Source organism: Phyllobates terribilis, unplaced genomic scaffold, assembly GCF_046119375.1.
Source record: "Phyllobates terribilis strain yellow unplaced genomic scaffold, ASM4611937v1 Scaffold_1__5_contigs__length_1240528914, whole genome shotgun sequence".
In the NCBI taxonomy this organism is placed as follows: domain Eukaryota; kingdom Metazoa; phylum Chordata; class Amphibia; order Anura; family Dendrobatidae; genus Phyllobates; species Phyllobates terribilis.
Window position 1 is genome coordinate 946776454 of NW_027362761.1, and position 136443 is coordinate 946912896.

Below are 136443 nucleotides of genomic sequence, written 5' to 3' on the forward strand. Positions count from 1 at the left end.
CTTTGCACACTCTTGGCATTCTCTTGATGAACTTCAAGAGGTAGTCACCGGAAATGGTCTTCCAACAATCTTGAAGGAGTTCCCAGAGATGCTTAGCACTTGTTGGCCCTTTTGCCTTCACTCTGTGGTCCAGCTCACCCCAAACCATCTCGATTGGGTTCAGGTCTGGTGGCTCTGGAGGCCAGGTCATCTGGCGTAGCACCCCATCACTCTCCATCTTGGTCAAATAGCCCTTACACAGCCTGGAGGTGTGTTTGGGGTCATTGTCCTGTTGAAAAATAAATGATGGTCCAACTAAACGCAAACCGGATGGAATAGCATGCCGCTGCAAGATGCTGTGGTAGCCATGCTGGTTCAGTATGCCTTCAATTTTGAATAAATCCACAACACTGTCACCAGCAAAGCACCCCCACACCATCGCACCTCCTCCTCCATGCTTCACGGTGGGAACCAGGCATGTAGAGTCCATCCGTTCACCTTTTCTGCGTCGCACAAAGACACGGTGGTTGGAACCAAAGATCTCAAATTTGTACTCATCAGACCAAAGCACTGATATTTCCACTGGTCTAATGTCCATTCCTTGTGTTCTTTAGCCCAAACAAGTCTCTTCTGCTTGTTGCCTGTCCTTAGCAGTGGTTTCCTAGCAGCTATTTTACCATGAAGGCCTGCTGCACAAAGTCTCCTCTTAACAGTTGTTGTAGAGATGTGTCTGCTGCTAGAACTCTGTGTGGCATTGACCTGGTCTCTAATCTGAGCTGCTGTTAACCTGCGATTTCTGAGGCTGGTGACTCAGATAAACTTATCCACAGAAGCAGAGGTTACTCTTGGTTTTTCTTTCCTGGGGCGGTCCTCATGTGAGCCAGTTTCTTTCTAGCGCTTGATGTTTTTTTTCGGACTGACTGACCTTCATTTCGTAAAGTAATGATGGCCACCACTCGTTTTTCTTTACTTATCTGTTTTTTTCTTGCCATAATACAAATTCTAACAGTCTATTCAGCTGATGTTCCCAACCCCATTTATAAGGCAACAAATCCCACTTATTAAACCTGACAGGACACACCTGTGAAGTGAAAACCATTTCCGGTGACTATCTCTTGAAGCTCAGCAAGAGAATGCCAAGAGTGTGCAAAGCAGTCATCAAAGCAAAAGGTGGCTACTTTGAAGAACCTAGAATATAAGACATATTTTCAGTTGTTTCACACTTTTTTGTTAAGTATATAATTCCACATGTGTTACTTCATAGTTTTGATGCCTTCAGTGTGAATGTACAATTTTCATAGTCATGAAAATACAGAAAAATCTTTAAATGGGGTGTGTCCAAACGTTTGGTCTGTACTGTGTGTGTGTGTGTGTGTATGTATATATATATATATATATATATATATATATATATATATATATATATATATATATATATATATATATATATATATATATATATATATATATATATATTAAAGACAGCACCATTTCATATTAATCACTAGTCGGTGCCAAGCCTCCAAACAGTCTGTCCAAACTGCTGCATATCAATAGAAAAAATATAAAGAGGCAGCACTCCAAGAAATTTTTGAAAAAAATGGACTTTAATGAGCCCAAAGGCGACGTTTCGGTTCACAGAACCTTTCTCAAGGTATATATATATATATATACACACACACACACTGTGTGCAGAATTATTAGGCAAGTTGTATTTTAGAGGATTATTTTTATTATTGATCAACAACTATGTTCTCAATCAACCCAAAAGACTCATAAATATCCAAGCTTAATATTTTTGGAAGTTGGAGTGGGTTTTTTTTAGATTTGGCTATCTTAGGAGGATATCTGTTTGTGCAGGTAACTATTACTGCGCAGAATTATTAGACAACTTAATAAAAAACCAAATATAATACCATCTCACTTGTTTATTTTCACCAGGTAAACTAATATCAGTGCACAAAATTTAGAAATAAATGTTTCTGACATGCAAAAACCAAAAAAATTAGTGATCAATATAGCCACCTTTCTTTATGATGACACTCACCAGCCTTCCATCCATAGATTCTGTCAGTTGCTTGATCTGTTTTCGATCAACATTGCGTGCAGCACCCACCACAGCCTCCCAGACGCTGTTCCGAGAGGTGTACTGTTTTCCCTCCCTGTAGATCTCACATTTTTTGATGGACCACAGGTTCTCTATGGGGTTCAGATCAGGTGAACAAGGGCACCATGTCATTATTTTTTCTTCTTTTAGACCTTTACTGGCCAGCCACGCTGTGGAGTAGTTGGATGCATGTGATGGAGCATTGTCCTGCATGAAAATCATGTTTTTCTTTAACGATACTGACTTCTTCCTGTTGTCTTCCAGAAACTGGCAGTAGGTCTGGGAGTTGAACTTCACTCCATCCTCAACCCGAAAAGGTCCCACATGTTCATCTTTGATGATACCAGCCCATACCAGTACCCCACCTCCACCTTGCTTGCATCTGAGTCGGAGTGGAGCTCTCTGCTCTTTACTGATCTAGCCTCTGGCCCATCCATCTGGCCCATCAAGAGTCACTCTCATTTCATCAGTCTATAAAACCTTTGAAAAATCAGTCTTAAGATATTTCTTGGCCCATTCTTGACGTTTTATCTTATGTTTCTTGTTCAAAGGTGGTCGTTTTTTAGCCTTCCTTACCTTGGCCATGTCCCTGAGTATCGCACACCTTGTGCTTTTTTGATACTCCAGTAACGTTGCAGCTCTGAAATATGGCAAAACTGGTGGCTAATGGCATCTTGGCAGCTTCATGCTTGATTTACCTCAATTCATGGGTAGTTACTTTACGCCTTTTTTGGCCAACACGCTTCTTGCGACCCTGTTGGCTATTTGCCATGAAACGCTTGATTGTTCGGTGATCACGCTTCAAAAGATTAGAAATTTCAAGACTGCTGCATCCCTCTGCAAGACATCTCACAATTTTGGACTTTTCAGAGCCCGTCAAATCTCTCTTCTGACCCATTTTGCCAAAGGAAAGGAAGTTGCCTAATAATTAAGCACACCTTATATAGGGTGTTGATGTCATTAGTCAACACCCCTCTTCATTACAGAGATGCACATCACCAGATTTACTTAATTGGTAGTTAGGTCTCAAGCCTATGCAGCTTGGAGTAGGACAACATGTATAAAAAATATCATGTGATCAAAATACTCATTTGCCTAATAATTCTGCACACACACACATATATATATATAATTTTTTTTATTTTAGTCATACTAGGCTTTTTATCACTCAAATAGTAAACGGAAGTACTTCTATATTATAGTGTATTATTTCTGTCCGTATATGTTATGTAGCTCTAAGAGGTTAAATAAATATCTTTCTGTTTTCAGCCATCACTAGAGGGAACCTGTTGCATACAGTTTTATATGCGTGATTCCTAATTTATGCAGTAAGCTAGATTTTTTAAGGTTTGTTTAAAAAAAAAAATAAAAATGTAAAGATCTAATAAATCGCTACAGAATGTTGGGTCAATATGGTATTACATGGTAGACAATCATTAAAACCAATCTAAGAGGTGTACATATTCCAACTTTATTTACATAAATAGCTTACATAAATAAAAATGTAGAATACTAAAAATCTTTATTTTATCTATTCATACATGCTTTAGCCATAATATTTCTATAAATAAAAATTTGAGTAGAAATTGAAACAAATTGAAAGCTTTTACCACGTATCTAAAGTAATTGACCAGTTAAAAATTATCCTGAAATTTGCTTAAAGTAAGCCAGACCCCTTTACACAATGCACTTATGACATGCCCTCACAGGAAAGTCTGTCCTGTATCAAGCCCACGCTAGAAGGTGATATATGAAGATCGGGGTACTTAATATAAAAAAAATTAATAAAAATCTTGAACTGGTTTAAAACTATACCTCAACTTGACAACTTCTTTAAGTTAAAACTGTTGGGATGAGGACACATAGTTGGGTTTAGTTCAGGTTTTTGATGCTGGTGGTATATACAGTCATGGCCGAAAGTGTTGGCACCCTTGAAATTGTTCCAGAAAATTTATTTCAAATACATATGTTTTGCTGTGCACAGTTTATTTCCTTTGCATGTATTGGAACAACACAAAAAAATAGCGAAAAAAAAGGCAAATTGGACATAATTTCAAACACTAGCGCAAAAATAGGCTGGACAAAATTGCTGGCACCCTCAACTTAATATTTGGTTGCACACCCTTAAGAAAAAATAGCTGCAATCAATCGCTACCCATTTCCATTAACGTGCTACTTGCACCTCTCAACTGGAATTCTGGACCACTTGTCTTTTGGAAACCCAGCTTTCTGACACTGGGGACTACATTGTGACCCAAAAATCCTTTGGTTATCTTCAGATTTCATGATGCTTTTCACAATGTCAAGGCACCCAGTTCCAGAGGCAGCAAAACAACCCCAAAACATCTTTGAACCTCCACCATATTTGACTGTAGGTACTGTGTTCATTTCTTTGTAGACCTCATTTATTTTTCGGTAAACCGTAGAATGTTGTTCTTTACCAAAAATCTACCTTGGTCTCATCTGTCAACCAGACGCTTTCTTAGAAGGATTTTGGCTTACGTACATTTTGGCAAACTAGTCTAGCTTTTTTATGTCTCCGTGTCTGCAGGTACGTCTGCCATAGCAATTTGTTTCATTCAAATGTCAACATATAGTTTTTTTGGAACTTGATTGGGACTGCTTATCCACCATCTGAAAAAACCTGGGAGTCTGAACTAAAACGTAAATTGATGTGCATGCAAAATGTAAATGCATGTTCACATAAGGCCACTAGACAGAGAAAAACCAAAGACAAGCAAAATACCCAAATAACTGGAAGTAAATGGTTAAATCGCACAGTGCAAAAATAATGATAAATAATAAAGGGATGGCTTTTACATTATTTTGATCAAAATTATGTTAACTAAATACCCTTTATTATTTATCATTTTTGCACTGTGCGATTTATCCATTTACTTCCAGTTATTTGGGTATTTTGCTTGTCTTTGGTTTTTCTTTATCCACCATCTGGATTATCCTGCATTGCAACCATCCATCAATGTTTCAATGCTTAGTGTGGCACAGTCACATAATGCAAAGATTGAGTCAACTTCTCCCCTTTTTATCTGGTTTCAGGTGTGATTTTCATATTGCCCACACCTGTAACTTGCCACAGGTGAGTTTAAACGCGTATCACATGCTTGAAACACAGATGTTTACCCACAATTTTTAAAAAGTGCCAACAATTTTACCCGGCCATTTTTGGGGTTTTGTGTGAAATTTTGTCCAATTTGCCTTTTTTTTTCTCTTTTTTTGTGTTGTTACAATATTCACAAAGGAAATAAACTTGTAATTGCAATAATTTTCTGGGAGAAATACTTCATTTTCTGGAACAATTTCAAGGGTGCCAACACTTTCGGCCTTGACTTTATAAAAAGAGCAACAGTAGTATCTGTCCTTTTACAATATATTTCTCATGCCTTGTTTTGACATCAAAATTGCCTCAGAAGACATAACTGAATGGCCTTACTCTTCAGATGGAGTTAGGCTGTGCAATTGTGATGCAGTCAATGTAATAAAAAAAAAGTGTGGTTGACTACATGCTTTGACAATGCAGTTTTTGACTGTGTCATATAAGCATGGTTGTTGCCCTCTGTTACATGTTGATTAAATTGACCTTATTAAATTTGGAAAAAATGGAATCTGACATAACATAAGTTATTTACTTCAGCTTTGGACGTCGTGATACCTCCCAATGCTTATCATACTCTGGGTTCCTGCACCTACATACATGGATGTGATAATGTGAATGAGACCGAAACGTCATATTTGTCCATACAGAATTCTTAGAAGTGAATAAATCATAATTGACAGAGTAAGTTTTCCCACTTACAAAGAATGGAGAGGTCTGTAATTTTTATCGTAGGTACCTGGTTCTTTTATAATCTTTATTTGCAGTTTAGAGATAATGAGATTCTGGTGTTTCAGGGTGGGCTTGTGAGCAGAGCATCATTTGCCGATAGATGCAACTGCGCATGCGCCGCGGCCATTTTGCTGGAGCCGTTTTTTTTTTGCACCAACAAAATGGTTGCGGCGCGTGCACAGTAGTATCTATGGGCAAGTGATGCGCTGAATCAGCGAAAGCTCCACCCACCAGTGGGTGGGGCTTGCACAGATCAAGAGCATCGCTTTCTGATGGTCGTGGCGCGTGCGCAGTTTCATCTATTTTGCTGGAGACTAATTTTTTTGCTCCAGCAAAATGGCCACGGCGCGTGCACAGTAGCATCGCAAGTGATAGTGCGGCGCCATTTTGTGTGATGTAATTAACTTTTTTTCTAATCACACATAATGCATATACTATGTAAAATAGGAGGCAGGTCACTGAAAGCACAGTGACCAGTCATAAGAGCATATAGATGAATATATAAGAAGAGTACCACATAAAGGCCCTGCCCACAGGCCCACCCTCGAAACACCAGAATATAATTATCTCCAAACTGCAAATAAAGATTAAGCGAGAACCACAGGATGGATTTCATCAACCAAGGTATCATTTTAATCAGTGTAGCGGCGCCCACCTGACAGTGTATGTACTTTACTTAGCACAATTCTGCTGACAGGTTCACTTTAATATTTAATACAGAAACCTTTGTTTGCAAATACAGAGATCAGACATTTCTTGTAGTTCTTGACCAAGTTTGCACACACTACAACAAGGATTTTGGCTGACTCCTTCATACAGATCTTGAGATCTTTCAGGTTTTGGGCTGTCACAGAGCAAAATTGAGTTTCAGCTCCCTCCAAAATTTTTCTATTAGGCTCAGCTCTGGAGACTGGCTAGGCCACTCCAGGACCTTGAAATGCTTCTTATGGAGACACTCCTTTGTTGCCCTGGCTGTGTGTTTTGGGTCATTGTCATGGTGGAAGACCCAGCCACCAGCCATCTTCAATACTCTTACTGAGGGAAGGAGGTTGTTAGCCAAAATCTCGTGATACATAACCCCATCCATCCTCCCTTCAATATGGTGCAGTCGCCATGTCCTCTTTGCAGAAAACCACCCCCAAAGTATGATGTTTTCTTCACCATGCTTCACGGTTTGGACGGTGTTCTTGGGGTTGTACTAATCCTTCTTCCTTCAAACATGGTGACTGGAGTTGATACCAAAAAGTTCTATTTTGGTCTCATCTGACCACATGAACTTCTCCCATGCCTCCTCTGGATCAACTAGATGGTCATTGGCGAACTTCAAATGGGCCTGGACATGTGCTGGCGTGAGCAGGGGTACCTTACGTGCCCTGCAGGATTTTAATCCATGACGATGTAGTGTGTTACTCCTCAGTCCAGAGCCAGTGCTCTGACAGCGGCATTTAACATGGCCGTGTCGGAAGCGCGTCACATGATCACGGGGCGCCGATGGGTTGGCATGACCATCCGGTGTCTTCAGAAGACCCCTGTGGTTGTCATAGTTGGTCTGCTATGAGCGCCCTGAAGTCCTGTGTAACACAAGCAATCAGACGATCGCAGCGTCTTGTCTCCCATGCAGACTATTGAAGCAAGTAAAAAGTGTAAAAAAAGATTTTAAAAATATTAAAATATCACTGAAATCACTCCCCCTTTCGCCCCATTAAAAATAAAATAAAAAAAATGAAAAATACACATATTTGGTATCACTGCGTTCAGAATTGCCCGATCTATGAAAATCTAAAAAGATCGGTAAACTGCGTAACGAGAAAATAAATCAAACTTCAGAATTACGTGTTTTTTTGGTCTTAGCAACATTGCAATAAAATGCAATAATGGGCAATCAAAACATCATATCTACACCAAAATGGTGTCAATAAAAACATCAGCTCGGCGCACAGAAAATAAGCCCTCACCCGGCCCCAGATACCGAAAAATGGAGACGCTACGGGTCTCGGAAAATGAAGCCATTTTTTTTTTCTTTTTATAAACTTTGGATTTTTTTTCACCACTTAAATAAAAAAGATCCTACACTTGTTTGGTATCTGTGTACTTGTAATGATCTGGAGAATCATAATGGCAGTTTTAGCATTTAGTGAACATGGTAAAAAAAAAAAAAAAACGATTGTGGAATTACACTTTTTTTGCAATTTCACTGCACTTGGATTTTTTTTTGCGTTTTCCAGTACATTATATGATAAAATCAATGGGGTCGTTCAAAAGTACAACTCGTCCCGCAAAAAACAAGCCATCACATGGCCATATTGGCCGAAAAATAGAAATGTTATGGCTCTGGGAAAAAAGGGAGCAAAAAATGGCCCAGGAGTTAAGGGGTTAAAAATGAGTTGCCCAATAGTGGATAACTCTTTCAAGATTTGATCTTCATTCAAGCTTATGAAGATAAAGGTGCTGTAACTAAACTAAAAACAAATATTGACACGTAGGTAAGTAATTTGGATCTGCTGCCTGATTACGCAAATGTTCTCCTTTATCTACTCAGAAATCATAAAAGTCTGTAAATGAATTGTGCTAAAACAATATATGTATATATGTCAGAGGATGAGTTTTGTATGTATACTAATTTGAATCAAATTGTCCCTTTTCATAGGCATTTAAATTTCTTGAAAGCAGCTAAGCAACTCCAGTGTAGAAAATCAGGATAACACTAAAGATTACCAATATACACATAGGAATATGCCAGGATTTCTAGAGCAACCACTGATAGCATTTCATCAGAAGAACCTAAACCAACTGTAAAGCATGGTGGTCTTAGGGCCCAATTCATCAAGACCGGCGTTGTTCACACTGGTCTTAATGAGGAGATGTGCTGGAGTCAGACAGTCCTGATTGATGAAGAGGTGTACGCCTCTTCATGAAGTGGCTTGCGTCTTTGTGCCACAAACCTTACTCCAGTCGGACTGTAGTGAGATGTCTGGCGTAGGGAACGCCACAGGATGTTATGAATTGGATGAGCTGTGACTTGATGGCCCTGTCTCACCTCAGCTCTGCCTATTTTTTTGGAGCTGGGAGAATGTGGTGTTAAAATGCCAAAAGCTGCAAAATTTAGGCACCGCTCTGAGTTGCGCCTAAATTTAGCATCTTTCCAAAGCTTCTACGTCAGAATTCTGACATGAAAGCTTTGATGAACCAGGCCCTAGGTGTTTGGAGATGCTTTAAATGGGTTATCTCATGAGTGGGCTGCTCCCCAACATCTTGATTTTCTGATTGCATGCTTCAATACCAGGTAGTTGATCAAAAGAGTGCTTAGTTTTTTCCATAGTCGATAAAAGGCTTCATATTTGTGTTCTGGATAGTGGGACAGGCCTGCAAAAATCAGTACTGTTGGCAAGTATGGTTGCCTGTTGCCGGGGCGGACATATCTTTGGTGAAACCTGTGCAATCGCATAGGGGCCCGAGAGGTAATTGAGTGTCCACTTCCACCTCCAAAGAAACAAGGAGCTTTTGTCATGGACACATAAACAAGGTGCTTTATGATAAGCTCTTGGACTGCAAAGGACTCAGATACTGTTCACTGGGGCCCTCTTTAGAGTGTGTTCGACCCTGGCTTGTTGCTCAGAACTCAGAGCTCTATCCTAATTTTTAAAGCACCACCCTAATATTACATTTGTCAGGCACGTCTTCAGCTGTTCTTGTTGCCGCTCCGGTCTTGTGCCATCATCTTGTGACCGCAACTTCTGACTTGTTCTGGCTCTTGTAGACTTGCATTGAGTTGTGACTTCCGGATTGCTCAGCAAACACTAGCAATCTGGCAGGTCACAAACTACTGTTGACTGGCCAGAGTGGTGCCAATAACAGAAGGAGACCAAATCTGGTAAGGTTGAGACTAAGTTTAGGAAACTTAGATTAGTGGCACCACTCCAGCGCTGCAATAAAAAACAACAACACTGGAGGGGTGCTTTAAGGTGTGAAAACTATTCTGCTCCTAATGGTGCGCAGCTCTAGCCTCCTCTGTGCAGGATAGTAACAAAGCCACTTTAGAATTGCTGCTCTTTGGCAAAGACAAAGACGGACTATAGATTTGTAGACTCTCAAGGGATACTTTAAACAAAATTTTTTAAACTAGTTTTGTAACTATATCTACTTGGATCAAGAAAGCCAAATCATTAGGTTCTAAGGAGTGAAATGTATAATACAATTTTTAATGTTTGTCTGGAAATCTTTAAAGGTAATTCTCTAATTCATTACTATAATATTACATAATTACTTGGTCTCTCTGCAACTTACATTTCCCATTTTAGAGCATCGTTTATACCCCCCACTATAGTTTAAAAAGTGTTTACACTTATATTTCCTTCTGTTGGAACAACTTAACCCATTTTAATTATGTTTCGAGTGTTCTCTTTCTTTTTTTCCCCTTCTTTCGAAGGATGAATTTTTCTCAGCAAGGAATCGGCACCCAGCTGGTAAATGAAAGTCTCAGCTGCATCTGAAATAAAGCTATATCCTGCAAATTCCCTTTAGATTAAGGCCATCTGTTATTAACAGACAAATGGAAATGAAGACTTTTACACCAGGTGCACACGGCACCTGCTGGAAATAAAATGAGCATTATTTATACTGCCAGGTTACATCTTATGGGAGCAACCACACAGTTTTTAGAAGTCAAATATATAGCCTTCAGCAAATAGTTTCTAGTGATTAAAGCTCATTCTGTCTTATATGACTGCTAGGTTAACGTCTTAAACATCTGTTTTAAAGGTTACTTTACTGGGGTGCCATGGTCCATGCCGAGCTTTTCCAGAGCTAATGCTGGGGTTGAGGATTAATAAAATTTATATTTTGTTTTCATCTATTTAAGGCCCCGAGGGAAGAACAATCGAGCATAAAGTAAAGGAATGGGACACATAAGCACAGCTTTCCGCAAGAAATGTTTAGTGATACTTCTAGTTCTGTGCACCCGCATAGAGATGAACGTATGCGCTAGAACATTGTTTTCACCGAGGTTATAGTCCCTAAAGGTCAAATTCACTACTTTTCGTTCATAGTTTTCAAAATGTTAGTGATGTCTCAGGATTTAGCATTTTGTACTATCACATTGGCTCATGACTTAAGTTGAATCACAATTTAATTTCTCTATGTATGGCAAAAATAAACACACACACACACACACACACACACTTAGGTCAGTTTATAAAAAGTGTTATGAGTGTGAGGTATATACACAATACTAGTATGGGCATATTTTATACACGTTACCTTTAAAAGACAAATTGGAACCAATAGAGAACCTTTAGTGCTAATTCAGACTTCAGTGATTTTTCTGTTACACAAAAGAATGGTCCGAGGTTCGTTAGCGTTTCAGGTTTTATCATCAGTGATTGTATGAGAAAAAAAGATCAAATAAATTGCAAAGTTTCTCCTATCCAGTACAATTTTATAAGCTGACAGCACATGGGTGAGGATCTGTGATTTTTCACAAACACATAGACTTGTTTGGGTAATTTTGATATAAAACTCAGATCAAGTACAGACATATCTCCATGATTTTTTGGGGGGGACTGTGGGGTACGAATAGCACCATAGACTTTAATGTGTATCTGCTCTATCCATGAAAATGTTAATTTATTTTATTCAACAAATTCCTATTATCCTTGCCAATGATGTTGCTGCATGGCCATTGATGTGCTTTTCCTGACTTTCTGGTTCTACAATCCTGTGTAACCCACAAAGGGAGGAAGAACAAATCAAGTTACACATTAGGGAATTATGACTAAGTTCTTTGAATGTCCCTAGTCCTGCCATGCAAACAGTGAATCATGAGGGGCCTGGGTAACAAGTAGAAAGCTTACTAGATCCCAAACCATAAGCACAGCCTTTTAAAGGGGCTTTCCCACTAACAAAAGTTAATTTTAATCAATGGCTGTGTCTGACTGTGTACGGAACATGGTCTGATCATACCACAGCTCCTGGGCAGGGGAGGAAGCAAATGAGTATACAGAATATTACAGCAGGGAATCAGAGCTGTTTCTTTTTGTGAGGTCAAATATTTTCCTGCCTGTTTTTAAACAATGTTTTACTTCAAAAAAAGAATCAGTTGCAATCCCCTGCTGTAATGTCTGTATACTCTTTTGCTTCTTCCCCTGCCCAGGAGCTGTGGTATGATCAGACCATGTTCCGTACACGGTCAGACACAGACATTGATTAAAATGAACTTTTGTTCATGGGAACACCCCTTTAAGTAGTAAAATTTGCATGAGGCACTTTTTGCTGAAAAACTTTCCTAGCATCATGTTTAAGTACATAATGTGGAATATCTCCTGAAAAAATTAAAATTAATCAAGTGAAACAGTTTTTTTGTATAGAGCACTCGTGTTCAATGCAAAAGAGCAAATGTTAATAATTAAAAGTAAAAAACAATGGGAGGGAAAAATAGAAAAACCTAAAGCTTGCTGTGTCACTGGTATTGGCACCCTTTAAATTAATAAGGAAACACATTTTGACTCGCCTGTAAATCACAAAAGAGATTCACCTTTGATGAATTGTTGGTGCCCATGTGACATGAATTAGCCAATGAATGATGACTTCAGTGTTTTAAAAAGCCACATGGTAGGCCTCGTTCCTTTGTCACAATGGTGAAGACAAAGGAGCTGTCTGAGGACATCAAAACTGCTATTATTTGCAAATACAAGACTTCCAAAAGGTATAAGGCCATCTTCGAAGACCTTAGTATCCCAGTGTCAACAGTTCACCATGTTATTAAGAAGTTTGCCAAGCATGGAACCGTCAAAAACCTTCATGAACATGGGGAAAGAGGAAAATTGACAAGAGATGTCTTCAAAGGTTGGTGCGAATGGTGGAAAAAAAACACCACGTCAAACATCCAAAAACCTGAAGGCCAACCTGGAACAGTCTGGGGTCATGATTTCACAAGTATTATACGCCGCACACTAAACCAAGCAGAGCTTTATGTGTGAAATCCAAGAAAGAAACCATTGCTGAAGAAAAGACATTAAAAGGAACAACTGATCTTTGCCAAAGAGTACCTTGACAAACCACAATCCTTCTGGGGAAATTGTTCTGCGGACAGATGAAACAAAAATAGAGCTTTTTGCCAATGCAAAGCAACAGTTTGTTTACAGAAAGCGCAATGAAGCTTATAAGGAAAAGAGCACTTTACTAACAGTTAAGCATGGTGGAGGATTCATAGTGCTGTGCGGTTGCTTTGCTGCGTCTGGTACTAGAGGACATGACCGTATCACAGAGAAATCAGAGAATTATCAAGAGATTTAAGAGCGAAATGTCCTACCCAGTGTAAGAAAACTTAGTTTGAGTTGAAGATCATGGGTCCTCCAGCTAGACAATGACTCAAAGCACACAGGAATATATAGTAAAAAGAGGTGAAGCAGCTCCCCAGCCAGTAGTATAAATCTGTCCCGTTAGATACTCGCACGGACACCGTCCTGTGACCAGTAATCAACATAGAAGAAAAAGTTTTCCAGCGGAGTGGTATCCAATTTCCAAAATTCGACAGATGAAACATGTTGGCTTAAGCACTGTGTAACTCCCTGTTTGGATTGAAGATTTTATTTTCTGCATAATAAATTTTGGAAATTGGATACCACTCTGCTGGAAAACTTTTTCTTCTAAAGCCCACAGGAATGGTTGAAAAAGATAAAATGGTCTGTTTTAAAATGTCCAGCAATGAATCCTGACCTCAATCCCATTGAAAATCTTTGGGGTGAGCTGAAATCTGCCATTTGGAAAAAGAACCCTGCAAGCATTCAAGAGCTTGAACAAATTGCAAAGGAAGAGTGGGAGAAAGTTCCAGCTGAGAAGTACAAGAACCTTATAGATGGCTACAAGAAACGTTTGGAGGATGTCATCAATGCCAAAGGGTGTGCAACTAAGTATTAATTAGGAGTGCCTTTATTGCTGCACATGCTGTTAATTCTGTTTCTTCTTTGAAATTGCAAAATGGAAGTTGAAAAACAATGTTACTTTGGACCACTAATTAAAAAATCCTGAGGGTATAACTTTGGTACATTTCCATTTATTTCTGAAGATATTGTACAGTCTATGAACTTAATGAAGGGGTGCTAATAATAGTGAGCAGAACTGTAAGTAAATTTTTCTTGCTTAAATATATACATACACACAGTGGCTTGTAAAAAATATTCATACCCCTTGTACTTTTCCACGTTACACCCACAAACTTAAGTGTATGTTATTGGGATTTTGTGTGATATACCAACAAAAAGTATCAAGTATTTGTGAAGTGTAAAGGAAATGATACATGGTTTTGTAAATAATTAAAAAATATAAATCTGAAAATTGTGACGTGCATTTGTATTCAGCCCCTCTGAGTCAATACTTTTCATGTCCACCTTTCACTGCAAATACTGCTGTAAGTCTTTGGGGTATGCCTTTGCACATCCAGAGGCTGACATTTTTGCCCATTCTTCTTTGCAATCAGCACTAGCTCAGTGAGATGAGGTGTTGAGCATTTGTGAACATCAATTTGCAAGTCTTGCCACAGGTTCTCAATAGGCTCAATGAGATTTAGGTCTGGACTGAGACAGGGCCATTCAAATACATGAATATGCTTTGATCTAAACCATTCTATTGTAACTCTGGCAGTATGTTTAGGGTCATTGTCCTGCTGAAAAATGAACTTACGCCCCATTCTCAAGTCTTATGCAGCTTCTAACAGGTTTTCTTCCAAGATTGCCCTGTATTTATCTACATCCATCTTCCCATCAACTCTGAAGAGCTTCCCTGTCCCTTCTGAAGAAAAGCATCCCAGGGAACTATAGGCACGTGAGCCTTACTTCTATACCAGGAAAGATCTTTGAACAAATCATTAAACAACATGTATACAAGTACCTTTATAACAATGAAGTGATTAACCAGAGCCAGCGTGGGTTTGTAAGTAATAAGTCATGTCAGACTAACTTAATTTCCTTACTTCTATTTCCTTCCTTCTTAATCACTGACTGGGTGGATCGGGGAAACACAGTAGATATAGTATATCTTGACTTCAGCAAAGCATTTGACAAAGTATCTCATATCATTCTTATTGAAAAAAATGATCAACTATGGAATGGACAAGGCCACTGCTAGGTGGATTCATTACTGGCTTAGTGATTGGACCCAAAGAGTGGTCATGAATGGCTGCATATCCAGTTGGAAGAATGTTCAAGTGGGGTACCACAAGGCTCTGTCCTGGGCCCTTTGTTTTTCAACATCTTTATCAACTATTTAGATGAAGAAATTGAGGGTAAACTAAATAAATTTGCTGATGACACAAAGCTAGGAGGGATAACTAACACTAGAGAAGAGCGAGAGGATTTAAAAAGATCTAAACAAACTGGAACTGCAGGCAGCAACTAACAGAATGGTGTTTATTAAGGAGAAATGCAAAGTCCTACATCTGGGCAAGAAAAATGAAAAAAGCATATACAGAATGGGAGGAATAGGGCTAAGCAACAGCACATGTGAAAAAGACTTGGGTATACTAATAGATCACAAACTGAACATGAGTCAACAGTGTGATGCAGCAGCAAAAAGGGTAAACATAATTCTGGGTTGCATTAACAGAAGCATAAAGTCTAGATCACGTGAAGTAATTATCCCCCTCTACTCCCCTTTGGTCAGACCTCATCTGGAATACTAATAAAAAGACATGAAGAAACTGGAGCAAGTTCAGAGAAGAGTAACCAAATGTTACGGGTGTGTCAGAAGTGACAGTCGCCCTGCAGTTGGTTGCAGGAGATCTCTTCATTTGGCATTACAGACACCTTCTTAGAGGCTGTCTCTCTAGGACCCAGCGGCTACCTTTCTCTTGCTAATTAACACCCTGGCCTGGGTGTATAAATACCTGCTGTCTGCTAGAGCAGTGTTTCTCAACTCCAGTCCTCAGGACCCCCCAACAGATCAGGTTTTCAGGATCTCATTAGTATTGAACATGTGAGAGAACCTGTGGCATTTGTTGATGCCTTGATAATAATTCCATCACCTGTGCAATACTAAGGAAATCCTGAAAACTAGATCTGTTGGGGGGTCCTGAGGCCTGGAGTTGAGAAACACTGTGCTAGAGGGAGGTGCCGGCGATACTCACATTACCCCTTGTGAAGGCTCGAAGCAAGTGCATTACTTCATCCTCTCTGAAGCTATGAGGATGGGTGTTCATCTCTCTGAACTCGACTAAAAGCTAAGCTATACTCCCTTGTTTGTACTCCCTTGTTGTCTTTAGTTGTCAGTGGGGATCGACTAGCGCTCATCCCTCTCCCTTCCCTAGCCAGGGCCAAACGCCAGGGAAAGATAGGGCGAGGTTCGCATGCGGCGATTGGTGAAGAACCACTATAGGGACGTTAGTGGAGACAGGGTGATATTAGATCAGCCTAGGAGGTCTCCACTCCCCCCCCCTTTCCCTAGAGTCTGGGCTCTCTTTCCCTCTTCCCTTTGTGTTGCACTAAGTCTTTCCCACACCTTGCGTGAAAATGGTGACCGGTCTGCAAACAATGTCCTATGAGGAATGGTTAGAGGATTTGGGAATGTTTAGCTTGCAAAAGAGAAGACTGAGAGGAGACTTAATAACTGTCTACAAATATCTCAAGGGCTGTCACACTGTAGAGGGATCAGCTTGATTCTCATTAGCACAAAGAAAGGCTAGAAGCAATGGGATGAAACTGAATGGGAGAAGATACAGATTAGATATTAAAAAAACTTTTTGACAGTGAGGGTGATCAACGAGTGGAACAGGCTGCCACGAGAGGTGTTGAGTTCTCCTTCAATGGAAGTCTTCAAAAAGAGGCTGGAAAGACATCTGTCTGAGTTGGTTTAGTGAATCCTACATTGAGCAGGGGGTTGGACCAGATGACCCTGGAGGTCCCCTCCAACTCCAACATTCTATGATTCTATGATCCCTACAGCATGATGCTGCCACCATCATGTTTGATTCTGGGGGTGGTGTTTTCAGGGTGATGTGCAGTGTTTGTTTTTCACTTTCTCCCACATGCAAGCTGTGTCCCCTACATGGCTTTTTTCAAATTGCAAAAGGGAATTCTTATGGCTTGCTTTCAAAATTGGTTTTCTTCTTGTAATTCTTCCATAAACCACCTGATATAACTAGTTTAACACAAACATACATTCTCTAAAGCGGATATAGTCAGCAGTGGGGTACCACAAGTATTTGTGTTATGAACGATTATTTTTAATCTCTTTATTAATGACTTTGTGAATGGGATTGAGAATAGTCTTTTCTGACGACACCAAACTATGTAGGATATTAAAAACTGACCTTGACAGTACAATATTACAAAATGATCTGGATAAGATGTCTGAATAGGTAAACACTTGGCAAATGAGGTTTAATGTTGATAAATATAGAATAATGTGCATAGGACGAAGTTTTAGGGTGTATGAAAAGAGAGAAAATCCCGTGATCGCAATGTATTGTTACCCCTCTGTAAATCATTTGTGAGGCCACATCGATAATATGACATCCAGTTTTGGGCTCCACATTTTAAAAAGGATATTCAGAAGTTAGTTCAAAGGCGGTCAACAAGATTATTACAAGGAATGGAAGGCCCCTCATATGATGACAGGCTGGAAAAGTTGGGCTTAGAAAAAAGAGGAGATCTCACCAGCAAGCACAGAGTTGTGATGTTCCTTAACCCCTTAACCCCCGAGGGTGGTTTGCACGTTAATGACCAGGCCAATTTTTACAATCCTGACCACAGTCACTTTATGAGGTAATTACTCTGGAACGCTTCAACGGATCCCCCTGATTCTGAGACTGTTTTTTCGTGACATATTGTACTTCATGATTGTGGTAAAATTTCTTCGATATCACTTGCGTTTATTTGTGGAAAAAATGGAAATTTGGCAAAAATTTTGAAAATTTTGCAATTTTCAAACTTTGAATTTTTATGTCCTTAAATCAGAGAGATATGTCACACAAAATAGTTAATAAATAACATTTCCCACATGTCTACATTACATCAGCACAATTTTGGAACCAACATTTTTTTTTGTTAGGGAGCTAAAAGGGTTTAAAGTTGACCAGCGATTTCTCATTTTTCCAACAAAATTTACAAAACCATTTTTTTAGGGACCACATCACATTTGAAGTCACTTTGAGAGGTCTTTATGACAGAAAATACCCAAAAGTGACACCATTCTAAAAAACGCACCCCTCAAGGTGCTCAAAACCACATTCAAGAACTTTATTAACCCTTCAGGTGCATCACAGGAATTTTTGGAATGTGGAAGAAAAAAATGAACATTTAACTTTTTTCACAAAAATGTTACTTTAGACCCAATTTTTTTTATTTTCACAGGGGTAACAAGAAAAAATAGACCCCAAAATTTGTTGTGCAATTTCCCCTGGGCACGCAGATACCCCATATCTGGGGAAAAAACACTGTTTGGGCGCACGGCAGGGCTCGGAAGGGAAGGAGTGCCATTTGACTTTTTGATTGTAAAATTTGCTTGAATAATTAGAGGACGCCATGTTGCTTTTGGAGAGCCCCTCATGTGCCTAAACTTTGGAGCTCACCCACAAGTGACCCCATTTTGGAATCTAGACTCCCCAAGGCACCTATCTAGATGCATAGTGAGCACTTGGAACCCCCAGGTGCTTCACAAATTGATTCGTAAAAATGAAAAAGTGTTTTTTTTTTCACTTTTTCATTTTTACGAATCAATTTGTGAAGCACCTAGGGGTTCCAAGTGCTCACTATGCATCTATATAGGTGCCTTGGGGCGTCTAGTTTCCAAAATGGGGTCACTTGTGGGGGAGCTCCAATGTTTGGGCACACAGGGACTCTCCAAATGCAACATGGTGTCCGCTAACAAATTGAACGGCTCAAATTGTTAGCCGGAGGACCTCTCCTCTTTAAAGCACCTCCTCCAAAATGGAGGTGCCTGTGCAAGGTTGTTGTTTGTGTGCTAACACTCTCCTCAGCCCTCAGGTTCCAGTGCCCGCCAGTCTGTCTGTCAGCCGTGCCCGCCTGCCTGTCTATCAGCCATGCCCGCCAGCCTGTCTATCAGCCGTGCCCGCCAGTCTGTCTATCTGCCGTGCCCGCCAGCCTGTCTACCTTCCGTGCCCGCCGACTTGCCTACCCTGATCACCTGTCAGGTTACCTGCTGTGTCCGTCTGCTTGTCTACCCGGATCACCTGTCTGGCTACCAGCCATACCCGCCTGCTTGCCTACCCGGATTACCCGTCAAGCTACCTGCCACTATACCTGTCAGCCTTAGCCACCTGACCTGTGGGAGTCGCCTGCTCTCACACAAGGACGGTCCCAGAGTGGCACCTGGTTCCCCTGCCCGGTCCCTCCTTGGTTCACGGAGTCAACTAAGCCACCGTGTGGCCAGGGTCGGTCCGAGTAGGCACTTAGTTATGCCCCTCTGGTCCCTCCTTGCATCCCAGCACAGAGGTTCCACCACCCGGACCCGTAACAAAAGCGTCCTCAAACCAGACAAAAACGCAGGTAAGGTCTCTGTAGAGACTGTAGAAAGTGAAATTTTTAAACAGTTCTCATGGCAGTAATCTCCCCAATCAATGATCTCTCTGGATTGCCAATCCACCAACGGATTATGTTTCACCAACCAGGGTAGACGCAGTACAATTGGAAAGGGAAGACCGTCCAGGACATAGCAAGAGATTATCTCACAATGAACCAACCCCACCCTCAGTCTTAAATTATGTACAATCTGAGTTAGAGCTTTCTGTGCAAGTGGCTGAGTCGATGGCGAAGATGGGAATGGGCTTAGCTAAAGTACAGCAAGCAAGACCATGAGTTCTCACAAACTCAGCATCAACCATGCTGACTCCAGCTCAACTGTCACCAAACACATACATTTTGTCAGTCTTGCTCTCTAGTACCACCTCTGCTGTCAGGACAAACCGAGAACTGCAGGTTGATGATAAACGCAACCCTTTATTATCCAACTCCAGACTACCAAGGGTTAATCGGGTTTCCTTTTACTTAAGAATTGAGGGACAGGCCCCAATAAAATGTCCCTTTTTTCCACAAAAAAACACATGCCCTTTTTTTTGCGGATCTCAGGGGACACGTACGATGCAGAGGCATCCCCTAACTGCATGGGTTCTTCCACCTCCCCCAGTACTGGTTCACACCTAGACCGCTACCCCTGCAAAGGGGCATTACCCCGAAAAGAGGGCTCCAGAGAAGGTGGTTTCACCCACCTATCCTGAAGGCGTCTATCAACGCGTATGGCCAAAGACATGGCAGCCTCCAAGGACTCTGGAGTTTCAAACACTGCCAAAGCATCGTTCAACCTTTCAGTAAGGCCCTGACAAAATTGGCTTCTGAGAGCCGGGTCATTCCATTTTGTATCAGTTGCTCATCTGCGGAATTGGGAGCTATACGTCTCTGCTGACCGATTCCCCTGCTGAAGGCGACGCAGCCTGGACTCAGCCAAGGAGATTCGGTCAGGGTCATCATAGATGAGGGCTAGAGTCCCAAAAAAGCCCAGGATTGAGGATCTCCTTGCAGTAGTGAGATCACAATCCCGACTCACAGCTCCTCACCTCCAGAGGAGTAAGAACGAAGTTTAAAATACTGTTTGCAAGCTTCCATGAACACAAAACACTGGACTGGCCTACCCGCAGAGACCCCAAGATTAGGGATCTGCAGCCACTGTTGCTGCTGCTGAACCTCATAGCGGAGGTCAGTCACCTCCAGAGACAGCCTGCGGAGCTGCTCTGTCAGCTCTGCAATAGAATCCATGAACCAAGGGAGAAAGAAAAAAAAAACACACCCGAAAAAAAAACACACACACAAATAAAACCACTTGTCAGTTTTTTTTTTTTTTTTTTATGCACAGCTGGTGATAATGTCACGCAAGGTGTGGGAAAGACAAAGTGCAACATAAAAGGAAGAGGGGAAGGAAACCTAAATACTAGAGAAAGGGGGACTGAAGACCCCTAGGCAGATTTAATATCACCCTGCCTACCCTACCGTCCCTATATAGGTTCCACACCTATCGCCAAGCAGGACCCTAAGCCCTCGATGTCCCTAGCGCTTGGCCCTAGATAGGAAGGGGAGGGGTGAGCACTGGTCAGGCCCCACTACAAACTAAAGACAACAAGGTAGACAAACAAAGGGGATAAACTTAGCTTGAGAAGACACCAGAGGAGTAACGCCAATTGTCCTCCAAGGGCACCAGAGAAGAAGATAACCGACTGCTAGTGCTCCAAGCCTGCACAAAGGTACATAAAAGTATCACCGGCGATTCCCTTGAGCAAACTGAGTGTTTTTAACTCCCAGGCAAGGGTGTGTCAATCAGCAGCAGGAGAGAGGTCGCCGCGGGGTCCTAAAGGAATAAGGATTAAGAAGGCGTCTGTAATACCAAGCGCAGTGACCTTCTACAGCCAAATACAGAGCGACTGTCTATTACACCTGACACACCTGTGACAGATAATCCCTTATATATTTCTGGCAGCTGCCTGCAAGTGCATACCGCACATACACTGCACCGTACCCCATGGGACGATGCTCTATTGTAGCGAGGCGTCGCCTGGATAATAGACCAAGTCAGCTGACCCGGTCATGTGCCCAAGTGACATCCGCTCTGAGCGCCGGCCCCTCGGTGACGAAGCATCATGACGGCAATGCAGTGCAACACAGGCGTGAGGATTGCGGTGATACGTTATACCACAGGTGTGACTGGTTAGTTGATGGGTTTATGTATAAAATGGTGATATGATCGTGCTCAGACACCTCCTGACAAAATCTGCAGGCAGCGGTGAAACACATTGAGGTGCATCGTAGCCCTGGTCTCCCCTTCCCCCCTTCTTACCATGGTCACAGGTAACGCTGTTGATTTGTAGATAAATATATTTTAACGTTCTATACAAATATCTATACCATATAGGTAATTGAGGGATATGGGAATGACTTATTGTATTTGTATGCTATTCTAGTGTAAGGAGATGACCAGCTGCCATGTTCCCCCTGAAGACATCAATGCTGCTGTGGTACAGAATGTGAATAATGTTTTGTTCCTGTTATGTTTCTCTGTGTGCCACACTGTTAACAAACAGCCACAAGATGTCACTGTCTAGAATGTAGATGAAAGGTGAAGTTTGCCGGTATTTATGACAGTGTGAGAGTTAATTATGTGTGAAGACAGCGCATAGTGGGTGGGCATTTTATGAATCTCTGGATAGTTTCCAGAAGCAGGAAGTGAGTTAAGTCAGTAGTGTGCAGTACTGCAGAGAACAGCTGACAGGATCTATAAGGGCTGCTAGGGTAGATGTGGGCCTAGTATCCCTGACAGTGGATCACCAGAGAATCCCTCCACAAGAGTCCTTTTAGGCAGCCCGAGAAACTCAAGGAAGTTGTCAGGGGCCTCGGGGCACATTCTGTCTGCGAGGCTGCAGAAGAAGTCATGGCTCAAGCTCTAGGAGGTGGAGTGAATTGGGATCCAGATATACTGTCATTGGTGAGGAACAGTCTCTAGGGCTAGAGAAGAAAGCAACAGAGATGCTTCACCTAGATCGGGAACCAGGTCTGAAGTTGTATCCTGTACGTGTGGGAAATATGACAACCCATTGGGCCTTATCCTTTGTACCTGCCTGTAAATACTGCCAGTTACCAAGTTAAGTTCTAATTATTGTTATGAACTCTGTGTCCTCTGAATTGATTGCTGCCCTGGTTCCAGAAGAGGAATTCCTGGAGTTTGAAGAGGCTTGCCAAAAGTAAGTGGGAGACACCATGTACACAGCAGCACAGCAGAGGGAGGACACACTTTGTCTGTAAGGTGCTAAAGCGAGCATGGGCTACAGCTCGCCCACGACTACCTCGTTTGGGCACCTTACACTAGCACAATTTTAAATTTTTATTATCAAAATAATATACATATCATCTGGTCTTTGAATGTTTAATTGAGGCTTTATTATTCAATTTACAACATGTTATCTAGCCCAGTGTACTATACCATGATGAATTGAACTACAGGGCTATTTTTATGTGTTTTCTGTATGCTGTCTAAATATATGTGTTTTATTGATAATTGTCTTTTACTCAACTTTGTATATTTTTGAATAAAACTTAGTTTTTATACAATATTTTGGATCAGATGTTCCTTCTAAATTCTCTATAGGTTCAATGCTATGCTTATGAAGGGATCCCCAATGTTATATGAGGCTCTAAATCTATGGTATATATCGCTATCCCCCTCAGTCTGAGCTCCAGCAGTTTCCAGTGCCAAACAGAAATATTCAACTCCAGGTACAGCTCACACTGAACAGGCTTCAGCTTCCATGTGGTTCTCTGCAGCTCCAACATACAGACTGCTCAGCTTTCCTAGCGGACCCATGCAATCGCCATTCACAGAAAGACTGGCAAGTCTCTCTCCCAGCTATCGCTCACATTTTGGCTGGTCACGCATCAGCTCCAGCACATTTAGCTCTGCTTCATCCAGCAGACTGACACACCTAGTGAACACAGGCCCTGGTTCTAGTAAAAAAGCTAGGTAGGTACATCTAATCAAGCCCTGCAGACTCATGATTTAACCCTGTGCTACCTCTCTTTGCTACTATGTATGTATATATATACAGAGTTGGGAAAATAAGTATTTGATACACTGCCGATTTTCCATGTTTTTTGCATGATTTTTACATAATTTATTTGTATTTGACACAATAGACAAACAGAACTTAATATTTGGTGCAGAAACCTTTGTTTGCAATTACAGAGGTCAGACGTTTCCTGTAGTTCTTGAACAAGTTTGCACACACTGCAGCAGGGATTTTGGCTCACTCCTCCATACTGATCTTCTCCAGATCTTTCAGGTTTCGGGGCTGTCGCTGGGCAACATTAAGTTTCAGCTCCTTCCAAAGATTTTCTATAGGGTTCAGGTCTGGAGGCTGGCTAGGCCACTCCAGGACCTTGTAATGCTTCTTACGGAGCCCCTCCTAAGTTGCCCTGGCTGTGTGTTTCGGGTCATTGTCATGCTGGAAGACCCAGTCAAGACCCATCTTCAATGCTCTTACTGAGAGAAGGAAGTTGTTGGTCAAAATCTCGCAACACATGACCCCATCCATCCTCCTTTCAATACAGTGCAGTCGTCCTGTCCCCTTTGCAGAAAAGCATCCCCAAAGTATGATGTTTCTCTCACCATGCTTCACCCTTGGGTTCGGTGTTCTTGGGATTGTACTCATACTTCTTCTTCCTCCAAACACGGCAAGTGGAGTTGATACCAAAAAGTTCTACTTTGGTCTCACGTGACCTTCTCCCATGCCTCCTTATTTTTTTCTTCCTATAGAATTACAGTAAAATAATTTAAAAAAATTACAATAATGTCATTTTTTAATGTGCTTTTTAAAAAAATAATGAATATCACAAATCAGCAAATAGCAAATATATTTTGTGTCCCTGTAATCGTAACAACCCGCACATTAGATTATCTATGGTGATTGGTAAATGGCATAATAAAATGGCGCGATTGATTTTTTTCTCTATTAAACCCATAAAAAATGTAATAAAAATATAACGCTGAGGCTGTGTTCACATGTAGCATAAATGTGTTTTTTTTCTACTGCTTTTTTTCTGCACGTGTTCTGCAGGTGTCCGCGCCACACAATGCAATAATAATCTCTTCTGATTGTTGCGTTTGCTGGGTTTCCCTCTTATGTGATGCTTTTTTGGTGCAGATATGAAGCCGTATTTTTAATGCTTTTTTAATACTACAGAAAAGCTTTGATTCTACGCTAAAAGGGAACCTGTCACTTGAAAAAACGCTATTAATCTGCAGATATGGGTTTAATCTGCAGGTTAATAGTGTTCTGAACCTGCCCGGAGCCGGCACTCAGACCCCTGCTGCCGAAAGGAAATGAACTTTAGCTGGCCTTAATGCTGATCCCACTGTCAGTCAGTGCCGTCGGCTCAGTTACAGCCGCCAATCTCTATACACAGAGCGGTGACTGAACCGGCGGCGCCCCATGAATGAAACCGAAACGCTACCAAGAGGAATAAAATTAATTTCTTCCCAGCAGCGGGGGTCTAAGTGCTGGCGCCGGGCAGGTTCACAACGCTATTAACCTGCAGATTAACCCCATATCTGCAGGTTAATAGCATTTTTCAGGTGACAGGTTTACTTTAAAAATGCAACTGCATTTTTTTTAAGCTCCCCATAGAAGCTTACAGAGGAAAAAGCAGCAAAACCGCACAGTTCAGCAGCGTCTTTAGTCACACCGAGGGTGGAAATTTCATTAAACCACATCCACTTTGCTTGGATATTTAGACCACGTTCACATGGAGCGTAAATGCTGCATTTTTCAGCTGTTTTTTTTGCATAGGAATTCTACTGCGTTTATCTGTCCAAGCAAAGTGGATAGGATTTCCCCTGTAGTCTAAAGATGCTAATGAACTGTGCAGTTTTGGTGCTTTTTTTTTTCTCTAGAGTCTTTTTTAAGAAGCCTAAAAAGAACGCATGTAAAAAACTGTGAATCAAAGCTTTTCTGTACTATAGAAACACTTAAAAATGCAGCTTCATATCTGCACCAAAAACGCATCAAATAAGGGGGAAAAGGCATAAATTCAGCAAGAATGCAATAACCGTAGAAGACTGTCATTTCGTAGTTTGGTGTGGACACCTGCAGAAAACAAAAAACATGGATAGAGCACGTACGTAATTCACAGATGTCTGAATGAGGCCTTAGGTAAAATATGGCAGAGTAGAAACTTGATTCAGTGAAGATTTGGCTTGATATTGATTATCCATCTGCATTTGTATATGACTGTATATAGCAAACAAAGTATAGTTTTCCAGTTTTTGTATAGTGGACGTGATCTTAATGAAAATAAAAATTACAAAGTGATATTGATAGTAATTGTAATTTATGGTATTAAAATCATCATGTGCCCTGTCAGGAATAAGTAGATATTTTATCAAAATAGGACACCACGTGAGAGTTATTGCAAGTATTATTTTTGACTCCTGTTACATTTGATCCATCATTGTTTTTTTGCATTTATAAAAGTATAAACTTTAAAGGGAAGTGTAATAAGACAATTGGATTTCAGTTGCATATGAATCAATATTAATAAAATAAGTAAACTCTAAAACAAAAGTTCTGTATATTCATAGAACTTTTCTGAGTAATGTGTACTTTTATTGTTACATGATTTGAAATCAATGCTACAATAAAAAGGGATATAAAATTATAGATTTTACTAACAAAAGAGTGGGTTTAAGAATTAATACTGACAGATGTGTTACCAAAGCACTAAGCTTATGCAAAGAATAAAAGGAATTGATTGCTAGCATCTCCATGCATGAATGTTCAGTGCCATCTAGTCCAAAACAGCATATAAAATATAAATACATCATATAGTTTTATTACTATTTTTATTGTTTCTAGTACAGGATATCTCAACTACTGTAACCATTTTGATGGTAGTAGGATAGATTATAGAAAACTGGTTTATATGCTTACTGAATACAAACAACGCCATACTTATACTTGTACCACACAATAGTATACTAGACTCACTTTGTTGTACTTTAATGAACCGCCACTTTTCTGGTGACACAGAGTTAGGGCTCATACACATGATGAAGGAGCCTACAAGGCAGTGCACAAAGGCTGCAGGATACTCAGTATGGAGCCAAGCAGCTTTCTTTAACTTCTATACAGTCTCCACTGGATATTGTATATGCAGACATATGATTATTCCATTTGCAATGCTAGCCAGCTGTAATATACAGCTGAGCTTCCACTGCAAAGGCTGGTCTGGGACCTAGCTTTAATCCCAGCACTTAAACACCACAGATGCCACAGTCAATAGCGACAGTGGAATCTACGGCGTTTGACTAAGAGTGGGGACTCTCTCTGTCATCCAATCAAATCCCTGTTTCTGAAGCAAATACTTTCTGCCAGTAAAACACTGACAGGGAAATACACTGTATTACATACATCAAGGTCTGCCATGTTTGGAAGTTTAAGACCTTGCCAGAGGCATAAGCTTCCTTAACACTGACATGCTGGGATTGTTTTAGCATTTAAATAATCACATGTTCTACACTACACTAGGTGGTAGTGCACTGTATTCTGTAAGCGATCAAAGGATAACATGTTCTACAATGCACTACATAGTATGCAGTGTGTTGCATAAGCCAGTGGTCCCCAACCTTTTTTGCACCAGGGACCGGCTTGAAGCAAGATCATTTTTCCATGGCCCAGCAAGGAGGGGGTGGGGTGGGCGGGGCTTTGGTCATATGGGGGCGGGGTAATGGAGGGATTGGAGTTTAGTGCATACTTATCATATAGTGTAGACCAGGTCCCCGCCAGGAGCTATGCCAGGAGCCCCACATAATGTGCTGTGCCAGGAGCCGCATCACTGAGGCCCCATCACGCCCTGCAGCAGGACAGGGCAGCTGCATTTACTTCATCCCAGGGGGGACACAGACTGTAGTGGGCCCCTGTGCAAGAAATTTTTGGGGGCCCCCCCGCCCTTCATAAGGCAACAAAGTTATGTAAACATAACCCCCCCCATGTGCATCTCTCACCCCCCCATGTGCAGCTCACCCCCCGTGCATCTCTCATCCCCCTCCGTGCATCTCTCATCCCCCTCCGTGCATCTCTCATCCACCCCCCATGCATCTCTCATCCCCCCCGTGCATCTCTCATCCCCCCCGTGCATCTCTCATCCACCCCCCGTGCATCTCTCATCCACCCCCCGTGCATCTCTCATCCCCCCCGTGCATCTCTCATCCCCCTCCGTGCATCTCTCATCCCCCTCCGTGCATCTCTCATCCCCCTCCGTGCATCTCTCATCCACCCCCCGTGCATCTCTCATCCCCCCCGTGCATCTCTCATCCCCCCCGTGCATCTCTCATCCCCCCCGTGCATCTCTCATCTCTCCCCTCCCCCCATGTGCATCTCTCATCTCTCCCCTCCCCCATGTGCATCTCTCATCTCTCCCCTCCCCCCCATGTGCATCTCTCATATCTCCCCTCCCCCCCATGTGCATCTCTCCCCTGCCCCCCATGTGCATCTCTCATCCCCCCCGTGCATCTCTCATCCCCCTCCGTGCATCTCTCATCCACCCCCCGTGCATCTCTCATCCCCCCGTGCATCTCTCATCCCCCCCCGTGCATCTCTCATCTCTCCCCTCCCCCCATGTGCTTCTCTCATCTCTCCCCTCCCCCCAATGTGCATCTCTCATCTCTCCCCTCCCCCTTGTGCATCTCTCATCTCTCCCCTCCCCCTTGTGCATCTCTCATCTCTCCCCTCCCCCATGTGCATCTCTCATCTCTCCCCTCCCCCATGTGCATCTCTCATCTCTCCCCTCTCCCATGTGCATCTCTCATCTCTCCCCCCCATGTGCATCTCTCATCCCCCCCGTGCATCTCTCATCCCCCTCCGTGCATCTCTCATCCCCCTCCGTGCATCTCTCATCCCCCTCCGTGCATCTCTCATCCCCCTCCGTGCATCTCTCATCCACCCCCCGTGCATCTCTCATCCCCCCCATGCATCTCTCATCCCCCCGTGCATCTCTCATCTCTCCCCTCCCCCCCATGTGCATCTCTCCCCTCCCCCATGTGCATCTCTGATCTCTCCCCTCCCCCCATGTGCATCTCTCATATCTCCCCTCCCCCCCATGTTCATCTCTCCCCTGCCCCCCATGTGCATCTCTCATCTCTCCCCTCCCCCCATGTGCTTCTCTCATCTCTCCCCTCCCCCATGTGCATCTCTCATCTCTCCCCTCCCCCATGTGCATCTCTCATCTCTCCCCTCCCCCATGTGCATCTCTCATCTCTCCCCTCCCCCATGTGCATCTCTCATCTCTCCCCCCCCATGTGCATCTCTCATCTCTCCTCTCCCCCCCATGTGCATCTCTCATCTCTCCCCTCCCCCCCATGTGCATCTCTCATCTCTCCCGTCCCCCCATGTGGATCTCTCATCTCTCCCCTCCCCCATGTGCATCTCTCATCTCTCCCCTCCCCCCATGTGCATCTCCCATTCCCCCCACTCCTAGTTAATTGTATTTAAAAAAAAATAAAACTTGTTATACTTACCCCCATGCGATCCCTGCAGAATCCTGGCGCTCATCCAAATCGCTGACACCAGGTTCTCCTGCCTTCCGGTCATGTGACGGCGCCGTCACATGACCGGAAGTCAGAGGAATTATGAGATGTCCTGGACCCGGCACTTTGCATGGGGCCGGGGGCCCCATGAGGAGAGAGACGCACAAGAGGGGGGCTCCGAGGGGGCTCCTACCGGCCGGGCCCCATACTGGAGTCAGGGCAGTCATGCCCTGATGGCGGCCCTGCTGGAGGGGCCCCCTCTCCCTCGGGGCCCCCGTTCAATGAACCGGCTGCACGGGCGGTAGTTCCGCCCCTGCTTCATCCTGCTTCAGGACCTGTGGTGACATCACAGTTATGTACCTTGATGTCATCACAGGTCCTCTACAGGTCTACCCTGCGGGAGTCTAGAACAGCGGGCAGCATCCACCCCACACAGTGTGCTCTGAGCCACCGCAGACCAGAGCACACTGTCAATGTTTAGTGATTGTCTGTGGCGGTGCCGCGGACCGGCTGAAAAACCCCAACGGCCCGGTCCTGGTCCGCTGACCGGCGGTTGGGGACCTCTGGCATAAGCGATCAAAGGATCACATGTTAAAATTCTCATGTGGGACCAATAAATATTCTCAAAGCAAATATTTTTAAGACTAAAACAATTCAACTTTTAGAGGTATTTTTATTCAGCTTCCTTACCAAAAGTTCTTATAAACAGTGATCAAAAAGTCTTATGTACTCCACAGCTCTGTTGACAGAAAAATGACAAACATATTGCTCTCAGAATTTGGTGATACAATTGGTTAGCTTTACACCGTCTCTGGGAAAAACATGCGTAATGCGAACAAACCCCAAATATCCTGGTGGTATCCTTTGTAAGACTCTTCTTTTCCTTACTATATGCTAAAGGAGAACTCCTTGATAGCTATTTCAGCAGTGTATCTCTAGTCTTTTCTGACAACAATATTGTCATAGCTTGGTTTGGGGATTTGATCCAGTGACCTGTTGTTTCGTGGTCAGTTCCCCTGTCTGCTGAGCTATTGCCCTTTTTTCCCTGTACAAATGCTGAATGTTTCTATTGTCTTTGTTTTCCTTTCTGGGTTTGCGCCTCTCCAGGTGTTTCTCGTTTTCCTGTTTTGGTTTTCCCTATCACATTCTGGATGGGGTTTTATATGTTCACCCTTCACTGCACTTTCTCTCTGGCTATACCTCTTGGTGGTTATGTGTTCCGGAGTTCAGCTAAGGAGTTTACCTTGCTTGGTAAACTACAGTTGTATTCTTGCAGTGAATCTGTTTGCTTTCCCTCCCAGCACTTTTTCTCTTTGCCACTGTTGGGTTTCGAGAAACCCAGCGTCAGTCTTTTAGGGAGTTAGGTCTGAGGTGGTATTTTTAGTCATGCAGCTAGGGCCTTTCTATTTTGTACAGTGTAGGTGCGGCATTTCCCGTGAGTGTGTACATATTCATAACATTATAGCCACCCTGATAATGCATTCTGAGGCGTCAGCATGGATCCAGCCTTGGCCGCACCACTGCAGTCTTTAGCCTTGGAGCTTGCAGATATCAAGACAACAGCTTACATGTTCTGCTGCCCCGAATGACTCAGGCTTACAGAGCATCAGGGTTGAACCCCATGTAAAGGTGCCAGATTGGTTTGACGGGGACAGAAGTAAGTTTTCATTTTATTCTGCCTTGTATAAATTATACTTTTGACTATGTCCTGTCTCCGCTGGGTCCGAGAGTCAACAAGTGGGCATTGTTTTGTCTTTACTCCTTGGAGATCCACAGGCTTTTCCTGAGGATTCCCTGGTGTTTGCCTCTATTGAGACATTTTTCTCGGCTCTTGGCATCATTTATGATGACATTGACAAAGTTGCTGTGGCTGAATCCAAGATCCCTACGTTGGTACAGAGAGGCCGTAAAGCTGCAGACTACTCAGAGTTTAGACGCTTGCCATTATAGACCTCCTAGAACAACCCGGCTCTTTGGAGTCAGTTCTGCCAGGGACTTTCAGACCAGATTAAGGATATGTTGGTCTACAGTTCCTGACTGCAGTCCCTGGAGGAAGCTAAGACACTTGCTGTTTAGACAGATGCCTGAGAGATAGAGACACATTTCAAGGCGTTTCTGTGGCATCTTCCTTACTATCAGTTGAAACCTGTGAACCTAGGCAAATTGGTTCTTGCAAAGATCCAAGAGGGGATACAGAACTCCGAGCATCAGCTCATTTTTGTTTGAACCACGACGTGACCCAAACAACCGCGGTATAATATTTCAAATATAATAATGAATTTCTGAAAAAAACAAAAATAAAGAAGGAGGCTTTAAAAGGTAAAGATGCAGGTTCCTTGAGTGTGAGGTTGTCTCTTTTACAAGCATCCATTTTTTTTCTCACAGGTGTCCCTAGCGTCTAAATCTTGTTTTATTTTTACATCTGCATTTGCGGATTTTAGTTCGGCCTTGAATCTAATTGATCATGATTTTGCTAAAAAACGGTGGTTATGGTTTCTCTTCCCTCAGCCTTCACATTCAAGTTTTGGCAATTGATAATTCTCCTCTTTCACAGTTGCGTTAGTATGAAGGTTGAGAATGTATGTATGAAAATAGCAGTGTTACATATTGAATCAATCTCATTTATGGATTTTCCTTCTCTACCTGCCAAATTAGTGCTAGGCCTGTCATGGCTAATTAAGCACAATGCAATTAATTGGGAGACTCAAGAGATTAGGTCATGGGGTGACTCTTGCTTTTCCAAATGTATGTCGAGATCTTTGGCTTCTGTGAGTAGTCACCTTCTAGAATTCACTCAGGCCTTCGGTGATGTTTTTTCTGAGACTGAGTGTGATGTTCTTCTGCCACACAGGTCATAGGATTGTGCTATCCACTTTATACCAGGAGCTAAAATGCATAAGGCTCGTTTGTTTAACCTTTCTCTTTCAGACAGGGAGGCATTGAAAGACTATATTCAAAAGAGTCTGGTTAAGGGTCATATATGGCTACCACCTATCCAGTCGCCGTGGTTTTTTTTTTGTTAAAAAAAAAAGGATTGGGGGGTTGCGTCCGTGCTTGGATTTGAGAGAGATTAAGTATGCAAATTGCCTCCTCAGAGAAAAAGAGGACTTGAACTCTATAGCGCCACCTATTGGAAGCAGTAATCCTACAAGTCACAATCAACCCTTTAACGAGTTGTGCAATATGACTTTGGTTAAAAGCAAAATCAGAATCTCAATTAAGAAAATCATGGCTCACAATCCTTATTCTTTTCTCCTTATACCTGAACTTTTTAACCAATTATCTGGAGCTAAATGGTTTTCCAAACTTGACATACTCAGGAGGAGCATTGTGAGCATGTCAGACAGGTTCTCCCAAGTTCTACGTGACAACCATTTATTTGCTAAAGTGGAGAAATGTAAATTTGAAGTACAGCACGTCCAGTTTTTAGGACATTTATTTTGGTTTCTGCATCAGGGTTTCAGATGGACCCCGTTAAGGTGCAAGTAGTCCTTGATTGGGTTCAGCCGAGTAACCTGAAAGCGTTACAGAGACTTCTTGGCTTTGCAAATTTTTATCAGAAGTTCATTAAGAACTTTTCGGTCATAGCCAGGCCTTTAATAGACATGACTAAGAAGCGAACAGATTTTTCTTCTTGGTCAGCTAAAACGGTAAATGCTTTTTCTGCTCTCAAGATAGCTTTTTCTAAGGATGCTTTCACATTGTGCTTTTCTGCACAATCATTGGTCACATTGGGGCTTGCGTCCAAACTTCCCCCCAGCAAAACTGGATTTGGGCTTATGCACCAACGGGGCCATAGACTATAATGCTGCTGGCAGAGCGAATGTACGCTCTGTCGTGTATTATTTTTGGGTGTGTACGCCCACTGGAGACGAACACCCAGACGCAGTCTACTACGTCTGAGTGTACTCCTCCAGTAAGCGTACACGCCCGTAAGTGATGCACGACAGAGCGCACATTTGCTCAGCTGGCACCATTATAGTTTATGTCCCCAACAACGCATTCACCTGAATCCTGTTTTGCGGGGGGGTTCAGATGTAAGCCCAGATGGAGACACTGAACGGGTCCCTGAACCCAGTGTGAAAGCACCCATAGGCTCCTGTTCTCAGCCAACCCGAGGTCGATCTGCCTTTCTTTCTCAAGGTAGACACTTCTGCTATTGGAATGGGAGCTATTCTTTCACAGAAAAAAAATGGGTATCTACATCCTTGTGCTTTTTTTCCTCCAGAAGTTCTCTCAAGCAGAGTCTAATTATGAGAACTTTTGGCGGTTAAAAAAACCTTTGAGGAATGGAGACATTAGTTGGAAGGGGCAAGACTGTCTTTACCAATCATAAGAATGTAAGAATTAAAGTTCAAGTCTAGGAAGTTTGCTCCTAAATTTGTAGGTCCTTATAAAATTATTACAATTTTGCAACTTCCTATTGCCTGGAGAATCAAAAATAATTGTTTCCATTCTTCCCTGGTCTTCAAGACATAATTGAGGTGGATTTGGAATATCTCCCCTGGTGTATTGAGATGGCAAACAGGGGCAGACTGACCCACCGGAGGATAGGGAAAACCCCCGGTGAGCCCCTGGTCCCGATGGCCACGCCCCAAGCCTAGCCCTTTAGCCCCCCTGGGCCCTGTACAGAGAACAGAGGGCCCCCCCGGTTCGCTAATCATATCGGCAGCACTGCCGATATGATTAGTGATGGGCCCTCTGCAGCGGCAAAGCAGGGAGAGCGATCTCCCTGCTCTGCCTGCTGCCTCAGTGCCCCTCTGCCTCCTCAGCGCAGCGTGACACTGCCGGCGCGTGCTCAGGAGGTCAGTCTCAGGGCGATTATGTCATCGCCCTGGGACTGCTTCCTGTGCGCACGGTGGAGGACGGACCAGGCGTCGCCCCAGGCAGCGGCAGCAGAATGTATGGGCTTCTACCAGGTATATATTATTGGAGCCAGCAGAATCTATGGGCTCCTGTCAGGTATATATTATTGGATCCAGCAGAATCTATGGGCTCCTACCAGGTATATATTATTGGAGGCAGCAGAATGTATGGGCTCCTGTCAGGTATATATTATTGGAGGCAGCAGAATGTATGGGCTCCTGTCAGGTATATATTATTGGAGGCAGCAGAATGTATGGGCTCCTGTCAGGTATATATTATTGGAGCCAGCAGAATCTATGGGCTCCTGTCAGGTACATATTATTGGAGGCAGGAGAATGTATGGGCTCCTGTCAGGTATTTATTATTGGAGGCAGGAGAATGTATGGGCTCCTGTCAGGTATATATTATTGGAAGCAGCAGACTGTATGGGCTTCTACCAGGTATATATTATTGGAGCCAGCCGAATCTATGGGCTCCTGTCAGGTATATATTATTGGAGGCAGCAGAATGTATGGGCTCCTGTCAGGTATATATTATTGGAGCCTGCAGAATGTATGGGCTCCTGTCAGGTATATATTATTGGAGGCAGGAGAATGTATGGGCTCCTACCAGGTATATATTATTGGAGGCAGCAGAATGTATGGGCTCCTACCAGGTATATATTATTGGAGGCAGGAGAATGTATGGGCTCCTACCAGGTATATATTATTGGAGGCAGGAGAATGTATGGGCTCCTGTCAGGTATATATTATTGGAGGCAGCAGAATGTATGGGCTCCTACCAGGTATATATTATTGGAGGCAGGAGAATGTATGGGCTCCTGTCAGGTATATATTATTGGAGGCAGCAGAATGTATGGGCTCCTGTCAGGTATATATTATTGGAGGCAGCAGAATGTATGGGCTCCTACCAGGTATATATTATTGGAGGCAGGAGAATGTATGGGCTCCTACCAGGTATATATTATTGGAGCCAGCAGAATGTATGGGCTCCTGTCAGGTATATATTATTGGAGGCAGGAGAATGTATGGGCTCCTACCAGGTATATATTATTGGAGGTAGCAGAATGTATGGGCTCCTACCAGGTATATATTATTGCAGCCAGCAGACTCTATGGGCTCCTGTCAGGTATATATTATTGGAGGCAGCAGAATCTATGGGCTCCTACCAGGTATATATTATTGGAGCCAGCAGAATCTATGGGCTTCTGTCAGGTATATATTATTGGAGGCAGCAGAATGTATGGGCTCCTGTCAGGTATATATTATTGGAGGCAGCAGAATGTATGGGCTCCTACCAGGTATATATTATTAGAGCCAGCAGAATGTATGGGCTCCTACCAGGTATATATTATTGGAGGCAGGAGAATGTATGGGCTCCTACCAGGTATATATTATTCGAGGCAGCAGAATGTATGGGCTCCTACCAGGTATATATTATTGGAGGCAGCAGAATCTATGGGCTCCTGTCAGGTATATATTATTGGAGCCAGCAGAATGTATGGGCTCCTGTCAGGTATATATTATTGGAGGCAGGAGAATGTATGGGCTCCTACCAGGTATATATTATTGGAGGCAGCAGAATGTATGGGCTCCTACCAGGTATATATTATTGGAGGCAGCAGAATCTATGGGCTCCTGTCAGGTATATATTATTGGAGCCAGCAGAATGTATGGGCTCCTGTCAGGTATATATTATTGGAGGCAGGAGAATGTATGGGCTCCTACCAGGTATATATTATTGGAGGCAGCAGAATGTATGGGCTCCTACCAGGTATATATTATTGGAGGCAGCAGAATCTATGGGCTCCTGTCAGGTATATATTATTGGAGGCAGCAGAATCTATGGGCTCCTAACAGGTATATATTATTGGAGGCAGCAGAATGTATGGGCTCCTGTCAGATATATATTATTGGAGGCAGCAGAATGTATGGGCTCCTGTCAGGTATATATTATTGGAGGCAGGAGAATGTATGGGCTCCTGTCAGGTATATATTATTGGAGGCAGGAGAATCTATGGGCTCCTGTCAGGTATATATTATTGGAGGCAGCAGAATCTATGGGCTCCTGTCAGTTATATATTATTGGATCCAGCAGAATCTATGGGCTCCTGTCAGGTATATATTATTGGAGGCAGCAGAATGTATGGGCTCCTGTCAGGTATATATTATTGGAGGCAGAAGAATCTATGGGCTCCTACCAGGTATATATTATTGGAGGCAGGAGAATCTATGGGCTCCTGTCAGGTATATATATTATTGGAGGCAGCAGAATATATGGGCTCCTGTCAGGTATATATTATTGGAGGCAGGAGAATGTATGGGCTCCTGTCAGGTATATATTATTGGAGGCAGCAGAATCTATGGGCTCCTGTCAGTTATATATTATTGGATCCAGCAGAATCTATGGGCTCCTGTCAGGTACATATTATTGGAGGCAGGAGAATGTATGGGCTCCTGTCAGGTATATATTATTGGAGGCAGGAGAATATATGGGCTCCTGTCAGGTATATATTATTGGAGGCAGCAGAATGTATGGGCTCCTGTCAGGTATATATTATTGGAGGCAGGAGAATATATGGGCTCCTGTCAGGTATATATTATTGGAGGCAGGAGAATGTATGGGCTCCTGTCAGGTATATATTATTGGAGGCAGCAGAATCTATGGGCTCCTGTCAGGTATATATTATTGGAGGCAGGAGAATCTATGGGCTCCTGTCAGGTATATATTATTGGAGGCAGCAGAATCTATGGGCTCCTGTCAGTTATATATTATTGGATCCAGCAGAATCTATGGGCTCCTGTCAGGTATATATTATTGGAGGCAGCAGAATCTATGGGCTCCTGTCAGATATATATTATTGGAGGCAGAAGAATCTATGGGCTCCTACCAGGTATATATTATTGGAGGCAGGAGAATCTATGGGCTCCTGTCAGGTATATATTATTGGAGCCAGCAGAATCTATGGGCTCCTGTCAGTTATATATTATTGGATCCAGCAGAATCTATGGGCTCCTGTCAGGTATATATTATTGGAGGCAGGAGAATGTATGGGCTCCTGTCAGGTATATATTATTGGAGGCAGCAGAATCTATGGGCTCCTGTCAGTTATATATTATTGGATCCAGCAGAATCTATGGGCTCCTGTCAGGTATATATTATTGGAGGCAGGAGAATGTATGGGATCCTGTCAGGTATATATTATTGGAGGCAGCAGAATCTATGGGCTCCTACCAGATATATATTATTGGAGGCAGGAGAATGTATGGGCTCCTGTCAGGTATATATTATTGGAGCCAGCAGAATCTATGGGCTCCTGTCAGTTATATATTATTGGATCCAGCAGAATCTATGGGCTCCTGTCAGGTATATATTATTGGAGGCTGGAGAATGTATGGGCTCCTGTCAGGTATATATTATTGGAGGCAGGAGAATGTATGGGCTCCTGTCAGGTATATATTATTGGAGGCAGCAGAATGTATGGGCTCCTGTCAGGTATATATTATTGGAGGCAGCAGAATCTATGGGCTCCTGTCAGTTATATATTATTGGATCCAGCAGAATCTATGGGCTCCTGTCAGGTATATATTGTTGGAGGCAGGAGAATGTATGGGATCCTGTCAGGTATATATTATTGGAGGCAGCAGAATCTATGGGCTCCTACCAGATATATATTATTGGAGGCAGGAGAATCTATGGGCTCCTGTCAGGTATATATTATTGGAGCCAGCAGAATCTATGGGCTCCTGTCAGTTATATATTATTGGATCCAGCAGAATCTATGGGCTCCTGTCAGGTATATATTATTGGAGGCTGGAGAATGTATGGGCTCCTGTCAGGTATATATTATTGGAGGCAGGAGAATCTATGGGCTCCTGTCAGGTATATATTATTGGAAGCAGCAGACTGTATGGGCTTCTACCAGGTATATATTATTGGAGCCAGCCGAATCTATGGGCTCCTGTCAGGTATATATTATTGGAGGCAGCAGAATGTATGGGCTCCTGTCAGGTATATATTATTGGAGCCAGCAGAATCTATGGGCTCCTGTCAGGTACATATTATTGGAGGCAGGAGAATGCATGGGCTCCTGTCAGGTATATATTATTGGAGGCAGGAGAATGTATGGGCTCCTGTCAGGTATATATTATTGGATGCAGCAGACTGTATGGGCTTCTACCAGGTATATATTATTGGAGCCAGCCGAATCTATGGGCTCCTGTCAGGTATATATTATTGGAAGCAGCAGAATGTATGGACTTCTACCAGGTATATATTATTGGAGCCAGCAGAATGTATGGGCTCCTGTCAGGTATATATTATTGGAGGCAGCAGAATGTATGGGCTCCTGTCAGGTATATATTATTGGAGGCAGCAGAATCTATGGGCTCCTGTCAGGTATATATTATTGGAGGCAGCAGAATGTATGGGCTCCTGTCAGGTATATATTATTGGAGGCAGCAGAATGTATGGGCTCCTGTCAGGTATATATTATTGGAGGCAGGAGAATGTATGGGCTCCTGTCAGGTATATATTATTGGAGGCAGGAGAATGTATGGGCTCCTGTCAGGTATATATTATTGGAGGCAGGAGAATGTATGGGCTCCTGTCAGGTATATATTATTGGAGGCAGGAGAATGTATGGGCTCCTGTCAGGTATATATTATTGGAGGCAGCAGAATGTATGGGCTCCTGTCAGGTATATATTATTGGAGGCAGGAGAATGTATGGGCTCCTGTCAGGTATATATTATTGGAGGCAGGAGAATGTATGGGCTCCTGTCAGGTATATATTATTGGAGGCAGCAGAATGTATGGGCTCCTGTCAGGTATATATTATTGGAGGCAGCAGAATCTATGGGCTCCTGTCAGGTATATATTATTGGAGGCAGCAGAATGTATGGGCTCCTGTCAGGTATATATTATTGGAGGCAGCAGAATGTATGGGCTCCTGTCAGGTATATATTATTGGAGGCAGCAGAATCCATGGGCTCCTGTCAGGTATATATTATTGGAGGCAGGAGAATGTATGGGCTCCTGTCAGGTATATATTATTGGAGGCAGGAGAATGTATGGGCTCCTGTCAGGTATATATTATTGGAGGCAGGAGAATGTATGGGCTCCTGTCAGGTATATATTATTGGAGGCAGCAGAATGTATGGGCTCCTACCAGGTATATATTATTGGAGGCAGGAGAATGTATGGGCTCCTACCAGGTATATATTATTGGAGGCAGGAGAATGTATGGGTTCCTGTCATGTATATATTATTGGAGGCAGCAGAATGTATGGGCTCCTACCAGGTATATATTATTGGAGGCAGGAGAATGTATGGGCTCCTGTCAGGTATATATTATTGGAGGCAGCAGAATGTATGGGCTCCTGTCAGGTATATATTATTGGAGGCAGCAGAATGTATGGGCTCCTACCAGGTATATATTATTGGAGGCAGGAGAATGTATGGGCTCCTACCAGGTATATATTATTGGAGCCTGCAGAATGTATGGGCTCCTGTCAGGTATATATTATTGGAGGCAGGAGAATGTATGGGCTCCTACCAGGTATATATTATTGGAGGCAGCAGAATGTATGGGCTCCTACCAGGTGTATATTATTGGAGGCAGGAGAATGTATGGGCTCCTACCAGGTATATATTATTGGAGGCAGGAGAATGTATGGGCTCCTGTCAGGTATATATTATTGGAGGCAGCAGAATGTATGGGCTCCTACCAGGTATATATTATTGGAGGCAGGAGAATGTATGGGCTCCTGTCAGGTATATATTATTGGAGGCAGCAGAATGTATGGGCTCCTGTCAGGTATATATTATTGGAGGCAGCAGAATGTATGGGCTCCTACCAGGTATATATTATTGGAGGCAGGAGAATGTATGGGCTCCTACCAGGTATATATTATTGGAGCCAGCAGAATGTATGGGCTCCTGTCAGGTATATATTATTGGAGGCAGGAGAATGTATGGGCTCCTACCAGGTATATATTATTGGAGGTAGCAGAATGTATGGGCTCCTACCAGGTATATATTATTGCAGCCAGCAGAATCTATGGGCTCCTGTCAGGTATATATTATTGGAGGCAGCAGAATCTATGGGCTCCTACCAGGTATATATTATTGGAGCCAGCAGAATCTATGGGCTCCTGTCAGGTATATATTATTGGAGGCAGCAGAATGTATGGGCTCCTGTCAGGTATATATTATTGGAGGCAGCAGAATGTATGGGCTCCTACCAGGTATATATTATTAGAGCCAGCAGAATGTATGGGCTCCTACCAGGTATATATTATTGGAGGCAGGAGAATGTATGGGCTCCTACCAGGTATATATTATTGGAGGCAGCAGAATGTATAGGCTCCTACCAGGTATATATTATTGGAGGCAGCAGAATCTATGGGCTCCTGTCAGGTATATATTATTGGAGCCAGCAGAATGTATGGGCTCCTGTCAGGTATATATTATTGGAGGCAGGAGAATGTATGGGCTCCTACCAGGTATATATTATTGGAGGCAGCAGAATGTATGGGCTCCTACCAGGTATATATTATTGGAGGCAGCAGAATCTATGGGCTCCTGTCAGGTATATATTATTGGAGCCAGCAGAATGTATGGGCTCCTGTCAGGTATATATTATTGGAGGCAGGAGAATGTATGGGCTCCTACCAGGTATATATTATTGGAGGCAGCAGAATGTATGGGCTCCTACCAGGTATATATTATTGGAGGCAGCAGAATCTATGGGCTCCTGTCAGGTATATATTATTGGAGGCAGCAGAATCTATGGGCTCCTAACAGGTATATATTATTGGAGGCAGCAGAATGTATGGGCTCCTGTCAGATATATATTATTGGAGGCAGCAGAATGTATGGGCTCCTGTCAGGTATATATTATTGGAGGCAGGAGAATGTATGGGCTCCTGTCAGGTATATATTATTGGAGGCAGGAGAATCTATGGGCTCCTGTCAGGTATATATTATTGGAGGCAGCAGAATCTATGGGCTCCTGTCAGTTATATATTATTGGATCCAGCAGAATCTATGGGCTCCTGTCAGGTATATATTATTGGAGGCAGCAGAATGTATGGGCTCCTGTCAGGTATATATTATTGGAGGCAGAAGAATCTATGGGCTCCTACCAGGTATATATTATTGGAGGCAGGAGAATCTATGGGCTCCTGTCAGGTATATATATTATTGGAGGCAGCAGAATATATGGGCTCCTGTCAGGTATATATTATTGGAGGCAGGAGAATGTATGGGCTCCTGTCAGGTATATATTATTGGAGGCAGCAGAATCTATGGGCTCCTGTCAGTTATATATTATTGGATCCAGCAGAATCTATGGGCTCCTGTCAGGTACATATTATTGGAGGCAGGAGAATGTATGGGCTCCTGTCAGGTATATATTATTGGAGGCAGGAGAATATATGGGCTCCTGTCAGGTATATATTATTGGAGGCAGCAGAATGTATGGGCTCCTGTCAGGTATATATTATTGGAGGCAGGAGAATATATGGGCTCCTGTCAGGTATATATTATTGGAGGCAGGAGAATGTATGGGCTCCTGTCAGGTATATATTATTGGAGGCAGCAGAATCTATGGGCTCCTGTCAGGTATATATTATTGGAGGCAGGAGAATCTATGGGCTCCTGTCAGGTATATATTATTGGAGGCAGCAGAATCTATGGGCTCCTGTCAGTTATATATTATTGGATCCAGCAGAATCTATGGGCTCCTGTCAGGTATATATTATTGGAGGCAGCAGAATCTATGGGCTCCTGTCAGATATATATTATTGGAGGCAGAAGAATCTATGGGCTCCTACCAGGTATATATTATTGGAGGCAGGAGAATCTATGGGCTCCTGTCAGGTATATATTATTGGAGCCAGCAGAATCTATGGGCTCCTGTCAGTTATATATTATTGGATCCAGCAGAATCTATGGGCTCCTGTCAGGTATATATTATTGGAGGCAGGAGAATGTATGGGCTCCTGTCAGGTATATATTATTGGAGGCAGCAGAATCTATGGGCTCCTGTCAGTTATATATTATTGGATCCAGCAGAATCTATGGGCTCCTGTCAGGTATATATTATTGGAGGCAGGAGAATGTATGGGATCCTGTCAGGTATATATTATTGGAGGCAGCAGAATCTATGGGCTCCTACCAGATATATATTATTGGAGGCAGGAGAATGTATGGGCTCCTGTCAGGTATATATTATTGGAGCCAGCAGAATCTATGGGCTCCTGTCAGTTATATATTATTGGATCCAGCAGAATCTATGGGCTCCTGTCAGGTATATATTATTGGAGGCTGGAGAATGTATGGGCTCCTGTCAAGTATATATTATTGGAGGCAGGAGAATGTATGGGCTCCTGTCAGGTATATATTATTGGAGGCAGCAGAATGTATGGGCTCCTGTCAGGTATATATTATTGGAGGCAGCAGAATCTATGGGCTCCTGTCAGTTATATATTATTGGATCCAGCAGAATCTATGGGCTCCTGTCAGGTATATATTATTGGAGGCAGGAGAATGTATGGGATCCTGTCAGGTATATATTATTGGAGGCAGCAGAATCTATGGGCTCCTACCAGATATATATTATTGGAGGCAGGAGAATCTATGGGCTCCTGTCAGGTATATATTATTGGAGCCAGCAGAATCTATGGGCTCCTGTCAGTTATATATTATTGGATCCAGCAGAATCTATGGGTTCCTGTCAGGTATATATTATTGGAGGCTGGAGAATGTATGGGCTCCTGTCAGGTATATATTATTGGAGGCAGGAGAATCTATGGGCTCCTGTCAGGTATATATTATTGGAGCCAGCAGAATCTATGGGCTCCTGTCAGTTATATATTATTGGATCCAGCAGAATCTATGGGCTCCTGTCAGGTATATATTATTGGATCCAGCAGAATCTATGGGCTCCTGTCGGGTATATATTATTGGAGGCAGCAGAATGTATGGGCTCCTGTCAGGTATATATTATTGGAGGCAGGAGAATGTATGGGCTCCTGTCAGGTATATATTATTGGAGGCAGGAGAATGTATGGGCTCCTGTCAGGTATATATTATTGGAGGCAGCAGAATGTATGGGCTCCTGTCAGGTATATATTATTGGAGGCAGGAGAATGTATGGGCTCCTGTCAGGTATATATTATTGGAGGCAGCAGAATCTATGGGCTCCTGTCAGTTATATATTATTGGATCCAGCAGAATCTATGGGCTCCTGTCAGGTATATATTATTGGAGGCAGGAGAATGTATGGGATATACCTGACAGGATATTATTGGAGGCAGCAGAATGTATGGGCTCCTGTCAGGTATATATTATTGGAGGCAGCAGAATGTATGGGCTCCTGTCAGGTATATATTATTGGAGGCAGCAGAATCTATGGGCTCCTACCAGGTATATATTATTGGAGGCAGCAGAATGTATGGGCTCCTGTCAGATATATATTATTGGAGGCAGCAGAATGTATGGGCTCCTGTCAGGTATATATTATTGGAGGCAGGAGAATATATGGGCTCCTGTCAGGTATATATTATTGGAGGCAGGAGAATGTATGGGCTCCTGTCAGGTATATATTATTGGAGGCAGCAGAATGTATGGGCTCCTGTCAGGTATATATTATTGGAGGCAGGAGAATATATGGGCTCCTGTCAGGTATATATTATTGGAGGCAGGAGAATGTATGGGCTCCTGTCAGGTATATATATTATTGGAGGCAGCAGAATGTATGGGCTCCTGTCAGGTATATATTATTGGAGGCAGCAGAATGTATGGGCTCCTGTCAGGTATATATTATTGGAGGCAGCAGAATGTATGGGCTCCTACCAGGTATATATTATCGGAGGCAGCAGAATGTATGGGCTCCTGTCAGGTATATATTATTGGAGGCAGCAGAATGTATGGGCTCCTGTCAGGTATATGTTATTGGAGCCAGCAGAATCTATGGGCTCCTGTCAGGTATATATTATTGGAGGCAGCAGAATCTATGGGCTCCTGTCAGGTATATATTATTGGAGGCAGCAGAATCTATGGGCTCCTACCAGGTATATATTATTGGAGGCAGCAGAATGTATGGGCTCCTGTCAGATATATATTATTGGAGGCAGCAGGATGTATGGGCTCCTGTCAGGTATATATTATTGGAGGCAGGAGAATATATGGGCTCCTGTCAGGTATATATTATTGGAGGCAGCAGAATGTATGGGCTCCTGTCAGGTATATATTATTGGAGGCAGGAGAATGTATGGGCTCCTGTCAGGTATATATTATTGGAGGCAGGAGAATCTATGGGCTCCTGTCAGGTATATATTATTGGAGGCAGGAGAATCTATGGGCTCCTGTCAGGTATATATTATTGGAGGCAGGAGAATGTATGGGCTCCTGTCAGGTATATATTATTGGAGGCAGGAGAATATATGGGCTCCTGTCAGGTATATATTATTGGAGGCAGGAGAATCTATGGGCTCCTGTCAGTTATATATTATTGGATCCAGCAGAATCTATGGGCTCCTGTCAGGTATATATTATTGGAGGCAGGAGAATGTATGGGATCCTGTCAGGTATATATTATTGGAGGCAGCAGAATCTATGGGCTCCTACCAGATATATATTATTGGAGGCAGGAGAATCTATGGGCTCCTGTCAGGTATATATTATTGGAGCCAGCAGAATCTATGGGCTCCTGTCAGTTATATATTATTGGATCCAGCACAATCTATGGGCTCCTGTCAGGTATATATTATTGGAGGCAGCAGAATCTATGGGCTCCTGTCAGGTATATATTATTGGAGGCAGCAGAATGTATGGGCTCCTGTCAGGTATATATTATTGGAGGCAGCAGAATGTATGGGCTCCTACCAGGTATATATTATCGGAGGCAGCAGAATGTATGGGCTCCTGTCAGGTATATATTATTGGAGGCAGCAGAATGTATGGGCTCCTGTCAGGTATATGTTATTGGAGCCAGCAGAATCTATGGGCTCCTGTCAGGTATATATTATTGGAGGCAGCAGAATCTATGGGCTCCTGTCAGGTATTAATTATTGGAGGCAGGAGAATGTATGGGCTCCTACCAGGTATATATTATTGGAGGCAGCAGAATCTATGGGCTCCTGTCAGGTATATATTATTGGAGGCAGCAGAATCTATGGGCTCCTGTCAGGTATATATTATTGGAGGCAGCAGAATGTATGGGCTCCTGTCAGATATATATTATTGGAGGCAGCAGAATGTATGGGCTCCTGTCAGGTATATATTATTGGAGGCAGGAGAATATATGGGCTCCTGTCAGGTATATATTATTGGAGGCAGCAGAATGTATGGGCTCCTGTCAGGTATATATTATTGGAGGCAGGAGAATGTATGGGCTCCTGTCAGGCATATATTATTGGAGGCAGGAGAATCTATGGGCTCCTGTCAGGTATATAATATTGGAGGCAGGAGAATGTATGGGCTCCTGTCAGGTATATATTATTGGAGGCAGGAGAATGTATGGGCTCCTGTCAGGTATATATTATTGGAGGCAGGAGAATCTATGGGCTCCTGTCAGTTATATATTATTGGATCCAGCAGAATCTATGGGCTCCTGTCAGGTATATATTATTCGAGGCAGCAGAATGTATGGGCTCCTGTCAGGTATATATTATTGGAGGCAGCAGAATGTATGGGCTCCTGTCAGGTATATATTATTGGAGGCTGGAGAATGTATGGGCTCCTGTCAGGTATATATTATTGGAGGCAGGAGAATCTATGGGCTCCTGTCAGGTATATATTATTGGAGCCAGCAGAATCTATGGGCTCCTGTCAGCTATATATTATTGGATCCAGCAGAATCTATGGGCCCTGTCAGGTATATATTATTGGAGGCAGGAGAATGTATGGGCTCCTGTCAGGTATATATTATTGGAGGCAGCAGAATCTATGGGCTCCTGTCACGTATATATTATTGGAGGCTGGAGAATCTATGGGTTCCTGTTAGGTATACTGTATATTATTGGAGGCAGGAGAATGTATGGGCTCCTGTCAGGTATATATTATTGGAGGCAGCAGAATGTATGGGCTCCTGTCAGGTATATATTATTGGAGGCAGGAGAATGTATGGGCTCCTGTCAGGTATATATTATTGGAGGCAGCAGAATCTATGGGCTCCTGTCAGGTATATATTATTGGAGCCAGGAGAATCTATGGGCTCCTATCAGGTATATATTATTGGAGGCAGCAGAATCTATGGGCTCCTGTCAGGTATATATTATTGGAGGCAGGAGAATGTATGGGCTCCTGTCAGGTATATATTATTGGAGGCAGCAGAATCTATGGGCTCCTGTCAGGTATATATTATTGGAGGCAGCAGAATCTATGGGCTCCTGTCACGTATATATTATTGGAGGCTGGAGAATGTATGGGCTCCTGTCAGGTATATATTATTGGAGGCAGCAGAATGTATGGGCTCCTGTCAGGTATATATTATTGAAGGCAGGAGATTGTATGGGCTCCTGTGAGGTATATATTATTGAAGGCAGCAGAATGTATGGGCTCCTGTCAGGTATATATTATTGAAGGCAGGAGATTGTATGGGCTCCTGTCAGGTATATATTATTGGAGGCAGCAGAATGTATGGGCTCCTGTCAGGTATATATTATTGGAGGCAGCAGAATGTATGGGCTCCTGTCAGGTATATATTATTGGAGGCAGCAGAATGTATGGGCTCCTGTCAGGTATATATTATTGGAGGCAGCAGAATCTATGGGCTCCTGTCAGGTATATATTATTGGAGGCAGCAGAATGTATGGGCTCCTGTCAGGTATATATTATTGGAGGCAGGAGAGTGTATGGGCTCCTGTCAGGTATATATTATTGGAGGCAGCAGAATCTATGGGCTCCTGTCAGGTATATATTATTGGAGGCAGCAGAATCTATGGGCTCCTGTCAGGTATATATTATTTGATAATCATGCCCATTGCCCAGCTCCCGCCATATGTTGGTCGCCAGCCAGATAAAACAAGGCAGCTGGGGGCTGGGATTGGCAGCATGGTAAGGCCCAAGCGTTCTTGGCCCCCCATGCTGAAAATCGCAGCCCACAGCCACCCCTGAAAATGGCACATTCATCATAGCACCATTTCCAGGTGCTTTACCCGGCTCTTCCAGCTGCCCTGGTGGTGAGTGGCACCCTGGGTAATAATAGGGTTAGTACCAGGCCAGCTTTGTATTATGAGGTGGTACTAAGCCCGAAATTAATGGTGTCACGCCAAATTAGACCACCATGAATTTCTAGTAAACAGAAAAAAAAAGACAGAATTTTTTTTTTTTATTAAAAATAAAACACATTTAGGGACTCCATCTTTAATAAAGAAAAATCCTCACTCCAACGTAATCCATAGGTCTTCTGTCTTCAGCTCTGATACATCTTTGCCATCAGACAAATATGTCTGCTGACAGAGATGAGCAGGCACAGAATGACGCTGGAGCACTGTTACAGTGTAGTGCGGCACTATGTTTCTTTTTTTGTCATTTCATGTAGTGTAGAAATCTTGGGAAAAGTGTGGATTGTGCTCTGGAAGTGATCAGTTATAGCTAACTATGTTATTTTCTGCAGAGATAAGTCCTGCATAGAAGATGTGATATATCGGTCTGCAGATAAAGAACTTCACCTAGAGACATCACTGGTGAGTATGTGTATTACCTATACACACACACTGACACTATATACAGAGCTCCTGTGTGTAATGTCACTGGTGATCACTGTATTACCTATACACTGACACTATACACAGAGCTCCTGTGTATAGTGTCACTGATAATCTCTACATTATCTGTACACTGACTCTATCTACAGAGCTTTTTTACATTTTCATTATCAGTCACTATCTGGTGCCATTATGTTCCATGGTCATGGCGTGGCGGTATTTGTCCCTTGTATGTGGTATTATTCGGACAGTCACTATGTGGTAGTAATATGTGGTCTTCTCATGGTGTAGCAGTATATATACCTTGTACTTGGTAGTATTTGATCACTATGTGGTGGTATATGTTCTAGTCATGGTGTGGCGGTATTTCTCTCTTCTATATGGTAGTATTAGTCTAGGTATAGAGGATTGTTATCAGTCATTTGTTTTTTCAGATATTAAGAATGGGAACATTCTTTATTTGCAATACATATTAAATGCTTGGATGTTTAACCTCTCCCTGTGTTGTGACTACTACACGGTAGCAGAGATGCACGTCAGCTCAAGACCCAAAAATAAGCCATCACACAGCCCCAGATCCAAAAAAATGAGAACACTACGGTGCGCAGAACATGGCGCAAAAAGTGTGATTTTTTTTTTTTCAAACTTGTGAATTTGTTTTAACCACTTAGATACCAGTAAAGGTATACATGTTTGATGGTATCTACGAACTCGTACTGACCCGAGGCACCACACTGTCACGTGGGTTTTACCATATAGTGAACATGGTGACTAAAAAAAAACAATAAACAAACGTGTAATTGCACTTTTTTTGCAATTTTACTGCACTTGGAATTTTTATTGCCATTTCCCTGTACACTATATGGTAAAATAAATGATTGCATCTGAAAATACAACTCGTCCCGCAAAAAAACTGTCTTTCCTGCTGCTACAGACTTTTATATGACTACAATTTACATTCTGCTGCTTACACAAACAATTTTGTAGTTTACAAGACACTTCTTACACTTGCTTGCACCAATGTTTCATGTGAAAGACTGTTCTCAAAGCTGAAAATTGTAAAAAATCATCTGAGGTCTTCGATTGGACAGGAGCTTTTAGAGTCACTCCTTCTGTTGAACATTAAGTATGACATTTCAAGGAACTTAGACTATGATGACATTATTAATACGTATGCAATGTCATCTTCTGTTCTGAAAAAAAAAACTTTAGTAATTTTGCTGCTGAATGACAGTTAGTGTGTGTTTATTTGTTGTTTTGGGCCTTTCACTAACAATTGAATGGTACTGTATTATAGAGGAGAGGAAAACGTGCAATACAAACTTCCAAAATGCTTACAGAATTCTTTAAGTTTTCCCAGTGGGCCAAGTTTGGTGCTGCTACAATGATGCTGGCTGCTGGGATGCCAGATAGATGCAGGTTCAATTTGTGGCACTTATACTTTAAGAGAATGTACCTTGAAAGTATTTATTGTTCTTGTTCTGTTATGGCACTTTATCACACACTGATGTGAATAAGATAACAGTGTTCCTCTTTTGCCAGGAGTATTTCTTTAGTTTGTTATTTATTCATTATATTGGTTATTTATTGGTTAATAAAGTTGATTCATTTTGAAAGAGTTTGTGGACTTATGTTATTCCTATATACGGTAACTGCATGGTGCTGGTGGGCCCCAAGATTGATTTTTTTCATTGTGGGCCCCAGGTACTCAAGTCCGGCGCTGATGGCAAACCAAACATCAATAATTATGGATTAGAGCTAATGTTCAGCATGTCATTGAGGTACCCTTTTGATGTAGACTGTATATATATGCTCTATATCCTCTATGTCCCTTAGTGAAGTCTAAGAGGAGTACGGTGGTTTTTAAATATATAGTGCAGTATGAAAAAGATCTGCGCTTTAACTATATGCACATGCGTTCCGGTAACAGGAAAAAGAAAATGACGTCACCGGATGTGACGATCGTGGAACGCTGGATGGCCTCCACCGCATGGTGGATGTGCTCCAAACGCCGGAGGTCCTTGGTCCATGTGACTGGAAGTGACGTAGCGGCGGGTGCGCTCCACCACATGGTGGATGCGCTCCAAACGCCGGAAGTCCTCGGCCCATTTGACTGGAAGTGACATAACAGCTGTATGCAAGCGTGATTTGGTTAAAAGGAAACTCCAGAATAGGAGTGAATATGGCGCTTTAGGTCTATTGGCATGACCAGAGACAGGAAGTTGAGGGCTGGATGTATTCAATGATGTCCCACCAGCCCACCTAAGTCTCCCCTGAGGAATCTTTTATGGGAGGAAACGCGTAGAGAGCTTCCTACCTCCGATTCTGATACAAGACCACTGGGTGAAATCTTTGAGTATGAATACACACCAGGATGAGTCTAACTACCTTTCAGTGCAAGACTGGGTGAGACTGTTCTAATTTGTATATGACAGCTATAACTCATAAAGGTTGCAGTATTGTTGCTTTTGCTATATATACTCTTTGTTTTGGTATAAGCAAATCCTGATCATTTGTATGAAAGGCACTTTATGCTCTAAGGGTTGCCATGTTAGTGCTATATGTGTGATCTTAGCTTGCACTTTAGTTATGTATGCATAGACCAATGTGATCAGTTACACCTATGATGATTGTATGAGATTTATCTGGTGTAGCATGCACTTTATGTGACTTTTCACAGTTATCACACTCCATTTTAGGGCTGAAAGAAAAATTGTATAGTATCTGCCCTCTAATCTATTTATGTATTCCTTTATGGTTACGGACCTTGGGTCTTATTCCTCCATGGTGTGACTAGTTGTTGAAACCAAAAATACTGATTCACATACCTATGGTAGGTATGTGTCATAGCTACTGTCATAGCTTAGTTTTGGGATTCGATCGATCCAGTGACCTGTTGCTGCATGGTCAGTTTCCTTGTCTACTGAGCTATTGCCCTTTATTCCCTGTCCACATGCTGATGGTTTCTATTGTCTTTGTTTTTATTTCTGGGTTTGCTCCTCTCCAGTTGTTTCTCACTTTCCTGTTTTCGTTTGCCCTATCACATTCTGGGTGGGGTTTTATATGTTCACCCTTCACTGCACTTCCATGGCTATACCTCTTGGTGTATGTGTGTTCATGAGTTCCAGCCCTTTAGCTAAGGAGTTTACCTTGCTTGGTAAACTCCAGTTGTATTCTTGCTGTGAGTCTGTATGCTTTCCCTCCCAGCACCTTTTCCTTTTACCACTGTTGTGTTCTCCTTAGCTTTCCCTCTCTGCCCTGTATGAATGTGCTTTAGTTTCTCACCCTGGGTTTTCATATCTTACGTCACACTTTCCTTTCTCCTTGTTGGCAGTGTGTTGTGGCCTCCCCTCTGCTTCCTCAGGAGGTATGAGAAACCCCTCTATGGCCTTTTAGGGAGTTAGATCCAAATTCGTGTTTTTAGCTGTGCGGGTATTCTGTACAGGGACCAGTTGGGTGTAGGTGCAGCGTTTCCCATGTGTGAGGGTGTACACGTTCATAACAAATGTGTTACTTGCTAGCTTAGCACTCTGTGTAACACATTATTTTCCACATTTTTTTAATTTTGAGTTCACAGATGTGAGTTTGTGTTAAACAATGACAATGTGTAGATTATCTGAGATTGTATTTCCCTAATTTTAAGACCTTGTAACGACCAGATGTTTTTTTTATGTCTTAATAAATAAAACCATAGAAATCAAAGAGGGTGTACATAGTTTTTTACATCACTGTATAAATGTTATTTTCCTTTAGTGATGTAACTCATGCAATCATATGATATACAGTCAGTTGGCCTGAAGAACCTCCGACCAGTGAGGCACCGTTTTTCATTACTTTCACAGTCAAGAATGAAGCAGATAAAGTAGTCCGCTGGACATAGTTTCTGGCACGTATAGGATCCTGATTAAAGTAGGTGAGAAAACTCGTGAGAGATGAAACCTAAAAGTTGACTGCTGATATGCCTGAAGTGTCTCTGATGACAATAAGCCTTTCAAGTTTTATTGCAACCTGAAGGTTGCGCAACCCTGCCTTAGTTTATCTGTCTGCTTTCAACACACTTTACTAATTTTGCAATGAACGAATTCGAGTATGTGCACTCAACACCTTTTTCAGGTGGATTCCCGGCTTGAACCCGCCTAAAAAAGTGCTCGATAAAAATTAAAAATAATGAACATATGGACAGCATTGTCAAAACGAATTGCTATGCATAGGTTCTGTTTTTTTAAACTACTTTTAACTGCTAAAAGCTGTGAAGCATCTAAAAGAAGTGACCTGACTATTCTTCAGGATACTTCTGCTTGGAAGCCACCACTATTATATATATGAAATTTAAAAAAATGCTGCAAAAATGACAAAAAAGGATGTAAAAGTAGACGCTTCAGGAAACACAACGTCGGCCAGTGGCGTACTGCCATTGGCGGCTGGCCACGTCACTGCTACCAGGCCCTCACCACACCGGACCCTCAACACACCGGGCCCCCTCTCTGCACATTAGCACCTGCACTGCCTGACTGGAGGGGGGCCCAGTGCGAGCAATGATGATGGAGGAGGGAGTGTCAGCAGAAGCTTCGGCCCCCATCATTCTTCCTCAGCATCTGATGTCTCAGAGTAGCGGACCCGATGACGTCATTACAGGTCACCTGCTGCTAGGAGATGTGCAGCGATTCACAACACATGCTGAGGAGACTGGAGCATCGGGTGGAACCAGGAGAGGGGAGTACTGTATTTATTTTTTTAAAATAAGTGACCGGTGGCCATAATACAGTATGGGGGAGCATTATATTGTGTGGAGGATCATGGGGGTGCATTATACTGTATGGAGGACCATGGGGTGCATTATACTGTATGGAGGACCATGGGGGTTGCATTATACTGTATGTAGGATCATGGTGGGCACATCATATTATATAGAGGACCATGGGGTGTGCATTATATTCTATGAAAGACCATGGGGAGTGCACTATATTTTATGAAGGACCATGGTGAGTGCATTATATTCTATGGAGGACCATGGGGAGTGCATTATACTATATGGAGGATTATGTGGGGCGCATTATACTATATGGAAGGCTATGTGGGGCCATTATAATATGTGGGGGTCCATTATAATGCATGCAAGCAATTATACAGTGTAAAGGTGTGGGTCCATCATACTGTGTAGCGGCCATTTAACTGTTTGGAGGGCTAATGTGGACCATTATACTGTATGTAGGCCCATTAATGTGCATTGAGAGCTGTGTGGGGGTCACAGTTATGGGATCACCTTACTTTGCCTTGGGAGTTGAGGTGGGGTACAGTAGGGTCATTATCTTGTGCATGTGGAAGAATTCACCATGGGGGTATCATACTGTGTTAGAGGAGCACTTTTGTTTGCATCACACTTTATGGGGACAATGAAAGAGGAATCTAGGACTTCAGAAGGAGAAAAAATACTATGCAAAGGCTGTAAAGTTGAAAGATATGCTCTTCTGTGACAATTATTATTATTTTTTTTTTGGGTGGGGGTGGAGTGAGAGGTGGGCCCAATTAGAACTTTTGCTATGGGGCCCCATGACTTCTATGTACACCCCTGCCGTCGGCATCTTCTGCTTAAAAACTTATGCATGTACGCCGGCATCTATAAAGACATCATGAGCACATATACTTAGTCAGATTTTAATCAACAAATTCTTGTTATAGTTGCCAATGATGTTTCTGCATAGTCATTGATGTGCTTTTCTTGACTTTCTGGTTTTACAATCTTGTGTGACCTGCAGAAAGAGGAAAAACAAATCAAGTTATTTAAATGTTATGAGAATATGGCAAAGTTCTTTGATTATCCCTAGTACTGCTATGCAAACAGTGGATCCTGAGAGGCCTAGGTAACAAGTAGAAAGCTTACTAGATCATAAGTACAATGTGCATGAGGCACTTTATGCTGAAAAACTTACATAGCTGTTATAGTATTGTAAAAATTAGTACATTTTGTTTAATTATTGATATATACAGTATATATTTACACACACACATATATATATACAGTACAGACCAAAAGTTTGGACACACCTTCTCATTTAAAGATTTTTCTGTATTTTCATGACTATGAAAATTGTACATTCACACTGAAGGCATCAAAACTATGAATTAACACATGTGGAATTATATACTTAACAAAAAAGTGTGAAACAACTGAAAATATGTCTTATATTCTAGGTTCTTCAAAGTAGCCACCTTTTGCTTTGATGACTGCTTTGCACACTCTTGGCATTCTCTAGATGAGCTTCAAGAGGTAGTCACCGGAAATGGTCTTCCAACAATCTTGAAGGAGTTCCCAGAGATGCTTAGCACTTGTTGGCCCTTTTGCCTTCACTCTGCGGTCCACCTCACCCCAAACCATCACAATTGGGTTCAGGTCTAGTGACTGTGGAGGCCAGGTCATCTGGCGTAGCACCCCATCACTCTCCATCTTGGTCAAATAGCCCTTACACAGCCTGGAGGTGTGTTTGGGGTCATTGTCCTGTTGAAAAATAAATGATGGTCCAACTAAATGCAAACCGGATGGAATAGCATGCCGCAGCAAGATGCTGTGGTAGCCATGCTGGTTCAGTATGCCTTCAATTTTGAATAAATCCCCAACAGTGTTGTGGCGCCCCTGAGGGTTCGACCGCCACAGGGATGCTGCACTTCTCTAATGGAGTGTGGTGTTCCTCCTCTGAGGTAAGAACAGTGTGTGTGTATATATATATATATATATATATATATATATATATATATATATATATATATATATATATATATATACACACACATATATATACACACATATATATACATATACACACACATATGTGTCTGTATTCCTACAAATACAGTGCCTTGAAAAAGTATTCATACTCTGTGAATTTTTCCACATATTTCCACGTTACAAACTTAAACTTAAATGTATTTTATTTGGATTTTATGTGATATACTAACACAAAATAGCAAGTATTTGTGAAGTGTAAAGGAATTGATACATGGTTTTCTAATTATTTTAAAAATATAAATCTTAAAATTGTGATGTGCATTTATATTCAGCGACTCCTAAATAAAAGCCTGAGTGACCAATTGCCTCCAGAAGTCACTTAAAGGGGTTTTCCCACAAACAAAGTACATTTTAATTAATATATCTTGAAATAAAAATGAGTTCCACAATTGAAAATGTTCCTGTGCTGAGATAATCTTATAAATGCGCCCCTGCTGTGTACTGTGTAATGTCTGTGTCTCACCGTGCAGGGACATGGTGTGATCATACCACATCTCCTGGGCGGGGGGGGGGGGGGGGACGGGGGACGCAAGAGAGTATACAAACATTACAGCATGGGATTGCAGCTGATTCTTTCGATGAGGTAAAAAATTTCACTGCCTGTTTTTCAGCAATGTTTTACCTCAAAGAAAGAATCAGTTGTGATCCCCTGCTGTAATGTCTGTATACTCTTTTGCTTCCTCCCCTGCCCAGGAGATGTGGTATGATCAGACCATGTTTCTGCACGGTCAGTCACAGACATTTCACAGTACACCGCAGGGGAACATTATTTTTAAACACATTCAGTTCTGGAACTTATTATTATTCAGAGATCTATTGATTAAAATGTTAAGATCAACTTTGTTCTTGGGAAAACCAATGTACATCACAATTTTCAGATTTCTAACTTAAAATATTTAGAAAATCATGTATCATTTCCTTCACACTTCACAAATACTTGCTACTTTGTGTTGATATATCACATAAAATCCAAATAAAATACATTTAAGTTTGCTGGTGTAACGTGAAAAAATGTGGAAAAGTTAATGGGGTATGAATACTTTTTCAAAGCACTAATATATATATATATATTTTGTACGGCTATGGGGTGCGAGCTGTGTTTCTTCCATACCCCCTACCCGTGACGTTTATTATGCTGGCCGAAGTGTTTACAATATATTTATATATGTACAGTATATATACGTGTATATATATATAGTGTATAGTGAAATACGTATTGAAAACCAATTTTCTAAGTAAATACATTTCTAAAGGTGCTATTGACATGAAATTCTCACCAGAAAGCAGTAACAACCCATCCAGCCATCCAATCGACACAGTCAAATAAATCAAACCATTGATGTCCATAAATTAAGCTATGTGTAATAATGAGAAATGACACAGGGAAAAGGTATTGAACACGCTTACTGAAATTTATTTACTATTTTGTACACAAGCCAATGTTGGTGATGACAGCTTCAAGACTCCTCCTGTATGGAGAAACTAGTTGCATGCATTGCTCAGGTATGATTTTGGCCCATTCTTCCACATAAACACACACAAATCCTGAAGGTTATGTGGGCTCCTTCTATGAACTCTGAGCTTTAGTTCCTTCCATAAGTTTTCTATTGGATTCCGGTCAGGTGATTGGATGGGTGTAACATACCTGGCGGCGTCCTTGCATAGTGGTCCATCTCCCACTGTGCAGGAGCGCGCACTTGATCTCCTGTCCAGAATGTCTCTCTGGCTTCCCTCCATGCTGTCTGTTTGTGTCTGTCTCTGCTGCTTAAGGGCGGCGCCCGATCACTTCCTGCTTTTTGTACCTGCTGTGGGTCACACCCCTTGTGCGTCCTCAGCCTATTGCTGTCTGACACTTGGTATATAGCTCAGCAGCTCCCTTCTATCCCTGCCTGAGCATAGTGTTTTCCTTCAGTGTGTGCTTGCACTCTGAAGGTGCCAGGTCCCGTCTTTGTTTCCTTGTCTGCCTTTCCTGGAGGCTGTATTTCCAGGCCTGTCTGAACTTAGTCCTGTATGTCTCCTGCTTTGCGGTATTAGTTCCCGTGTCTGAACTAAGTCCTGTATGTCTCCTGCTTTTTGTATCAGTTTCCGTGTCTGAACTGAGTCCTGTATGTCTCCTGCTTTTTGTATCAGTTCCCGTGTCTGAACTGAGTCCTGTATTTCTCCTGCTTTGTGGTATTAGTTCCCGTGTCTGAACTAAGTCCTGTATGTCTCCTGCTTTTTGTATCAGTTCCCGTGTCTGAACTGAGTCCTGTATGTCTCCTGCTTTTTGTATCAGTTCCCGTGTCTGAACTGAGTCCTGTGTGTCTCCTGCTTTGCGGTATTAGTTCCCGTGTCTGAACTGAGTCCTTTCTGTGTTCTCTTGTCTGTCCTGTCTGAACACGCTCCTTGCCTGTTCGTTCCGCCTTCTAGTGGCCGATTTCCTAGACCCGCTCCTGTGTCTGGTCTGTCCTGTCTGAACACGCTCCTTGCCTGTTCGTTCCGCCTCTCTGGGGGCCGTATTCCCAGACCCGCTCCTGTATCCCTCTGCAGTGTCGGTCTCCTCCGTACACTCAGTTCCAGTCTGAACTTTCTCCTGTCCTTTACCTGTTTTGCCTCTATGTCCGTTCCCTTCCTTTTTCTGCAGAGTCTGAACTCGTACCTAACTCCTGCTTGTTGTCCCTGCAAGTACTGTGTGAGTATCTGGCTCTGTCTTTCCCTTCCTGTCTGTTCCGTGTGAACAGAGTCCTGTCCTGCCCTGCTTCTGCCCGCTGCTCCGGCAGTCCTGTCCTGCCCTGCTTCTGCCCGCTGCTCCGGCAGTCCTGTCCTGCCCTGCTTCTGCCCGCTGCTCCGGCAGTCCTGTCCTGCCCTGCTTCTGCCCGCTGCTCCGGCAGTCCTGTCCTGCCCTGCTTCTGCCCGCTGCTCCGGCAGTCCTGTCCTGCCCTGCCTGTACCCCTCTGCCTGTAATGTTCCTGAGTCCCAGTGTGTACTGGGCCCTATCCCGCCTGTGTTCCTACCTGCTAGTGCCTCCCTGTCTGCACTCTAGCTGTGCTTGCCTTTACCCCCCTGCCTGCATACCCGCCTGCCTGCATACCAGTCGTGCCTGCCTATACCCTCCAGTCTGTGTGCCAGCCTACCAGCCTGTTCCTGTATTCCCCTGTGTGGGTCAACAGCCGTGTCCGGGGTCTGTCCTGGAGTAGCACCTGGTCCCTTTGCTCGGTTCCTCCTTGGTGCACTGGCGTCGTATGCCGTCGTGCGACCCTGGTCGGATCGGGTGAATACTTAGTCACGCCCCTCCAGGCATTCACTCTCCGGCACGGTCCAGTGGAATCACTACCAATCACACGCACACGCCGCTTAGCCCGGGCGTGTGCATAACAGCATGCTCAGGCCATGGTTCCCGTTGAGCCCCACGGCCTTCGCCCTCTGAGAAGTTTTCCAGCGAATATATGCATTAAAATAAATAAATAAATTTTTTTTTTCTCTTAGCTGAGTTCCAGGCGAAATTACGCACCGTCCAGATGGATCTATCAGCTCTCGTTCCTGCGGATCCGCCACGTTACTATGGGGATCCAAGACAGTGTCGTGCATTTGTGGAGCAATGCATGCTACACTTTAAGGCCTACCCTCTCTATTTTCCTTCCGATTGGGCTAAAGTGGCCTTTATTATGTCTTACCTGGCGGGTGATGCCTTGGAATGGATCAACCCCCTATATGAAACACAGGATCCGATCCTCCGGGACCTAATGGCCTTCCTGGTGGCCTTTCTAATGGTCTTCGATGATCCTAACCCGGAGGCTCCTGCTGAAGCTTCACCTCCCAATATCCCGGAGCAGCCCCGATGGGTAATGTGTGTGGGTAGCGCAATAGTCCTCCAGCCCAATGAGACTACTGCCCACCCAGAATCCTCACAGGGTGACTACGCTTTCCGGAATACTTCTCTCAACCTCAAGAGGCAGTCCAGACGTGCTAGACTTCGAGGCAAGCCGTCACGCCAGGGTCTGTCCTCCCTGAGACCTCCTGACCCCAACCTTGAAGTCCCTACTGAAGCTTCATCTCCCTGTATCCCGGAGAAACCCCAATGGGTAATGTGCGTGGGTAGTGCACCAGTTCTCCTGCCCGAAGAGACTTCTGCCCATCCAGACTCCACACAGGAGAACTTCCTGCACCCGGCATCAGATGCTTCTCTCTCTTTAACCGGTGTGCATGTCCAAGGATGCTCCAAAGCTGTGGTTACCTCAGAGTCTGCGCACCTCTACTACCTGGCGGAGGATCCCCTGTTGCCTCCTGAACCCTCCGGGATACCACTCGATGACAAATGGAGAGAGACTTCTCTACACCCGGTACTCAATACTTTGTCCGCTTCGTCCTGTGAGCCTGACAATGGGTACCCCAAAGTGGTAGTTACCTCCGAGTCTCTACACCCCTCCGACCAGGCGGAGGATCTCCAGTTGTCTCCTGAACCCTTCGGGGTGCTACCTGGTAGCGAAAGGACAGAGACTTTCCTATATCCTGGATCTGATACCTCGCTTGCTTCGTCCAGTGAGTCCAACCTAGTGTACTCCGAAGCAGAGGTTACTCCCGAGTCTCTACACCCCTCCGACCAGGCGGAGGACCTCCAGTTGTGTTCAGAACCCTTCGGGGTGCCACCTGGTGGTGAATGGACAGAGACTTTCCTATACTCGGTACCCGATACCTCGCCTGCTTCCTCCAGTGAGTCCGACCTAGTGTACTCTGAAGCAGTTGTTTTCTCTGAGCCTCTGCACTTTTCTGACCCGGCGGAGGACCTCCAGTTGTTTCCTGAATCCTCCGGGGTACCACCAGATAACAAAGAGACAGTGACTTTTCCTCATTATGTACCTGATAACCCGTCTATTTTTTCCTGTGAGCTTGACAAGATGTACCTCGAAGCAGAGATTACCCTCAAGTCTCTGTCCCCCTCCAACCCAGTGAACGACTGGTCCTCGAATTCCCTGCGGAAGATTCTGGCAGGCCTGAAGAAGAGGGGGCGTAAGGGGGGAGGTACTGTAACATACCTGGCGGCGTCCTTGCATAGTGGTCCATCTCCCACTGTGCAGGAGCGCGCACTTGATCTCCTGTCCAGAATGTCTCTCTGGCTTCCCTCCATGCTGTCTGTTTGTGTCTGTCTCTGCTGCTTAAGGGCGGCGCCCGATCACTTCCTGCTTTTTGTACCTGCTGTGGGTCACACCCCTTGTGCGTCCTCAGCCTATTGCTGTCTGACACTTGGTATATAGCTCAGCAGCTCCCTTCTATCCCTGCCTGAGCATAGTGTTTTCCTTCAGTGTGTGCTTGCACTCTGAAGGTGCCAGGTCCCGTCTTTGTTTCCTTGTCTGCCTTTCCTGGAGGCTGTATTTCCAGGCCTGTCTGAACTTAGTCCTGTATGTCTCCTGCTTTGCGGTATTAGTTCCCGTGTCTGAACTAAGTCCTGTATGTCTCCTGCTTTTTGTATCAGTTTCCGTGTCTGAACTGAGTCCTGTATGTCTCCTGCTTTTTGTATCAGTTCCCGTGTCTGAACTGAGTCCTGTATTTCTCCTGCTTTGCGGTATTAGTTCCCGTGTCTGAACTAAGTCCTGTATGTCTCCTGCTTTTTGTATCAGTTCCCGTGTCTGAACTGAGTCCTGTATGTCTCCTGCTTTTTGTATCAGTTCCCGTGTCTGAACTGAGTCCTGTGTGTCTCCTGCTTTGCGGTATTAGTTCCCGTGTCTGAACTGAGTCCTTTCTGTGTTCTCTTGTCTGTCCTGTCTGAACACGCTCCTTGCCTGTTCGTTCCGCCTTCTAGTGGCCGATTTCCTAGACCCGCTCCTGTGTCTGGTCTGTCCTGTCTGAACACGCTCCTTGCCTGTTCGTTCCGCCTCTCTGGGGGCCGTATTCCCAGACCTGCTCCTGTATCCCTCTGCAGTGTCGGTCTCCTCCGTACACTCAGTTCCAGTCTGAACTTTCTCCTGTCCTTTACCTGTTTTGCCTCTATGTCCGTTCCCTTCCTTTTTCTGCAGAGTCTGAACTCGTACCTAACTCCTGCTTGTTGTCCCTGCAAGTACTGTGTGAGTATCTGGCTCTGTCTTTCCCTTCCTGTCTGTTCCGTGTGAACAGAGTCCTGTCCTGCCCTGCTTCTGCCCGCTGCTCTGGCAGTCCTGTCCTGCCCTGCTTCTGCCCGCTGCTCCGGCAGTCCTGTCCTGCCCTGCTTCTGCCCGCTGCTCCGGCAGTCCTGTCCTGCCCTGCTTCTGCCCGCTGCTCCGGCAGTCCTGTCCTGCCCTGCTTCTGCCCGCTGCTCCGGCAGTCCTGTCCTGCCCTGCCTGTACCCCTCTGCCTGTAATGTTCCTGAGTCCCAGTGTGTACTGGGCCCTATCCCGCCTGTGTTCCTACCTGCTAGTGCCTCCCTGTCTGCACTCTAGCTGTGCTTGCCTTTACCCCCCTGCCTGCATACCCGCCTGCCTGCATACCAGTCGTGCCTGCCTATACCCTCCAGTCTGTGTGCCAGCCTACCAGCCTGTTCCTGTATTCCCCTGTGTGGGTCAACAGCCGTGTCCGGGGTCTGTCCTGGAGTAGCACCTGGTCCCTTTGCTCGGTTCCTCCTTGGTGCACTGGCGTCGTATGCCGTCGTGCGACCCTGGTCGGATCGGGTGAATACTTAGTCACGCCCCTCCAGGCATTCACTCTCCGGCACGGTCCAGTGGAATCACTACCAATCACACGCACACGCCGCTTAGCCCGGGCGTGTGCATAACAATGGGCCATTCTACCAGCTTTATTTTCTTTCTCTAAAGCCAATTTAGAGTTTCCTTGGCTGTGTGTTTGGGATCATTGTCTTGCTGAAATGTCCACCCTCGTTTCATCTCCATTACCTTGGTTTATGGCAGCAGATTTTTATCAAGATTGTCTGAGGTCATTTGTTCATTCAGCCTTCCTTCAAGTACAATAAGTTTGCCAGTGCCATATGCTGAAAAACATGCTGTTTCCACCTCCAAACGTCACTGTTGGTATGGTTTTTCGGGGGTGATATGCAGTGCCATTTGGCCACCAAACATGGTGTGTATTATGGCATCCAAAGAGTTCAATTTTGATCTCTTCTGACCAGACTATATTCTCCCAGTATTTCACAGGCTCATCGAAATTTTGTTGAGCAAAACTTTAACCGCGCTTCAACATGTTTTTTGGTCAGCAATAGAGCCTTGCGTGGTGAGCGTGTAAGCAAGCCATGGAGGTCGAGAGCATTACTTATAGTTTTCTTTGAAACAATTGTACCTGCTGATTACAGGTCTTTCTGTAGCTCTCCATAGGTGGTCCTTGGCTCTTGGACAACTCTTCTGATAATACTTTTCACTCCTTTGAAATCTTGTGGGGGGCTTCTGGTCGTGGAGGGTTTATGGTGAAATGATGTTCTTTCCAATTCTGGATTATGGCCCCAACAGTGCTCACTGGAACCTTCATTAGTTTAGAAATTCTTCTGTAGCCAATGCCATCAGTATGTTTTCCAACAATAAGGTTGCAAAGGTCTTGAAACAGCTCACTGGTTTTACCCATCATGAGATGTTTCTTGTGTAGCACCTTGTTAATGAGACACCTTTTTATAGGCCATCAGTTGAATCAGCTGATATTATTTTTCACAAAGTGGCAGAATTGCTTTCTAATTACTGATAGATTTCAGGTGGTGTCATGACTTTCCATGGCTTTTTGCACCTTTGTTTCTTCCTGCGTTCAGCACTTTTTCCCTGTGTCATTTCTTATTACTGCAGACAACTTAATTTATGGAATCTATGGTTTGGTGTCTTTACCCTGTGTGGACTGGATGGATTGTTATCAACATCTGGTGAGAATTTCAGGTCAATAGCACCTTTAGAAATATATTTACTTAGAAAATTGGTGACGTGTTCAATACTTATTTTACCCGCTGTATGGAAAATATAAATATATATATTGGCCTGAAATAACTTTTCAGGATGGCTTTGCCCAAAATATTGAAATTAGATATCGGTAGTTGTTCTCTTTCTCTTACATGTGTCACAAACATTCCCCACTTCATACAGTACGATCTTTTTCTTAACTTAGCAAACTGTATTGTGAATGATCTAGCGCCAATCATTTTTCTCTGGTAAGACTACTTTTTCTAAAAATATCTAGTAGGGAATTTGAAAAATTACAAAGGAGAGCAAGAAATTAATAAGGGAAGATTACTGCACTATATTACTTTAAAGGATTATATCTATTTAGTTTTGATAAGAGACATGATAGATTTATAAAAGCATATACAAAATAGTGAGCACTGAGGTATAAATGCTGTGCAAGTAATGACTTGGGGTGCCAGTCCCACAGGATGCATTGTATAGAATTAATAAATTATTTTTTTCAAATTAATATTAAAATGTAAGAAAAGTAAAATATATGTACACCCTACTTATCCTAGTACTCTGCTGCCATGCAACCCTTAAAAAGTAAACCTCTTGCCATAACACAGGCTAATCCCACCTCCAGACTTATATCATAGGTATGGTATGCTAGGCAAAACTGGGAAGGAAGGGGTAGGAAAACACAATCCAGCACTAACAACATGTCAACAAAAACTACAAATATATAAAAAGAGTGCTAGAGGTGTACAAGTACCAGGCTACCAAAATAGTGACAATAGGGATGGGTACAAATATTATTCAAATTCTTATATACCCACCTGTTTTCTTAATCAGTGTTTGAGTTCATCAGGAAACCACAGACCTATATATGAGCAGCATGGTGGCTCGGTGATAAGCACTGTTGCTTTCCAGGGCTGGGGACCTGGGTTAAACTCCACCCATGGACAACATCTGCAAGGAGTTTGTATGTTCTCCCCGTGGGATTCCTCTGGGTACTTCGGTTAATAAATAATTAATGGCCAATGAAAAATTGATTCAGTGACCAAAAGCACAACCACTTGATAGCAAATCCAAAACATGTATTAGCCATAGTGTAAAACCATGGCTATGGTAATTTCTAATAAACAGGCAATCATATGATATACAGTCGGTTGGACTCATGACCCCCTCTGTCAAAGCTGAAGATAATAAATAGTCCCCTGTGCCCAGTCACTGTCATATAAAGTAGCTGACAAACCTGGCCCAATCTTGGATGATCTAGGTGTTAACGGACATGTAAAATGTCAACACAAGAAACCTATCCCATGTAAATTCCCTCCATCTGGAGAAGAAATACTTTCAATCTCCATAGACGATTTGCCTTGTTTAACATCAAAGCTGGTAGGAATGTTTGAAAAAGGGATTCAGAACAATCCGCTTTCTGACACACCTATAGGCCGCCTTGGCAAAGGTTACAGGATTCATGTGAAAGAGGAACAATGCAATCAAGAAAAAGCAACTTTCCACTGAATCACAGGACACGGTAAGCCTAGTAGAAGTGAAAGAAAGGAAATTAGGTAAATTCTACCACAACAATAGCTCCATATTACTTCATACATAATAATGCCTATATTATGGGAAGGGAAGAAAAAAGCTGGGGAGCAAAAGAGCGCAGTTAGGGTCTTAACTGGTAACAGAATTGGAGAAGAGAAGGGGGAGTATTACGCTCGCTTGATGGGAGTTGCTAATTTGAAACATTTTTAACGCATGAAACAGCTGCTGCAGGACATGGGTCGAAAGGACCGAAGAGCTTGTAAATCCAGGAGTGGTGTGTCTATATCTGCTCTGCTGATGGAGATCTCAAGACATCTGGAGATTTCTTAAAATACTTAGCTTTATTAGTACAGGTTTTAAAGTCAACGTGTTTCGAAGTTGCTCAGGACCTCTTCCTCAGGGTTTTGTCCTGAGGAAGACGTCCTGAGTGACTTCGTAACACTTTTACTTTAAAACCTGTACTAATAAAGCAAAGTATTTTAAGAAATCTCCTGATGTCTTGAGATCTCCATCAGCAGAGCAGATATATTGTGGAAAGCACATACAAGAGGGGCCTTTTGCTAGATAGATCAGAACCCCTTCTTCATGTAGATAAATTATTCCTGACACCTCATATTTATGTAAAATGTAACAATCTGCCAGAATACACAAAAATATCTTTACATTGACATGTAATATGAAAGAAGATAAAAAGCAATGTGGAATTTTATGTATTCATATTTATATTATGCCCAACTACCTAAGTAGACAAAGGCTCCATGGCATTGATTTAGGGATGTGGATGGATTTTGGATGGTATTTTTGTCTAAACACCAGGCCATTTCTAAGCAAATTTCACAGCCTCCCCTTCATTTCACCTGCAGTGATATGCATGTACCCAGTCCTATGCAGCTATATACAGGTGCATCTTAAATAAATTAGAATATCATCAAAAAGTTAATTTATTTCAGTTCTTCAATGCAAAAAGTGAAACTTATATATTAGAAAGAGTCATTACAAACAGAGTGATCTTTTCAAGTGTTTATTTCTGTTAATGTTGATGATTATGGCTTACAGCCAATGAAAACACAAAAGTCATTATCTCATTAAATTTGAATAATTAACAAAAAAACACATGCAAAGGTTTCCTAAGCATTTAAAAAGGTTTCTTAGTCTGTTTCAGTAGGCTCCACAATCATGGGGAAGACTGCTGACTTGACAGATGTCCAGAAGGTAGTCTTTCACACAATAAGTAAATGCAAAGTAAATTTTGCATTTCATTTGGAAATCAAGGTCCCAGAGTCTGGAGGAAGAGTGGAGAGGCACACAATCCAAGCTGCTTGAGGTCTAGTGTGAATTTTCCACAATCCGTGATGATTTGGGGAGCCATGTCATCTGCTGGTGTAGGTCCACTGTGTTTTATCAAGACCAAAGTCAGCGCAGCCATCTACCAGTAAATTTTAGAGCACTTCATGCTTCCCTTTGCCGAAAAGCTTTTTGGAGATGGAAATTTCATTCTCCAGCCGAACTTGGCACCTTTCCACACTGCCAAAAGTACCAATACCTGGTTTAAAAACAACAGTATTACTGTGCTTGATCGGCCAGCAAATTCGCCTGACCTTAACCCCATAGAGAATCTAGAGGTATTGTCAAGAGGAAGATGACAGACACCAGACCCAACAATGCAGACGAGCTGAAGGCTGCTATCAAAGCAACTTGGACTTCCATAACACCTCAGCAGTGCCACAGGCTGATCGCCTCCATGCCTCGCCGCATTGATGCAGTAATATATACAAAAGGAGCCCTGACCAAGTATTGAGTGCATTTACTGAACATACATTTCAGTAGGCCAACATTTTGGATTTTAAAAACATTTTTCAAGCTGTTGTTATAAAGTATTCTAATTTAATGAGATAATGACTTTTGTGTTTTCATTGGTTGTAAGACATAATCATCAACATTAACAGAAATAAACACTTGAAATAGATCACTCTGTTTGTAATGACTCTATATAATATATGAGTTTCACTTTTTGTATCGAAGAACTGAAATAAATTAACTTTTTGATGATATTCTAATTGTGTGAGATGCACTTGTATGTAGCCGAAACGGCGCACCGTATGTGGTGATAATAAATCCACACATTATCAATTTTTCAAAGAACCTGTTGTTGTTGTCTTTTTCATATTTTTGTATTCAAAGACACCAAATATTAATGAGATACTACTTTAGGTAGCCCTTTGACAGCTGTAAGTTGCCCACATGCTGGTCTGAAATGGACAATGTGCTTTTATCCCAATATTGCTGCTGGGCTGCTTACGATAGACATTATTGGAGGCCTGTTAACTACATTTCCCAGAAGCACCCAGGGCTCTGAAACAGGAAGATGATTGGAGAGCCAATCACATACTAGTTCTAGTCAAGTCATGGGCAGAATGATCAGGTTTGGGCTAGTCAGTTGCTTTAGGAATAACTAGGAGGAGAGCTGCTGTCTTTATGAGGAGAAAGTAATCAGTTCACATGTCCACCAGACTGACTCCAGATAGTTAAACATTCCCACAGCCTCTCCATTTGTAAAGAAAAACCCTAATTTGATTTCATTGGCTTATCATTAGGAGTCATCATCACCCCTTGTGAACAAATGTCCTGCTGTAACACCTCTTAAATGTTTGTGCTTTTGTCTTATCAATTCATTAGTAAACCTGCCTGAAGAAGGAGCCCCTGTGCTCTGAAAGCTTACAACTATATATTTTTTCTGGTTAGTCAGTAAAGGTATCACTCCGAGAATACTTTTGTCATTTTTGGGCATGAAAGTATTTACATATATTAATTAATAACAATTTGTTTAATCTACAGTATATCTCAGTTCATGTTAAAAATAAGGAATAATTTCAAGCAAAATTGAAAATTCAGTTTTATGTATCCTGATTATGCTGACTTTCACTTAGCTTGACCCCTTTGCACGGCAGCCAATTTTCATTTTTGCGCTTTTGTTTTTTCTTACCTTACTTCCAATAGCCTTAACTTTTTCATTTTTCCATTGCCTGTATGAGTGTTTGTTTTTCAGTTTTTACCATCTAATGTAGTGAAAAATAGGAAAAAAATTCCAAGTACTGTGAAATGATTAAAAAAAAACACATATTGGCAGCATAATTCCTCAAGTCAGTACAAATACAGATACTAAAAGTGAATATTTTTATTATTATTTTATTTTTATTTAAGACTTGAAAAAAATTCAGAAATTTGCAAAAAATTATTTGGTGTTTATTGGCATTTTCTGAGATTCATAGCTTCTTTATTTTTCCATCTGTGTGATGGCTTAATTTTTACTTGATGAGCAGATGTTTTGTTATTATTTGGATGGATGTATATGGATGTTTTCCATTGCTTCTTATTACATATTTTGGATATGCTGCAACCAAAAAATGTAAATTCCGCCCAGGCACCACGCCAGCTCCGCGTCCACCCCTCAAACCTTCCACAGTCCCACCAGCCACTCTTGGAAAAACATGTCCTCACCAATCACACATTAACGGTTTTCATTGAGCCATATCACATACATAGCCAGCAGCTTTTGTTTTGGACAAAATATTTTTTAACCCTCAACTGGTGAGGTGGGGTTTTTGTCAGGCAACTAGTGATGTGGGGTTTCCTACACCCCAGTGTTTAGAAATCCCTTATTTTTACAGAAAATGCAAAGATCACGTTTGTTTTAATCGTTTTCTTATTGGCGATTGATTACACATGAGTATAACAAATTTTTGACATCCACAAATGGATGGAAGCTAGTGAGGCACGTATCCTCATAACAGCATTTTTCAAAGAATGACAGCCGAACAAAAATTCCCTGGGGTGTGGCAAACCCCACCTCACCAGTTGAGGATTAAGCCGCCACCTCGGCAAGGTAGACTCTTCTGGCCGGGCCCTACTCTACTCTATCCTATTAAACATTTGTTATAATACCCAATACTCTTTTTATATATATGTTTCTTTAAGGGAATGTGTCACATACATTTTTTAAAAATGACCAATAATACCACATTCAAGGGACAAATACCATCACACCATGACCAGACCACATATTACCACCACATAGTGACCGAATAATACCACATACAAGGGACAAATACTGTCACACCAAGACCAGACCACATATTACCACCACATAATGACTGAATAATACCACATAAAAGGGACAAATATCGTCACACCGTGACCAGACCACATATTAAAACCACATAGTGACCTGATAATACCACATACAAGGGACAAATACCGCCACACCATGACCAAACCACTTATTACCACAACTTAGTGGCTGAATAATACCACATACAAGGGACAAATACCACCACACTGACCAGATCACATATTACCATGACATAGTGACTGACTGCTACAAAACTGATTATTAATAAAAAAAACACAATACTAATATTACCAAAAGTGCCATTATACACAGGAGCTCTGTACATAATATAGAGTGTATAGTGTCAGTGTACAGGTAATACAGGGATTACCAGTGCCATTATACACAGGAGCTCTGTACATAATATACAGTGTATAGTGTAAGTGCACAGGTAATACCGGGATTCCCAGTGACATTATGTACAGGAGCTCTGTATAGAGTGTCAGTGTACAGGTAATACAGGGATCACCAGTGACATTATACACAGGAGCTCTGTATATAGTTTCAGTGTACAAGTAATACAGGGATCACCAGTGACATTATACACAGGATCCCTGTGTATAGTATACAGTGTATAGTGTCAGTGTACAGGTAACACACTGACATCTCTAGTTGAAGTCCTTCATCTTAGCTTTTCTTGTTCATCCAACACAGACCACCATCACTTCTTCCAGCCAGGACTCGTCTCTGCAAAAAATAACACATAATTACCCGGAGCAGTTTCCAGAGCACATTCCCAATTTTTCCCCAACTTCTACACTACACCAGATGAAGAAAAAAAGTGACATAGTGCCGCCCTGCACAGTAACAGGACCCCCCTCACTGATAACAGTATCCTCAAAAATAAAATACATCACAGCAGTAATAATATCCCTTAAATAACCCCGACACTAATAATGTCCTACATCCTGCTCCCATATGTACTCCATTCTGGACCCCACCTCTCATTCCTGGCCCCTTGTGTTCTCCCATTCCTGCCCCCATTTGTCTCTATCCTGCCCCGATTTGTCTCTATCCTGCCCCCATTTGTCTCCATTCTGCCCCCATTTGTCTCCATATGCCCCTATGTCTTCTCTCCCATTCTGCCCCATGTCATCTTCCATTCTGTCCCCATGTCATCTCCCATTCTGCCCCCATGTCATCTTCTATTGTGCCCCCATGGTGTGGCTTTCCAAAAGAGTAAAAAAAAAAGAAAAAAGTTTCTCCTTACCTTGCCGCTGGTCCAGCGGCGACTCTCCTTTGTCGATTTGAGGAGCAGACGCCAGCCAATCACAGGCCGGCACTGACGTCATACGTCAGCGACGTGCGCGCTGACGTCAGCTGCCGGCCTATGATTGGCTGTTGCCGTGTGGGAAGACTCTCGCACGGCAATAGATTTAAAGTGAACCTGTGTCCGAGGACGCAAGTTCAGTTCGATGGCGCTAGGTGAGCAGAGGGGGGCCCCTCTGCTCACCGGGCCCATACGCCAGTAAGGGCAGTAATGCCCTGATGACGTCCCTGGAGATGATAACAACTATGTTTATTTTTTAGCCCCTACTCGACGTGGCCAATTTTTGTTTTTGCATTTTCACCCCCCCCTTTCTTCCCAGAGCCATAACTTTTAGAATTTTCTGTCGTTTTAAACATATGAGGCTTGCTTTTTGCAGGACGAGTTGTACTTTTGATTGACATCATTCATTTTGCCACATAATGTACTGGAAAATGGAAAAAAATTCTATTGTGAAAAAAAATGCAATTCTGACATTGTTTTTTGGGAATTGTTTTTACGGCGTACATTTTGTGGTAAAAATGACCTTATAATATGATTCTGCTCATCAGTACGGTTATGGCCATACCAAACATGTCAAGTTATTTTATTATTAAAGAAAAAAAAGTTTTTGGGTTGTGTCACCATTTTGCAAGACCCTTAACATTTTCATTTTCGGTTGATGGAGCTGTGTGATGACTTACTTTTTGCAGTAACGAGATGCTGTTTTCATAATACTATTTTGGGATAGATATGTCATTTTGATCACTTGTTGCAGCATTTTTTTGGTTTTGCAGCGACAAAAAAATTTAATTTTGGCGTTCTTCAATTTTTTCCGCCTATAGTGTTTACCAATTGGTGAAATGTCAGACCACTGGATTGCTGCATATAGTGAAAATCATGCTCTCTTTTGAAACTCGGCCACAGGCTGGACTTCTTCAACAGGCCCCCGGCTGTCATAGCATCACATCGGTGAGGTGCGAGCACGTCACGGACCTGCCTATGGGCGCATTGAATGAAGCTCCGCCTTGCTGGTGCATTATAAATGTCGCTGTCAGTGTTTGACAGCGGTATTTAACAGGTAAACAATTGTGTGTGGCGCTTCGCGCTACCCACGATTGTTAGCAGCAGGTCATGGCTGTAACAACCATTACCTGCCAGGTATGGTGTGAGCTTACATCGTGAGCCTGCTCCATACTCCAGCTACCGACTTGCGCAGTACATGTATGGCAGATGTTGATAAGGGGTTAAAATGTCTTAGTATTAAAGGTACAAAAGGGGGGTAATTTAAACTTTTATGTATTTCATATATGGCTAAAATCACAGTCTCCCATGCCCAGAGGCTGGGCTTTTCAGTAGTACCATCATGACAGCCTTGTTGGCTGTCAGCAGATCCCCAATTTCCCATGGAAACCTTTATCCATCAAAATGCCAGATAGAGATGTGTGATTCATCATTCTATAGTACACATTTCCACTGCTTGGAATGGGGTGTGGTTTACACCACTCCATCTGATGATTGGCACTGTGCTTGGTGATGTAAAGATTGCATACAGTTGCTCCGCCATGAAAACCCATGTCATGAATCTCCCTGCAGTTTTTGTGCTGATAATGCCAGAGGAGGTTTGCAGTTATTGCACCTAAGCACTCAGTATGTTGTCTACTACTTTGTGGCTAAGTTGTTGAGGTTCCTAAACAATTCCACTTTTTATTAATAACACAGTTAATCGTGGAATATTTAGGGGGGAGAAATTTCATAAGCTGACTTGTTACAATGGAGACATCCTCTTACTGGAATTCAGTGAGCTCTTTAGAACAAGCCATTTTTTCACAAATGTTAGTAAAGGCAAACTGCATGACTAGAACTGTATTTTATACACCTGCGGCAGTGCAACTGAATGAAAAACCTGCATTCAGTGTCTTATAAGTGCGTTCCAATACTTTTGTCCATATAATGTATTGATTTTTTAATCACATATAAATAGAATTTTATTTTCAAATAAACAACAAGTTCCCCACATTGGATAAAAGCTGGCCAAAAATAGAGCTTCCAACATCTCTCTATCCTTCTGAAAATTACAACATACATGCTTTTTCAGTCCCAGGAAGGTAACATAGTAATTCTGACTGTTCTAGTTTAATACTCCAAGCACATCTCATAATTAGAACAGAGTTCCGAGAGGAGATGAACTAAATGGCCATGTTCATTTACTGTGGCCTTTTACACGACTTGCACATGTAAGTGTGTGACAGCCTTGCAGTTGGAAACATTAATGGAATACCAAGAAAGATCAGAAACAGTGATTAAATAAGTACAAGCTTCACATGCGAGAAATAATTGAAACATCTTAACATTTTCCACAAAACCTTGTGTCCTCAGTGAGACATGACACAGGCCTTTTCTCTGTAAAAAGAATTCATTCATGAATCATGATGTTTAAGCCTGTTGAATATGATATATAACCAAAAGGGAGAAATCTATTTTATAAATCGCCTGTCATTTGTTTATGTATACTACCATCAGTAATTCATAATCCATGACCAAGGTGGTCACTGACAGCAGAGGGCTCATGTGTAAGATCATGAATTGTTTTTTCATTGTTCTCCAATACTATAATTCATCCTTTTTTAACCGTTTAACACAAAGTTAAATATATGTATGTAATTGCAGGGGTGATCATGTGTGGAGGGGGCTAAGAAGCTAATTTCCCTTCGCACAAGGCCGATACCAGATACACTACATAGTCAGCATCTGAGTCTAACAGATGCGGCTGCAGCTGAGCTGCAACAGTGGAGTTTAAATGGAATGCACACGGTGCTCGTGCGCAGTGGCTATCGCCCTACCGCGAGGCAATCACTTGGCAGGGCAGGGGTGGGGAACTTTTTTACGCGGGGGACCATTTGGATATTTATACCATCCATTGGGGGCCTTACAAAATTATCAACTTGAAAATGATCTTGCTATATTTGGTCAAACATTTAATTAACTCACCCCTAATGTGATGGCTGGTTCTCTTTGGTTCGGCTGTGATGTTAGGTGTCAAGTATGACACCGGAGAGACCACAAAGATCCCACCGCTGCCACCAACTGTCAAGGATGACACTGGAGAGACCACGCATATTTCACCACTGCCACCAATTATCAAAGATCACAGCCTGAGGGATCACGTTTAATCCACCACGCTGTTATCTTTTTGTCACAAATAACCCTCTGCTGCCCCCTATCGTCAGGACAATTACACGATTGACCGACAATTAACAGAGGAGGCCGCAGGCTGTTTCCACTAATAAGCCAGTTATTGGGAAACTAACAGTGAGCATATGGTATATACAGTCCGATTCCAACACATGGAATATATACATATCCTGTTACGGTCACTGCCAACTGTACAATAACCCTATCCTGCCCCCATTTGTCTCCATTCTCCCCCATTTGTCTCCATCTGCCCCTATGTCTTCTCTCCCATTCTGCCCCATGTCATCTCCCATTCTGCCCCCATGTCATCTCCCATTCTGCCCCCATGTCATCTTCTATTGTGCCCCATGGTGCGGCTTTCCAAAAGAGTAAAAAAAGAAAAAAGTTTCTCCTTACCTTGCCGCTGGTCCAGCGGCGACTCTCCTTTGTCGATTTGAGGCGCAGACGCCAGCCAATCACAGGCCGGCACTGACGTCATACGCCAGCGACGTGCGCGCTGACGTCAGCAACCGGCCTATGATTGGCTGGCAGCTGTTAACTATTGCCGTGTGGGAAGACTCTCGCACGGCAATAGATTTAAAGTGAACATGTGTCCGAGGACGAAAGTTCAGTTCGATCGGGATGGGAGGCTGCGGGGAAGAGAGTATGGGGCTGAGTGATTGTTTAAAAGCCGGCGGCTTTTTAAACAATCATGCACCCATTTCAGCCTTTTCCTCAGCCCCCAGACCGCTTTATAGGCTCCAGCAGACAATTACTCGGCTTACTCGCTTTTCCCATTGACTTACATTGGACTCGCTAGTCGTAATGAGTACCCGAGTATTGGGACCTACTCGTTACGAGTATAGTGAGACCGATTATTTCACTACTCGCTCATCCCTAATCTTCTTGTCATGAGCATCTATGCATCTTTTAATGCATACTAGGATTTTATTTGCCTTGGCAACAGTTGCCTGGTACTGGTTACTAAAGTTGATTTTGCCATCCACCCATATGCCCAAGTCTTTTGAATTGACAGTTTTACCCAGAGTTTTACAATTTAGTACATAATGGTAAATTTTATTGCCTCATCCCAAGTGCACGACCTTCCATTTCTGTACATTAAACTTTAATTCCCATTTCTCAGCCAAAGCCTCCAGCTTACATATATCCTTCTGTAATATTAAATCATCCTACTCTATTTTGATTAGCTTGCAAAGTATATTATCTGCAAATATTGAAATTTTACTCTGTATGTCCTCTACAAGGTTATTAATAAAAAGAAGAGCACCAGTACTCACCCCTGTGGTACACCACTGCTAACTCTGAACCAATCTGTGTGTGTTCCATTAAATTGGTTGTCCATGTTTAGCACAAAAGTCTGCAGTCCTTCTATGTGACTGCAGACTTGTGAATCCTCACAGCGCGTGCTGTTAGGAATCACCGGGGCCAACAGTGAGATATGCATACTTACGGCCACATTCCAAATAGACATACGCGGCCGCACTCAATTCACTTCCTGCACGGGAGAATCCTGACAGCGAGCACTGTGCACGATGTAAGGATCCACAAGTCTGCAGTCACATAGAGTGACTGTAAAGATTCTTGTCAAACTTGGACAACCTTTTAAATAACCACCCTCTAGTCCTTATCACTGAGCAAGTTGTTAACCCTGTTACACATATATTCACCTAGTCCCTTTTCTCTCATTTTATGTATTTATGTGGTACTATATCAAATGCCTTTGAAAAGTCCAGGTAAACAGCATCCACATCGTTACCCTGGTCCCGCCTGGAACTTACCTCCTAATAAAATACTTATGAATGGCCAAGAAGCAAAAATTGGTGATAATATGAAGCTTGCACATGATAGGCACAAAAATTCATCCCACAATCACCACCTTTTTACGGGTTACACCCAAACTTGATTTGTAAAAGACCACATGAAAATCAGAAGTATACGCCATTTACAGTGATACATTTTGATACTGTAGCATAAAGCATTTTCTTTCCTATGAATTGATACAAATAAATGTTCTTCAACTGCTTCATGTTGTTTTTTTCGGGCTGCATAGCACAGCGACCCTTAATAACTTCATATATATTCAAATATTACACATCACAATAAAATGCTCATTAGTAAATCCAACTTCACTGCCGTCTCATATTTGTTTAGAGTGGGAGAAATGTGAAGTTAAAATGTGTTAATTAAAGAAGATAATTATGTTTTCTACTCTTCTGGGATTTACATTTTATTTTCCTTTCAATTTGACATAGACTTTTATCTTGTTTGCATCCTGAGAAGACCACATGCTGTGATACTATGGAGTTAAATACCAGCAATAAGGCATTAAAGACATTTCAAACTGAATTAATTAATTTTGAGCTGTATTAATTGAGCACCTGTAAGTTCTCATATCGATTTCTCTTCCCCTTAGGATTTTGCATGGCAGAACTATCGATGTTCATTGTGTGGAGTATAGATTGTTGCACTCAAAAGAAACTGCTTATCAAAGACCAGACACAACAAAATGAACAAGGTATTTGTGTAGATAAGAGTTCTTATACTTGGAGTGCAGAAAAGGAAAGAGGTACAGTATTAAGGACTACGTTGTTTTGCTCAGGAATCATTGCCTACAGTGATACAATCCTATAGGCTGTCTGAGAAGTAGGTTAGGACAGATTTTCAGCTTTTTCCTTTGTATAAAAGTTTATCAGATACTGATATGAGAAGATTTTCTGCCAAGAGGTGAACCTAATAAAAGTCAAAACTGAGAAAATTCTCCCTCTCCTTGCGAGCAAAAAGAGTGAAGGACGTGTCCACAACAACGTCACCAAGATGCTCATTGAGGGGCGGAAAGTGCACAGCAAAAGAAACTGAAGCAATGTGAGAAACTCAACTAAGGAGCACCACCATGAGAAAAGTCATGGTGCGATAATCCAGAGGAAAGACGAAGACAAGGTTAGCTAACCAGAGGACTACAGGTACCAGAGAAGCCAATATCCAGGAGCAGAGCCAGGGTCAAAGTCAGGATCAAGAGTTACCATATATGATCGAGATCAGTTTTAGTTTATAAAATTCAGATGTCAGTGATTTTTTTGGTACACAGAAAACAGTCCATTTTTATCAGTGTTTTGGATCCGAGTTTTAGAAGTGTTTGATCAGTGTTTCAGTTTTTACTATCAGTTTCATTTTCATCAATGATTTTCTCTTAGAAAAAAAAAATTATTGTAAAACTTATCCTACTAATTGTAATAATAAAAATGGACATCACACAAACTGCACAAGGATGACTGCATTCTGACAATGATTTTTCATGGACATGTGGACTTGTACGGTTATTTTTGATCCTCGGATCAAAAATGTTCGTCTGATTTTTTTTGTGTGGACTCATGGTCGGCAAAAGCCAATGATATGTGAACAGCTTCATAGATTTTAATAGGTATGTGTTCTTCCCATGAAAACCATGGATAGAACACATGAAAAAAAAAAGTATGAATAAGGCATTAGGCTGTTTTTCCGCTATATCTTGATAAGTAGGAGTCATAGTCGGGCCAAATTATAGTGGAAATCAGCAAAGTAGTAAACAAAATTGAAAAGTTTTCTTACCACCGATACATTGTGTAGAACAAAAAAGGACCCCATTGTGACAATGTAATAAATCACCTATATTACAATGACTTAAACAAAAAGGAGAAACCATTTAAAACGTGTATTTTAGGTGTACTTTGTGCTCATAAAATCCCAATAAACAAACATTTGAGATCCTAATTTTTTCACTTTATGTTTTTATATTTCTCCCCCATGTAATATAAAAAATACTAATATAAAATGGAAGAAAAGTAAAATCTCAGGTATCTAAACAAAAGCCATTTTTTTAAATAACTGAACTAGAAAAACAACAACCCATAGCTAGAAAAAAAACAATCTGAATGTACTGCAACCGTATCTGATTATTAGCAAGGGAAAACCAAAGTCTTGAACTAGTTGACATACATTCCTCAGCATTGAAATTACAGCACCAAGAAGGAAAAATTGTGGAGTTATGGAAATCACAGGATTGTCAGACATTAATAATATGGAAATGATAAAAAAATGGCAACTCAATTTTCAAAGCATCTTGATTTATTCATTATTGAATGTAAGCTCCACGCGCAGAAATAACAGGTTTTTAAGGTTGAAGGAAGACTAAGTCCATCTAGTTCAACCCATAGCCGAACATGTTGATCCAGAGGAAGGCAAAAAAAAACCATGTGGCAAACACTAAGCTCCACATTGGGGAAAAAATTCCTTCCTGACTCAATACGGCAATCAGACTAGTTCCCTGGATCAACGCCCTATCAAGAATCTAGTATACATAACCTGTAATATTATACTTTTCAAGAAAGGCATCCATGCCCTTCTTAAATTTTAGTAGTGAATCACTCATTACAACATCATGCGGAATCCGCGCCTGTGATTATGATTAAACCTTCTTTTCTCCAGACTTAGAAGATGCCCCCTTGTCCCCGTCTGAGGCCTCAGAGTGAAAAGATCAGTAGAAAGGTCTTTGTACTGTCCCCTCATATTCTTGTACATAGTAATAAGATCACCCCTAAGCCTTCGTTTTTCCAAAGTAAATAACCCCAAGTGTAATAATCTGTCTTGGTATTGCAGACACCCCAGTCCTCTAATAACCTGGGTCGCTATTCTCTGCACCCTCTCTAGTTCAGCTATGTCTTTCTTATACACCAGAGACCAGAACTGTACACAGTATTCTAAGTGTGGTCGCACTAATGACTTGTATAGAGGTAAAATTATGTTCTCCTCATGAGCATCTATGCCTCTTTTAATGCATCCCATTATTTTATTTGCCTTTGCAGCAGCTGCCTGACACTGGCCACCAAACGTGAGTTTGTCGTCCACCAATACACCCAGGTCTTTTTCAGTGACAGTTTTGCCCAGTGTTTTACAATTAAGCATATAATTATACATTTTATTTCCTCTGCCCAAGTGCATTACCTTACAGTTATCCCCATTAAAGCTCATTTGCCATTTATCAGCCCAAGCTTCTAGTTTACACAGATCCCCCTGTAATATAAAATTGTCCTCCTCAGTATTGATTACCCTGCAGAGTTTAGTGTCATCTGCAAATATTGAAATACTACTCTGTATGCCCCCTACAAGGTCATTAATAAATGTTAAAAAGAAGCGGGCCCAATACTGACCCCTGTGGTACCCCACTGTTAACTGAGACCCAGTCTGAGTGTGTTCCATTAATAACCACCCTTTGTTTCCTATCACTGAGCCAGTTCTTAACCCAAATACATATATTGTCCCCTATCCCCATTGTCCTCATTTTATGTATCAACCTTTTGTGTGGAACCGTATCAAAAGCCTTTGAAAAGTCCATATACACAACATCCACTGCATTTCCTTGGTCCAGTCCGGAACTTGCTTCCTCATTAAAGCTGATCAGATTAGTTTGACAGGAACGGTCCCTCGTAAACCCATGTTGATACAGTTATATGAAAAAGTTTGGGCACCCCTATTAATCTTAAGCTTAATGTTTTATAAAAATTGGTGTTTTTGCAACAGCTATTTCAGTTTGATATATGTAATAACTGTTGGACACAGTAATGTTTCTGCCTTGAAATGAGGTTTATTGTACTAACAGAAAATGTGCAATCTGCATTCAAACAAAATGTGACAGGTGCATAAGTATGGGCACCCTTATCATTTTCTTGTTTTAAATACTCCTACCTAATTTTTACTGACTTACTAAAGCACTTTTTTTGGTTTTGTAACCTCATTGAGCTTTGAACTTCATAGCCAGGTGTATGCAATCATGAGAAAAGCTTCTTAAAGTGGCCACTTGCAAGTTGTTCTCCTGTTTGAATCTCTTCTGAAGAGTGGCATCATGGGCTCCTCAAAACAACTGTCAAATGATCTGAAAACAAAGATTATTCAACATAGTTGTTCAGGGGAAGGATACAAAAAGCTGTCTCAGAGATTTAACCTGTCAGTTTCCACTGTGAGGAACATAGTAAGGAAATGGAAGAACACAGGGACAGTTCTTGTTAAGGCCAGAAGTGGCAGGCCAAGAAAAACATCAGAAAGGCAGAGAAGAAGAATGGTGAGATCAGTCAAGGACAATCCTCAGACCACCTCCAGAGAGCTGCAGCATCAACTTGCTGCAGATGGTGTCACTGTGCATCGGTCAACTATACAACACACTTTGCACAAGGAGAAGCTGTATGGGAGAGTGATGCGAAAGAAGCCGTTTCTGCAAGCACTCCACAAACAGAGTCGGCTGAGGTATGCAAAAGCACATTTGGAGAAGCCAATTTTTTTTTGGAAGAAGGTCCTGTGGACTGATGAAACCAAGATTGAGTTGTTTGGTCATACAAAAAGGCGTTATGCATGGCGGCAAAAAAACACAGCATTCCAAGAAAAACACTTGCTGCCCACAGTAAAATTTGGTGGAGGTTCCATCATGCTTTGGGGCTGTGTGGCCAATGCCGGCACCGGGAATCTTGTTAAAGTTGAGGGACGCATGGATTCCACTCAGTATCAGCAGATTCTTGACAATAATGTTCAAGAATAAGTGAGAAAGTTGAAGTTACGCAGGGGATGGATCTTTCAGCAAGACAATGATCCAAAACACCGCTCCAAATCTACTCAGGCATTCATGCAGAGGAACAATTACAATGTTCTGGAATGGCCATCCCAGTCCCCAGACCTGAATATCATTGAACATCTGTGGGATCATTTGAAGAGGGCTGTCCATGCTCGGCGACCATCAAACTTAACTGAACTGGAATTGTTTTGTAAAGAGGAATGGTCAAAAATACCTTCATCCAGGATCCAGGAAATCATTAAAAGCTACAGGAAGTGACTAGAGGCTGTTATTTTTGCAAAAGGAGGCTCTACTAAATATTAATGTCACTTTTCTGGTGAGGAGCCCATCCTTATGCACCTGTCAAATTTTGTTTGAATGCAGATTGCGCATTTTCTGTTAGTACAATAAACCTCATTTCAAGGCAGAAACATTACTGTGTCCAACAGTTATTACATATATCAAAATGAAATAGCTGTTGCAAAAACACCAATTTTTATAAAACATTAAGCTTAAGATTAATAGGGGTGCCCAAACTTTTTCATATAACTGTATTGGGTCATGAGGTTATTCTTCTTCAGATACTCTAGTATAGCATCTCTTAGGAAACCCTCCAGGATTTTACCCACAGTAGAGGTTACGTTTACTGGCCTATAATTTCCAAGTTCGGTTTTTGTCCCCTTTTTGAATATTGGCACCACATTTGCTATTCGCCAGTCCTGTGTTACAGATCCTGTTATTATGGAATCATTAAAGATTCAAAATAATGGTCTATCTATGATGTTACTTAATTCCTGCAGTACTCACGGGTGTATCCCAACTTTAGTGATTTTTAGACGCCGCCGTACTTCCTGCTGAGTTAAGCAAGTGACATTTAATGGAGAATTTTTGTTATCACTGATCATGTTTTCTGTCATGCGATTTTCTTGTGTAAATACTGTTGAAAAAAAATCATTTAGCATATTGGCTTTTTCCTCATCCTCATCCACCATTTCACCCAGACTATTTTCAGGGGGGCCAACACTATCATTTTTTAGTTTTTTACTATTTATGTAGTTAAAGAATATTTTGGGATTATTTTTACTTTCTCTGGCAATGAGTCTCTCTGTCTCAATCTTTGCTGCCTTGATTTGGTTTTTACAGAATATATTTAATTTTCTGTATTTATTTAATGCCTCATCACTACCTACTTGCTTTAGTTCTCTAAATACTTTTTTTTTGTCACTTATTGCACCCCTTACAGCTTTATTTAGGCATAGTGGTTTCCTCCTATTTCTAGCATGTTTATTCCCATAGGGTATATATTGTGCACAGGTCCTATTCAGGATGCTAATAAATGTCTTCCATTTGCTTTGTGTAGTTTTATGTCTCAGGATATCGTCCCAGTTTATTGCACTAAGATCATCTCTCAATGGTTGGAAATTTGCCTTCCTGAAGTTTAGCGTCCTTGTAACCCCTCTACTACACATCTTATTAAAGGATACATGAAAACTTATTATTTTGTAATCGCCATTACCCAAGTGACCCCCAACTCGTATATTTGATATGAGGTCTGGCCTGTTGGTTAATATTAGGTCTAGCAGTGCCCCCCTTCTTGTTGGGTCCTTAACCAGTTGTGAAAGGTAATTGTCTCTCAAAGTTGTCAAAAACCTATTACCTTTGCTTGAACTACAGGTTTCTGTTCCCCAATGTATTTCAGGGTAGTTGAAGTCCCCCATAATAATGACTTCTCCTTGAGTCGCTGCTTCATCTATTTGCTTTATGAGGATATTCCCCGCTGCTTCCATTATTTTTGGAGACTTATAACAAACCCCTATCAGTAATTTATTATTTTTTCCCCATCCCATTATGTCCACCCACAGGGACTCTACATTTTCATTAGATTCACATATATTCTCACGCAAGATGGGTTTTAAGGATGATTTTACATATAAACACCCCCCCTCTCGCTTGTTTGTGTGGTCATTTCTGATCAGACTATAGCCCTGTAAATTAACTGCCCAGTCATGGCTCTCGTCGAGCCATGTCTCAGATATCCCCACTATGTCATAATTATTTTCAAACAAAATGAATTCTAATTCCTCCATTTTGTTGGTGAGGCTTCTGGCATTAGTGTACATGCATTTTATGTATCTCTCTGTACCTCTCTTCCTTCCTACTATATTGACTGTTCTAACCCCACCCCCAATTTCTTTATTTGTGCCCAGGTCACTATCTGCACTATCTTCCCCACCTATAAAATAAATACCCTCCCCCCCAATCCCTAGTTTAAACACTCCTCCAACCTTCTAGCCATTTTCTCCCCCAGCCCAGCTGCACCCTCCTCATTGAGGTGCAGCCTGTCCCTAGCGTAGAATCTGTAGCCAACTGAGAAGTCAGCCCAGTTCTCCAGGAACCCAAACCCCTCCTTCCTACACCAGTTCCTGAGCCACTTATTTATCTCCCTAATCTCCCGTTGCCTCTCTGGCGTGGCACGTGGTACTGGTAGTATTTCAGAGAATACCACCTTGGAGGTCCTTGCTTTAAGCTTGCAGCCTAATTCCCTGAAGTCATCTTTAAGGACCTTCCACCTACCTCTAACTTTGTCATTTGTGCCAATGTGCACCATGACTGCTGGGTCCTCACCAGCCCCTCCCAGTAATCTGTCAACCTGATCAGCGATGTGCCGGACTCGAGTGCCAGGTAGGCAGCACACTGTTCGAAGATCCCTGTCTTTGTGACAGATTGCCCTATCGGTTCGCCTAATAATTGAGTTCCCCAGCACCTGCCTGGCCTGCCCTGCTCTCCTATTTCCCCCCTTACTGGAGCTGACACTCCTCAGGCTTTCAGAGGACATGCCTTGCTGCAGCAGTGCTACCCCTGTGCCGACACCCCCCTCATCTGCCAACTTTGCAAACTTATTGGGGTGTGCCAGATCAGGACTAGCTTCCCTATCACTCTTCCCTCTACCCCCTTCTAACTGTCACCCAGCTAGCTGCCTCACTGTCCTGCAGCTCCCTACTACCACATCTACCCCAGTGAGCAGCTGCTCAGTGAGCAACAGACTCCTTTCCATATTGTCAATGGATCTCAGTGTTGCCAGCTGCTCATTTAGATCCAGTACCTGGGCTTCCAAATGCACAACGTGCACATATCTCGCACAGCAGTATACATCCACGACCGGCTGTTCAAGGTTTGCATACATGTGGCAAAATGTACATTGTATAGCATTGTCAATAATGAAGCTGATTTCCTAATGGGAATTGCACTAGACAGAAATGTTAAGTAAAAAGAAATGTAAGAATTAATAAAATACAGACAGCAATTCAGTCCAAATTCCTCCCTTCCAAACTCCCTGAATCCAAGTCACTGAAAAACAAGTCACACACTTACTCCCATTTGCACTTACACTCTGGTCACACTCAGCTCGTTCACACTCGCTAAGGCAGAAGATTTAAAGAGGTTTTTTTTTCCCTTTTAGCAGCAATCCACCCTACAGCTCAATGTACTACCAAATAGACACACTTACGCGCAATTGCAATGCTATAACGTTTTGCCACGCTAAATGCACTTCAGCACAGAAATCATCAAGATCCACTGCTGGCAGCTTCCTTTGAATTGCAATCATGTCCCAGATGTGCTCGATGGGAGACAAGTCTGAAGACATTGTAGGCCATGATAGCACATTTAGGCCACACAGACTGCTCACAATAGCACAAGCAACATGTGACCTGGTGTCATCGTGCTGAAATTAACTCATTAATAACATGCCAAAGTGTGTAAGAGTGTGTATTTCTGCGTGTGGTGCTCCTACTCAATAATGAATAAATCGAGTGTTTGGGACTACAGGAGACAGCAGAGTACTGTGCTCCACTATTTATTCATGTGACGCGCCCCCTGGGCCGTGGGGTACTCGGTAGCCAGGCCGGTCGGTGCTGGGGAATGTCACAGTGGCAGTGGCCTGCTCCGTGACCCAGGGCGGTCAGTAACAAGGGGATATTTAAAGGGGAATTAAAGTTCTTATATACAGTTCGTGATGCCACCTGTGGTATGCGGCTAAAGGAAGCCACTGCTGCAGAGCAGGTCCTCTGGAACTGTTGTTAATGCAGCAAAGTTGGTTTAGCTCTCCACAGGTAGAGCTTAGCTCCAGGGCAGTGTAGACGTTGCTGTTAAGGTGTAGTGCAGAGGATGGCGCAGTTAATAATCAGTCCAGATCTTAATGGCGGTTTCCTCTTATCTTTACTTGCGGTGGTTAGGCAGACCGGTAGTAGAGGTCCGAGTGGCCTGGAAGCAAGTTGGGGGATCCACCTAGCCAGGTGGAGTTGTAGGCCTTCCCTTTGCGCTACCTCTTTGGCCCTGCTGCGTATAGCTATGCTGCGGCCCTCGTCCCTGAGTAAAATGTGTTTGTGCTCACCCGTACGGCAGGCAGATAGGGCCTTCCTGGAGTGTCGCTCCCACGTGGCGGTGCTGGGTCCTATCATGCTGCTGAGCCTCCGGGCATCTGATGGGGCCAGTCTCCTGCCCTCCGATTTCTGCTGCTGGGCCTTCGGTGCCCCACAACCTCGGACTCCGGTGTCCGGTTCTTCTGCGCTTCCCTCTGGGGTGAACTGCCGTGCAGCTCCACTCCCTAGGTCTTTTCTCATCGACATCCTGACTTCAACTCCTGTCTGTTCTCCTCACACTAACTAACCCCGCCTCCAGATCCCAGTTGCTAAGGGGAGGAGCTCCCCTTGCTGGTCTGGAGCCAGGAAAGTGTTGCATGCTAGCAAAACCTGATTAGGGGACCCCTCCTTGCTTCCAGGCATGGCATCACCCCCTTGTGAGGGAGGCAATGCCACTGTGGCAACCGGACTCCTGGGGTGCCACATTCCCCACTAGTTAACTTCAGTACTCCCGGACTGAGGATACCTTTTAAAATGAACAATTAACAATAACAATTCACATTACAACCAGTTTACAAAATTTCAAAAAGCAAAAACTACGTAGTACATTTGTTGTCACTGACCTACCCTGGTCCCTAGTGTCTACCCCTGGTGTGGTGGGTTCAGTGTGAACTACACTACAGGTAGTCTGAGGTAACACCGGTAGGCTGGGTAATCTCCTACGAATTCTTTGACTCACCCTGGGTACGACAGGTTCACTGCTAGCAGAGGGTAGATTCTCCTGATCTGCTGCTGATGAAGCATCTGTCTCTGGGGCCGACTGGTCTTCCAGATGTTCTGGAGCCTCTGCAGCTTCCGGTGAGGCCGCTTGGAGAAAGGTCAGGACAGGTACCACAATTGCTCTGTTCACCTGCGTCCAAGACCGGGGAAATGCTCCAAGGACTGTCTGAATCGTTTCTTCCACCTCTCCGGTGGGCTGAGGGCTGTCTTGGTCTTCTTCTCTGTGTTTCAACTGTTCAGGACATATCTTCAAGTGGTCTCTTGAGACTGCCGCTGAAGTTTCCCCTCCATATTTGCTGATGAGGCACACCTTGGTGTTATCGTAATTTGAGGGTAGTATGGTGTATGGCTCAACCTCCCACTGGTCATCTAATTTATGGACTCGCCTTTTCCTCTTAAGTACCTGTTCTCCAGGTGATAAAGGAACAGCAGGTGCGTGCTGATTATAAGTTTTCTCCTGCTTCTGTCTCGCCTGGGACAAACTTCTCTCCACACATTCTTGCACCTTGTGGTATTGTTGCTGCCGCTTTGTATCCCAATCTGCATCTGGTGATGTCACCTCTGGTGTTAAAACTTCCATGTCTAAGTCAATGGGTAGCTTACGAGGTCTTGCTCTCATCAGGTAAGCGGGTGTACAGTTGGTGGAGTTCACTGGGATGTGGTTATATAGGTCCACCAAATCTGGTAACTTCTCTGGCCACAGGCTACGTTCTTCAAGGGGCAACGTCTTCAACAGGTCTATTACCACCTGGTTCATCTTCTCACACAACGCGTTGGTCTGGAGATGGTACGGCGTCGTCCTTATTTTCTTGCAGCTGTACAAGTTACAGAATTCCTGGAACACTTCTGCTTCAAAGGCTGGACCTTGGTCGGTAAGCACCAGTTCAGGGTAACCGTGCGGGCGACAAAAGTGCTGTTGGAATGCTTTGGCTGCCATCTGGTCTTTCACTGGCACTACTACCAAGACCCTGGAGTAGTGGTCTACTATGGTGAGAGTGTAGATATAGCCTGACCGGCTTGGGGCTAGCTTCATGTGATCCAAGGCTACCAGTTCAAGTGGTTGTTTGGTGATTATGGGCTGCAGGGGAGCCCTCTGGCTATCACGGTCTTTTCGTCTCAGGTTGCATGGACCACATTCTCGACACCATCTCTCGATTGCTTTCCTCATGCCAACCCAGTAGAATCGCTCACGTAGCAGGACTTCCAACTTCTTCCACACGAAGTGTATTGCTCCATCGTGGTACGCTTCTAAGACCATTGGCGCATCCCGCCTCGGGACTACCACCTGCCAGACCAGTTCGTGTGTCCGGGAGTTGATACTTCTTCTACACAGCTTTCCCTCGTAGATGAACAGGTTGCCCTTCTCCTTCCACAACTATTGGGTCTCCTGTGGAGCATCTGGATCAGGGTGTGAGTCAGCTTGTGTCAGCAACTCCTTTACCAGGCGGACAGCTGGGTCGCTATCCTGCATCTCTGCCCATCCATAATGGGGCAATGGGTTGAACGTGGCCTCTCTGTTGGCGGAGCGCTTGTCCTTCACACAGTGGGAGCACTGGGTCACCCTGTGATGATGGAAAGCGGGTAGCTCTATCTCCTCCAGCTCTTCCGTGTCCCCCCCCCAATCTGGCAAGTTGGGCATCCTGGACAGCGCATCAGCATTTGTGTTTTTATGCCCCGCCCGGTACTTGATGGTAAACTCATAGTTAGACAGTCAGGCCATCCATCGTTGCTCTATGGCACCAAGCTTCGCAGTCTCCAGGTGCGTCAGCGGTTGTTGTCCGTGAAGACTGTAAATCTTTAGGAGGCAAGGTAGTGTTTGAAGCGCTCTGTTACAGCCCAGACTATGGCTAGAAACTCCAACTTAAAGGAACTATAGTTGTCGGGGTTCCTTTCCATGGGCCGGAGCATCCTGTTGGCTTAGGCAATCACTCTCTCTCTGCCCTGCTGTGCCTGGGACAGCACCGCTCCTAATCCCACGTTGCTGGCATCCGTATAGAGTGTAAAGGGTTGGCCATAGTCGGGGTAGGCCAGGACTTTGTCTCCAGTAAGAGACATTTTCAGTCGAGTGAAAGATTTGTCTTCTGGTTTACCCCATTTGAACGGAGGTTTCGGGTTCTTGGCCTTCTTGGACTGGCCCACTAAGAGGTCCTGCATGGGTGCCGCTATCTTGGTGAAACCGTTGATGGATCTCCTGTAGTAGCCTACCAGCCCGAGGAACTGCCGCACTTCCTTGATAGTGGAGGGTCTTGGCCAGTCCTTGATCACGGTGACTTTTTCAGGGTCTGGTGCTACACCTTCGGCGCTTACCTCATGACCCAAGGTGCTTCAACAGGTGGCACTTGGGCGGCTTTACCTTCAGGCCAAAACCAGAAAGGGCTTCGAACACCTCGGCCAGGTGCTCCAGGTGGTCTTCATATGTCTTTGAGTAGACGATTACTTTGTTTAGGTACAGCAGGACAGTTTCGAAGTTTTTGTGTCCTAGGAAACACTCCATTAACTGCTGAAAGGATCTGGGGCGTTGCAGTTCCCGAATGGCATGCAGTTGAACTCGCTGAGGCCCATTGGCGTTGTAAACGCGTTCTTTTCGCTGTCCGCCTCTGCCACAGGAATCGGCCAGTACCCACTGGTGAGATCCAAAGTGGAGAAATAGTTAGCTGATCTCAATGCTGCTAATGATTCCTCAATTCTGGGTAATGGGTAGGCGTCCTTATGTGTAATGCGATTAATCTGCCTGTAATCAACACACATCCTCATTGTACCATCTTTCTTTCTAACGAGAACTAATGGAGCTGCCCAGGGGCTACAACTATCTCTGATCACCCCAGCCTCCTTCATCTCCCGTAACATTCCTTTGGCACATTGATAGTGAGCTGGGGGTACAGGCTGGTACCTCTCTTTAATGGGCGGATGATCTCCTGTGGGAATATGATGTTGGACCCCTTTTACCTGCCCAACGTCTAGTGGGTGTGTAACATACCTGGCGGCGTCCTTGCATGGTGGTCCATCTCCCACTGTGCAAGAGCGTGCACTTGATCTCCAGTCCAGAATGTCTCTCTGGCTTCCCTCCTTGCTGTCTGTTTGTCTGTTTTGGCTGCATAGGGCGACGCCCGCTGAACTTCCTGTTTCTTGTACCTGCTGCAGACACGCCCCTGTTGCACCTTCAGCCTATTGCTGTCCATCTTTGGGTATTTATACCACCTTCTTCCTCAAGATGGCGCCTGAGCATTGTGTCCTGTCAGTCGGCTTTTTGTCTCTGACATGCCAGGTCCTATCCTGTTTTCCAGTTCTGTGTCTGAACTGTGGTCTGTTCTTGTGAACACGCTTCTTGCCTGTTCTTTCGCCTTCTAGGGGCCGTATTCCTAGATCTGCCTGTCTCTGCCTTGCGGTATCTGTTCCCGTCTGAACAGAGTCCTGTTTGTGTCTCTGCCTTGCGGTATCTGTTCCCGTCTGAACAGAGTCCTGTTTGTGTTCCTGCCTTGCGGTATCTGTTCCTGTCTGAACTGAGTCCTGTCTATTTCTCCTGTCTTGCAGTATAAGTTCCCGTGTCTGAACTGAGTCCTGTCTATGTCTCCTGCCTTGCGGTATCAGTTCCCGTGTCTGAACTGAGTCCTGTCTGTGTACTCTTGCCTGCTGCCTTTCCTGGAGGCTGTATTTCCAGGCCTGTCTGAACACGCTCCGAGCCTGTTCCTCCCGCCTTCTAGGGGCCGATTACCTAGATCCGTTCCTGTATCTTGTCTGTCCTGTCTGAACACGCTCCTTGCCTGTTCGTCCCGCCTCTCTGGGGGTCGTATTCCCAGACCCGCTCCTGTATCCCGCTGCAGTGTCGGTCTCTTCCGTACACTCAGTTCCAGTCTGAACTCTCTCCTATCCTTTACCTGTTTTGCCTCTATGTCCGTTCCTTTCCTTTTTCTGCAGAGTCTGTACTCGTACCTAACTCCTGCTTGTTGTCTCTGTACTCCCGTTTGTGAGTTTGTGGTCCACTTGCTACTTCACTGCAAATACCCTGTGGGTATCTGGCTCTGCCTTTCCCTTCCTGTCTGTTCCGTGTGAACAGAGCCCTGTCCGTCCTGCTCTGACTCCTTGCTCACTGCTCCGGCAGCCTTGCTCCGCTCTGACCCTTTTGCTCACTGCTCCGGCAGCCTTGCTCCGCTCTGACCCTTTTGCTCACTGCTCCGGCAGTCCTGTCCTGCCCTGCTTCTGCCCGCTGCTCCGGCAGTCCTGTCCTGCCCTGCTTCTGCCCGCTGCTCCGGCAGTCCTGTCCTGCCCTGCTTCTGCCCGCTGCTCCGGCAGTCCTGTCCTGCCCTGCTTCTGCCCGCTGCTCCGGCAGTCCTGTCCTGCCCTGCTTCTGCCTGCTGCTCTGGCAGTCCTGTCCTGCCCTGCTTCTGCCCGCTGCTCCGGCAGTCCTGTCCTGCCCTGCTTCTGCCCGCTGCTCCGGCAGTCCTGTCCTGCCCTGCTTCTGCCCGCTGCTCCGGCAGTCCTGTCCTGCCCTGCTTCTGCCCGCTGCTCCGGCAGTCCTGTCCTGCCCTGCTTGTGCTCGCTGCTCCTGCAGCCCCGTCCTGCTCTGTTCTTGCCCACAGCTTCGGGCGTTCCCTCTCTGCTGTGGTTGTCTACCGCATCTGCGGTTCTGTGACCCAGTCTGTACTGGGTCTTAACCTTTCTGTGCTCCAACCCGCCCTTTCGGCCAGTACCTCCCTGCCTGCATACTCGCCTGTATCCACCCATCTGCATACCTGCCGTGTTTGCTTACATCCACCAGTCTGTGCCAGCCTAACCTGCCTGTTCCAGTAATCCCAGTGTGGGTCAACCCCCGTGTCCGGAGTTTGACCTGGAGTAGCACCTGGTCCCTCTGCCCGGTTTCTCCCTGGTGCACTGGCGTCGTATGCCGTCGTGCCACCTTGGTCGGATCGGCCAGATACTTAGTCACGCCCCTCCAGGCACTCTCCGGTCCATGGTCCAGTGGAACCACAACACCCGCACACGCCAGTCAGTCCGGGCGTGTGCATAACAGGGTGTTTGCTGAAGACTCGCTCATATTCTTGGACCACCTGGTATACTCCATGCTTTTGGTGCAAAGGGGTGGAGTCAGTGCCTACTTGTAGCTTCTGACACCAATCATCCATCTGCCCCTTGGAGCCATTATCCTCCACCGGTTTGGATGGAGGCAAGGGTTCCACTGCCTTTATTGCATTGTTACTGACAGTGAACAGCTTAGCAAGGGTAGCATACCGGGGTAAATGGACCTCTTTCTCCCCACAATTCAGGATGCGTATCGGTACTCTCCCCTTGCGGACATCGACTAGCCACCTGGCTGTCAAGATGGTGGGCCTACTATCAGAGTACACAGGTTCTACCAGGGCCTGATAATCTTAACCCCTGAGACCTATTGCTGCCCGACACCATATTAACATTTCACTCCTAGGGGGCATTGAAATGAGGAATGGATCACTCATCCTGACACTGTCAACTTCTCCACCAGACAGCTCTACCTGTTGTCTTTTCATCAGGGCTCTGATCTCCTTCTGCAGAACTCGCTGCTGACTGGAACTGGCAGTCTCTGCGACCTGCTGCAATAAAAGAATAATTTCCCCAAGACAATTCTCTATCACATTGGTGCCTATAGTTATCATAGGATGACTTTCTCGGTGATCAATATCAACAATAATCATTCCTTGTGATGGCTGTTCTACTCGGCCAACTTTTATGGTCACCTCTTTATACCCCACCTGAGGCAAGGGCTGACCATTGCTGGCATAGATACTAAGATGTTCATCTGGACGCTGGGTAATGTCTGAATCAGTGCAGTATTGTTTATAAAGGATATATGGCATCGTTGTCACCTGGGACCCAGTGTCCAGCAGTGCATTCATCAGGATGCCATCAAGCACGACAGGTAGGTTGTCTTACTCCTGGGGGTTGGCCCTCTGCCCCAGGGGTTGCTCGTTTAAATTACAGAATCTTGCGTAGTGCCCCACCTTTTGACAGCGGCGGCAGATGGGTTGTCCGTCCTGGTCGTAGCAATCGCTGTTCCTACCTCTGGTCAGTGGAATTCTTCTCTGTCGTCGCCACAGGACGTCATCTGGACTGGAAGCCAGCTGGATCTTTTCCTTTGGAGACACTTCCATGGCCTGCACGGTTTTAGTTAGTGTAGCCACACTTTTGGTCAGCTGTTGGACCTGAAGGCGTAGGTCTGCAGACAGGTCATTTTCTAGTGTCTGCACGTCAGCCTCCACAGGTGCTGGTGGAAAGGACACCACCTCCTGGTGGTATGTGATAGCTGGACGCCGGAGGGATGCAGTGCCACCTGGGGTTGGTTCTCGCAGCACCCGGATGGCTCGTTCTTTAAATTGCGCAAAGTCCAGATCAGGGTTTTGCAGAGCCATAATGGCAGCTGTGTCCGGTGAGCGTTAGACAGGAGCCCCTCAATAAACTGCTCAGTTAGCAATCTGTCCTCGTCTTGCACACTTTCGGGTTTTACCTGTTTAATGGCCCTCAGCGCCTCCTGCAGGTTTAGAGCATAGTCTCGTACACTGTCCTGCACCCTCTGTTTGAACCTGTAGAACTTCATTTTAATTTCTGCTGTGGTGTGGGTGTCAAAAGTATCCTTCAACCGTGCCAGTATTTCCTTAACAGTGCCTTTGTCCCTGCCCGGCCAGGACTTCACCTCTCTCTGGGCAGCACCGATTAGCTGTCCTATGAGGATGCTGACTTTTTGCTCCTCATACAGGGGGTACACTTTAAACAAACAGCGCAGTCTCTCCTCAAAGTCGTTCAGGGTGTGCGACTCCCCTGAATACTGGGGCAACCACGCCGCCCCTGGTATATACAGCATCGATAACGGTATTACAGTGGCGGCGGCCGTGGCTGAATCCTCCCCTCGGGTGGGCATCCTCCTCCCCCCTAGTGAACCGCAGCCAGGTCCTGGGCGTCTGCTGACGTACCAGTATGCTGCTCTGCAGGCGGAAGGATCTCTTACCCGGCGGTTCCGGATCGGGGCCTCCTGCGTCCCCTCGGCTGACGGCAAATGACGTGATAACACAGTTCAGTACAGTCTATTGCACACAGGACCCGGTTATACCGGGCTTCGTGAATCCTGTTCGTGACGCCAAGTTGACGCGCCTCCTGGGCCGTGGGGTACTCGGTAGCCGGGCTGGTCGGTACTGGGGGATGTCACAGTGGCAGTGGCCCGCTCCGTGACCCAGGGCGGTCAGTAAAAAGGGGATATTTACAGGGGAATTAAAGTTCTTATATACAGTTCGTGACGCCACCGGGGGTATGCGGCTAAAGGAAGCCGCCGCTGCAGAGCAGGTCCTCTGGAGCTGTTGTTTATGCAGCAGAGTTGGTTTAGCTCTCCACAGGTAGAGCTTAGCTCCAGGGCAGTGTAGACGTTGCTGTTAAGGTGTAGTGCAGAGGATGGCGCAGTTAATAATCAGTCCACAACTTAATGCCGGTTTCCTCTTATCTTTACTTGCGGTGGTTAGGCAGACCGGGGCATGGGTACTAGCTGGTAGTAGAGGTCCGGGCGGCCTGGAAGCAAGTTGGGGAATCCACCTAGCCAGGTGGAGTTATAGGCCTTCCCTTTGCGCTACCTCTTTGGCCCTGCTGCGTATAGCTATGCTGGTGCCTTCGTCCCTGAGTAAAACGTCTTTGTGCTCACCCGTACAGCAGGCAGCTCGGGCCTTCCTGGAGTGTCGCTCCCACGTGGCGGTGCTGGGTCCTTCGTGCTGCTGAGCCTCCGGGCGTCTGATGGGGCCAGGAGACCTGCAGTCTCCTGCCCTCCGGTTTCTGCTGCTGGGCCTTCGGTGCCCCACAACCTCGGACTCCGGTGTCTGGTTTTTCTGCGCTTCCCTCTGGGGTGTACTGCCGTGCAGCTCCACTTCCTAGGTCTTTCCTCATCGACGTCCTGACTTCAACTCCTGTCTGTTCTCCTCACACTAACTAACCCTGCCTCCAGATCTCAGTTGCTAAGGGGAGGAGCTCCCCTTGCTGGTCTGGAGCCAGGAAAGTGTTGCATGCTAGCAAAACCTGATTAGGGGACCCCTCCTTGCTTCCAGGCATGGCATCACCCCCTTGTGAGGGAGGCAATGGCACTGTGGCAACCGGACTCCTGGGGTGCCACACATGTCCCATACACAATTACATTTTTTCCCAGACTTGACCAGCTACAGTGCCCCAGCTAGGAAATGCCCCAATAAACAGTGACTCCAGAATAGTGTTCCCATACACAGAGCCCTTACCACAAATTGCCCCCTTATACAGGGCCACAGTCATAATAACCCTATCAATAATAGTTTGACGCTGTAGTAATGTATTTCTGTCCTTTGGGGTGCACTCTGGAAAAGCATAGCTAGTGGCAGGCTTTAGGAGCAGCAGAACTGCGAAGACCTGTCAGACAGCGGAACTTATTCTGTTAACCCTGCTGTTCTGTTCGGTCAAAAATGACTGAATTTGAAATTTGATATTTATTAAAATATTCATTATGCGGTTCTGAAACTTCTGGTTAATTGACTTTTCCTCATTTGAGGGGTTCTTACTATGGGTATTTTTTTTGTTTGTTTACTTTTTGCTCCACTTTTTTTTCACATTTGTACTGTTCGGTCAAAAATGTCTGATAGCCTTTTATACTAATCTCCAGCCTATTTTGAATAAAATAAAGGAGTTATAATCTCATTTTGGACTATATATTGCATCTACTACTATTTATCAATTTATCTAGGTCCTTTTGGTCCGTGCATATTTACACATACATACTGTACATTTTCAAATTACAATACAGCAGATGGATTCGATTCCAGTAAAGTTATGTGCAAAGTGTTTTCGCTGTATCTTATTTACCCTGCTGTTCGTATAGAAATAGTTCAATTCAGTTGTCAACATTTCACATTGTAAATTAAAAGATTTTCTTATTTTCCTTGTGTTAGCTGGTTCTATTACTGTGTTGGGAAAATCACTGGTTAACCCATATATCGAAGAAAGAAAAGTAACACCCAGAGATGATGAAGAGGCAGCCATTGTTCACAGGATCCAACAGCATGCTAAAGAAAGTGAACTAACGGCTTCCACCGACACTGCTACAATACCCACGGCCTCCACCAGCAACGCAACCAACCTAAAACGGAAATGATGCGCCTTCTTCCAACATCAAGTAATCACAAAACAAATGTGATATGTCGCAGTTGTGCAAAGTACTTTCGCAAAATACATGTAAATTATACTTGTGACAAATGCAAACAGTAAATTTAGCACAGTGAACCTTATTTACCATTTTATATAGAAAAAAATGAACTTTTTTTTTTTTTTTTAATATATTTACATACAGTTTGATGTTATTAGTTATAGCTTACAGTTATATAAAGAATATTTTTTTATGTGCAAATGTGCAATATGCATGAATATTGCAATAAGGCCATGTAACATTTTTTGATACAATAAACAATAAAAATTAAGTTTTTTATTTCATTTTTCATTTGTTTATGAACAACCATGTTCACATACAGTATAAAAATGCAAGAGGTATTCAAATAAAACACTTAAATTAGCTAAAAATCAACACTTTAATAGATCCGGTCAAAAATGACCGGAACATTATAAGTGCATAGACCTGAACAGAACAGCAGGGTTAACCCCTTCACCCCCAGCCCGTTTTCACCGTCCTGACAAGGCCAATTTTTTCAATTCTGACTAGTGTCACTTTATGAGGTTACAACTCTGGAACGCTTCAACGAATCACAGTGGTTCTGAGATTCTTTTTTTGTGACATGTACTTCATGTTAGTGGTAAATTTTGGTGGATATGATTTGTGTTTACTTGTGAAAATATCAAAAATGACCAAAAAAAATAAAAAATTTTGCATTTTTAAAATTTTAACCCCTTTACCCCCGAGGGTGGTTTGCACGTTAATGACCAGGCCAATTTTTACAATTCTGACCACTGTCACTTTATGAGGTAATTACTCTGAAACGCTTCAATGGATCCCACTGATTCTGAGAATGTTTTTTCATGATATATTGTACTTCATGATAGTGGTAAAATTTCTTCGATATGACTTGCATTTATTTGAGAAAAAAACGGAAATTTGTCGAACATTTTGAAAATGTTCACAATTTTCAAACTTTGAATTTTCATGCCCTTAAATCAGAGAGATATGTCACACAAAATAGTTAATAAATAACATTTCCCACATGTCTACTTTACATCAGCACAATTTTGGAACCAAATTTTTTTTGATAGGAAGTTATAAGGGTTAAAAGTTGACCAGCGATTTCTCATTTTTCCAACAAAATTTACAAAACCATTTTTTTAGGGACCACATCACATTTGAAGTCACTTTGAGGGGCCTTTATGACAGAAAGTACCCAAAAGTGATACCATTCTAAAAACTGAACCCCTCAAGGTGCTCAAAACCACATTCAAAAAGTTTATTAACCCTTCAGGTGCTTCACAGGAATTTTTGGAATGTGGAAAAAAAAAACTTTTTTCACAAACATGTTAATTTAGACCCCAATTTTTTATTTTTGCAAGGATAAAAGGTAAAATTGGACCCCAAAATTGTGTGATTTCTCCTGAGCACGCCAGATTGCATAACTCCGACTGCATCAGACTCAGCTGTATTCTTATACTGGCTATAGATATTAGATAGTTGTCAGCCAACTGCTATCTTTCCTAACTGCCCCATGCCCAGGAACCATCCTTTGTTCTGTATAAGAGTAATGGTTCGTTTTACATGGACTGACAGGCGGCACGATATGACCACTGATCGGTAAACTTTACTGATCAGCTGTTGTTTACACAGGCAGAGCAAATAAAACTATACTAGATCACTCAGTGTGCATAAGCTGCCATAGTTCTAGACAGTGTGAGTCCTGTTTACACTGGACATTGCATTGCTGAGAACGATGATCTTTTGTGCTGCACAAAAGATCATTTCACCTGATGAACGAGTGTTTTGATCATTCATCAGGTGATCGGCAGCCTGTTTACACTGCAAGATTATTGTGAGATGGACGTTTTTAACAATGCTTGTTCACAATTATCTTACAGTGTAAATGACAATTTAATGACTACCTGATGATTTTGCCCACAGAATAACAGGATCGGCAGATTAAATTCCAACAGGGAGAGTCTGGAAGTCCTGATACACATGAGATGGTCAGCCAACCCTTCCGATATCAGCAGGTTTGAAAGTCTTTTTAGGAAGTTGTTTAGTTGTGTAATTGAATAAAGTACAGTTTATATTAACATGGATCAGTTGATGGATTATATTCATTTGTTTATGACTTCAGAGGATAAAAAATCTATTCTGGATATGTGATGGAAAAACTGGTGCATGTCTATCAGTGTTCAGACTCTCACTCTTTCCTACCTTGCCATGGAGGTTGGCACCCTAGATCTGTGTAAATGGCCACCCCTCCAGTTGCAAACTGGCGTCCTTACTCAAGATAGCATTATCCTGTTGATTAGCTAAGTACTTATTTTCCATGCTCTTTAGTTATTGCACATAAGGAATAACTATCCAATATATTCCAACTGTGGGACTGATATTCTTTTGCTTGTATCTTACATATACTATATATTCCCAGTTGTTTACCTATGTATCCATATGACTTCTATGTACATGTAATAAGCTTAAAAATATTATTTAGACTACTTTGTGGGTTCATTTGATGGACCATAATATACAGATTTTTTTTCTGTCAATAATCTATTACACTTACCTGTTAGAACTTTTGCACCAATTTTGTGATTACCGCATACACTGGTATATGTTCAGGTTTACCCACCTATTCTTGCTTTCTGAGGTGGTTTCCTTGTTTTATTATGTCTATTTGTGTTTTTTACATATTTCAATAAAGTGTTGCAATTTTTAACTTTGGCAGTGTAGTTAATCTTTGCCTGATGTTTTGGTGTTGCTTATTATGACTTGGTTGACAAAACTGGATTAGTGAAGGTCTGATAAGCAGCACCACTTTTTTCATATGTAAATGTTATATTTACCTTCTGATGGCCCCCGGTCTCTTTGTCTTCACTTGCCACTTGCCGACAACTCGTGGTGGACTGAAGGACCTGCGCTGACGTCATAGTCATGTGACGGCAGGTCCTTCAGTGTAGTGTACCGCGAGCTGCCGGCAGCCAGGGCGGAGCGAAGCAAGACTGCGGGGGCCATCGGAAGGTAAGTATAGATTTATTTTTTATTTTATACCATTCTTATACCATTCTTTAGGTCACAGTATATAAATCCATGCCTTTTGCATGGATTTATATAGTGTGACCAAGTTGACAAGCACTTTCCAAGTGATGCTAAAATCGCTTGGAAAGCGCTTGTAAACCCGCATGCGGAAATGCATGTGAAGAACGCTTCACATCCGCATGTCCCTGGCAGGAAAACACATGTACAATCGGCATGCGTTTTTTCTGCCAGGGAGATGCAGAAACGCTCAGGAAAAAATCCCGAGCATTTTAGCATCGTGGGCACATAGCCTTAGACTTAGGTTGTACTATATTACTACAATCAAGCTGTGAGTTTTTTTTTAACTGGTAGACTGCTCAGTATAAACATACACGATGCACTGTAATTAATCTGGCTTGTGTGTGTTTACAAGTCGACAGCAGATTTTAATCCTTAGTAAGTAAACAATATAGATTCCTAAGAAATGTCAGCAAGCAGATATCTTGTAAAAGTTCTGTAAAATTGACATTCTGATACAAAACAGATAACTATTTCCTGATCGTGTCCCCTACCTTTTTATATTCCATGATATGTTTTGTAAGAAAGGTTATCTAGGCCTCATTCCTCGTCTTTTGTAAAACTCCTTGGACACTATCTACAGATGTTGGGTAGCTCAAAGTACATAGGTATTTAGAAAGCTTACCAAAATTATATTAACCATTGTTACAATATAAGGTATAAAATGTAACAGAAGAGTAGATCTAATAAGGATACATTTTCCTTTTATTACAGCACGACTTTTACATAACAAACTAGAGCAAGGTAATAAACATGGAGGAAAACTTCATTTTATTTTATGCCTTCAATAAACTGAACTTTTATGATTCTTGAAGCTGAAATGTGGCAGACAACAATGTTCAGAGCAATGTGAGGAACAGACTACAGACATGAGAACGAGGAGCGTAAACTGGAATTTTTGGATTTACCTTTGTCAGACTGAAGTTACATGCCATGCTGTAATTTTTTTCAGCATTTCAGTGTATCAAAATGAGGTAAAATAAACCAATTTTGCTAATAATCTTGAATAAAAAAATATCCTACTGTTTTGTGTGCAGATCTTATGCAGAAAAATGTCTCCACAATAAAAGATGATAAATAAACCCTGTGCAGTCTGATACTGCAACGTCTCCTACTTTTTGCTAACCTCAATGTATGTTATGAATAATAAGAAGTTGTGATATCTATTAAAAGAGACAGAAATCTTTTGTCTTTACTTAGAAAATGCATGCAGATAAAAATATAAAATTGAGTTCACAAAGTACATCAACCCCTTTATGACTGTCCTATTTTTCATTTTTTAGAGTGTTTTTTTCTTCCCACCTTACAAAACCCATAACTTTTTTAGTTTTCGTTGACAGACGTATAAGGGCAGTTTTTCAACTTTGAATGACACAATTCATCTCATCATATAATGTGCTGAAAAAAATTCCAAGTGGGATAAAATGGTGAAAAGAGGTAAGTCGACTGTGGCTGGCCTTCTTAGGAGAACTTATGTGGTAGCAATTGATGGAAGGGGGTCTTCAGCCCTGACATAGAAAGCCATCATTCATCTGCAGCCTGGTCATTTAAATGCCACTGTCTGTGATTGACAGGGACATCTAAATGGTTACGCTGCAGTGATTAGCATGGCTGGGGTAGGAAGGGAGTAAACAAGGAAATTGTATAGGGCCCCATCCCAAAAGTATGTCTAGTGAGACCCTAAACAACTGCAGGTTTACAGGTTTGGTGGACCAGTTAGTCTGTGGTCACCTACCTTTACAAACCACAAACTGCACTGATGATGTCAATCCTACATTATCAGTGCCATTCCAAGGTTAGAAATGTTGAAGAACCTTTGAGGTCTTGTTTACGTGACCAAAACTTCTGGAGGTTTGAGTAACTGAAGAAATTGACAAAATCAGCAGGAACTGAAAAGGAGGAGAGAGCCTGGTATGTCTTCCACAGTGTGTATATTTATTTATAGGGTATGTAGCATGGAACGTGGGTATGTGCCTAACATACAGTGTCTTTGTATATAGTATGGAATGTATGTGTAGCATAGAGTGTGTGTAAGTATCATACAGTGACTGTCACACACACACTACATGCTACATATAGTGAGCATAACATCCACATTTAAAAATGCAGGCAGCACAAACATTTGTAGGTGTAAACATGCAGACAATCACCCAACGACTGGGTGAAATATTAATTCATCAGGTTATTAGATAGTTTATGCCAGAAGAACAATGATTGTTTGGTGCAGCAACTTGTCTGGAGTACACAGAGGATATGTTGCCAATAACATGAAACTGTATGGGGACAGAGTGAGCATATAAGCGATCAATCTGTCTCATTATTCTTTGTCAGCCTGTTTAGAGGCCAGTAAACAAGTGGCAAAGGACTTGAATATAATCGGCTCTCATTTTAACCCCTTCATGACTGCCATTTTTCGTTTTTCTCTCCCTTTTTCCCAAGAGCCATAACTTTTTTATTATTCCATCAATATAGTTGTATCAAAGATTTTTTTTCGGGACAAGTTGTACTTTTGAATTACACCATTCATTATACCACATAGTGTACTGGAAAACGGGAATAAAATTCCAAGTGCTTTGAAATTGCAAAAAAAAGTGGAATTTCACAATTGTTTTTTTTATTTACCCTGGTCACTATATGGTAAAACTGACTTTGCAATATAATTCTCCGGGTCAGTATGAGTACACAGATACCAAACATGTATAGTTTTTTTTTTAAAATTTACGTAGTGAAATAAAAAAAAATTATAAATTGGAAATTTGTAAAAAAATAAAATAAAAAAAATAAAAATGTGCTTGGGTCGCCATTTTCCGACACCTGTAATGTTTTCATTTTTCAGGATATGGGGATGTGTGAGGGCTTATTTTTTTGCATCCTGAGTTAATATTTTTACTGATACAGTTTTGGGGTACAGTGCTGCTCATCATTATTCACACTCCTTCATTTTTTTCATAGACTGTACAATATCTTCATAAAAGTGGAAATGTACCAAAGTTATATCCTCAGGAATTTGTAATTGGTGGTCCAAAGTAATACAACAATAAAACATTGTTTTTCACCTTCTATGTTTCAATTTCAAATTAAAAACAGAATAAACAGCATGTGAAGCAATAAAGGCACCCCTAATTAATATTTGGTTCCACACCCTTTGGCAATGATGACAGTCTCCAAACGTTTCTTGTAGCCATCTATAAGCTTCTTGCACTTCTCAGTTGGAATTTTCCCCCACTCTTTCTTTGCAGTTTTTTAAAGCTCTTGAATGTTTTCAGGTTTCTTTTTTCCAATGGCAGATTTCAGCTCACCCGAAAGATTTTCAATGGGATTGAGATCAGGACTCATTGCTGGCCATTTTAAAACAGTTAGTTTTTTCTTTTTCAACCATTCCTGTGTACTTTTGGATGTGTGCTTTGGATCATTGTATTGCTGGAACACCCATGATCTTCGACTCAAACCAAGTTTTCTTGCACTGCGTAGGACATTTCACTTTAAAATCTCTTGCTATTTCTCTGATTTCATGATTCCTGTGATACAGTCAAGGCCTTCAGAACCAGACGCAGCAAAGCAACCCCACAGCATTGTGGATCCTCCACCAAGCTTATCTGTTAGTAAGGTGTTGTTTTCCTTATAAGCTTCATTGCGCCGTCTGTAAAGAAACCGTTGCTTTGCATTGCCAAAAAGCTCTACTTTTGTTTCATCTGTCCACATAACATTTTCCCAGAAGGATTGTGGTTTGTCAAGGTACTCTTTGGCAAAGATCAGTCGTTCCTGTTTATGTCTTTTCTTCAGCAATGGTTTCTTCCTTGGCTTTTGCCCATAAAGCTCTGTTTGGTTTAGTGTGCGGCATATGGTACTTGTTGAAACTATGACCCCAGACTGTTCCAGGTTGGCCTTCAGGTCTTTGGATGTTTGACGTGGTATTTTTTACACCATTCAAACGAACCTTCAAAGACATCGCTTGTCAATTTTCCTCTTTCCCCCACTTCCAGAGAGGTTCTTGACGGTTCCATGCTTGGCAAACGTCTTAATAACATTGTTGAAACTGGGATATCAAGGTCTTTGGAGATGGCCTTATACTCTTTGGAAGTCTTGTGTTTGCTAATAATTGCAGTTCCGATGTCCTCAGACAGCTCCTTTGTCTTCAACATTGTGACAAAAGAACAGGGCTTACCATGTGGCTTTTTAAAATACTGAAGTCATCATTCATTGGCTAATTCATGTCATATGGGCACTGACAATTATAGGTGAATCTCTTTGGTGAGTCAAAATGTGTTTCCATACTAAATTGATGTAAAGGGTGCCAATACCAGTGACACAGCAAGCTTTAGGTTTTTCTATTTTTCCCTCCCATTGATTTTTGTTTTCAATTATATTTTATCATTTGCTCTTTTGTATTTAACATGAGTGCTCTTTACAAAAAAACCTTTTTCACTTGATTCATTTTTTTCAGGAGATATTCCACATTATGTACTTAAACTTCATAGGTGCCAATAACGATGATCAGGACTGTAGATACGATGTTTTGATTACTTCTTATTGCATTTTATTGCAATGCTGCGGTGGCCAAAACCCCCCGTAATTCTTGCAATTTGATTTTTTTTTTGTTACACCGTTTACCGATCGAATGAATTTATTTTATATTTTGATAGATCAGACTTTTACGAAAGTTCGGATACCAAATGTGTACATTGTTTATTTTTTGTTTTAGTTTTAATGGAGCAAAATGGGGATGATTTGAACTAGTTTTTTTTTTTTCATGTTTTTAAAAACTTTTTTTTCCACTTTTTTACTGAATCAAATAGTCTCCTTAGGGGACTTGAAACTACAATCTTCTGATAATTTGTGCTATGTATAGCAAAAATCACGATCACACGCTGGCTTTCATAGGAGGATCGAAATGACAGGCCTCCAGCTGTCATGACAACCCATTGGTTTCTTGTCATGAACCCGCAATCAAGCTCGTGGAATAACGGGCCCCTTGCCAGCGCGTGTTAAATAACGCTGTCAGAGATTGACAGGAGGATTTAACAGGTTAATCAGCCACCATCTGCCGCCAGGAAAGATGCGGGCTCAGCGTCCAAGCATGCATCAAAGTAGAGACACAACATATGACGTAAGTTTACGTCATTAGTCGTGGAGGGGTTAACGCTCTGAATTCAGGCTGATGCCGTTCCATACACAGTGCATGAACCCTGACTGTGATGGTGCTTGAAGAACAAGCAGATTCTTTTTTTCTGGCAAGCAGATTCTTTGAGGAAATATCTGCAATAAAAATGTGCTCCATAATCAAAATAGTTTGTATCTGAAGCATGTGATTGCTACAACATATCCTCAGGAAGAATTAACATATTAACCCCTTGGAGCCATTCTAGTGGTTATAACTTTTTACATGTTATGATATAATAGTTGTGCAAGGTATTTTTTTCATCAGAATTAGTTGTTCTTTCTTTTGGTACTATTTTGGGGTACATATTAGTATATTATTAATAATTTATATTTTGATAGAAATGTAAAAAAGGCTGTCATTTTTTTTCCACTTTTTATGACATTTGTCAATCACATAAAAATATGCAATAGCTTTATAGAACAGGTGTTATGATGCTACCCAATATACATATTTTATTTGGTGCTTTGGTACGCCAAAGCATAAAAAACGATAAATGTATTATCGCTGTAAGCGTACTGACTCGGGTTGAGCGAGTATGTTCTGTCCGAGTATGCTCGGGCCGAGCTTCGAGTATTTACAGCTGCTCGATGATATGGTTGAATCGCTCCCGTGTGCATGATTTGCAACTGTTTGACAGCTTTATTACATGTGAGGAATGTGTAAGAAATAGACATTCCTCACATGTAATAAAACTGTCAAACAGTCGCAAATCATGCACACGGGAGCGATTCAAACACATCACCGAGCAGCTATAAATACTCGGAGCTCGGCCCAAGCATACACGGCGAAAGGGTTAATAGAACATACTCGCTCAACACTAGTACTGACCCAAAGAATAAAGTTGCCTTATCAATTTTACCAAATGCGTAACGGCATAAAAAAAACACCAAAAAACAATTCCTGAATTGTTGTTTTTTGTTTATTCTGCCTCGTCAACTTGTTCCGCTAAAAACAAGCCATCACATGACTCTGTCAGCCGAAATATGGAAAAATTATAGCTCTCAAAATATGGCGATGCAAAAACTAGTTTTTCTAGTTTTTGGGGAAAAAAAAAAGCGTTTTTAGTGTGTGACAGCAGCCAAACATAAAAACCTGTTATAAATATGGTATCGCTGTAATCGCACTGACCCAAAGAATAAAGTCATCTAATCACTTATACTGCACGAGGAACGGCGTAAAAAATACATAAAACCAATTCTTCAACTGCTGTTGATTTGTTCATTCTGTCTCCCAAAGCTCGCAGTATGGCTGGGCTCGCATTTATCCTGTGCTCTGCACGGAGCGATTACACCGGGGTTTCCATGTAAATCTCTGAAATATGTTATTCAGAAGGGACCCCTGGCGGAAGATTCCCTGTAATAAGGTAGATGGAGGCACTGTGGATGCCGTCTGGCCGTTGATCCCATGGTGTCCGTCTTTTTATTAGGAGTGCATAAAAGTGCCATCTTCCACAGTTTTGTGAACCTCTAAAAAAAAGGACACCACTAAACAGAGGCCATATGGAGTCCAGAGTAACTATGCTGCGTTATTATAGTGAATGGATCCCTCGGTGGTTTCATCTGAATTACGTCACTCGGAGATTTAAATGGAAATCCAGATATCAGTGCTCGTTGTAGGGCACAGGATAAATGGGAACATTTTACATAACATTTTGGATCACAATAAAAGCTTCGACTCAATCCACAAAAAAATCAAGTCCCCACTCAGGTCTGTCATCTGTTAACAGAAATATAGGGGGCTTCCACGTTACTAGTAGTACAAAGGCTCTGGAAAAGTGAAATAGCTCTTGCCCCCCAAAAGAAATTCAGCAAATTCTGTGCTCCCAAATACAAATGCCCAACCTCCCTTTTGAGCCCCACAGTGTGCCTAAACTGCAGTTAGCGTCCACGTGTTTCGCATTTCTGTAGCGATGAGAACCCGCCTAATTTACAGGTACATGTCTCCAGAAGCACAAGCTGGGCACAACGTACTGGTTACTACAACAGCAGTTTGCAATTTTCACTCAGCAACATCCAGTGCTGCTCATTTCTGGAAAACACCAATTGAGTTAAAATCCTCACCACAGCTGTAGATAAATTCCCAAAGGGGTATAATTTCCAAAATGGGGTCACTTGAGGGGGGATTCCTCACTTCTAGCACTTAGGGGCTCTGTATATGGAGTCTGCATACTATTCTAGGAAAATCTGCGCTCCAGGAGGCAAATAGCGCTCTGTCCCTCCCAAGTCTCGCCACGTGGCTAAGCAGTACTGTACAGCCACATATGGGGTATTTCTACATTCAGCAAAAATTGTGTGACACATTTTGGTGCAATTTTTATCAATTTTCCAGTGTGAAAAGGTAAAATCCGGGGCTAAAACAAAACTTTGCTGGTAAAAATGTAATTATTCTTTCTTCACCGCCCAATGGTGTAAAATTCTATGAGGCACATGTGGAGTCAACATGCTCACTGCACCCCTAGATGAATTCATTGAGATGTGTAGTTTCTAAAATGGGGTCTCTTATGGGGAGTTCTGCTATTCTGGAACCTTAGGGGCTCTGCCAATGTGACATGGCATTGCCAAACCATTCCAACAAACTATGAACTCCAATATGGCGTTTCTTCCCTTCTGAGCTTTGCACTGTGCTTCAAAAGTAATTTTCGACCACATATGGGGTATCAGCATACTTAGGATAAATTGTACAGCAAATTTTGGGGTCCATTTTGTCCTGCTATCCTTGTGAAAATGAAAATATCGGGGGCTAAAATAACATTTTTGTTGAAAAAATATGTATTTTTTCATTTTTACAGATCCACGTTGTAAAATTCTGTGAAGCACCTGTGGGCTCAAGGTGGTCACCACACATCTAAATAAATTCCTTAAGGGGTTTAGTTTCCAAAATGGGGTCACATGTGGGGTTTTTCCACTGTTTAGGCACATCAGGGGCTCTCCAAATGCGATATGACACACGCAGACCATTCCATCAAAGTCTGCATTCCAAAATGTCACTTCTTCCTTTCTGAGCCCTGCCGTGCACCTAAACAATAATTTTCCCCCACATATGGAGTATCTGTGTGCTCAGGAGAAATTGCATGACAAATTTTGGGGTCCATTTTCTCTTCTTACCTCTTTGAAAATAAAAAATTTGGGGCAAAAAAATATTTTTGTGGGAAAAATGGGATTGATTTTTTTTTTCACGGCTCCTTGTTATAAACTTCTGTGAAGCACTTAGGGGATCAAGGTGCTCACCACACATCTAGATAAGTTCCCTGAGGGCTCTAGTTTCCAAAATAGTGTCACTTGTGGGGGGTTTCCACTGTTTAGGCACATCAGGGGCTCCCCAAACGCGACATGGCGTTCGCTAATTATTCAAGCAAATTTTACATTCAAAAAGTCAAATGGCGCTTCTTCCCTTCCGAGCGCCCAAACACTGTTTTTTCCCCCACATGTAGGGTATCGGCTTACTCAGGAGACATTGCACAACACATTTTGGGGTCTATTTTTTGCCCTTGCGAGAGAAAAAATTTGAGTCTAAAGTAATATTTTTGTTAAAAAAGTTAAATGTTCATTGTTTTCGTCTACATTTCAAAAATTCCTGTGAAGCACCTGAAGGGTTAATAAACGTTTAGAATGTGTTTTTGATGGGTGAAGCTTTTAGAATGGTGTTACTTTTGGGTATTTAAATATATCATAATGCCCCTCAAAGTCACTTCAAATGTGATGTGGTCCCTAAAAAAATGGTTTTGTAAATTTTGTTGGAAAAATTTGCTGGTCAACTGTTAACCCTTATAACTTCCTATTTTTTTTTTTAACTATTTTGTGTGACATCTCTCTGCTTTAAGGACATGAAAATTCAAAGTTTGAATTTTTTTTTAAAAATGTCCTCAAAATTTTCGATTTTTTTCCAACTAAACGGCAGTCATATCAAATAAATTTTACCACTATCATAAAGTACAATATGTCACAAAAAAAAATCTCTGAATCAGTGGGATCCGTTGAAGCATTCCAGAGTTATTACCTCATAAAGTGACACTGGTCAGAATTGTAAAAATTAGCCTGGTCACTAACGTTCAAATAGCTTTAAAGGGGTTAATGTATGATGATGGTTCTGGTGATGTATTCATGTAACTGCCCCTTTAAATTTTTTTTGCGTCTCTTGGGATTGATTCAGTATGTGGCCCTTGGACCAAAAAATGTGCACCCTGATGTATATACAGTGGCATGTAAAATTTTGGGCACTCCTGGTGAAAATTATTGTTATTGTGAACAGTTAAGCAAGTTGAAGAAGAAATGATCTCTAAAGGGACTAAAGTTAAAGATGACATTGCCTTTGTATTTTATGCAAAACTTTGGCCACCTTTCATGGTTAGTACCTAGTAGCACTCCCTTTTGCAAGTATCACAGCTTGTAAATGCTTTTTGCAGCCAGCCAAGAGTCTTTCAATTCTTGTTTGAGGGATTTTCATCCATTCTTCCTTGGAAAATTCTTCCAGTTCTGAGATTCCTGGGTCGTCTTGCATGCACTGCTATTTTGAGGTCTAGCCACAAATTTTCAATCATGTGTTTAGGATCATTCATTATCCATTTGTAAAAGACATCCTTCTTTCAACTTCTGCTTTTTACAGATGGTGTTATGTTTGCATCAAGAATTTGTTGAAATTTCATTGAATCCATTCTTCCATCTACTCTTGAAATGTGCCCTGTTCAATTGGCTGCAACACAACCCCAAAGCATGATTGATCCACCCTCACGCTTAATGGTTGGCAAGATGTTCTTTTCCTGAAATTCTGTGCCCGTTTATCTCCACACATACCTTTGAACATTGTGACCAAAGAGTTCTATTTTAACCTCATTGGTCCACAGGACTTGTTTCCAAAATGCATCAGGTGTGTTTACATATTCTTTTGCATACGTCTGATGAAGAATTTTAAGGTGAGGACGCAGGAGAGGTTTTCTTCTGATGACTCTTCCATGAAGGCCATATTTCTGTAGGTGTCTCTGAACAGTAGAACAATGTACCACAACTGCAGAGTCTGCTAAATATTTCTGAAGGTCTTTTGCAGTCAAGCAGGGGTTCTGATTTGCTTCTCTAGCAATCCTACAAATAGCTCTCACAAAATTTTGCTTGGTCTACCAGACCTTATCTTGACCTCCACTGTTCCTGTTCACTGCCATTTCTTAATTACATTTCGAACTGAGGAAAGGGCAACAGGAAAATGTTTTGCTATCTTCTTATAGCCTTCTCCTGCTTTGTGGGCCTCCACCATTTTCATTTTCAGAGTGCTAGGCAGCTGCTTAGAAGAACCCATAGCTGCTGATTTTTTCACAAGGTTAGAGGAGGCTGGGTTTGGAGATTTGCATCACCTGGCCTTTCCTAGCAAACATACTGAACATGACATAACCATAACAGGCTAATTAAGGTCTGAAATCTTGGTCAAAGTTATCCGAGTACACAAATCTCCAAGGGTGCCCAGATTTTACATCGGCCCATTTTCCTTTTTGTAATTTTTAAAATGTAAAAAATGAAAATATTTTTTTTTCGCTTAAAATACAAAGGAAATGTGTCATATTTAACTTCAGGCCTTTTAGAGACCATTTTTTCTTCAACTTGCTTAACTGTTCACAATAACAGTAATTTTGACCAGGGTTAATCAAACTTTTGCATGCCACTATAGTACACACAGTATTTGCAAGTGCGTGTACTTATTATTATACAAGCTATTCTATGGCCTAACAATAGGAATCCTGAAGAGACAACTGTGGACCTTGGGCTGCCTAACCATCAATGATAAGGGTATAGATTGTGTCACATTGCTGGGAATTGCTGTGACCCAGTTAAAGCGGGATCCATCTTTTGCTATCCCATTCTACTAAGAAATCTGCTTTTATTGTGGCATACAAAGGGTAAATGTTTGCCATTAAAAGGTTTTTCTGATCTCTGACAGTAGAGTAAGACCATTATTTTGTTGTGGACTACTGCCTGTGCAATACTGTTACAAAGTGGGCTGTCAAAGAGTTAATACTTTACATTTTATGGCAAACATTCATTAATCTGTACAAAAAAGTCATAAATCACTGTGCACAATGTTAATCTTCACCAAGTGAATTTTTGAAACTAAGGGCCTGGATATGCAGCAAGAACCAGAGGCATTCTCATGAATGCTGTTTATCACCTTGTAGCAGAGTGAAATAGCAGAGCTGGATATGTTAGATGGCAACAGTAACACAATAGGGCTGCAGGATTGAATTTGTCAATAGACACATTTGGAGTTAATTTAGCGGACCCCAGTGGTATGGTAGAGCTAGGTTTGTCAGGAGACATTCTTTGAGAGAGAAGCAAAGTAACAGTGGTTTGGACTAGTGATGAGCGAGCGTGCTCGTTCAACTTTTTCACCAAGCATGCTCGGGTGCTTACCGAGTATCTTTGGGTTAAACTAGCATGCTCGCTCATCACTAGTATGGACACCAAAATACCTGTATACTTAGGCAGTGTGATACTGCATGAGGGTGTGTAAGGGCCTGGGAGAATGATAAGAGGTGCATGCCAGTTTACCATGGTAATCCAACGTTCACAAGAGAAGGAGGAAGGAGAGCCCAATGCATGATGTGTATGGAATGGGAGTATAATTTTTTTTTAATAAGAAAAATTGAAAATGGTGCAAATTGTGTAGGAACTCAACATTTTAACATAGCAGGCATGGGTGGAATTTGTTTTCCGATAGTCCTAAATTTCACTCCAAATACCTTTTTTTTAAAGTGGACTTCAAAATACCAGTTTTAGAAATATGGGCTAATGCGTTTTCCTATACAAAAAATAAACCTAGAACTTTAGATAATTGTCATTATTATATAAATGGGTTATCTAATTTTTTTTTTCATTTTTGTGTATGAGGCTAAGAACTTACTGTTCGGCCTGGTGCTAATCTCTGCCGACTCAGCATGGTCTCGGACCGCTCCTGCCAGCAATTCCTCTCCTTCTGCTGACGTCATGTTGACAGAGCAGCGTTTTCTCTACTTCTCTACCGCTTTGCTTTGTTGACAGGGCATCCCTGAAGAAGTCCTTCTGATTGACAGCCGGCACCCCGCTGCCTAACTGCGGGGAGCCAGCTGTCAATCAGCATGAGGTCTGCAGTGATGCCTCATCAAAAGACCAGACCAGAAGAGGGAGAGTTTCTCTGTTGATGAGAGGTGCAATGAAGCAGGGGAATCGCCAGCTGAGCTAGCAGAGATCGTCCCCCTGCAGAACAGGCAGGTAGTTAATAACTACCTGCCTGTTAGTTCTTAGCCCCATATACAAAAATAATAAGAGTCCTAGATAACCAACTGTCAGTTGTACAGTACAGCTGATACCCTGCTGCAGCAGCCATGATCACTGTTGGCACTGACCATCAGTGGTGTATCAAGGTTTTTTACAGCACCCAGGGCAAAAATTCAGTTTGGCGTCCCCCCCCATCCCAAGCACATATGCGATTTGAACACTTAGTCACGTGCCGACTAGCTGCTCTTTCTATTTCAATATTCAGTGAAAAACTGAGAGAATTAGGAAGAAAAGCAAGTTGTCAAGTGACTGTAAGTATAAAAATTGCATATGAATGAAGTGGCAATGTGATGACTGCTGGAACCAGCAAGCAGTGCCGAATCCTGACAGTGAGTATATTACACCCTGTTAGGATTGGCATGCTACAGGGTTTAATTTTATAAATAAAGGGCTTGTCCAGGTGTAACATACCTGGCGGCGTCCTTGCATAGTGGTCCATCTCCCACTGTGCAAGAGCGCGCACTTGATCTCCAGTCCAGTCTGCTAGCCTGGCTTCCCTCCATGCTGTCTGCTTGCCTCTGTGTCTGCTGCTTAAGGGCGGCGCCCGATCACTTCCTGCTTTTTGTACCTGCTGCAGGCACACCCCTTGTGCGTCCTCAGCCTATTGCTGTCTGTCATCTGGTATTTAACCCAGCTGCTCCAATGAATCCCTGCCTGAGCATTGTTTCATTCAGTGTGGTCTTTCACTCTGAATGTGCCAGGTCCCCTTCTGTGTTCTCTTGTCTGCCTATCCTGGAGGCTGTATTTCCAGGCCTGTCTGAACACGCTCCTTGCCTGTTCGTTTCGCCTTCTAGGGGCTGCATTCCTAGACCCGCTCCTGTATCTAGTCTGTCCTGTCTGAACACGCTCCTAGCCTGTTCCTCCCACCTTCTAGGGGCTGCATTCCTAGACCCGCTCCTGTATCTTGCTGCTGTGTCTGTTCTTGTCTGTATACTCTTCTAGCCTGTTTTCTGTGTTTCTCTATGTCCGTACCTTTCCTTTTTCTGCAGAGTCTGAACTCGTACCTAACTCCTGCTCGTTGTCACTGTACTCCCGTTTGTGAGTTTGTGGTCCACTCGCTACTTCACAGCAAGTACCCTGTGGGTATGTGGTTCTGCCTTTCCCTTCCTGTCTGTTCCGTGTGAACAGAGCCCTGTCCCCTCTGCTCTGCCTTGCTCACCGCTCCGGCGGTTCTAGCCTGCTCTGCCTTTGCTCACCGCTCCGGCGGTTCTAGCCTGCTCTGCCTTTGCTCACCGCTCCGGTGGTTCTAGCCTGCTCTGCCTTTGCTCACCGCTCCGGCGGTTCTAGCCTGCTCTGCCTTTGCTCACCGCTCTGGCGGTTCTAGCCTGCTCTGCCTTTGCTCACCGCTCCGGCGGTTCTAGCCTGCTCTGCCTTTGCTCACCGCTCCGGCGGTTCTAGCCTGCTCTGCCTTTGCTCACCGCTCCGGCGGTTCTAGCCTGCTCTGCCTTTGCTCACTGCTCTGGCAGTCTCGCTCTGCTCTGACTCCTTTGCTCACTGCTCCGGCAGTCTCGCTCTGCTCTGACTCCTTGCTCACTGCTCGGGCAGTCTCGCTCAGCTCTGACCCTTTGTTCACCGCTCCAGGCGGCCTTGTCCTGCTCTACTCTTGCTCACCGCTCCAGGCGGCATCGTCCTGCTCTACTCTCACTCACCGCTCTAGGCGGTCTCGTCCTGCCCTGCTCTCGCTCACCTCTCTGGGCGGCCTCACTCTGCTGTGTTTGTCCGCCACATCTGTGGTTCTGTACCTGAGTCCCAGTGTGTACTGGGCCCTATCCTGCCTGTGTTCCTACCTGCTAGTGCCTCCCTGTCTGCACTCTAGCCGTGCTTGCCTGTACCCCCCTGCCTGCATACCCACCTGCCTGCATACCAGTCGTGCCTGCCTATACCCACCAGTCTGTGTGCCAGCCTAACCAGTCTGTTCCTGTATTCCCCTGTGTGGGTCAACAGCCGTGTCCGGGGTCTGTCCTGGAGTAGCAACTGGTCCCTCTGCTCGGTTCCTCCTTGGTGCACTGGCGTCGTATGCCGTCGTGCGACCCTGGTCGGATCGGGTGAATACCTAGTTATGCCCCTCCAGGCATTCACTCTCCGGCACGGTCCAGTGGAATCACACGCACACGCCGCTCAACCCGGGCGTGTGCATTACAGCATGCTCAGGCCATGGTTCCCGTTGAGCCCCACGGCCTTCGCTCTCTGAGACGTTTTCCAGCGAATACGTGCATTAAAAATAAATAAATAATTTTTTTTTTCTTTAGCTGAGTTCCAGGCGAAGTACGCACCCGTCCTGATGGATCTTTCTGCACTCGTTCCTGCGGATCCACCACGGTACTATGGGGATCCAAGACAGAGTCGTGCATTTGTGGAGCAATGCATGCTACACTTTAAGGCCTACCCTCTCTATTTTCCTTCCGATTGGGCTAAAGTGGCCTTTATGATTGACTACCTAGCGGGTGATGCCTTGAAATGGGTCACCCCCCTGTGGGAAGCATGGGATCCTGTCGTCCTTGACCTGCAGGCCTTCCTGGTGGCCTTTTGTATGGTCTTCGAGGACCCTAACCCTGAAGTCCCTGCCGAAGCTTTACTTCCCAGTATCCTGGAGCAGCCCCGACGGGTAATGTGCGTGGGTAGCGCAACAGTTCTCCTGCCCGAAGAGACTGCTGCCCACCCAGAATCCACACCGGAGGACCCCCTGTTGCCTCCTGAATCCCCCGGGATACCACTTGATGACAATTGGAGAGAGACTTCCCTATACTCTGCACCTGATACCTCGCCCGCTTCGTCCAGTGAGTCCGACCTAGTGTTCTCCGAAGCAGAGGTTACCCATGAGTCTCTTCACCCCTCCGACCTGGCGGAGGACCTCCAGTTGTCTCCTGAGCCCTTCGGGGTGCTACCTGGTAGCGAAAGGACAGAGACTCTCCTATACTCTGTACCTGATACCTCGCTCGCTTCGTCCAGTGAGTCCAACCTAGTGTACTCCGAAGCAGAGGTTACTCCCGAGTCTCTACACCCCTCCGACCAGGCGGAGGACCTCCAGTTGTCTCCAGAACCCTTCGGGGTGCCACCTGGTGGTGAATGGACAGAGACTTTCCTATATCCTGGATCTGATACCTCGCTCGCTTCGCCTAGTGAGTCTAACCTAGTGTACTCCGAAGTAGAGGTTATTCCCGAGTCTCTACACCCCTCCGACCAGGCGGAGGACCTCCAGTTGTCTCCAGAACCCTTCGGGGTGCCACCTGGTGGTGAATGGACAGAGACTTTCCTATACTCGGCACCCGATACCTCGCCTGCTTCGTCCAGTGAGTCCGACCTAGTGTACTCAGAAGCAGATGTTTTCCCCAAGCCTCTTCACTCTTCTGACCCGGCGGAGGACCTCCAGTTGTTTCCTGAATCCTCCGGGGTACCATCAGATAACAAAGAGACCGTGACTTTTTCTCACCCTGTACCTGATAACCCGTCTATTTCTTCCTGTGAGTTTGACAAGATGTACCTCGAAGCAGAGATTACCCCCAAGTCTCTGCTCCCCTCCAACCCGGTGGAGGACTTCCAGTTGTCTCCTGTACTCTCTGGGGTGCCACCTGAAAATATATGGAGAGAGACTTCCTTGTGTGCTGTTCCTGGTACTCCACCCATTTCGTCTGTTGCTGAGGATGGCTGGATAGGAGGTAGCATCCTAGCTACCCAGAGGAGACCAGTTTTTCCGGTGGACAGTGGAAGTGATCTCCTTGAAGTAAAGGATTGGCCCTCGAATTCCCTGCGGAACATTCTGGCAGGCCTGAAGAAGAGGGAGCGTAAGGGGGGGTACTGTAACATACCTGGCGGCGTCCTTGCATAGTTGTCCATCTCCCACTGTGCAAGAGCGCGCACTTGATCTCCAGTCCAGTCTGCTAGCCTGGCTTCCCTCCATGCTGTCTGCTTGCCTCTGTGTCTGCTGCTTAAGGGCGGCGCCCGATCACTTCCTGCTTTTTGTACCTGCTGCAGGCACACCCCTTGTGCGTCCTCAGCCTATTGCTGTCTGTCATCTGGTATTTAACCCAGCTGCTCCAATGAATCCCTGCCTGAGCATTGTGTTTCATTCAGTGTGGTCTTTCACTCTGAATGTGCCAGGTCCCCTTCTGTGTTCTCTTGTCTGCCTATCCTGGAGGCTGTATTTCCAGGCCTGTCTGAACACGCTCCTTGCCTGTTCGTTTCGCCTTCTAGGGGCTGCATTCCTAGACCCGCTCCTGTATCTAGTCTGTCCTGTCTGAACACGCTCCTAGCCTGTTCCTCCCGCCTTCTAGGGGCTGCATTCCTAGACCCGCTCCTGTATCTTGCTGCTGTGTCTGTTCTTGTCTGTATACTCTTCTAGCCTGTTTTCTGTGTTTCTCTATGTCTGTACCTTTCCTTTTTCTGCAGAGTCTGAACTCATACCTAACTCCTGCTCGTTGTCACTGTACTCCCGTTTGTGAGTTTGTGGTCCACTCGCTACTTCCCAGCAAGTACCCTGTGGGTATCTGGTTCTCCCTTTCCCTTCCTGTCTGTTCCGTGTGAACAGAGCCCTGTCCCCTCTGCTCTGCCTTGCTCACCGCTCCGGCGGTTCTAGCCTGCTCTGCCTTTGCTCACCGCTCCGGCGGTTCTAGCCTGCTCTGCCTTTGCTCACCGCTCCGGCGGTTCTAGCCTGCTCTGCCTTTGCTCACCGCTCCAGCGGTTCTAGCCTGCTCTGCCTTTGCTCACCGCTCCGGCGGTTCTAGCCTGCTCTGCCTTTGCTCACCGCTCCGGCGGTTCTAGCCTGCTCTGCCTTTGCTCACCGCTCTGGCGGTTCTAGCCTGCTCTGACTCCTTTGCTCACTGCTCCGGCAGTCTCGCTCTGCTCTGACTCCTTTGCTCACTGCCCCGGGAGTCTCGCTCTGCTCTGACTCCTTGCTCACTGCTCGGGCAGTCTCGCTCAGCTCTGACCCTTTGCTCACCGCTCCAGGCGGCCTTGTCCTGCTCTACTCTTGCTCACCGCTCCAGGCGGCCTCATCCTGCTCTACTCTCACTCACCGCTCTAGGCGGTCTCGTCCTGCCCTGCTCTCGCTCACCTCTCTGGGCGGCCTCAGTCTGCTGTGTTTGTCCGCCACATCTGTGGTTCTGTACCTGAGTCCCAGTGTGTACTGGGCCCTATCCCGCCTGTGTTCCTACCTGCTAGTGCCTCCCTGTCTGCACTCTAGCCGTGCTTGCCTGTATCCCCCTGCCTGCATACCCGCCTGCCTGCATACCAGTCGTGCCTGCCTATACCCACCAGTCTGTGTGCCAGCCTAACCAGTCTGTTCCTGTATTCCCCTGTGTGGGTCAACAGACGTGTCCGGGGTCTGTCCTGGAGTAGCACCTGGTCCCTCTGCTCGGTTCCTCCTTGGTGCACTGGCGTCGTATGCTGTTGTGCGACCCTGGTCGGATCGGGTGAATACCTAGTTACGCCCCTCCAGGCATTCACTCTCCGGCATGGTCCAGTGGAATCACACGCACACGCCACTCAGCCCGGGCGTGTGCATTACACCAGGTTTGAGATGAAAGTCTGTGGTCACTCTAGGTGACTGCAGGGTTCTGAATTCTCACAGCGCATGCACTGCACACTTTTAGAATTCCCCCCTGCTTGTGGCAAAAGTGGACGGTCATGTGAGCACAAGTATGAGATTTGTATACTTCTGGCCACATTCCAGCTAGACATGTACGGCCTCCCTCAATCAATTAATTTTCATTGAGTGAGGGCATGCATGTCTAGTCAGCACGTGACCATACATGTGTATGCAAATCACCGGCACTAGAGAATCCTGACAGCATGCACTGTGCGCTGTGAGAAATCAGATGTCTGCAGTCACACAGAATGACTGCAGACTCATCACGAACCTGGGCAACTCCTTTAACCCTTTCACCCCGAAGCCTGGTTTCACCTTCCTGACCAGGCCAATTCTGACCAGTGTCACTTTATGAAGTAATACTCTGGAACGCTTCAGCGGATCCCGGTGATTCTGAGAATGTTTTTTTTTGACATATTGTACTTCATGATAGTGGTAACATTTCTTTAATATTACTTATATTTATTTGCGAAAAAATTGGAAATTTGGAGAAAATTGTGAAAATTTTGCAATTTTCAATCTTTTAATTTTTATGCCTTAAATCAGAGAGCTATGTCACACAAAATAGTTAATACATAACATTTTCCACATGTTTACTTTACATCAGCACAATTTTGGAAACATAATTTTTTTTGTTAGGAAGTTAGAAGGGTTAAAATTTGACCAGCGATCTCTCATTTTTACAACAAAATGTTTAAAACCATTTTTTTTAGGGACCACATCACATTTGAAGTGACTTTGAGGGGTCTATATGTCAGAAAATACCCAAAAGTGACACCATTCTAAATACTGCACCCCTCAAGGTGTTCAAAACCACGTTCAAGACGTTTATTAACTCTTCAGGTGCTTCACAGGAATTAATGGAATATGGAAGGAAAAATAAACATAACTTTTTTTCACAAATAATTTACTTTAGACCTAATTTTTTACTTTCAGAAGGGTAACAGTAAAAAATGGACCCAAAGATTTGTTGTGCAATTTCTCCTGATCACAGAGATACCCAATATGTGAGGGAAAAGCACTGTTTGGGCGCACGGCAGGGCTTAGAAGAGAACGAGCGCCATTTGAATTTTTGAATGTAAAATTTGCTGCCATAATTAGCGAACATAATGTCGCGTTTGGAGAGCCCCTGATGTGCCTAAACAGTGGAAACCCCCCACAAATGACACCATTCTGGAAACTGGACCCTTCAGGGAACTTGTATATATGTGTAGTGAGCACCTTTAACCCCCAGGTGCTTCATAGCCCCTAAGTGCTAGAAGAGCAGAATCCCCCGTCAAGTGACCTCATTTTGGAAATTATACCCCTTTTTGATTTTATCTACAGGTGTAGTGACTATTTTGACTCCATGGGTGTTTTCCAGAAACAAGCAGCAGGGTATGTTACAGAGTGAAAATTGCAATATGCGGTTGTAGTGACCAGTACGTTGTACCCAGCTCATACTTCTGGAGACACGCAGCTGTAAATTAGGCGGGCTCTTGCTACAGAAATGCTAAACATGTGGACGCTAACTGAGGCTTAGGCACACTTGGGCTCAGATTTGGATTTGTGAGCGCAGAATTCGCTGGATTTCTTTTGGAGGGCGAGGAGCCATTTTGCTTTTCCAGAGCCTTTGTGCTACCAGTAACATGGAAGCCCCTATATTTCCATTAACAGACGACGTACCTGAGTGAGGACTGGCTTTTTTGTGAATGGAGTTGAAGCTTTTATTGGGAACATTTTACATAACATTTTGGATCACATTTATCCTGCGCTCTATGCTGAGCACATCGGGGTTTCCATCTAAATTTCTGAGTGACATGATTCAGATAAAACCCTCAGGGACCAATCACTATAAAGAGGCAGCAGCGTTACTCTGGACTTCATCTGGCCTTTCTTCAGCGATGTCCTTCTTTTCAGAAGTGCACAAAACTGTGGCCAATGGTGCTTTTATGCATGCCTAAAGACGGACACCACCGGATCACAGGTCCTACGGCATTCACAGTGCCTCCATCTGTCTCATTACAGGGAATATTCTGCCGGGGGTTCTGTCTGCATCACGTATTTCAGAGATTTACAAGGAAACCCCAATGTAAGCGCTCGGCGTAATCCACAGGATAAATATGAGCTGAGCCTTACTGCAATCTTTTGGAGGCAGAATGAACAAATCAATAGAAGGTGAAGAACTAGTTTTATTTATTTTTTACACCGTTCCTCGTGCGGTATAAGTGATTATACAACTTTATTCTTGGGGTCAGTGCAATTACAGTGATACCAGATTTATATCGAGTTTTTATGCTTGGCTGCTGTCATACACTAAAAGACGCTTTTTATTGTAAAAACAAGTTTTTGCATCGCCATATTTTGAGAGCAATAATTTTTCCATATTTACATTATCATTACCTATTATATACAGATTCATATGATTGCTTTTTTTTTGCGGGACGAGTTGACGTTTTTATTGGTACCATTTTTGGGCAAATTACATCTTTTAATCGCTTTCTATTTCGTATTTTGGGAGGCAAAATGAACAAAAACCAGCAATGCAGGAATTGTTTTTTGTGGATTTTTTTCATGCCGTTCCGTGTGTGGTAAAATTGATATAAGCGGCTTATTCTTCGGGTCAGTATGATTACAGCAATACCACATTTATATTGTTCTTTTATGTTTTGGCGCTTTTACACAAAAGCTATTCTATAGAAAAAATAATTATTTGTGCATCGCTTTATTCTGAGAGCTGTAACTTTTTTATTTTTCCACTGACGGAGCTGTATGGCGGCTTGTTTTTTGTGGGACAAGATGATGTTTTCATCGATACCATTTTTCTTTCCATTTGTCTGTTTGATCGCGTTTTATTTCACTTTTTGTTTGGCGGTATGATAAGGAATTTTTTTTTGCCTTGTTTTTCTTTTTTTTTTATGGTGTTCAATGAAGGAGTTAACTAGTGGGACAGTTTTATAGGTCAGGTCGTTGTGGACACGGCGATACTAAATATGTGTACTTTTATTGTTGTTGTTTTTTTGCACAGATAAATGTATTTATTGGATTAATATTTTTTCTGTTTTTTTTTTGTTCTTTATTTTGTGATTTTTTTAAAAATAATTTTTATTAACTTTTTTACATTGTTACACTATGGGACATCAATTTTCCCTGCCCTGATCGCTTAGCTATTACTCTGCAATGCTTCTGCGCTGCAGAGCATTAGATCAGCGTCTGATTGGAAGGGAGGAGGCGTCTCAGCTCCTGCTCTCTGAGCAGGCGCTGACAGGCCACCTTCCTGAAGAACCCCGTGGCCATCTTGGGACTGCAGGTCACCATGGAGACCATCAGCACAAAGCAATCGCATCGCGTTGTGCTGATGGGATCACAGAGGAAGCTCACTCCATCTGCGATTCCCCGCGATGTTGCGGTCACTATTGACAGTGGTATTACAGGGGTTAAACGCTCTGGATTGGTACTAGCACCGATCGTGGGCATTGCTCTGGGCTGTCAGTTCTCACATAGAGCTGACACTCATACTAGATAGCGGCGGAGCTCAGCATGAGCCTGCGCGATCACGTCGCTGTATATAAACGGCGCTTTGAAGGAATGCAGCTCCCGAAGTTCCGTATATATACCGCTCATGTCGGGAAGGTGTTAATGCTCCTAACATAAATAAAAATATGAGAATTAGACAGTATCACAAAAAAACATTTACAGCCAGGTACCTTATAGATGTTAGAACATACAGAACGGCCCTATGTGTAAAAAAGGCAGAAAGAAACATGGCTAATGCAGTTGGACAGTGCCAGAATCAGCCTAAATATACCAACTCCGAAGAACATGATAAAAAGGAGGAACAAGGAGCAAAATGGTAAAGAGCAATAGAAATTTTAATAATTAAATTCAATAAATAAACATCATCGCATAAGTAATATAGTTATAGCATGGAACGACAGAAAAGTGCATACTATCCGAAACACCCAGTACTCATAAGCTCATAAACCCCAGACCATTGCATTGGGTAAAGGCAAGGAAGATGGGAAAGAGCACGGCAGGCAAAAAAGAAGAAATCAAATATAAACCAGGGGTACACATAATATCCATTTAAGGCAGGAGTCTGGCATAATAACATGTAGAAATTATTATACTTGACACAAACACTGAATGTATCAGATTTGTTGTATGCATTACTAATGCTCATACAAGTAAGTATGCAACGGACTAGATCAATTCGGAAAACATGAGCTAACCAACAGAGAACAACCCAACAAAAAAAATCAAACAATAGACAATATTCCTTAAAAAACCTTTAATGAATCATGGTTATGCCATTAGGTGGCACTGCATAGAGAGACGCTCACACAGCAATGATGTACATTGGGGGACATACATAACCCCTATATATTATGAACATGACATGAACCAATGCAAAATATGAATAGCATGGTACTTAATTATCTGAGCAAAAATAATCACATCTTGCATAATATAATTGTAACGATACACCAATTCATATAGTTTATAATAGCTCTAAAAAAGTGTCTTAGTGCAATAAATATTGAAGCAATAAAGAACCATTATTGAAGCAATAGAGAACCATTTCCTGGTATGTGTACAAAGGCACAAACAATTGATCAGTCAAAGTCATAATATCCATAGGATGCAACAATGTCTTAATATAATATATACCAGATCGATACAGTGCCATGCAACTTCATAACTTTCAAATTAATTAATCCGAGATGGAGGTAAACCAGTATATCTATATGTATATGACCTAGTAACTCGCACTGTCTATAAAGGTCAACAGACAGTACAGGTAACATGGCACAATCGATCAAATGGCATACATCTATTGTATCTCATAGCACATATGTAACACTACACATCATTATTTTTATAGAAGTACATTGTAGAATGTGCTGCCTGTCACTGGCATGCGCATACCTATACCACCAGAGCTGTGCGGCGCCTACCCCCCAGTATATCTATATGTATATGACCTAGTAACTCGCACTGTCTATAAAGGCTTGAGAAAGCCAACAAACTGCTAGGCGAAACGTACGTTGGGGCTCCTTCTTACCACGGTTTACCACCTTCCCAGCGCTCTCCATCTATCCCTTGGTAAGGCATTTGTTACTTACTGACCAGGGCTACATGTTATTGCGGACTCCTGCCTTAAATGGATAATGTGTGTACCCCTGGTTTATATTTGATTTCTTCTTTTTTGCCTGCCGTGCTCTTTCCCATCTTCCTTGCCTTTACCCAATGCAATGGTCTGGGGGTTATTAGCTTATGAGTACTGGGTGTTCTGGATAGTATGCACTTTTCTGTCGTTCCATGCTATGACTATATTACCTATGCGATGATGTTTATTTATTGAATTTAATTATTAAAATTTCTATTGCTCTTTACCATTTTGCTCCTTGTTCCTCCTTTTTATCACCTTATAGATGTTGTCTTCTCTGATTGCAGTCATTCTCTTTCTTTTCTTCAGCTTGTCCAGACACCATGATGACTTTTCACAGCCACAGCTCATCTCTGCAGACTTCCATCTTCTCCAGTCTTTTGCAGCATATCCTGACACAATGCCCTTAAAGATAGCAGTGTCATTATAATGCTGGTGAATAAAAATGTCCGCCCTACGTTGAACCCCTGAATAAATAACTGCCCCTAATTATATTCCTTGCCCAAAATATGACACCACACACTGTCCTTCTTATGGTACATGCCCTCCACACTGCCCCCTCCTTTCCATACTGGGCCCCCTCTTCAAACTATCCTCTCACACTGTGTCCCTCCTATAGGGCACAGTCTCTATACTGTGCCCCCTTATTACTCTATCCATTCTTGGCATACTGTCCTCTCCTGGCTGTTTCCTTGCACTGTTGCCCCATGCTACCTCCCCCACACTACTCAGTCTTTATTCTGTGCCCACTCACACTTTTCTCCCCCATACTGTCTCCTCACACTATTCCCCTCAATAGTCTGCTCACGAATTTCTCCTTACTTCCTCATATTGTCTCCTCTCACATCCCCCTGACTCCTCTTACTGCGTCTGCACACATCCCATCATCCTCACTTCCCATACTGTGTCTGCACACATCCCATCACCCTCACTCCCCATACAGTGTCTCCACACATCCCATCATCCTCGCTCCCAGGGGTCGGACTGGCCTGTCGTGGTATCGGGGAAATGCCTAGGAGAGAGGGAAAAGTAGAGAAACATATACATATATTTGTGGCCTTGGGCCCTTTAAAAGTGCAGGGGCGCACGCGCAACACTCAGGAGAGTGGCGGTCTGGGCCAGGGAAGCCGGGGAGCAGTGGTCGCGTCCCTATCTGAAGCGCCTTGTCGCACACAGGCCCCCCACAGCCGGGGGAAGCGTGCACGCCTGCGGCCCTTCTGAAGAACCTAGGTGCGCACAGGCCTCCACAGCCGGGGAGTGCTGAAGGCTGCAGGCCCTTCTGAAAAGCCTGGACACGCACAGGCCTCCACAGCCGCGGGACCCAAGGTCGCGCACACGGCCGCATCACAGTGATGTCACATGTGCGTCCTGCACTGCTGATTCATTCAAGCCAAGGTAGTGTAATAATATTGACACACTTAATTTTGAGTATGTTTATGTGAATCTGTATGTGTTTATGTTTCTCTGTGCATGTCTGTGTGTGTGTACGTGTGCGCGTCTGCCTGGTTGTGTATGCTTGCATGTGCATTTCTGTGTGTGTGTGTGCGTGTGCGCATGTCTTTGTGTGTCTGCATGTGCATGTCTGTGTGTGTGCATGTGTCTGCCCGGATGTGCGTGTGCATGCATGCATGACTGTGTGTGTGCATGTCTGCCTATGTTTACATGTGTATTTCTGTGTATGTATGTGCGTATCTGAGTGTGCATTTCTGTGTGCGTATTTAAGTGTGTCTGTGCTGGACCGCATTTGCATTTCTGTGTGTGCTTGTCTGCACGTGTATGCGTGCGTGTGTTTGCCAGCCCCGCGTGTGTGCCTGTTTGCATGTGTGTGTGCGCGCGGGTGTGTCTGCATGTGTATATGTGCGTATCTGCACACACATGCATGTGTGTGTATGCGCGCTTCCGCTTGTGTGTCTTTGTGCGTGCATGTCTGCGTGCTCTTCCGAAGATTTATTATAATTGGTGAGAGAGTAGGGGGGGGGGGGATTTTAGAAGACAGCATGGGGAGAATGTGTGAAGAAACAGGATAGTGAATGGGTGAGCGAAGGCGAAGAGAATGGGGATGCGTGAGGAGACAATTGATGGGAATGACTGAGGAGACAGCATGGGGGGGGCACAGAACAGAGACGAGGGAGTGTGGGGGGACATAAAGAGAGGGGGCAGTATGGGGGTACAGTGTGAGGCCACAGCAAGGAGGGAGCATATGCTGAGGAGGGGTAGTGTAATGAAGGGGCACAGTATAGAGAATGGGCCCTATAGGGGCCACACCGTGTGAGAGGACAGTCTGAAGAGGGAGCCCAGTATAGAACAGAGAGGACAGTGTGGAGGGCATGTACCATAAGAGGCACAGTGTGGTGTTCATATTTTGTGCAGGGGGCACTGTAAGGGTTAATAGGCTATACAGGGGCTCAGTTTAGGGCAGATATTTTTATTCAGGAGCATTATAATGACACTGCTATCTTTAAGGGCATCGTGTCGAAGACCGGAGAAGATGGAAGTCTGCAGAGACGAGCTGTGGATGAGAAAAGTCATAATGGCATCTGGACAAGATAGAGACGAAAAGAAAGAGAATGACTCTAATCAGAGACAATGTTCTCTATCAGGTACCTGGTTGTGAATGTTTATTTGTGATACTGCATGCATCTCATCAGTACTGAGGCTCCTGTACAGTCTGATGATGACTGATAACAACAACTCCCAGTATCTTCATTTGTAAGGACATACTGGGAGTTGTAGGTTCATATTATACAAAGGTATAAGGGGTTGACCTGACATTACAAGTGATGTACCATGTACTGATGGTGGTTTAGGTGATGTATTTACAGTGGGTATGGAAAGTAATCAGACCCATTTCAATTTTTCACTCTTTGTTTCATTGCAGCCATTTGGTAAATTCTAAAAAGTTTATTTTTTTTCTCATTAATGTACACTGTTATGGGGACGGTTTCAAACAACTTTATTAATAATGGAAAGCAACCGAACCCGGGGTCCGCGATGCAGCCTAGAAGACTGCGGCCGAGCACCTTCCAGGTAAGAAGGTAAAACAACCAACTTATAAATCCCTCCAGTGATACTGCACACCGAGGCGAGAAATGGGATTCGTTAACTGCACGACAGATGTGCGACAATTAACGTAGCCGTAGCCCTGTTAACTGCACAGAGGCTACGCAGCAGACGCTAAGAAGTGTGTGTGACTCACGCCGGCGTATACATGCTCCCAGCCGGTGTGCGACCGGACTGCGGAGTAACTCTCCACGTGGCTAACAGGCGATGCCAGGAATACGGAGTCCGCAGTCTGCTCGGGGTGTATAGCGACCCAGTTGTCAGAGCCAGACTGTCAAACGGAACTACCTGCCTCCCTCCAGCTAAGACTGCCTATCCCCAGCTAAACCTGCCTGTAAGAAGCTAGAGCAGCAAGAGAGCACGTGAAGCTCAAACAGACAAGTGTCCACACATTAACACAAACTTAGCTCAATGATTAGAGCGCACCGCTATGCTTGTGGGTGGCCTATTTAAAGACTAAGCCCTGCCCACTGTCGCATTATTGGTGGCACTACTGATGACATCACCCGCGGCCAATCAGGCGGTGCCAGGTCACCGGATCAGCTGACACCAAAGCACCAATCACGGTCCGCCATGTCACGGGCATGCTCAGTGCAGTGCATCCTTGACTTAGGCTGTAGCAGCCCTTGTTCCCCTCCACAACCTATGCTTAACACCACTAGGAACAAGGACCCAAGAGACAGCCTGTACTTCTCGTGCACTGGCTAGGCGTTGGGACCGACAGCGATGCTAAGCAGCATCTGCCCTGGCTGGACCAGAATGTGAGACCACAGATGATTCTGACCCAATTTCAGATCCAGCAACCGCCCGACACCTAACATTATCCCCCCTCCACTTGATGCTCATATTCCTCAATGAGCAGGGGGGCATGAATGTGGTCCACCGGTTCCCAGGAGCGATCCTTAGATCCATGACACCTCCAGTGTATCAGGAAATATTTTTTTCCACAAACCATCTTAGACCCCACAATAGCCTGCACCTCAAGATCATCACCCCTGGTGTCTGTAGCAGGTTGGGGTTCAGCGAGTTTTGTCAGGCGAACGGGCTTAAGGAGCGACACATGAAAAGTGTCGTGACTCCTCAGGTGTCGTGGTAACTGTAAAAGGTACACTACGGGGTTTACTTGGGCCAAAATTTTGAAAGGACCAATAAAGCGGGGGACAAACTTAGCAGATTCCCCGCGTACTTTGATATTGCGAGACGCGAGCCACACTCTGTCGCCCGGATAGAATACGGGGGCTGGACGACGAAGAGTGTCAGCCGAGTCTCTCATCCGATTCTTGGAGGCCAATATAGGATCCTGGGTATGGTCCATAACCTCCCACGCCTCCAGAGCCCAATCTCTGACCCCAGGTTCCACAGAGGGAACTGGCATAGGAACCGGAACGCGTGGATTTTGGCCATTATTCAGAAGAAGCGGAGTCTGATCTGTGGAATCCGCCACGGGTAACGGATGGAGAAAACCAGCCGGACTTTGACGGGATGATTTATCTCTCGCACAAGAGACACACGCTAGAACATATTCATTAACGTCCTGGCGCCACCGGGGCCACCAATACGACCGTTGGGGAAACTTTGTAGTACGTTTGACCCCAAAATGACCTCCGATCTTAGAGGCATGTGACCAGGAGAGCACTTCATTTTGTAGATTAGGAGGAACGAACGTCCTCCTAGAAGGAACCTGGTTTAGGGACACTGGAGCCACCATCCGCATACTTCCCGAAGGAATGGTAAGCCTGGGCTTGTCATCGTCCTCAGCCGTATCCATGGACCGGGACAAAGGGTCTACCCGAGGGTTCTTTTTGATATAATCTGACAAGACCTGGGTCTCGGGGACAGACAGAGGATCTGTGCCGGGGACCAAATCAATAGGATAGCCATACAGTCGGCGGCGAGATAAAGTGTCTGCAGCCTTTCTGGGAAAGACATCCGCAAAAGTCTGATATTGCACAGGGGGAGCGGCCAAATCGGTAGAAGGCTCAGAGACTACCCTCCGGGTGGCTGTAACCATACACTGAGACACACAATTCTCACCCCAGGAAGAAATTCTCCCTGTATTCCAGTCAATGTGTGGAGTGTGACAGCGTAACCATGGAAGACCCAATAGCACCTCATCCAATCGACCGGGAATAATAAGAAATGAGACAACCTCCCGGTGACCCTGAGGGAACGACATGGTGAGGGGAATCGACTGGTGAGTGATTTGCGTGTCCAGCAGTGAACCGTTCACTACCCTAATGTTCATTGGTTTTGGCAGTAACTTCATAGGAATGGCGTGCTTCTGGGTAAACGTAGATGACAAAAAATTGCCATCGGCGCCAGAATCCACCCACGCCTTGGCAGTAACTGTGGTTGTTCCGAAGAGCAACGTCACCTTATACAATAATTTGGAGGAAGAAGCCCCGGAATCTAACACACCTCCTCCAACGACGGTTAGACAAACTCGTTTTCCCGACTGCTTGGAACTCTTATTAATGGGATACTCCAAGAGATGTGCAGGTCGGGAACGAGAGGAGCTAGACTCAGTCCGGGATATATCCATAGCCTCAGGCTCCGGGTCGGGAGTCGCGGGTTTGGAAATGGGTCTAGAGAATGAAGGTGCCAACCGAAACTGAGGTCTGGAGATCTCCAGCTCTAACTTGTGTTCTGCATGATGCAAATCTATTCGGTTAGCGAGAGAGATTAACTCCTCCAGGGAGGTTGGAATCTCTATGGTAAATAGAGCATTTTTAATATGCCCAGCCAGACCCTTCCAGAACACCGGGATTAACGACCGCTCAGACCAATCCAATTCAGCCGCTAAGGTTCTGAACTGGATGGCATAATGGCTGGCGTGGCGAACCCTGGACCAACGCAAGAAGCTTAAGAGCCGTATCATGCGTGACCTGAGGACCTAGGAAAACAGTCTTTAGGGCTCTAAGAAAGAGACCCGCATTAGCCACTACCGGGTCACTCCGCTCCCACAGAGGGCTAGCCCACTCTAAGGCCCTGTGAGAAAGTAACGAGATGACAAAACCCACTTCGGAGGGGAACCGTGCTTCCATCATCTCTAACTAAATGGAGCACAGATTAATAAAACCTCTGCAGGATCTGCTGTCGCCAGAATTTTTTTCCGGGAGAGCAAAACGGGGTAATGGGGCAATTGCGGCTGCTGCAGCATTCACCGCAGCCATGTTAACCAGATTGGCCGCCTGAGAAGCTGCCTGGGTCGCTACGGCAGTGATATCAGCCACCAGGGCAGCTTGTTCCAGAGTCCTAAGTCTGGCCTCAAGTTGCTGTATATAGCGCTGCAGTTGTTGGCTGTCAGCCATGTTTGGCAAGACCCTGGCGCTCTGATACTGTTATGGGGACGGTTGCAAACAACTTTATTAATAATGGAAAGCAACCGAACCCGGGGTCCGCGATGCAGCCTAGAAGACTGCGGCCGAACACCTTCCAGGTAAGAAGGTAAAACAACCAACTAATATATAAATCCCTCCAGTGTTACTGCACACCGAGACGGGAAAAGGGATTCACACTATCTCCGTTAACTGCACGAGAGATGTGCGACAATTAATGTAGCCGTAGCCCTGTTAACTGCACAGGGGATACGCAGCAGACGCTAAGAAGTATGTGTGACTCACGCCGGCGTATACGTGCTCCCAGCCGGTGTGCGACTGGACTGTGAAGTAACTCTCCACGGTGGTGCTAGGAATACGGAGTCCGCAGTCTGCTCGGGGTGTATAGCGACCCCCTTGTCGGAGCCAGACTGTCAAACGGAACTGCCTGCCTCCCTCCAGCTAAGACTGCCTATCCCCAGCTAAACCTGCCTGTAAGAAGCTAGAGCAGCAAGAGAGCACGTGGAGCTCAAACAGACAAGCGTCCACACATGAACACAACCTTAGCTCAATGATCAGAGCGCGCCGCCATGCTTGTGGGCGGCCTATTTAAAGACTAAGCCCTGCCCACTGTCGCATTATTGGTGGCACTACTGATGACATCACCCGTGGCCAATCAGGCGGTGCCAGGTCACCGGATCAGCTGACACCAAAGCACCAATCATGGTCCGCCAGGTCACGGGCATGCTCAGTGCAGTGCATCCTGGACTTAGGCTGTAGCAGCCCTTGTTCCCCTCCGCAACCTATGCTTAACACCACTAGGAACAAGAACCCGAGAGACAGCCTGTACTTCTCGTGCACTGGCTAGGCGTTGGGACCGACGGCGATGCTAAGCAGCATCTGCCCGGCTGGACCAGAATGTGAGACCACAGATGATTCTGACCGAATTTCAGGTCCAGCAACCGCCCGACGCTTAGCATACACTCTGCACCCCTTCTTGACTGAAAATGTAGAAATTTTTGCAAATTTATTAAAAAAAGAAAAAATATCACATGGTCATAAGTATTCAGACACTCATATTTAAGTCACATGCTGACCATTTCCTTATGATCCTCCTTGAGATGGTTCTACTCCATCATTGGAGTCAAGCTGTGTTTGATTAAACTGATAGGACTTGATTTGGAAAGGCACACACCTGTCTATATAAGGCCTCACAGTTCACAGTGCATGTCAGACCAAATGAGAATCATGAAATCAAAGGAAATGCCCAAGGAGCTCAGAGACAGAATTGTGGCAAGGCACAGATCTGGCCAAGGGTACAAAAGAATTTCTGCAGTACTCAAGGTTCCTAAGAGCAGAGTGGCCTCCATAATCCTTAAATAGAAGAAGTTTGGGACCACCAGAAGTCTTACTTTACCTGGCCATCCAGCCAAACTGAGAAATCGTCGGAGAAGAGCCTTGGTGAGAGAGGTAAAGAAGAACCCCAAGATCACTGTGGCTGAGCTCCAGAGATGCAGTAGGGAGATGGGAGAAAGTTCCACAAAGTCAACTATCACTGCAGCCCTCCACCAATCGGGCCTTTATGGCAGAGTGGCCCGACGGAAACCTCTCCTCAGTGTAAGCCCGCATAGAGTTTGCTCAAAAACACATGAAGGACTTCCAGAGTATGAGAAATAATATTCTCTGGTCTGATGAGACGAAGATAGAACTTATTGGTGATAATTCTAAGCGGTATGTGTGGAGAAAACCAGGCACTGCTCATCACCTGCCCAATACTATCGCAACAGTGAAACATGCTGGTGGCAGCATCATACTATGGGGGTGTTTTTCAGCTGCAGGGACAGGACAACTGGTTGCAATTGAAGGAACATGAATGCGGCCAAGGACAGAGATATCCTGGAAGAAAACCTCTTCCAGAGTGCTCTGGACCCCAGACTTGGCCGAAGGTTCACCTTCCAACAAGACAATGACCCTAAGCACTGTAACGGGTCTGGGAGGTGGAACCTCTGAGCAACTATACAAGGGGGCAGTCCTTGTAAGGAAGCGGGTGGCTCCCAGGGAAGGCGGGCAGGTAGTCACGGCTAGTGACGGGGACAGTCTGTGGGTAGAAGGGCAGGAGGTCACGGCAAGTGACGGGGACAGTCTCTTGACAGGCAGGTGGTCACGGCAAGTGACGGCAGAGCCTCCAGGTAGGCTAGCAGGCAGGTAGCAGGTGAGCGCTCCCAGGTGAGCGGGCAAGAGTCTCTGGACAGGCAGGTGGTCACAGCACGTGACGGCGGAGCCTCCAGGTAGGCTAGCAGGCAGGTAGCAGGTGAGCGCTCCCAGGTGAGCGGGCAGACTGATCCATAGACAGACTGGCAGGGCTGGTAGGCAGACTGTCGGACCGCAGATAGATAAGTAACAGGCAGGAATCTGGCAGGTGACTGGCAGGTAACTGGTAACGGGACCTGTGGGCTGAAGCAGAGTTGAAAGGCTTTGCAACAACATTGCTCGGGCACCTCCATTTTGGAGGAGGTGCCTTATATATGGGAGGTCCTCCGGCAATTGGCCGGGGACTCCTTAGGACGGCGCGCGCGGTCCCTTTAAGAGAGGGGGAGCGCGCGCGCGCGCCCTAAGCACACTGCCGGGGAAGGAGCGCGTGCCGGAAGCAGCGGGGAGAGAAGCGCTGGAGGACGCCGCGCCAGGAGCGGGGAGGTGAGAGGGACAGCGTCTCTGCCTAGTACGGGGCAGAGACGCCGATGCTACAAGCACACATCTAAAATAACAAAGGAGTGGCTTCAGAACAACTCTGTAACCATTCTTGACTGGCCCAGCCAGAGCCCTGACCTAAACCCAATTGAGCATCTCTGGAGAGACCTGAAAATGGCTGTCCACCAACGTTCACCATCCAACCTGACGGAACTGGAGAGGATCTGCAAGGGAGAATGGCAGAGGATCCCCAAATCCAGGTGTGAAAACCTGTTGCATCATTCCCAAGAAGACTCATGGCTGTACTACCTCAAAGCGGTGCTTCTACTCAATACTGAGCAAAGGGTCTGAATACTTATGACCATGTGATATTTCAGTTTTTCTTTTTTAATAAATTTGCAAAAAAATTTACATTTCTGTCTTTTTTCAGTCAAGATTGGGTGCAGGGTGTACATTAATGAGAAAAAAAATGAACTTTTTAGAATTTATCAAATGGCTGCAATGAAACAACGAGTGAAAAATTTAAAGGGGTCTGAATACTTTCCACACCCACTGTATGTACTGATGTGTTTGTGCGTGTCTGCATAAATGTCTGTGTATCTGGAATTAAATGTAATTTTGTAAGATGCGTGTATGTAATAGTGCATTGTGGTGTGTACTAATATTCATATGCTTGGGGCATATTTACTAAATCTATTAGGGTTTCTTTCACATGTGTTAGGGAATTCCATTTCTCTTTCCACGTTTAGGAACAGATAAGTGAAATTTGCTAACCTTGTCGTAACTTTCACCTTAGGGATGTGATTTATGTTGCGGGTTCAGGAGCTGGGCCTGCTCCATACCGGGCAGATGTCTGCTGTGATACATAGCCGGTGTATGCCTGTAACAGCACTGATCAGAGCTCGCCTTGATTGTTGATGTTTTAAGCATTTAAATGCCCTTGTTAATCACTGACATCGGCATTAGGTAGCACAATGGTCGGTGCATGCACTAAGCTGCTCCATCAGCCCCCTGTGATGCAGTTACGGGTTGCTGATGGGTTGCCATATGTTGCTGCCATATTAGTCATTCAATAAAGATCAGCCTGAGGTTGGGCTCCTTGGACGATGTCACAATCAAGGTGCCGAGGCGTTATTACAGCACACTCACTTTGTTGTGACTGTAATGTCTCCCTCCTTGCACCGACCCCATGACAGGAAGCGAGTGGCGGCAGGGAGAATAAAACATAATTTTAACCCTGTAGCCAACATTTTTCCATTAAGCCGACTAACCAGCCTTTCAACCCTATTTACCTGCAAAATAACCCTATATCTGCACATAAATAGTGTTGATCAAGGTGAAAAGTTACCCTTAAAGGGTACAGAATGACTGATCAAGCTAAGTCCTGCCGCTCGGTGCTTCATGGCACAGCCAATGATGTATATACACCTTCCCACCTGCTTATTTTCCCTCTATCTCCACCCTCCTCTAATTTGATTGACAGCTCTGGCTTCATAGAGCCAGAGAAGAATGGAGATGGATGGAAACCAGTAGGTCGAAAGGTGTATGTAAATGACTGGCCACCATGATGCACCGAGCACCTGTATTTGGTTTGAACGGTCATTCTGTGCTGACAGAATCCCTTTAAGGCCACGGCCCCACTATAAGTATTCAGTCAATATTTTTCCTCAGTATTTGTAAGCCAAAACCAGAAGTGGGTCAAAAATGAGGAATTGGTGACTTGTTTCTATTATACCTTTTCTCTGATTGTTCCTCAACTGTTATTGGCTCCAACTCCCGAGAAAAAATTCTGACCGAATACTGACCAAATACTGATAGTGGGGCTGTAGCCTAAAGAGAAGTCCAGTACACTTGAAGGATTCCACGCTCACTCATAACATTGTATATAATGCACCCGGCTTTATACAGTGGGGAAAATAAGTATTTGATACACTGACGATTTTGCAAGTCTTCCCACCTACAAAGAATGGAGGGATCTGTAATTTCACTTCACCTGTGAGAGACAGAATCTAAAAAAAAATCTATAAAATCACATTGTATGATTTTTACATAATTAGTCTGCATTTTATTGCATGAAATAAGTATTTGATACAATAAAAAAACAGAACTTAATATTTGGTACAGAAACCTTTGTTTCCAATTACAGAGGTCAGCCGTCTCCTGTAGTTCTTGACCAAGTTTGCATACACTGCAGCAGGGATTTTGGCCCGCTCCTCCATACAGGTCTTCTCCAGATCTTTCAGATGTTTTCACTGTTGCTGGTTAACATTGAGTTTCAGCTCACTATGATTTTTCTATTGGGTTCAGGTCTGGAGACTGGCTAGGTCACTCCAGGACCTTGAAATGCTTTTTACGGAGCCACTCCTTAGTTGCCCTGGCAGTGTTTTGGGTCATTGCCATGCTGGAAGACCCAGCCACGACCCATCTTCAATGATCCTATTGAGGGAAGGAGGTTGTTGGCCAAAATCTTGCGATACATGACCCCATCCATCTTCCCTTCAATACGGTGCAGTCGACCTGTGTCTGTCACGGGTGTGTCAGAGGTGACAGACAGTCGCTCTGAAGTGGCCTGTAGGAGATCTCCACTTTTGGCATTGCAGACAGCTTCTTAGATAGGAGGTTGTCTTTAGGACCCAGCAACTACCTCCCTCTGGCCTGGGTGTATATATACCTGGTGTCTCTAGGTGGGCGTCGCCGGTTATACTCATTCCTTCTTGGAGCTTGGCTGAAGTAGCATCACATCCTCTTTGGAGTCTTAAGCCTGTGTGCCCTGTTGGAGTTTCTTCTAAAGCTAAGTTGTAATTTCCCTCTGTTGTCTTCCTCTTTTGTCTTTAGAGTGCTAGCGGAAGTTGACTAGTGCTCATCTCCTTCCACCCCCAGTTGTAGCCTACACCAGGGATAGTAGGGCAAGGCACGTGATCGGCGACAGCTGCGGAGGCTGTATAGGGACGGTAGGGGAAGACAGGGTGACGCTAATCCAGTTTAGGAGGACACCACTTCCCCTTTCCCTAGTGTCTGGGCTCCCTTTACCTTTTCCCCCCTGTATTGCATTCACACCTGGCGTGACATTATAACAAGTCAAGCACGTTTTTTGTTAAAAAAAAAAGACACAAATCTGACACTTTGGGTTCCTTTTTTTTCTGTGTGTTTTTGGGTGTGTACCTTTTTTTTCCCCCTTTTCCCTTGGTATGGGATCGGTTGCAGAGTTTGCAGAGGAGCTGCACGGGCTGTCTCTGGAGGTGAATGACCTCCGCTGTGAAGTGCAGCAGCAGTTTCAGCGTATGCAGGTCACCAATGTGGGGGTCTCTGCTAGTAGGCCTGTCCAGCCTGAGCCTAAGGTTGCCCAGGAGGTAGGGACAGATTTGTGTTTAAGGAGGCATGCAAATTGTACTTCAAACTTCGTCCCTACTCCTCCGGTAATGAGGAGCAACGGGAGGGTACTGTGATCTCTCTACTGCAGGGCGATCCTCAGTCATGAGCATTTTTGTTACCGCAGGATTCGGTTTGTCTCCAATCTGTGGAGGGGTTTTTTGGAGCTCTTGCCCTCATCTATGATGACCCTGATCGAGTCGCCTTGGCGGAGTCTAAGCTACGTCGCCTTCAGCAGGGGATTCGGTCAGTGGAAACATACAGTTCGGAATTCCATAGATGGGCAACAGATTCCAAATGGAATGACTCAGCCCTTAAAAGTCAATTTTGTGAGAGGCTAATGGAAAGGTTGAAAGATGCCTTGGCTGTATATGATACCCCTCAGTCCTTGGAGGCTGCCATGTCTTTGGCCATACCACTGGATAGGAGCCTTCGGGATAGATGGGTGCAACCTCCTTCTCCGGGGCCTTCTTGTTGGGATTGTGTACCTTTGCCAAGGGAGCGGTCTGGGGTGAACCGGTACTGGGGGAAGTGGAGGAACCTCTGCAGTTAGGGGTTGTCTCTACATCATACATCTCCCCGGAGATTTGCAAGAAAAAAGGTGTATTTTTTTTTTTGTGGGAAAAAGGGACACTTTGTTGGGACCTGTCTTTCAATTCGTAAACAAATAGAGACTCGATTAACTCTCGTTAGTCTGGAGTTGGATAAGCAAGGGGGGCATTTGTGGCCAAACTGCAGTTCCCGCTTTGTCCTGACTGCAGAGGTGGTGCTAGAGAGTAAAATAAAAAAAATGTCTGTGTTTGTTGACAGTGGAGCCGGGGTCAGCATGGTTGATGCTGAGTTTGTGAAAACTCATGGTCTCGCTTGCTGTGCTTTAACTGAACCTATTTCCATCTTTGCCATTGACTCGGCACCACTTGCACAGAAATAATTTACTCAGATTTTACATAATGTGAAACTAAGGGTGGGGTCAGTTCATTCAATCATTCCTTGCTATGTTTTGGAGAATCTCCCTACTCCGATTGTTTTAGGTATCCCCTGGCTTGTTAAACATAAATCATTGGTGGATTGGCAAGCCGGGGAGATTATTGAATGGGGAGATTACTGCCATGAGAACTGTCTGAATGTTTCCATGGCTTCTGTCTCTACGGAGTATCTGCTGTTATTATCTGCAACAAGAACTAAGGAAAGATAGGGGAAAGCTGTCCCTACAGTAAGTCTAAGCTGACTCCCTACGATGTAGCGGGCTGCCTGTTCCTTGTGAACAGACCCGCCTTTGTCCTCGGCTAGTCTGAACGAAGACCTATAGAAATAAGGGAGGGGTCCCTAAAAGTACTAAGGACTGGGACAAAAATGGGACACCTCCTAAACAGAAATTGTTGTAGAACGCAAAAGACAAACTGACAAAAAGTACTAGAGGTCCAAGAGGACCAAGCAAACTGACAGAGATAGGCACCGAAGCACCAGGCTAGCAAAACAGTCAAACAACACTGAAGTCCAGAAAAGCCAGAAGGGCGGAGCTGGAATATATAGGCCGATGGTCACGTGACCGCAAAACACAAGATAGAAAAAACTAACAGGAGGGTTCTAACAGTAAACCCTCTTTTATGAGCATCCTCCGGATCCTCCAGGCCCAGGCCTATACGGAAACCTCCTGTGAAAAGCTTTAACAAGCCTAGGAGCAGAGACATCATCCGTCCTTACCCAGGAGTTGTCTTCGGGACCGAAACCCTTCCAGGAGACAAGATACTGTAATCTCCCTCTATGCCATCTAGAATTCAAGATACGCGAAATTTCATATTCGCCGTCTTTCACCACAGGAGGAACTGTGACAGTGATGTCCCTATCAGATACGTCAGCCTTTTTCAACAGGGAAACATGAAACACAGGATTAATCTTCCAGGAAGTAGGGACATCCAACCTAACCGCAGACTGGTTAACAACCTGAAGCACTTTAAATGGACCCACAAACTTAGGACCCAGTTTTTTAGAGGAAATCCTCAACCGCAGGTTCTTCGAGGACAACCAAACCATGTCACCCACAGTAAACAAAACCTCTTTACGTTTCCTGTCAAAATACTTCTTGGACTTTTTGTTAGCCTCTTGAAGGTTATTAGTCCAAACTCTCTCCAAATCACCGGAAAAATTCTCCTCCTCCGGCACCGCCGACTCCAATTTGGAAAACAAACCAAAAGACGGATGTCTCCCAGTACAACAAAAAAAAGGAGAACACCCAGCAGAGGAGGATGTATGATTGTTAAGAGCAAATTCTGCGAGAGGCAGAAACTCCGACCACACCTCTTGATTGTCTGCCACAAAACAACGCAAAAACTGTTCAACATCCTGATTCTTTCTTTCAGTCTGTCCATTAGACTCAGGATGATAACCAGACGAAAATGACAAACGGACTCCCAACCTGTCACAAAAAGCACACCAAAAGCAAGCCACAAACTGAGGTTCTCTATCAGAAACAATATCCGTGGGAACGCCATGGAGCTTGACAATCTCCTTAACAAACGCCTTAGAAGCTGCGAGATAAAGCATCGGCTTTAACATTCTTAGTACCAGGGATATAGGTAACAGAAAAATGAAACCGAGAAAAAAAAAAGTGCCCACCTAGCTTGACGGGCATTCAAGCGCTTGGCAGCATCCAGATAGATCAAATTCTTATGATCTGTGAAAACCTGAATAGGAAATCTAGCGCCTTCCAAAAAATGACGCCAATGTTCAAATGCGAGTTTAATAGCCAGCAACTCCCGATTTCCAACATCATAATTCAGTTCGGTTTCCGAAAAGAAGGCACAAGGATGTACTCCACCCTTGTTCTCCTGAGACAAAACTGCTCCGACCCCCACCAATGAAGCATCGACCTCGACCAAAAAAGGCTTGGTCTCATCAGGCTGAATAAGGATAGGGGCAGAACTGAACCTCTCTTTGAGATACTCAAATGCTTCAATGGCCTCAGTAGTCCACTGGGCCGTATTCGCACCTTTCCTGGTGAGATCGATTAGAGGTTTAACAATTACAGAAAAATTCTTAATGAATTTCCTGTAATAATTGGCAAAACCCATAAATCTCTGTATAGATTTCAAACCAATAGGCCTAGGCCATTCCTGCACAGCCTGAACCTTCACAGGGTCCATCTCAAAGCCCTCGCTGGAGACAATGTAGCCCAAAAAACTAATTTTCTGCACAGCGAACTCACATTTCTCCAGCTTAGCAAAGAGTAAATTATCACTCAATAACTACAAAACTTCACATACACTCTGCCAATGGGACTCCAGATCTGGTGAATAAATCAAAATATCATCCAAATACACAACCACATTCTTACCAATCAAAGGTCTCAGGATGTCATTAACCCCTTTACCCCCAAGGGTGGTTTGCACGTTAATGACCAGGCCAATTTTTACAATTCTGACCACTGTCACTTTATGAGGTAATTACTCTGGAACGCTTCAACGGATCCCCCTGATTCTGAGAAAGTTTTTTCATGACATTTTGTACTTCATGATTGTGGTAAAATTTCTTCGATATCACTTGCGTTTATTTGTGAAAAAAAATGGAAATTTGGCAAAAATTTTTAAAATTTTGCAATTTTCAAAATTTGAATTTTTATGCCCTTAAATCAGAGAGATATGTCACACAAAAGAGTTAATAAGTAACATTTCCCACATGTCTACTTTACATCAGCACAATTTTGGAACCAAAATTTTTTTTTGTTAGGGAGCTATAAGGGTTAAAAGTTGACCAGCGATTTCTCATTTTTCCAACAAAATTTACAAAAACATTTTTTTAGGGACCACATCACATTTGAAGTCACTTTGAGAGGACTTTATGACAGAAAATACCAAAAAGTGACACCATTCTAAAAACTGCACCCCTCAGGGTGCTCAAAACCACATTCAAGAACTTTATTAACCCTTCAGGTGCTTCACAGGAATTTTTGGAATGTGGAAGAAAAAAATGAACATTTAACTTTTTTCACAAAAATGTTACTTTAGACCCAATTTTTTTTATTTTCGCAGGGTAACAGCAAAAAATGGACCCCAAAATTTGTTGTGCAATTTCCCCTGGGCACGCAGATACCCCATATGTGGGGAAAAAACACTGTTTGGGCGCACGGCAGGGCTCGGAAGGGAAAGAGCACCATTTGACTTTTTGATTGTAAAATTTGCTTGAATAATTAGCGGACACCATGTTGCGTTTGGAGAGCCCCTGATGTGCCTAAACAGTGGAAACCCCCCACAAGTGACCCCATTTTGGAAACTAGACCCCCCAAGGCACCTATCTAGATGCATAGTGAGAACTTGGAACCCCTAGGTGCTTCACAAATTGATTCGTAAAAATGAAAAAGTATTTTTTTTTTTCATTTTTACGAATCAATTTGTGAAGCACCTGAGGGTTCCAAGTGCTCACTATGCATCTAGATTGGTGCCTTGGGGGGTCTAGTTTCCAAAATGGGGTCACTTGTGGGGGAGCTCCACTGTTTAGGCACATCAGGGGCTCTCCAAGCG

The 136443-nt window shown here is 43.8% G+C and overlaps 1 long non-coding RNA gene across 1 annotated transcript; it reads left to right on the forward strand.

The window, feature by feature from the left end:
* The first annotated feature begins 22149 nt into the window (after positions 1 to 22149).
* LOC141172063 (uncharacterized) lies at positions 22150 to 93197 on the forward strand. The gene is made up of 3 exons (XR_012252409.1): positions 22150 to 22662; positions 74761 to 74862; positions 92981 to 93197. It is a non-coding gene; the product is annotated as an uncharacterized lncRNA (long non-coding RNA).
* The last annotated feature ends 43246 nt before the right edge of the window (positions 93198 to 136443 follow it).